The sequence below is a fragment of the Pimephales promelas genome, chromosome 13, assembly GCF_988280905.1.
Source record: "Pimephales promelas chromosome 13, fPimPro1.hap1.1, whole genome shotgun sequence".
NCBI classification, from domain to species: Eukaryota; Metazoa; Chordata; class Actinopteri; order Cypriniformes; family Leuciscidae; genus Pimephales; species Pimephales promelas.
In genome coordinates this window covers 15,657,305-15,785,258 of record NC_142781.1, presented here as the reverse complement: position 1 = coordinate 15,785,258, position 127,954 = coordinate 15,657,305, and the positions used below count along the sequence as shown (strand labels likewise).

General features: G+C 38.3%; 6 protein-coding genes across 10 annotated transcripts; 5 read left to right on the top strand and 1 right to left on the bottom strand.

The window, feature by feature from the left end:
- Positions 1-4,868: 4,868 nt before the first annotated feature.
- On the top strand, positions 4,869-7,158 carry LOC120494204 (uncharacterized). Its single transcript, XM_039693397.2, has 2 exons — positions 4,869-5,296; positions 6,282-7,158. The coding sequence occupies exons 1-2, from the start codon at positions 5,013-5,015 to the stop codon at positions 6,520-6,522; spliced, it is 525 nt and encodes a 174-aa protein (XP_039549331.1). The 5' UTR covers positions 4,869-5,012; the 3' UTR covers positions 6,523-7,158.
- A 4,287-nt stretch (positions 7,159-11,445) lies between these two features.
- On the top strand, positions 11,446-18,704 carry LOC120494218 (uncharacterized). Its single transcript, XM_039693421.2, has 3 exons — positions 11,446-11,800; positions 12,589-13,016; positions 16,805-18,704. The coding sequence occupies exons 2-3, from the start codon at positions 12,700-12,702 to the stop codon at positions 16,977-16,979; spliced, it is 492 nt and encodes a 163-aa protein (XP_039549355.1). The 5' UTR covers positions 11,446-11,800; positions 12,589-12,699; the 3' UTR covers positions 16,980-18,704.
- Positions 18,705-19,863: 1,159 nt separating this feature from the next.
- Positions 19,864-23,247, top strand: bsnd (barttin CLCNK type accessory subunit beta). Its single transcript, XM_039693178.2, has 3 exons — positions 19,864-20,147; positions 20,275-20,357; positions 22,816-23,247. Exons 1-3 carry the CDS (start codon positions 19,971-19,973, stop codon positions 23,081-23,083), a joined length of 528 nt encoding a protein of 175 aa, XP_039549112.2. The 5' UTR covers positions 19,864-19,970; the 3' UTR covers positions 23,084-23,247.
- Positions 23,248-26,970: 3,723 nt separating this feature from the next.
- pcsk9 (proprotein convertase subtilisin/kexin type 9) lies at positions 26,971-37,360 on the top strand. The gene is made up of 12 exons (XM_039692827.2): positions 26,971-27,363; positions 29,903-30,094; positions 30,225-30,348; positions 30,549-30,682; positions 30,786-30,927; positions 32,200-32,396; positions 32,475-32,658; positions 32,781-32,957; positions 33,668-33,816; positions 33,947-34,109; positions 34,450-34,622; positions 36,366-37,360. Exons 1-12 carry the CDS (start codon positions 27,187-27,189, stop codon positions 36,552-36,554), a joined length of 2,001 nt encoding a protein of 666 aa, XP_039548761.2. The 5' UTR covers positions 26,971-27,186; the 3' UTR covers positions 36,555-37,360.
- A 1,228-nt stretch (positions 37,361-38,588) lies between these two features.
- On the bottom strand, positions 38,589-109,191 carry usp24 (ubiquitin specific peptidase 24). 3 transcript variants are annotated; one of them, XM_089118523.1, is made up of 68 exons: positions 108,724-109,191; positions 96,634-96,802; positions 96,473-96,540; positions 96,206-96,349; positions 92,837-92,959; positions 92,352-92,387; positions 92,174-92,239; positions 89,924-89,989; positions 89,353-89,427; positions 88,413-88,571; positions 88,216-88,330; positions 84,209-84,312; positions 82,917-83,024; positions 82,747-82,842; positions 81,401-81,562; positions 79,930-80,025; positions 77,737-77,844; positions 77,478-77,627; positions 76,611-76,742; positions 75,797-75,908; positions 75,479-75,555; positions 75,231-75,371; positions 75,087-75,140; positions 74,870-74,985; positions 71,958-72,024; positions 70,705-70,815; positions 70,300-70,398; positions 69,104-69,154; positions 66,196-66,369; positions 65,957-66,042; positions 65,199-65,307; positions 63,948-64,106; positions 62,980-63,077; positions 62,772-62,867; positions 61,247-61,475; positions 60,999-61,161; positions 60,079-60,234; positions 59,931-60,001; positions 59,677-59,837; positions 59,442-59,503; positions 57,847-58,038; positions 57,636-57,750; positions 57,407-57,551; positions 56,419-56,538; positions 56,047-56,172; positions 55,568-55,666; positions 55,399-55,481; positions 55,155-55,296; positions 54,949-55,068; positions 54,196-54,416; positions 52,198-52,322; positions 51,184-51,325; positions 50,960-51,110; positions 50,707-50,802; positions 50,515-50,618; positions 50,120-50,233; positions 47,989-48,196; positions 47,536-47,625; positions 47,324-47,426; positions 46,241-46,362; positions 46,045-46,158; positions 45,845-45,910; positions 45,684-45,750; positions 45,518-45,596; positions 44,462-44,537; positions 44,296-44,382; positions 40,540-40,650; positions 38,589-40,418 (listed from the first exon to the last, which is right to left on the bottom strand). In XM_089118523.1, the coding sequence occupies exons 1-68, from the start codon at positions 109,003-109,005 to the stop codon at positions 40,356-40,358; spliced, it is 7,932 nt and encodes a 2,643-aa protein (XP_088974649.1). In that variant the 5' UTR covers positions 109,006-109,191; the 3' UTR covers positions 38,589-40,355. The 3 variants fall into 3 exon arrangements, with proteins under 3 accessions (XP_088974649.1, XP_039548765.2, XP_088974650.1); XM_039692831.2 differs by lacking the exon at positions 69,104-69,154; XM_089118524.1 differs by lacking the exon at positions 79,930-80,025.
- A 961-nt stretch (positions 109,192-110,152) lies between these two features.
- On the top strand, positions 110,153-112,458 carry bloc1s2 (biogenesis of lysosomal organelles complex 1 subunit 2). Of its 3 annotated transcripts, none has more exons than XM_039692829.2 (5): positions 110,153-110,352; positions 110,792-110,908; positions 111,007-111,126; positions 111,231-111,335; positions 111,958-112,458. In XM_039692829.2, exons 1-5 carry the CDS (start codon positions 110,184-110,186, stop codon positions 111,987-111,989), a joined length of 543 nt encoding a protein of 180 aa, XP_039548763.2. In that variant the 5' UTR covers positions 110,153-110,183; the 3' UTR covers positions 111,990-112,458. The 3 variants fall into 3 exon arrangements, with proteins under 3 accessions (XP_039548763.2, XP_088974652.1, XP_039548762.2); XM_089118526.1 differs by having other exon boundaries at positions 110,155-110,361; positions 111,231-111,359; XM_039692828.2 differs by having other exon boundaries at positions 110,156-110,361.
- Positions 112,459-127,954: the final 15,496 nt, after the last annotated feature.

The following is a 127,954-nucleotide window of genomic DNA, read 5'->3' as shown; positions in this document are numbered from 1 at the left end:
CGAAAACGCTAGTAGCACAAGCACGGCCAGGAACGCAATACTCGTTCCCTCATCTAGAGAGAACCGAGGTTACGCTAGGTAACTGATTCGTTTTCTCACGAGAGGTTCTCTCGTATTGCGTAAGCTAGCTTACGCTACGGGAACACCTGGTCAACGCCGTGCACGCTACGTGTCCACTAATGAGTCCCGGGGGGGGGATCCGGGGGACCCTTATGAGAGGAGGAGTGAGTGATAAGCCAGCAAAGCGGGCCCGTGATTGTGTACTACATAAGCACATAAGGGAAGCACAAGTAGCGAACCGGTTGTGAGAGTGACTCCCAATAGTGCAGCTCATCAGAGGAGCTGAAGTACTAGACAGCTAGTAATTTAGCCTGTAGGGCGGGAACTTCCAGATTTTAAAATCTGACAAAGGTGGACTGGGAAGCCCATCCCGTGGCCACGCAAATGTCGTGAATGGAAATTCCACAGGACCACCCCCACGATGAGGCCATGCCTCTAGTGGAATGAGCCCTGATGCCCAGCAGGCAAGGCAGGCTTTTAGATGCGTAAACAGAGGCAATAGCATCCACTATCCATCTAGACAGTGTCTGTTTAGAGGCGGCCAGACCCTTGGTACACACCCCGAAAGACACAAACAGCTGCTCAGAACATCTGAACGCAGCAGTGCGTGTAGTGTACAATCTCAGAGCCCGAACTGGACAGAGGAGATTGGCGTCACATTCGCTATCGAATGCGGGCAGAGCCGATAGAGAGATAACCTGAGCCCTGAACGGGGTACCAATCGCTTTAGGGACATAGCCATGCCTAGGTTTGAGATTGACAACAGAGTCATTAGGTCCAAACTCAAGACACGCAGCGCTAGACGAGAGCGCGTGAAGGTCCCCCACACGTTTTACTGAGGACAGAGCAGTCAAAAAAACGGTTTTGAACAAGAGATATTTAAGGTCCAAGGACTCGAGCGGTTCGAACGGGGGGCTTTCATAGCTTCGAGAACTATAGAAAGTTCCCAAATAGGAACCGAAGGGGGGCGCGGAGTGTTCAACCTTCTAGCTCCCCTTAGGAAGCGGATGATTAGCTCGTCTGGGTTCAGTGAACGCCCGACAGCTGCCACGTAAACCTTGAGAGTGGATGGGGACCTGCCCTTATCCAGCATCTCCTGAAGGTAAACGAGCAAAGACGATACCTCGCACGACCGTGGGTCCAAGTTTTTGTCGGTGCACCATTTGGAGAACACAGACCATTTAGACGCATATAGCTTCCTGGTAGAAGCCGCTCTGGCGTGCATAATCGTGTTTAAAGCTCCTTCTGGCAAATCGACAAGTAGTCGTTGGTCACCAGTGCATGTAGTGCCCAGCGCTGTTGATGTGGATGCCAGATCGTGCCACGAGCTTGAGAGAGAAGATCTGCTCTGACTTTAATGGGCCACGGGGCTGTCTGCAACAGCTGGATGAGCTCCGGGAACCAAGTCTGACTCTCCCAACGCGGGGCTATGAGGAGCACCGAGTGGCATGTGTCCCTGATCCTCTGTAATACCTGAAGTAACAGAGAGATTGGGGGGAAAGCATAGAGCGGGCGGCGGGTCCAGTCCTGGGCTAGCCCGTCCTCGCTCTTTCAGAAGAATATTGGGCAGTGAACGTTCTCTTCTGACGAGAAGAGATCCACCTCTGCTCTGCTTAATAACCGCCACAGTATTTGTACTGCTTGGGTGTGCAGGGACCATTCTCCGGGGGAGATGAGGTTCCTGGGCAGTATGTCTGGGCCGTCGTTCAGATGGCCCGGCACGTGCGTCGCTCTGAGCGAGAGCAGGTGGCTCTGGGACCAAACTAGGATGCGGTGTGTCAGAAGGACGCCCCACTGAAACCAATCTGCCACTGTCCATGGCTGCAGTGCCATGAGACATGTCTGCGTAACCTTGATCAGCTGGTGGCCTGTGATCCACGCACGGTGAGACAGACGACCCTTTAACCAGAACTGAAGTGGGCGCATGTGCAGAAGGCCCAGCTGAAGCTCAGCGTAGGCTGAGGCCATATAACCCAACATCTTCTGAAAGGATTTTAGAGGTGTGCGAGTGCCCATCTGAAATGAAGCAGCTAGTCGCTGAACACTGCACGTGCGTTGTGTAGACAAGCGAGCCGTCATAGTGACCGAGTTCAACTCTATCCCCAGGAAGGAAATAGTCTGACTGGGTTGAAGGGAGCTCTTTTTCCAGTTGACAGAGAGACCCAACGTTTTCAGATGGTCGAGGAGAACTGCGCGATGCGACAGAAGCTACGCCTGTGATTGTGCCAAAATCAGTCAGTCGTCCAGATAGTTTAATATACGCAGCCCCTGACGACGCAGAGTAGCGAGCGCCGTATCCATGCACTTCGTGAAGGTATGGGGTGCTAGAGAAAGGCCGAACGGGAGTACGGCGTATTGATAAACTTGACCCTCGAAGGCGAAACGTAAGAACGGCCTGTGACGAGGATTTATCTGGATCTGAAAATAGGCGTCTTTCAGGTCTAGAGAGATGAACCAGTCGCCCTAGCGCACGTGCGCGAGTTGTATTTTGACTGTAAGCATTTTGAACGGTCTCCTCATGAGCGCTTTGTTCAAAAAACTGAGATCTAAGATCAGCCTGAGGCCGCCGTCTTTCTTGGGAAAAAGAAAATAACGGCCGTAACCCAGACTCGGTCATAGATGGCGGAACTCTCTCTATGGTGCCTTTTTGCAACAGCTTCGCTATCTCTAAACGGAGCATGTTGATAGCCACCGGGCTGACAGTGGTTTCGAGCCGAATGTGGAAGCGTGGCGGGTGGCGACGAAACTGTAGCAGATAGCCGTTCTTTATAATGCTCAGCACCCACTGGGAAATGCCCGGAATGGCTTCCCACGCTTCGGAGCACGTGGCTAGCGGTTGGATGGCTATATCGCCCTGATTGCTGCACAAAGCGGGCTGGACACGGGGTGTGGGCACGCTTAAACTGTATGTGGCAACGGGACTTACACTCAGAGAGGAGTTTATGGGCCGTGAGACAGAGCGAGCATCGGTTGATCAGGCCTCAGCGCAATCTTGGGTCGAGGCCCCCGGGGAGGCGGCTGTCTGCGGCGGCTGTCAATGCGAGAGCAAGGGCGGCTGCCCTGTCTGCGCTGGGAGGACTGAGCCTGCAGAGAAAGGAGCTGGGGTGGGGCTCGTGCAGGGGGCTGGTCACGGGAGCGGCCTGCAGAAGAGCTAGCACAGCGGGGCAGAAACAAATTCATGGCCTGGGTGGCTTTCTGGACTTCGCAGAACCGGTCGACGATGCCCGTGACGGCAGATCCGAAAAGGCCGGTCGGAGAGAGAGTTCAGAGTCTCCCATGTCAGCGAGTGTGAGCCACAAATGTCTCTCAGACACACAAAGGGCGGCCATGCATCTCCCCAGAGCTTGTGCAGCAGCCTTATAGCGCGAAGGGCGAGGTCCGTAGCACTCCTTAGATCCGTAATAGCGGGGGAGGGGGGGGGGGATTTCTACCCCCTACCCCTATCTAGAATGTCGCTCTGGAGAATCTCCAATCCGAGGCAGAGGGCGCAGATGACATGCCGATCTCTGTCCTCGAGAGGAGCGTGGCAAGAACCACAGAAATTTTGAGGCATCTTTAAAAAGAAGCTCAAGCTCTTTTAGCAGGAAGAGGAAAGGATACATGTCGTCAGATGGCACCAGCTTGCTGGGCGGCTGAAGGTAGCGAAGACGGCCGCCTTCTTCAGTCTGCGGAGCTCGCTAGAAGGTGCTTTCTCGACGGCGACGGCTTTTCTCAAACAGTGGAAGCGTGTAGCTCGCTGAAGGATGAAATAATCAACTTAACAGCCTGAGAGAGCCGAATTTATACTGTCTAGCCACGCCCTTTCTGGCGGGCTCTGATGCAATGAGAGCGTGCCTGCTTCTCATTGGTCGCGAGTTCAGCCCGGCTCTCCGATAGGCTTCAGCAGCTCTCTCTGAGCGAAACAATGAGCTGCTAGCTAGCCCGCTCATGGTCTGCTGCAGCGGAACTGCGTTGACAATGGATACAAATTATGGAATAACTTTTTAGCTTCAACTTCTCAGAAAAGATTCATCTTTCCCCATAGCGTAAGCTAGCTTACGCAATACGAGAGAACCTCTCGTAAGAGAACCGTAATTTTTAAATTCTAATAATATTTCACTCTATTACTTTTTTTTACATTGGTATATAGGCTATGTGCGTGTATAGGCTACTGTATATATATATATATATATATATATATATATATATATTTGAACATGTTTAGCCTATACGAGACAAATCGTGAGCTTAGAATTATAAGGTTCTATCTCCCTTTAGGGTAGTTCTGAGATATTGAGCATCAAAGTTTTTACATCCCACCTGGCAAAACTGTTATGTTGTATAATCTTCTATTATAGCTTTATCTATTAAGATTTTTTTTTTTTTTTTTACAAAAATAACACCACACAGGCATTAATAAACACCTAATGGATCAGATTATGTCAAAAACTCAATTTCGACCAAAAGTGGAGATAGAACCTTATAATTCTAAGCTCACGAAATCTATTTTAAAAGGGTTTAAGTTCGCCACGTAGCCTAAATATCTCCTTAAGGATCTACATGCCTTGTTGGTAATCATAATTTTTCATAAATTCATGCCAATAAGCATCTGGCCTACAGACGGCTCTTGGGTGGGGCATGAACTCTAATGATGCTCTTATAATGACAGAGGAGTTTGACAGAAAAGCAGCTGCGCTCATTTGACAGCATGGACTGAACCTAATGCGCGTGAACGGCAACTCCATCGAGTGCAGGCAATGTTACATTTCTATAAAGCCTTTTATGTCCTTTTTTTTCTTTTCTTTTTTTTTTTTTTTTGCTAAGTGACTAAATCAAGATAGTGTGTAATATGAAACTATTTCCTTTAAAATTGAACCAATGCAGAACGGTTCACCCTGGAGTCATATCACCCTGAAGCTGGAAGAAGATGCGCGCGGACCATTCCAGATAGATCAATGATATGAACTTACATTATGCCTTCACTACATCATGGCGCTATTTTTATTGGAGTATTTTTAATAGTCACCGGTGGTTCCACCGCTTTTCTAACTTCTAATCAACATCGACTGCAGGCGTTCAGCATGTGCTGTGTGGTGCTCGGGGCGGTGATGCTCATTTTAGGACTTTTCTGGGCTATGAACGGCAAGAGAACCCCGGTTCCTTATAATGAAGAGTACAGCCACGACTACAGTCAAGTCATGTTCACCCCACCGGCCGGGAACCACATCCCCGAATCCCAGTCCGTCTTTCTGCACGGGTAAGTTTGGAGAATCGCATCATCAATGATCATAAAATGATGTTTGATCAAATTATATCAACGCAAAAAAGTGCGTTATAAATACAGCCATAGCCTACTTAGCCTATTATCAAACTTTGCAGTTTTAGGGACCCCCACATTCTCAGTCAAAAAAGCCAGATTTTCTCAGTAGCCTAACAATTTTTGTATTATTAAAGTAGCTTATCCATAGATGTGCACGCATAAACTCATTTCCATTTTAATGCAGCCTTTTTAAAATTACAAAGTAAAGTATGGTTACACTTTTTAAGGTGCCCTTGTTGTTACAGTGTAATTATACATTTAAGTAGGCTACTTATATTAATTAACTATGTAGGCTACTTACTAGGGTTAGGGTAGGATTAGGGTTTTGATTTATGGTTAGTTGCATGTAATTATGCCTTATTTATAGTTATTGCTATAGTAAATACATGTAACCTGTGTAACAAGGATACGTTAAAATAAAGTGTTACATATACAATTGCAAACAGAAATAAACTACTTTGTAACACATTTCATGAAAAATATCCTAATTCTTAAAGGTGTGTGTGTTGTATTATTGCACTTATTCCAACACCCAAATCTAATATTCCAAATCTCTCCGAACTCAAACTTCCTCTCACAAACCTTTTTCAAAACATGGATATAATGGTACTTTTCCACCCATAACTCTTATCCATCCAGATTTGAGCCATATCCCTTTCTTTTCCCCCTCTCCCTCACCCTCAGATGTCATTAAAAATCACTTAGATGAGAAGTCTAAGAACTGCTGCTGCTCCTCTGCGCTGTTATCTGATACTGAAAGGCCCTCTAGTGTTGATAAACTGTATAAAACCATCATTCAGTTAGGTCCCAGTTATCCAGGTGCAGAGTAATACATAAATATATTAATATTAAAAATATAAATTGATAAATATATTGTATTATGATCATATTAATAATAATAATGTGTGATTATATTTTGAAGGACTGTGCAAAGGCGATGTGTATATGGTGATGATTTGGACTATCCCCCCATGGAGCCAGCCTGCTTTAGCCCTACCAGTCGGGGTCGGCCTCCTCACTGGGACATGGAACCACCTCCGCCTTATGAGGTGGCCATCAAAACCACTAGGAGCTCCACACACCTGAGGCGTAGCTACTCAGACACACAGCTGCTCACTGAACCTCTGTTTGGACGCTCGCGGGAGATCAGTTTCGAAGTGTGATATCTGTTCATTCCTTGAGACCCGAACTGAGGAGCTGAATACCCAGCCTAAAATATTCACAAACAAGTGTTGATGAAGCTATGAAACAGGCATTAGCAATCCACTGCTCACAGAGGGGGTGTTTTGGGCTTCTTGAGATGGTTTTCATCTTAACCATGTTAACAGCCTTTTCTAAACCACAATGCATTATAAATATAAGATCTATTCGTAAGCTATTGTGGTTTATCTCTTATAAAACACAATGTAATGCATTTTACAAGAGACGTGGCTTTAATTTTAGGTAGGCTTACTGTCTCCCTCTCTTTCAGTAACTGAACTGAATGTTTGAAGCACACCTTAAACTTAAAAATTACCTTAAAATTAGCTTCTACATGGATGCTTATGCAGTATGCTAGAGCCAGTGAACCACAATACATTATCATATTAGTGTATTAGTGCTGTCAACTCGATTCATCACGATTAACAGCATCTAACATTATATATTAGGGCTGTCAAATGATTAATCGCATCCAAAATAAAAGTTTGAGTTTTAGCCTAATATATGAGGGTGTGCTGTGTATAATTATTATATATAAATACACACACATGATTGTATAAATATTTATATTTAAGAAATATTTTCATACTGTTACTAGATTTATAGATATAATTTATATTATATATAAATATCAAAAATTTATATATAAATAAGATTTTTTTTCTTAAATATATATGCATGTGTGTGTATATATATATATATATATATATATATATATATATATATATACACACAAAATAATTATACACAGTGCACCCACATATATTATGTAAACACAAACTTTTATTTTGGATGCGATTAATCGCGATTAATAGTTTGACAGTCCTAATATATATATATATATATATATGGATGTGGATGATTTTTTTTTTTTTTTTGAAAAAAGAAAATGTTTTGTTTGTATATTTATTCATTTTTTAGACTCTCAGGGCAAAATATTGTGGACAGCCTATATAAGCACACAATTTTCACAGACTCAAAAATGGCATGGTCAGATCACTTTAGAGAACTGGCCAGAGTGATGATTTATGCATAAGGCACACATTGTGGTGCCTGATAATGGGAACACATCTCTGCCGAGAAAACCCACACAGCATTACTGAGTTTAATGATGAACTAATGCACTGTTAATATTGTTTGAAACACTATAAAACATGGCATTCATGGCCACTACTTCCTCTGACTCACCCATTATAACGATTTTCATCTTTTAACAAAGGCACTTCTGGGTATTCTCTACCTTCTGCATATTTACTGTGCACTTCTTCCTTTGAATTGCAATGAATAATCTACCGAGAGCTGTTTACATCAGTTTTGTGTGCATGTGTGCTTTTTTTAGAAATGCTGTACTTTTTTGTTTGTTTAGTTTTTTTTTATAAAGGATAAACTAGACCCAGTTCCTTTTTCATATGTGGTATGATTGAAGTAAACAGTATATGATTACAATCTTTTGCATATTGTCATGGAGTGAGTAATATTTGACAGGTCATTGATGGTAAGAAGATCTTACCATCAATGACAAAGTGGCAAAACAAAACAAAACAAAACAAAACATTATGCTCTTTAAATGTCTCATACTTTTTTAATACCTCTGTGAAGAGACGAGTATTTATGTCAGTTTCTACATTTTTTTTTTTTTTAAATCTGTAAATCCTAGGTTGGCTGTGTCAAATTTAAACGGATAAATATAAAATTTTTGACACTAAAAAGTTACAGTATATAGCATTTTGCTGTGTTTATGCTTCAGCTCTGTGGATGAATAGAATATGGTTATCCTTCTGCTCATAAAACATTACCAGGCCAAGAGCTGTCAACAGTTTAGATGGAAAGGACCTCAAGCTGACTAGCTGAAGACAACAACCATAATGAAATGACCCTTCAACGATAGATAATGCTTGACACTGAACTCTGTTAGAGCTACATATGACAATTTATCTGTTCAGTAAAACACTTTACTCACCTGTCCTGTTGAGATATAAAAACACCATCTCCACGTTGCTTTTACAACATTTCAAATACCTCAGTTCTCACCATGTCTAAAAAGGCAAGCCATTGTTGATTCTTGTTTTAATTCGAGCTCAGTCATGTTCTTGATTCGCCAGCAGACGCTCCCGTTTTTTTTTTTTTTTTTTTTTTTAAATGGGTGATTCCCCAGAGGTTCGAGATTTATCGTGCTCCGTGTCGACCTTTCTCACTTGTTGTGACAACTAATTCATGCCAATCCCACACACACTATGCGTCAAAGTAGCTGGATCAATTTTTCTCTATTTAAAGTTAGAGGGGTGTAACCGATGTAATGTTACTTGAAAGCATTATAGCCTACTATTCCTGCCAAACTTCCATGGTTACAGTTAGTAGTATTAGTACAGTAAACCCATGGTGAATGTTGCTGATCTGTGGACACTGATAGTTCATTCATGGCACAATTTTTCTCGCGCGGTTTGATCCGTTAATAACACAGAAATGTGAATGTTTCTCACTAGATCTCGCAGCGATGTTATTACTTAAGTGGCGAATTAAAATGCTTTCTTTACTGGATTTGGCTGTGTAGTAACAGCGCTGATGATCAAGATTGGCTCGCGCTGCATTGGTCAAAACTGATAAACGGTTCGTCAACCACACAATAACGAGTAGCTCAGTTTCATTCCACTTACAATACATTTGTCATTTGATGTTGGGCAAAGTTGTGGTCGCGCCAGCATCTATGAGCACGCTTGCCACGCACAACGCGCCTACATTTGAAAAAACGAAATGTTGGTCAGCAGGAAAAATGGTCCAACGGACCATTCGGTTTAAAAATGCGTACCGAAAACCGAACCCGAAAGCCTCGTACTGTTCAATATGAATACGTGTATCGTTACACCCCTAGTGTACCCCTAGTACACAATTGTATACGCAATGATACGCAATTTAGTGCAAAAACCATCCTGACAGGTCTAAAATATAAACACTAAGAACAAAGGATTGATGTACTGATGAGGGAACCTGGTGAAGCTGCAAGGTCGATGGTCTCTGGTGGAGCTGAGGGTGGAAGGAGTCAAGGTGAAGCCAACAGGTCGAGGTGGAGCAAAGGGATCAGAGGCTGGAAGCGGAGCCACAGGATCCACTTGCTCAGGCACTTAATGGTGGTTGCACGACCTGAGTCTTCACATCGCAGCAAGGCGTTCCCAGGGAAGGCGAAGGGCGGCAGAGGAGGAGCTGGAGGACTGGCTGAGCTCTGAGGAGAGAGTGACAGAGAGAAGATGGACAGGATCAATAACGGTAATTCCAATTCCCAACAGGTAAATGAAACCGTGTCAGTGCTGTCATGAAACAGTGATGAAGAACAGATGAAGAAGGATAGACAAATGATTCAGAGTGGGAGGCATACCTCAGTGTCCAAGTTTATCAGCCAATCCTCAGTTTCGAATTCTACCAAAATTCCTTCTGCAGAATTCGCTGGATCACACCCCGGTCTCTCTCTGGGGCTCCGGAGCAATGGTCGGCAGGGCCCTTTCTTTAAAGGGGTCTGGCTCACACATCGCGGAAGGCTGAAGCTCTCCGCCTGCGGGGGGCTCAAACAAAATCTCCTTAGTCAAGGGTGGTGGTGGGCTGCAGGACATCTGTGATGTGTGGCTGGATGAGACTGATGTTATCCTGCACTTCGCCCACAGTGAGCACGGATCCATTCGTCCACAGTGCAAAGTTGGTCTAATCTTCTAGGGTCCAGCAGGGATCGCCACGGGGCATGACGAAACAGAGATCTTTGTCCAGACCACACCAAAATCCCTTAGACAGAAGTTGTCTAAGGGAAGTCTGTCAAAATCCATTAGACAGAAGTTGTCGCAGGTGGCAAGATAGCAGATATCGAGGAACTAATCCACGTATCGCTCTGCCACTCTGGAACATAAAAACTGTCCCTCCATCCAAAATTATATTGCCCTTGATTGATGCAAAGTCCATTCTTCTCATTTTTGAGGGTCTGGTCATCTGACTTGATGGTAACTTGACGGTAACCAAGGAGTGGCAGGAAAATAGAACAAAAGGAAACAGGAAACTCGTGGTTCTAAAAGTACATGATAATGAAAGAATGTGGCAAGGCCAACCTTTAAAGCTTTAGTGCATTTTATACAGATATGTAGCCTACTCATGCATATTCTTTTTCACATAGTTTAGCTACATAAATCAGTTAATGACGGAATACGGAATACGAAATAATGACGAGTTTTTCTGTGTGTTTTTAATAAAGCTGTAGGCTATGAGAAATATCTGAACGTGAGTCACACGAGAGACCCGGCTCTTCCACGCCCAGATTGGGTGATTTCCTTATCGACAAGTGTCATTTGAAGTCAGACTCACCGAGACTCGGTTCTTTCGAACAGTTCATTTAAAAACGGTTCTTATAAATTCAGCGATTATTGTATAGCGTTCACGTCATTGAGTGTTGCCAGACAAAACCGTTTCGAATGAACCTTACTAATGCAACTATTTCATCTGTGTAATAAACGGTGAGTAAAACAACATAATTCAATTTTAAAGCCATAATTCTGCCAATACAACCTAATCATCAGATTCTTTGAGTTCTTGGCTGAATCCGAAATCTCCCCCATACCCCCGAATACGGCATTATTTGAGGGGACAGACATTTGCAGTGGTGTCCGAAACCGGATGTCACATTGCACCGCGAGCGTCGACATCATCATGTCTACAGCTGCTCAATGGCTGTCCGAGTTTTCATTCGCTCCTTCAAGTGAACATTATTAGTAGATGGACGTGATTGAGTGTTTAGGGCGATTGGATTTCTCTCTTATCAGTTCATTAACCGGTTTAGTGATTCGGCTCACCCGAATCATTAAAAAGATTCAAACTGTAAGAACGATTCACCAATCGGACAACGCTCCTACTGGCATCAACCTCCGCCCATTAACTCTGCCGCTTCCTTTTCACGTTTAAATGCCCGCAGAGACTCAAACAGATGGCATATCTACCAACAGCGATGACTGTAGGAAGAATTAGATTTTCCATTAAGCATTCTTTAAGGAAATGACTGGTTGAGTCGCGATTTCCGTGGTAAAGTGAAGAGCTCGGTGGAAATGATATCCTCCTCGAGTAGGCTATAATGAAAAGCAGAGCTGGACGCCTATTCAATACTTGCAGACAGATGTTGAAGACAGTTCATTAGAGGAAACCTTCACACTCATCCACTGATGTTCAACTTCACGGTCAAAACAAACGCACGCCGGACTGCGTTAACCCGACAAGGTACTGTAGCCTATTTTAATAACGACGATAAAACGGGAAAAACTCAGTTCTGATTTTTTTTTTTTATACATTAGACTGAAAAAAAAGAAGAAAACAGTCAATCACAATATTAACTCATCAAATTGGACTATTAGCTTAATTCTATTTAAATTCTACTTTAAAGGGTTAGTTCTCCCAAAAATGAAAGTTATGCCTTAATTGACTCACCCTCATGTCGTTCCAAACCCGTGAGACCTCCGTTCATCTTCGGATCACTGTTTATAATATTTTAGATTTAGTCCGAGAGCTTTCTGTCCCTCTATTGAAAATGTACTGTATACTGTCCTTGTCCAGAAAGGAAATAAAGACATCATCATCAAAGTAGTCCATGTGACATCAGTGGGTTAGTTACAATATTTTGAAGCATCGAAAATACATTTTGGTCCAAAAATAACAAAAAACTACGACTTTATTCAGCATTGTATTGACTTCCAGTCCTGTTGTCAATCTGCGTCCAGTGACGCTGATGACGTAAGACTCTGCCGACCTGTTATCTGGTGTGCTGAGCTTAGTTTACACTCTGAAGGAGATGCATGCCATAAACAAAACAAATTCGTAAACAAAACAAATTCGCAAACATGTCTAAGGAGGAAGACCTTGTTTTTGCCCAGCCATATTTATTTGAACCCGAATACACAGACACACCAGATACACGTCATCAGCGTCACCGCGGACTCGTGAATGCGGCTTGACAACAGAACCGGAAGAGAGTGTGTAATGTTCTCTCTTTTTTTTTCTGCTCTGTGTAGGATGGTCTGTAACCTCTTTCTTGGATCTCCAAGGATATGAACTGACACCAGGGCTGGACTGACTTCTTGTGCAACACGACTTGTAGCTCATACTCAAAATCTCATACACACATGCACTGTGTTACAAGGGAGGAAGACAACGAGCCTACTAGTGATGGCGTAGTCCGAAGAAACAGCATGTCCTTCCAGTACAGATGGCAAGTTTCATTGGGGATCTTGGTAGTGATTGTCGGCATTGTGCTCTTCATTACCATGCAGTTTTACAGTATTCTCATTGGCGTGGCCATAGTGTGTCTCGGCCTCTTGATCCTCATCCGTGCCTTCTGCATGGTCATCAAATCCAGTCATGTAGCTGTGCCAGGTCACTTCCTTCTACACCCACGAACGGGCACCCGTTACACCCACCATCAAGCCATTGCGGTGCAGAGGTAAGACGCAAATGTTATGCCAATGTCACAGTCACACACAAATAGGCTATTATGAGGCTAATTGATGAGTGCAATTAAAGAGAACCAAGGGTTTAGCCTAAGCTGTGGCATACAAACTAGATGAGTATCATGGAGTATGTAATTGTCAAATCAAGTTTCCGGAACTCTATGAATAGATACAATATAAACAGAGAGGCTCAAGGCTGGAATACACTACATGACCTTTAAAATCGGAACAGATTTTAATATCTGCCTACTGCCTCCGACTTATGACAACAAGCATTGCCTTGTGCAGACTGTAAATTGGCACAAAAACATGAGCAAATCTTGTAGTGTATTCCATCCTTATGCTTTATAAATGGAAAATACCAAAATCAGAACATAAATAATCAGGGGTTGTGAGAGGTCAGGAATCTGGAACCCACAAGGATCAATTTCATAGCACTCATTTTTTTTTTTGTATCTTTCAATTTATTCAAAAAAAAATAAAAAAATACAAAATGCAGTTCATACGTATGTACAGCGACTTGACTGCTGTGATGAGCATGTTTTTTAATACCGGAAAAGTTTTTATTTTTCGTCTTCTCACTTCTCAAGTCCATATATATCTTTTCTCCAACAAGCGGATGCACCGAGGCTTGTTTTCCTGTTTGTTCATGTGACGTTTGGCATAAAGCCTATATTGGGACAGTAGGTGGTTAGTTTGCTGACTTTTGCTTCAGTATGAATATGAACAATAGAAATAATGATATTTTGTGTTGCACACACTATGACTGCTGAAAGATGTTAAATATGAGTTGTGGAACATAAGAATGTTGAAAAAATTTTTGTATACAATCAGAATTTCTCTGGCTTTCAGTTGATAGAAAAATATGCAAACTAAGAAGGTGCTCTGTCTCTTCTCGGCCCACCCTTAGTTTGAAAGCCAAAGTTAAGCAGAAGTAACAAATGTTCTGATTATATAAGTAGGTCAGCAGTGAAACAGTTTGGCACGGTTAGATGGTTGAAACTTTGGGTCTGCATCCTGTCCATAAACTAACTCATGTCTTACATTTATTTTCATTGCACGATGTACTAGTTGGAAGGCAAGGTTTACATTTTCCTCTTATTGCAAGAGCGAGAAACCATATACTTGAGGGGAAAAAAAAAACGCCCCCCATTGTTTGTTGAGCGTTTTTGCAATTTGTTTGTTAACTCTAGTAAGGAAAGCTCATACTTGAGCTTTCATTTAGATTTGTTTGGGTGTCATTCTGCGGTGCCCATTTAAATCACAGCACAACAATGTTTTCTGTAATATCTTTGTGAATTACAGTAATTAGTTTAAGTGTTTAAACTGACTCCCTTTTGTCAAGAAACACTTTTCAATGTTTTAGCTCTTGACAAAATGCAATTGCAATGTAATTAATGTAGAAACTGAGAGAAAATGTGAGAACAACTGAGAGAAAATGAGAAAATGCAAGGTAATGTTTACAGACCAAGTGAAGACTGAACAGCTGCTAGCCGCCAAATTCTTTCAGTGTTCCATGTCTGAGAAAGAGAGAGAGAGAGAGAGAACAAGAGAAAGAAAGGACCCATTTCTTATACAAACTAGTAAGTTGCTGGTACTTAATAATGATCTCAGTTTATATTTAAATCTATTTATGGGTTTTTTGTTTGGATTCATGCTGTGAAAGATAGGAGAATCAAAGGGAGCACAGCGGTTCATTTTGACCGCATGATCAGGACTACAGATGTTAACAGAAAGCAGTCAACATTTTACACTAGCCAAGAAACAAAGACGAGGGAGTGCGCGAGAGGAAGAGATTTTTGTTTCTTGCAACATGCTGAAGCCATCAAATAATGCCTTGGGGTCTCACCCTTCTCCCCACCCCTTGTCTTTTTGGCATCTGAAGTACAGAATAATAGTAAACACTCAGTCTTTGGTTTGAACTTAAAGTTGGATTCACTTGAAAACAAAGAAAAAAAAAGAATTGCAAGCACAAACTTGGTGATTTCAGAAATGAATGTTGTTTCCGTAATGCTTTAACATTAACATAAAAATGAAAATTTTGTCAGTAATCACTCGCCCTCATGTTGTTCCAACCTCATAAGACTTTTGTTCTTCTCCAGACCACAAATTGAGATATTTTTGATGAAATCTGAGAGCTGGATCACTCCTTCATAGGCTGCTACGTAACTACATCTGCCTCCCCAAGTGACTACAGTGGCTCAACCATGTGAACTAACATCAGAGGTCCACACAGAAGAAAGTTGATAGTTGAATAAAGTCTTTTTTTTTTTTTTTTTTTGCACACAAAGTATTCTCCTCGCTTGATAAAGTTAAGGTTGAGCCTCTGTAGTCACAATAATTTAAAATGATTGACTACAGGGGACTTTTTAACTACAGTTTTCTTAACACTTTCCTCTCAAAACCATAATAAATGCAACAAAAAAATTACGATGTTAAGAACATGTAAAAAAAAAAGTGATGGCGCACCATAACACATTGTTACTCACTGATATGACTAAACACACATAGGCCTAGGTCCAAATACATAAAAAAAAAATGCTTGCTTACATTATAGCTGCATTTTCTGGGCTTTCCTCTGTGCAAAGTTGTCAAATAAATCCTTAAGATCCAGATGGCACGCATGGCTTGGCCGGGCATTCTCAATTGACAATATGGCAAGTCCAGAGAGACGACTCTGTCCCATTGAGCTCCTGAGATAGCTTTTTAACAGTTTCAGTTTTGAAAAAGAACGCTCTGTAGTAGCCACTGTCACTGGGATGGTGAGAAAAAACATGAAAACAGTGCAAACCTCCCTGAAACTCGCAGTGATGCTGCTGTTCTCGGCGATCAGCATCTTCGTCAGCTGTTGCGCTCTTTTCATTTGTGAGATACGGTCTTTCAAGCATGAACGAAATGATAATTAATTTGTCAAATTCCTCTTTCCGTTTGCATTTTTGTGTTTGTAATTTGACAAATCTCGAGTTCAAACTTTTTTAACTTTCTTTTTTTTGCACGCAATGCTCATGTTCAATTGGGGATTCCCCTGTCCCAATTGAAACAAATTACACCAAAATCCATCTTTCTTTCTTTCAAACAAATTTAATGATCATGTTGTCATCATTATTTATTCAAAGAAATTTGCGAAAAATTAAAATGCGATCAGACTAAGAGTAGAAAATGTGATGGGGAGGCCTGGCTGTCAATCAATATCTTCCAGTCACGTGGGCCCCTGATTGGTCCAGGCCCATAAACAACCCTGTTTACCGATAGTTACGCCACTGGTGCAATGTGTAACATTTTTGAGTATCTATTAACAGAAATGCAAAATGACACCCAGAACTATGTTTTCAGTGGTGTCTAAAGAACTTACTTAATAAACCGTAATGTTTTTATTACCTTAATATCTACATAACCGCGGGCACCCCCTTCTATGAAGGTCGACATATTGTGACGTCATGTTTCTACCGTAGCCGAACGCGAACAAACGGCGTTACAGAGCGCGTTACAGAGCATAGTGGGCGGAGTCTGCGCTGGAGTGAGTTGTCTCCGACAATGATATGTTTGTCCCGTTTTAGCCACCGTAGCTTCTTTGAAAGGGAGGGGTGAGCAGTGGGCTGAGCCCTTAGTGCAACTCGCAATCAAACCGCTAGATGTCGCTAAAAATCGCACACTGCACCTTTAAACAAAGATTGAAAAAAGACCTTCGCTGTGAGTTTATCGGGGCCTTCGCAGTATATTAATTACACCATATATTCCAACTATATTGTGATACAGGTATTCTGCTCTTCCCCTACCCCAGGAGGCTGGATCGGATCCGGAGGGCTACGGCAGAGAATCACATTACAGTCCAAGTGCCTCCCACCACAGACACCAGTCCACAGAGCCAACCAGCAACACCCCCTCCATGGCAAATGGAGCCGCCACCATCCTATGAGACTGTTATGAAGACCACTACAGCTTTGAACCAACTATAACTACAGAAATAAAAAAAACACCACTAAAAGCTAAATACTTTTAAATTCTACAACCGAATTAAGGCATCAAAACATTGTGCAGTATGGAAGGAGAAGTTTTCATTTTTAGATCTGCTAAAGAATGTAAAAAAGTAATGCAACTTGTTTTTTATGCATGAACACACAGCTCTGCATCCACAATATGCTATATCGTGCAGCTCTATTTCTATCTCTTATCTGTTCTGAAAACGAAGTGCCTTGAGTAACAAGAAAGTTCAGTTTCTCAATTTTATACTAGTGCTATGGATTGATCCATAGTGCTTATTATTGCTATTTGTTACATGTAGCTTGACTGAACATGCTAGTTTCCTATTTCTTAGGGATGCACTGATATGGCGATTTTAGCCTATGTGATAACAACTGAATTTTTTATGTTTTGAAACCGATAACCAAAGTCCTCACTGACACCAAATGTCATAAACAGTGGAAAACTGCTTTTAAAACGGGGAGCAAACAATCTTTATCTTACAGTCACAAAAAAATCTGTAAGCTAATTTTATAAACCATCTCTGTTATTTCTTTTGTTTCTTTTACTTTTTCATATGGACGTTAAAATAGAAATAGAAAATGTGCTTAAATTAACTGATGGTAAATTACAGTATAAAAGTTATAAAGACAGTTTATTTCATCATTATGTTCTGTTTGGGGCCATTACAGTAGTTCTTTCTACTACTTACTAACCTACTACTAAGTAGTCCCTACTAACTTCTTGCCATTGAAGGTTGATGATTTTCTGATTTGTTTAATTTATTATATTGTATTTCTGGGGTCAAAAACAGAAACTGTGTTACTATAGATACCAGTCAAAGTAATGAAATTACTTCATTCCTACTTTATGGTAAAAAAGGGAGAAAATTGTCATGTCAGGATCCGTCTATGTCAGGGTCCCGCCGTGACAGTCTTGTCTGTTTTGTCACTGTTTAATGTTTGTCTTGTGCTTGAGCACATGGCTTTTGTATTTGTTTGTGTTGGCCATGTGATCCTCTTGTCCCGCCGCCTTGGTTAGTCCATTAGTCCTCCTTTCACTAATTGTGCTTTGGTCCCTTTATATTGTCTCTCTTTCCCTCATGTCTTTGCTGCTTTGTTTTGTGTGTGTTATTCCTTTTTGCCTTTCTGTGTGTAAGGTTAAACCTCGTTCTTCTTGTGATATTGATCTTTCTAGCTCTAGTCCTTTTGCTTTTTTTACTTCTATTTAGATCTTTTGTTTGTTTCTCTTTTGATTGTATTTCTACTTTAGATTGTTGTACCTAGTTCCCTGTCAGCTTGTTCTTTTGTTTTATTTTTTGATGGCAAGTTTCAGTCATTGTATTCCTAGTTTTCTTTTTTTTGTTTTGCTTCACTAGTCATTGTTTTGTTTCAGTCTTTAATTTTATATTTCTCTCGTCTTGCTCTGTTTTCTTGTTGTGTCTTGTTCATTGAGTGTTGTTTGTCCCTTCCTGACCACTGACATTCACTGGCAGCTAGACTGGTGCTAAAGATAAGAGATCCTCAAGCCTCTGGTTCCTTGTGTTCCTGCCTGGTCTTCATCTATCTTTCCACCTGGCACCTCTTCTGTGGTTCTCAAGCCCATTGTCACCCAGGACTCATCGTGTCGTAAGCCCTAATGTACGAACTGTTTCGCACCTCACTCTCCTTGTTTTGGTCTACAGTCTTGTTAATAAAAGAAAACGCTTCACAGCTATTTTGCACCTGGGTCCTCTTTCAGATTCTTGACACTACCTGACACTAATGCATTTTGAATAGGAAATGAACTTGAAATAATTTGAATGGGACATATGAGATCAATTTAAAAATATGCTACCATTCCAGCTTTGGGTTTGTGAGATTTTCAAAAGTGTCTGATGCTCAACAATGCTTTATTTATTGTAAAATAACCATTTTCTATTTGAATATATTTTAAGATGTAATCTATTCCTATGATGGCAAAGCTGAATTTTCAGCATCATTACTCCAGTCTTCAGTGTCACATGATCCTTCAGAAATCATTCTAATACGATGATTTGCTGTTCAATGCTGAAAACAGCTAAAACGTGCTATGAATGTATAACTACTAAATACTAATCAACGAAACTGTGATACTTTTTTTTCAAGATTCTTTGGTGAATAAAGTAAATGTCTTTACTATTTTGATCAGTTCAATGCGTCCTTGTTGAATAAAAGAGTTACTTTCTTTAAAAAAAATAAATAAATAAAAAAGTACGTACAAACTTCTGAATGGTGGTGTATTATTAGGGACTTTGGGTCCCCAGATATAAAATCAGTCTAGGTAGTAAAAGATGCTAAGTTATAATTGTATTGTTTTTGAGTTCCTCTTTATCAATAAGCTAAACCAACTTTTGAATTGTGCCTAATGTAATTTCATTTAAAATGTCATTTAAACTAATTTCTTAATGTATATGATCTTATTTTTGGTAGGCTTACATATGTTGTATAACAGGATTGAGGAATTGTACTCTCTCTCTTGCTCCTTAATGTCACATTCACTGTCTCTTTAACAGGCCTATCAGAAAATATTCTCTCGGTTTTGTGTGTTTGCTGCATAAGTCTATTTTCTGTAATGTTTTGTCAGTGTATTTCCTGGCTATCACATGTGCATATAAATATCGTCCAATACATCAAAATATGACACAAAAACTCTATTGTTGGTTTGTATTTGGTAACCAATAATATTATCAAACTAAATGTTTTTGTATGTACTTGTATCTTCTTATCGTTAATATGACTTCTACCATATTTCGTGAATATTCTGGAAAGGAATGTAGTAAGATTGCCTGGGGGAAGGTCACCTGACTAAGACCCATTACAGGTTCAATGATCTGTATCTTGGTTCTCCTCTGGCCCTGTGCCCCGTCAGTCCTCTCAGTCTGTCCTTCACCTCTAAAGCTTCACTCTCTCACTGGTACTTTCTTCTGTTAACTTAGTTAGCCACTGCTGGAACTTTACGCTTCTTCTATGGCAGAGAACAAGCCATATCGCTATGGGCTCATTATTCTTGGGATGGCGTTTGTGGCATTGGGTATGTTCATGATCTCCGTAGAGGAACCACAGGTGTTCGCCACTTTCTGTGCTATGGGAGTGATCATGGTGGGCATGGGGACGGTCTGGTCGGTGTGTCAGTGTTACCCCAGGGTAAGGAAAGTTGGCTGTTTCCACTGTTTGGTAATAGATGTTGTATGTTCTTAGCATTTACTTCGATTATAATGTGCATATAATTTGACGGAGTGCGTTACATTACCGGGTTTCCGATGTCCAACAGGTGACTGTTATACTGGCAGAGAAGGAAGAGCTCTGTGGGGCAGAAAAACTGGACTTGAGTGGTGAAAGCTCAGATGAAAAAAGGTCAGAGCAAGATATCTTTACAGACAACACAAACAAATATTTTAGATAAATTACATAGGATATTAAAAGGATAGTTTACCCAAAAAATGTAAATCTCACCTTCCTGTTGTTCAAACCCGTAAGACCTTCGTTCAGATGGGGTGGTGGTGGCGCAGTGGATAAGTCACATGCCTTGGGTGTGAGAGACGCGAGTTCGAATCCACTGTGAGACACCAATGTGTCCCTGACTGTGAGACACCAATGTGTCCCTGAGCAAGTTGATCCAGAGGCGTGCGACCTCTGACATATATAGCAGTTGTAAGTCACTTTAGATAAAAGCGTCAGCTAAATGAATAATGTAAAAAAAGATATTTTGAATGAAATATGAGTAGTTTTCTGTCCCTCCATTGACAGTTTACGCAACTACCACTTTGATACTTCAAAAAGTTCATAAAGAGATTGTAAAAATAATCCAAATGAATTGAGCAGTTTAGTCCAAATATTCTGAAGAGACTCAATTGCTTTAAATACGATAAACAGATTGAATTTAAACATTTTATTCACATAAACGGACACATCAGTTGTGTTAAACGGAAGCTCAAGCATGTTCATTCCACGTGTGAGAAACAATGAGGTTATTCTCGTGTTAAGATCAATGTTAATATGTGAATAAAAACCTTAAAGCTACACTGAGTGGTCTCACCCCCATCTAGTGGTGAAAAGGTATATGACCATCCAATGAATATTAGTTTCTGATCCTCTCAATTTCGATTTCGTTTTAACTCCTACGGTGGCCAATATAGTCCAAGATTAACATGGCTTCCAGTTCGACCTCGTCCATGAGTGTTAACTTAAACGTAAACTCGAAAGGCGAAGCTTGAATTAACGGGTGCGTCCCTCTTTGGCTAATGTACTTTCAAGAGGGAGGGGCAACATGGCAACCGACATCAGAACCCCTTACCCGTATTTATTATCAATGGCATGTTATACACTCACGAGAATACTTTATTACTTGAACGAAGTAAATATACATTAATGGGCACGTATATTTTTGAAAGAACTAAGTGTTTTAGCTAAGAATAAACTAAAAGAGTTACACAGTGTAGCTTTAATTTAATCTGTTGTTCATCATTGTCGCTTCAAAAAAATCGGACTAATTCGCTCAATTCATTTGGATTAATTTTTATGATCTCTTTATAAACGATTTGAAGCGTCAAATTGGTGGTTGCAAAGCTGTCAATGGAGGCGCCACAATCTCTAGAGTTTTTATTATGAACATCTTAATTTGTGTTTCAAAAATGAATGAAAGTCTTAAAGGGATAGTTCACTTTGAAATGAATTTTTGATACGTTTTAGCTTACCTCAAGGGCATCCAAGATGTAGGTGTCTTTGTTTTTGCTGTATTTTCAATTTTGATATTTTTCGGTTGTTGTCTATCAGTCATACACTGGAGGTTAAGGGGGTCCACCTCAAAGAGCATGCACAGAGAAGTCAAAATTGAACATGATTTAATGACTCGTGAATGTAAGGACACATTGATGGCCTAAGACACGAAACGAGCAGTTTGTGTGAGAAAACGAACAGTATTTATATCGTTTTTACCTTGTGTGATCACAGTCACTGACTGTGATTACACAAGGTAATAAATAATATATAAATAATAAATCATGTTAAATAATTATGTACATGGAAAAATAATTTATAGTTGAAATGATTTATTCATATATACGGTTACTGTATTGTCAATATTCTCTACACAACGCTCATTCATCAAGTCAACTCAACAAACACTCCCTTCTCTTTCTGCTTTCTGTCATCACACTGGAGTCCGTGTTTGTGTTTTCTGAGGGCCCATCAAGACTCATTAAGTCGAAATTCACTCACACTGTAACTGGGTTAAGCGGCTGGATAATTGAATCTTAGAGAATCTTACATTTTCCAGGGAATGCAATTATGCTGTGTGATAAGATTATTTTTGTAAAAAATCTTAAAGAGACAAGCGTACAACTTTACAGCTTAAAAGCCAAGTATACCACAATGGTGTGACCGTATGCTGCTATAAACTTGGTTCAACATGCTTGTCAGTTATGTAAATGACTTGTATATAATTTTTAGAGAGCAGTCTACACAATAATTTATTCCCTTAACTTTTCGACAAAACAATAAGCAACTTAAGCATATCACTACTCAGGATTTTCTCTTTCAAATCTTTCAACCTTGTGAATGACGTACCGTATGGCACGTCATTTCAACATGGCGAAAAACACTGAGGGTGTGACCCGCACCATGTCCTATTAAAATGCTTTTTTTTTTTTATAGAAAACTATTATGAGTACAGAATTCAATGAGTTCTTCATCTTATTTGAATTTGTATGTCAAAAACATTTTTTGATGTGTAAAACTTTTTTTAAATAGCACCAACTATAATATGCAAATTTAAACTGCATAAAACTCAAAAATATGTATTTCCCTGTTCCAGTCCACAGAAACCTATAAGAGCTCCCTTGGCTGGCTTCTGTGATGATGAAAAAGTAGAAATATCGGCAGATCCAAAACTCCACACTGAGAACAAACACAGTGAGCGTGTCACCGTCCTCCACACATGCCGAAGTTCTCCCAGTGTGCTGGCATGTTCTAGCACTCCACTGACGGACAGAAGAACTGCAGAAACAGACCGCAACCGAGAGATGTACTATGGGAAAATGGAAGACTCATGTTACTTTACATCTGAGCTGGAGAGTGAATAGTGCCTTTTGATTAATGGCAAAATCATCATCTGACATACTGTAAATATTTGCCAGACAACTGTGTTGTCATACTTTAAAAGAATCCTAAATAACGTATATTAATTATGTTTAAAGGGGACCTAGTATGCCCCTTTTTACAAGATGTATTAAAAGTCTCAGGGGTTTTCGTGCATATATCTTTAAATGCAAATGAACTGCTGTGTAATATAGACCATTTCACAAGATGTAAACAACACTGGTCCAGAAGCACTTCCTGTTTCAGTTTTTTAACACTACATAAAAGCTGAGATAAAATACAACTAACAGAACACTTAAAACTGAATCAAAAAGTTAAACAAACATCTTTAATATGTTTTCTTTACATGTGAAATAAAGAAAACAGTTACAAACTGAAACAGGAAGTGCTTCAGGACCAGTCTTGTTTACATCTTGTGAAATGGTCTATAAAGTAAGCCTATTCACTGAAATGTAGTTAAAGCTGCAGTCCGTAGATTTTTGGGGGTTAAAAATTATCCAAGATACATATTTGAAAAAATACACAACCAGCCAGTGTTCAAAACTCTCTGCTTGCCTTAGCTTGAGTCAAAGCGATAAGCTTGTAATAATGTTTTTAATTCCAGTGGTACTGGTGGATTTCCGCGGGAGATTCGAGCATGTCTTTGCGTCATTACGTCACGTCTTTACACATAAAGGAGGAGTCTCGGCTAGTAGGCTATGAGTGTGAGGATGTTGGAGGGGGAGATTTATAGCCTTTTCTCACAGCACTTGATATAATTAAACTTATCAATTTGATGACGGATCCAGAAAGGTTCAAACGACAGTCACCAGTGACAACTAGAGATTCACCCGCTGTAAAATGCAAAAGACTTCGTTCGGACTTCGGAGTGACTACAGAAAAAGAGACTATAAGCGGACCCATGCGAAAACAAGGATAATATCGGAAAGACATTACATGTAGTCGTGCAATGCTGACGTTGTTACGTGATATGATAACTTAAGCGATTGTTACATTTAATCGGCACGATATACTGCAATGTCAGAACCAGAACTGAAGTGGATGTTACTTACTTGTTCAGATGACATTTTCCGGAAAATTATTATGTTGGTCATAGTTACAAAATGAATAATCTGTGATTCTGAATGACAGTATCCACACCGGCGCGGTGACTGACAGCCTCACAGTCTCCTCACACATTGTGTTCATCCGCGCTGTGACGTGTCGTCGAGGATGTTGAAGTACAAAAGTTGATAATTCCACCAATCACTGCAATTGCAGATCTCGAACAGAGATGGCGACAAAGAGGGAAAACGGCGGACTGCAGCTTTAATATAAGGAAACAAAAGAGAAAGAAAAAACAAACAAAAAAAAAATCACTCACTGCTCTTGATTGAATAACTTTAGTAGCTTTAATAAGAATACATTTCTTACTTGAATGCTGCTGTTAAATCTCTGGCGAAGAGATATGATTGTGTACAGCTCATTCAGGGGAGGAGCTAAGCTGTCAGATTCTGTCACCAGTCGTGGACGGGGCTTGTTACATTGTGACATTACATTGGAGTACAGTCCTTAACTGCTCTTTTTTGAGACACTGTTTCAGATTTATGGAGAAAATAACAAACGGAGTGGATGGATTTTTACTAAAATAAGGTGGTTGTGGAAACCCACTGCAGAAACTAAATATGTTCAAAAACAATATAAGATAGAAATTTGCATTAGAGGTCCCATTTAAGTGTGTAATGTATGCCATCACATTTTACATTAGGCAAGTTAATGTCACAAGGTCTGGCAGTGACTTTGTCACAAGCGTATGATTGTTTCACTCTCAGGAAATAAGGTTGGAAAAAGTTTAAACATTAGGTGATGAAATAGCCATAGCATGATGACCTTGACTCATGCCACCAAGACCAGAGGACACTAAAAGAGGAACTGCCTGGATTAATGTGGAGTTTTTATGGTTAAATGGTAAATGTTTTTATGTCTGTCTGTGGTGCTCCTTCATTAGAGATCCTTTACACACGGGACCGCAGGATAAATAACCATTTTAGATTTATTTTAGATTATTTAAATGTAGAACTGTATTATTGGATAAATTAAAGGGATTAATTTAAACCAAGTTAAAATACATGTAGCAGTAGCCTACTGAAATATGAAATATGGGCCACAAAGTAAGCCATGTGCAAAACATCTTTGTTTTTCTTTTTTCTATAGTTGGGACTTTCCGTTTATGAGGTTCAATTTGTGCCAAAAATAAGTCTACGTTTGCCGTTGTTTTAGGATAAAGCGTTACATTTCGTGAGCTTAGAATTATAAGGTTCTATCTCCGTTTAGGGTAGTTCTGAGATATTGAGCATCAAAGTTTTTACATCCCAGCTGGCAAAACTGTCTTCTATTATAGCTTTATCTATTAATCTTTTTTTTTTTTTTTACAAAAATAACACCACACAGGCATTAATAAACAACTAATGGATCAGATTATGTCAAAAAATCAATTTCGACCAAAAGTGGAGATAGAACCGTATAATTCTAAGCTCACGATTTGTCAATGTCTACAATAATTTACTTCAAATAACTTAGTAGGCCTATTTATTGGTGTATGTTTTTTATATTGCCTATTTCTGTCGTTTATGGGAAGATTTCCAGAAATTATGGCATTCTGTTTGCGCAAAAACAAAACAAAAAACAAACAAAACTGTTGTCAATTCAGCTCAGTTTTATGCTTCACAAATAACTGGTCACTGTGAAAGTTCTGCAGTGTATTTGACATATCCAAACAAACAGAACATTTGAAGAGTTCGGATGTAAAGCCTCTAAATGCCATTTGAAATTTTCTTCTAAAACGCCCATTTTTATCAAGCTTGTATTTAAGTTCAGTAATTTCACTTAAATGACAATTAATAGGTAATCTTCATTGCCATTTAAATGAAATTACTGAACTTAAATATACAAGCTTGATAAAAATGATCATTTTAGAAGAAAATTTCAAATGGCATTTAGAGGGTTTTGCATCTGAACTCTTCATATAGATATTTTCAATATAGATTTCTAACCATCTATCTAAAAGCGTGAAAATTAAACCTTAATTTTAACGAAAATAGACCGTTAATTAAAGCTTTACAGACAGAAAGATAAATGCATATAAAGTTTCAGAAAACTGAGCTCGTTATTGAACATTTTGTTTTGTTTATTTACTAAACCTGGATATCTGTAGAAAGCATTGCGGAAAGTTTATACTTCTGTGGAAATTTGCTTCCCAAAAATAGCCAGCCTGTGCGATCAAGTTTTTAATGTTGTTTATATGTCTATGCGGTGTTTTTAATATGCTTTAAGACAAACCAGGTAGGCTAAATGCATAAGTCAACAAGAGATGGGTTTTTTAAACCTCAGTCAATAGGATATGAGTCAACTTGTCAGATAGGCCTAAAAAATACCCCACTTTAACAATATGGATCGTATTGTGTTTTGCACGTTTCATTTGATTATGACTCTTTTAGCCCCTCAACAATACCACTATCTGGCCAACAGAGGACGACGTGAATCTGTATTTGGTCAAAGTGAAGCAACATCGACACGTGCAAAACTGCAACCTTTTTGATTTTGACTCTCCAGAACGCTCGCAGGTTAGACATGTGTCCTTTTCCTAGTTTTTTTTTTTTAAATCAATAAAACAGAATTTATTGTTTATGGCTGTTCACTTTATTTGTTAGGCTCTTTGTATCCACTTAATTGACACTTTCATTTTACAGGTTTTATTTCAGCAAACGTTGCAAGCCTATGCAGGAATAGTGCGTGTAATAATATGTGTGTGGGTGGACTGTAATCTGACTCCTCTTCTGCTGTATTTATTACCGCACATCGTTCGATACAAGCACAGAGAAACGTCAGCACGCTCCACCTCACAGCGTTCAGTTTATCCGAGAGATTCAAATGACATGTTAAATGACAAGAGGATACACTTCAGCTCTAATTCTCTCTCTTTCATACCTCTGCCTTTCCATATGACGAACAACAATCCTAAAAAGGGAATTTTGAGCAATATCACTTGAACTAGGATACTTATTTTATATTCTATCTTGACCTAAAAGCACAAAAAGTGCCCACAAGGATGAGAGGCGTCTTTACGGTGTGCTGTTTGAGTTTTCTTCTGGGGCTTCTGGCTATGGTTAGGAGTGATGAAGACTACACTGAGGATGAAGAGATGATCCTGTCTCTAATTCTGCATGATGACTCCCAGCCTGAAGCAGAGAGCAGGCCATCTGCCCAGTTTTACAGGTGCACTAAGGTACATGGCTAAATTAATGAATCACTGTATGGGCTTATTACCTGATATTAGAAACGATATTTCTTCTAAATGAAGAAGAAGAAAAAAAAAACAAACAAAAAAAACATGCTGCATTTTAAAGTACAAAATTCAATAATTCAGTAGGCCGACTCGACATTTGGTTCTTTTTTATTAAAGTAAAAAAAAATATTTTGATAAAGGAATTTTTTTTTTTTTAATTTTTAAATCAGGCAATTTGATTTTACTGTCTACTCTACAGGATGCAGATTTTTTAATTCATTGTATGAAATAAAACAAAATAAATAATGCATGTAAAATTACTAATTTCCTAAGTAAAACTAATGAACAAGATTAATACATAGCCTATATATTTAAAGTCTAAAGTAGGAGGCACCATGTTAGCCCCAATATTTTTGTAAATATTTAATGCGCGTATTAAGGACACTTTATTTGACCAAATATCCAGTACTGGACATCAAATTGATGGTATGAATATAGCCATAACACTGTGACTTTTTTAAATAGAACATTTAGATATTTTCATTATATATTTCTCACCATCTAAATAAAAGCAGGAAAATTCAACCTTAAGAACTAGACCATTCATTAAAGCTTTACGGACAGAAAGATAAATACATAGCCTATAAAGTTTCAGAAAACTGAGCTCGTTATTGAACATTTTGTTCTGTTTATTTACTGTACCTGGATATCTGTAGAAAACATTTGTGGAAAGTTTACATTTCTGTGGAAATTTGCTTCCCAAAAATAGCCAGCCTATGTAATCAAGTTTTTAATGTTGTTTGTATGTCTATGTGATGTTTTTAATATGATTTAAGACGAACCAGGTACAAAAGCATAAGTCAACATCGTTGCTGAGTATTTTCTCTTTAAAACTGCAGTGAACCAAAGACAGTCTCAAAAACACAAAATCGAGGGTCTTCCTGACGTCCCAAACTATCTTGTAACCAATCAGGACAACATTGTCAATGAGTGAATCTCTGAGCTGGTGTGAAGGAGTGGAGGTGGGGCTAATTTCTTATAATTGAACCACTACATACTAAATGAGTCAGCAAACACAGAACGATCCCGCATGGTTCCCATTTGGTTATTTTTTGGGGAACCAAACAAGAACGTTCCCAAAATGTAAAATTGTTAGCTGGACATAACGCTCAACAAATCTAGCCAGTTCAGATATTTCATGTGTTTTAGCCCAAGCACACCTGGTGCAACTAATGATGCCCTTGATTCATTACATCAGGTGTGCTTGAGGCTATGTTTACACGGAAACGATTCTGACGAGAAAACGCAAAAGTGGCGTTGCGTCATCACTTTTTATTCTGCGTTTAGACAAGCGTTTTGTGTGGGAAATCCGTGTGCAAATGGTGACGCAAAAGTGTGTGAAATTCAATGTAGTATGCATTCCAGGCGGCTATGAGTGCATACTACAACAACACCAAGTCCACGCGCCTGTGTACAACCTTCACTGTCAAGCAGACTTTTGCGTTTTTACCCTTTACACGGGAACGCGACGGTGGAGCGTTTTTAAGATTTCCACTCTGGAGGGTGGTTTCACTTTTTTCGCGTTTTTAAGCCTCAAAAACGCCATCGCCGTGTAAACGAAAGGCACATCCGATAAAATATTTTCACATTTTCACCCGCGAGCGTTCTCGTGTAAACAGGGCCTAAATGTCATAAGGGGAAAGAAAGGTGATTTAAGCAATTTTGAGCGTGGCATGGTTGTTGGTGCCAGACGGGCCAGTCTGAGTATTTCACAATCTGCTCAGTTACTGGGATTTTCACGCACAACCATTTCTAGGGTTTACAAAGAATGGTGTGAAAAGGGAAAAACATCCAGTATGCGACAGTCCTGTGGGCGAAAATGCCTTGTTGATGCTAGAGGTCAGAGGAGAAGGGACAGACTGATTCAAGATGATAGAAGAGCAACTTTGACTGAAAAAACTGCTCATTTCAACCGAGGTATGCAGCAAAGCATTTGTGAAGCCACAACACACACAACCTTGAGGCGGATGGGCTACAACAGCAGAAGACCTCACCGAGTACCACTCATCACCACTACAAATAGGAAACAGAGGCTACAATTTGCTAGAGCTCACCAAAATTGGACAGTTGAAGACTGGAAAAATGTTGCCTGGTCAGAATTTGGTGTAAACAGAATGAGAACATGGATCCATCATGCCTTGTTACCACTGTGCAGGCTGGTGGTGGTGGTGTAATGGTGTGGGGGATGTTTTCTTGGCACACTTTAGGCCCCTTAGTGCCAATTGGGCATCGTTTAAATGCCACGGCCTATCTGAGCATTGTTTCTGACCATGTCCATCCCTTTATGGCCATCATGTACCTATCTTCTGATGGCTACTTCCAGCAATGTTTTATTAGTTGTGTAGAAACACTCGCAAATTGTCCCGACAACATCAGTTGCCATACGCCAGGAACGTCTAAAATAAATGTACTGTAGTACGTGTGGAATGTTTGGAATAAGAAGGCTAATCAAAATCTTTTTTTTTTTTTTTACGCACAGGATGCATGGCGCATGCCGGGTCAGTATATAGTGGTAATGCGGAACGGAACGCATGTGAACCAGGTGGAGCGCACCACGCGCAGGCTCCGTGCACAAGCCGCGAAACGTGGATACCTGATCGAAATACTGCAGACTTATTCTGGAGCCTTCCACGGGTTTCTGGTGAAAATGAGCAGCGATGTTCTTCACATGGTAATTAGACACTACACAATAATGCTCTCAGTTTTGTATTTTACATCTCAGTTCATATTTTATATTTAAGAATGTTAGAACAGTTTTGTGGTCTGAAAAGTTAAATGAAAACTTTTTTTTTTTTTGTCAGGCAGTAAAGCTTCCCCATGTGGAATACATTGAAGAGGATTCCTCCATCTTTGCCCAGAGCATCCCATGGAACCTGCAGCGCATCCTTCAAAACAAACATGAGCCTGGAAAATACTCACCACTCAGTGAGCTAAAGTCTCCTCTCTCACTCTACTTTTTCAAATCACTGTCTAAAATGATCTTCTGAGATCCTGAAGTCACAGATTTGCTTTCTGTGCTGTGTAAATGCTTTTATGTTAATAAAATGCTTAATCTCTCGAATCTTTAATCCTTCTTCTCCCAAGTATTTTGCCATGTATGGTCCTTGATCTGTCTGTGTTTGCAGATGACGGCTCAAAGGTGGGAGTGTATCTCTTAGACACAAGCGTTCAGGTGACTCATCGTGAGATTGAGGACAGGGTAATGGTGACGGACTTCAACAGTGTGCCAGAGGAGGACGGGGTCAGAGTTCACAGACAGGTTGGTGAATGTCATTAAAAGTTTTATGATAACTGTGAAGTTTTTCATGCAAGTGCTGATGAGAAGCATATGTCCATCACTTCCTACGGTCGTTTGCCCACAGGCTAGTCAGTGTGATGGTCACGGCACACACATAGCAGGAGTGGTCAGTGGACGGGACTCGGGTGTCGCTCGAGGTGCCAGTGTAAATAGTGTCCGAGTGTTGAATTGCCAAGGCAAGGGTACTGTGTCAGGAGCTTTGGCAGGTAAACCAAAACATAAGTAGTATTATATATACATCTATATTTATAACATTATATGTTATATATGGAGCTTTAGCAGGTAAACCGAAACTTACTGTAAGTGATACAAAAAATAATATATAAAAACAAAACTCATTTTGTGGAATCTTATTACAATTTAAAATAATTATTTTATATTTGAATATATTTTAAAATGTAATTTATTCCTGTGTTGACAAAGCTAAATTTTCAGTATCATTACTCCAGTCTTCAGTGTCACATTAATAGAAAGTTCTAAAGAATAGCATTTATTTGAAATATAATATTTTGTAACTTTATAAATCTCTTTATGTCACTTTTGATCAATTTAATGCATTCTTGCTGAATAAAAGTATTAATTTATTTCCAAAAATAAATTCTTACTGACCCCTATTTCAAATAAATGCTTTTCTTTTTAACTTTTCAACAATGATAATAATCAGAAATGTTTCTTGAGCAGCAAATGCTGAAATTTCAGCTTTGACATCACAGGAATAAATTACGTTCATAATAAAAAGAAAACAATTATTTTAAACCGTGATAATATTTCACAATATTACTGTTTTTGTTGTTGTATTTTTAATCAAATAAATGCAGCCTTGGTGAGCAGATACTTCTAACATTAAAAAATCGTACCGATTCCAAACTTTTAAAGTTTACAGTTTTTAGTCTATAGAGATAGAGATAGAAAACAAAGAGATAGTATGCAAGCAATATACAGTACTTCCTAGTCCAAAAGCATGACAGCCCAGTCCGCATCGGTCGGGCACCCCACCTCCTCTTTCAGCTCACGCCAGCGAGAAAACGCTGGCCCAATGTTAATCCTCGTTCTGCCTTTAACACGATTACTTTCTCTTTTTGCTTTGCTACGATAAAACCTTTGCTTTCTTTTTTTTTCTGTGCTGCTTCGGCCATGACTATAACATTTGGCTCGCACGTCCGATTTTAAGTTGGGGTGGTTGTGGAAGTGACGTATATGCCGTAAAGCAGTCGAATTTTGTAGCTCTTTGTTCGCCGGTTACTACCCGAAACCCGAAGTTTAAAAGTACGATTAAAAACGCTACAGACCCAGTCAGGCTATGGCAGACGTGTCATTCAACCTTGGAAATATATTATGAAGGTTGAAAAGTAACCTGGTGTTACTTTAATAAATAAAAGGACAAACAATAAACAAGAAAATAATTACGAGCTTCGACAGGAAAACAAACAAACAATAAATGTCATATTCCATTACTATAAAACACAACACTGTTGCAGGTCTGGAGTATATCCAGTCATCTCTGATGTCTCAGCCTCTCTCACCTGTGATCCTCCTGCTGCCATTTGTTGGGGGATTCAGTCGCACCCTCAACGCTGTCTGCAGGAAAATGGTGGAATCTGGCGCAGTGCTCATTTCTGCAGCCGGGAACTACAACGATGATGCTTGTCTGTACTCACCAGCCTCAGAGCCTGAGGTACTGACCTGAGATTACAACGGGTTGAGTCCTTCAGGAAAGCATTTGCTTTTGACATCATTTGTTCCGCTGCTGCAGGTGATAACAGTAGGGGCCGTTAATTTTGCTGACCAGCCGTTGATCACTGGGAAGACCGGCACCAACGTGGGCCGCTGCGTGGATGTGTTCGCACCCGGTGATGACATCATCAGCGCATCCAGTGACTGCTCTACCTGCTTCACTACGAAGAGCGGAACGTCACAGGCAGCGGCACATGTTGCTGGTTAGCACACGCACACACACACACACTAATGCATAATATTATTAGTGCATGTTATTAGACGGATGAGAGTACATTTGGTCAGTCTGTCCATATAACCTGCTCTGGTCGGTGTGTGTTTTCAGGTGTAGCGGCGGTACTTCTGAATCTGAGTCCAAACTCCAGCTCTGCTGAGCTTCTGCAACAGCTCCTCTATCATTCAGTCAAACAGGTCATGAACCCAGAGTCTCTGCCACAGGACCACCGTCTCACTACACCCAACATGGTAGTCGCCCTGCCTGACCCGACCTCCACACTCACAGGTCAGAGTTCACGAGTAAATTTCAACAGTGTGGTTTTTCAAACAACGGGCATTAATAATATGGACTGATATTGCAATCTGATTTATGATGATTTCAATACTATAATTTGCAGATTGCAATAAATGTGTAATATAATGTAATATAAGAATAAGTTTTATTTATATAGCGCCTTTCCGTTAGCCTGGTTCAACCAGACTCTAGTACATTTCGTTTGCACATAGAGTCTGGAGGTGCAAAACCATTTAATGCCATAAATGTTAAAAAGCAATACCTTGAAGCGAATACGTGATGCCACGGGTAGCCAGTGAAGGTCATGAAGCAGAGGAGTAATGTGAGCAGAACGCCTGGTAGAGGTGGGAACTCTTGCTGTTGAATTTTGAACACACTGTAATCTTGCAAAACATTTTTTTGGGCAGACCAAGAAACCGAGCATTGCAATAATCCAGACGTGATGTGATTAATGCATGAGTTAAGGTTTCTTAACAAGAGAAGAAATATGAGAGCCAAAAGAGTTGAGTTCGATTAAGACACCAAATAATGCCAAATATATTATAATACATCATGTCAGTTTAGGACTAGTTTTGCCATGATGGGTGACTAATTTAAACGCTATAGAAGTGCCCAAAACATACCTGTAACCATTAAGGTGGCCTTAATGCACTTTGTTGTGTGTTTTTGATGAGGTTGCCACTACATGTGTTTTCTCACAGGAGAGGATCTGCTCTGTAGATCGGTTTGGTCCGAGAGGTCGGGCGCTTCAGGTTTCGCCACAACTGTGGCCCGCTGTCGCCACGGTGAAGAGATGCTGAGCTGCTCCAGTTTCTCACATAACGGAGGAAGAGCTGGAGAAAGAATGGAGGTCATTATCAGAAAAAGTTTGTTCAGTATCCTAAAAAAATACTATTTGAGCTGTCAGCATGATGCTAGTAACTAGTTGCACAAGAGAGTGAGTAAAGTAGAGTATTGTTTAGTAATTTCCTTTCTGACAGGTGAGAGATGGGCAGAAAGAGTGTGTTGCTGTCAATGGGAATGGAGGGCAAGGTGTGTTCGCTGTAGCGCGCTGTTGTACGGGCCATAAAGCTCAGTGCCAGACGATAGAGAGTCCCGGGAGAGGCGCGGATGCAGAATGTCCCCCAGAACACCAGCTGACAGGTGACAGATTGTTTCGCACTGCAGCGTTTTTCATTAGGATTAATTTATAAATTGTTCTGGGTTCAGTGGAAGTTGAAGTGTATTGGGTTTTGGTTATCGGACAATAATTTCACTTCGAAAGTCTTATATAAAAGGTTCTTTCATTTGAAAAAAATCATAATTCTCTAATCTCATGCATTTGTTTTGAAATGATTCTCTTAATGAGTAAAGTTTCTGCCGTCAATGCGGCTTAAAATTAATTTGAATAGATATCTCTATGCTTATCCTTGAGCCAACTTGAGCCAACTATACATTTCTATTCATGTTTCTAGAATGTGACAACTGTCATCTTTCCCTGCAGGCTGCAGTTCGTCCTCTTCATCTGGAGAGGTATCAGACTCTGATCGACCTCTACATGGCAGCCGCAGGGCATGTCCTGCTAAAAGGGGTGTAACGTCATATGCCTCCTGCTGCCACACGTCCTCTCTGGAATGTCATCTGAAAGAACACGAACCCACGGCTGTAAGAGAGCAGGTGACTTATTCTCTCAAGACGTTTCCTTTGACTCGGTGGACACAAAAAACAAATGCACAGCTTCTAACATTTATACAAGTGGCAGTTTAACTCCTGAATCTCTTGGATTAATTGAAACATGACTTAAAGGGTTAGTTCACCCAAAAATGAAAATTCAGTCAATAATTACTCACCCTCATGTCGTTTCAAACCCGTTTGTTCATCTTCGTACACAAGTAATGATGTTTTTAATTAAATCTGAGAGATTTATCCTTCATTGAAAGTCTATTCACCCAAATCTCATTCATAAAGAGATCGTAAAATAAATGCTCATGCTTCCATTTACCAAATTTGAGTGCTCTATTTACGTTTACCGATCAATGTTCATCAACACTCACCTAAAGGATTATTAGGAACACCTGTTCAATTTCTCATCTCATCTAATCAACCAATCACATGGCAGTTGCTTCAATGCATTTAGGGGTGTGGTCCTGGTTAAGACAATATCCTGAACTCCAAACTGAATGTCAGAGTGGGAAAGAAAGGTGATTTTAGCAATTTTGAGTATGGCATGGTTGTTGGTGCCAGACGGGCCAGTCTGAGTATCACAATCTGCTCAGTTTCTGGGATTTTCACGCACAACCATTTCTAGGGTTTACAAAGAATGGTGTGAAAAGGGAAAAACATCCAGTATGCGGCAGTCCTGTGGGCGAAAATGCCTTGTTGATACTAGAGGTCAGAAGAGAATGGGCCGACTGATTCAAGCTGATAGAAGAGCAACTTCGACTGAAATAACCACTCGTTACAACCGAGGTATGCAGCAAAGTATTTGCGAAGCCAAAAAAGATAAGACTAAGACTGGAAAAATGTTGCCTGGTCTGATGAGTCTCGATTTCGTTGATACATTCAGATGGTAGAGTCAGAATTTGGCGTAAACAGAATGAGAACATGGATCCATCATGCCTTGTTACCACTGTGCAGGGTGGTGGTGGTGGTGTAATGGTGTGGGGGATGTTTTCTTGGCACACTTTAGGCCCCTTAGTGTCAATTGGGCATCGTTTAAATGCCACGGCCTACCTGAGCATTGTTTCTAACCATGTCCATCCCTTTATGGCCACCATGTACCCATCCTCTGATGGCTCAACCCAATAAAGCATTGTTGAGATGTGGTGGAACGGGAGCTTCGTGTCCTGGATGTGCATTCCACAAATCTCCATCAACTGTAAGATGCTATCCTATCAATGTGGGCCAACATTTCTAAAGAATGCTTTCAGCACCTTGTTGAATCAATGCCACGTAGAATTAAGGCAGTTCTGAAGGTGAAAGGGGGTCAAACACAGTATTAGTATGGTGTTCCGAATAATCCTTTAGGTGAGTGTAAGTAAAAGCCCAAATCAAAACAGTTCAACATATAAAGAGTGGCTCATCAGAAGACTTGGATTACACCACTCGATTCATATAGATTTCTTTTGGGTGAATTAAAGTGTGGTCAAATTTACTGTTGTTCATCTCATTTTCTGTCATTTTAATTGTAATGTACGTGCTGGCTCTGCTCAAGGGTGGAACATTTTAACGTATAAATTTTGCATCAGGTTCAGTTGGTCATGCGAAATCGCCCTGTTGACCAACAGAAAGCTGTAAAGACTTGAAAGTGCCTTCTGTGCTTCATACAGTCGCTAAACTATTTGAGATTTTGCCAAAATTTTGCTAATATGACCGGACCTTTAGTGTCTGAGCAGCACTAACCTGCATTCTTTATTTTAGGTGGAAGTTTCATGCGAGGAGTCCTGGACACTAACAGGCTGTCAGGCTCTTTCTCGTGGTTCCGTCGCTCATGGGGCATTTGCTTTGGAAAACACCTGTGTAGTTCGTTCATCTGGAGGAGATAAAGGAGCTGCCGCCATCGCCACCTGCTGCAGGCACCGCCCGTCACACCAGCCGCACGACCAATGAAGAGGGGGATGGGTGTTCCTTTTCCCTCCCTTCTCTAAACAACGTAACCAAGGACATAACTGCTATAACACAGAATAGTTGGAGGTGTGACACAAGCCAGTTCAATTCCGCCACTACAGAATATCACACAATGGAGAAGAGCATTGAAACTGGTTCTGGTGTTACCATAACCAATGTAGACACCCTAAACAAATAGGCTTTTAAACGGCAAAACACATTTTAAATAGGGATGCATTGATAAATTCTTACCAATACTTATGTTATGGCCTAAAGATTACATTTAACATTGTTATTACAATATTCGATTTTAAAGATCGACTTTAAGTGAGCCTTGGATGGCAAAGATAATCTAAATGTAAAAACAGAGACCATCATGTACAATGACATAAAATATTGGCTGATTAAAAAAAAAAATGGACCAATACTAATTAACAAACCTCCAATATTGGTAACTGATAATAATATTGATAACACTGTATTTAGTCAGCACTTTTCATTTTGATATTTACACATTCTGAATTGAACAAGATCTATTTGTACTATATTTTGGAGAGCATTGTCTACTATTATGCATGTGCACTGTTTATAAGAGTAGAACTCTTTTTTTTTTTATAAATCTATATTTTTACATTACAAGTTTTCTACAAACTTTATATGAGTAATGTCCTAAAATCAACTTCAGACTTGACACGTACAAATGTCACACAATCTGTGAAAAGTTATGCATTCCAGTTTTTCCTTTTTTATATCAAACGTTTTCATTGTCAAACTCTGATGTACAAATTAAAATGTGGTTTTAACATGCATTAACAGATTCCTTTACACATCTTACACACTCGTAGCAGAAATGAATCAAAGAATCCCCGGTTATTAAAAACTCTTCAAGCGTCTTCAACCCTGTCCTGACACCCAACTTCAAATTGGAAGCCTTGTCACAGATCTGCCGATTGTTTGGTACAGCATCTACAGGTGTAGGATGGGTTAAAAAAAGCCTGATTGGAGGAAGGAGGATCAGATTTTGATGAAAGCTTTATCACACCCTGTCTATAAGTACATATAAACTGCAACTCCACCGTTTCTTATGGGCTCCGTTAGTGAAAACCGATTTAGGCAGCTGAGCTGAAGTTAGAGTGATATCTTTGCCAATGTGCATATTCCAGCAAAATAAGAAAGACACCTTATGTTCAGGCACTGATCTGATGAACTGTCCCCTCAATCATCACTGAACTCTGTGCCTTCAGCCCGAAACATATAGAAAAAGTCCTCCGGTCATCCTAAAGCCTATATAACTTATCATCTCAACACTAACCACATATGCGGCGGTGAATTAGCAATGAACCATATACTGATTCAAAGTATAAAGGCAGTTGTGAGTACTGCAGTGTTTCGCTGACTATTAGAGGCCGACACCAAGAGTCAAAAAGTCAAATACTCTTTTAAACCAGCCTTAACAGGTTTGCTTGTTTTACCTGGTTGCCCAGCCAGACCCATCTTGGGTTAAACTGCCCAAAACCACTCTAAAACCAGCAAACCAGGCTGGTCCTGTTGAAAAAACAAAAAACAAACAAAAATTAAACCAGTTTAAGATGGTGTGCTGGTTTAACTTGATCACCCAGCCTGACCAATCAAGAGTTTAAGTGCCCCAACCCCCTAAACCCAGCTAAGTAGACTTAACCTGCTGAGAAAAAAAACATCTTAAACCAGCCTTAAGTGGTTTTCCTGGTCTCCCAGCTTGACTAATCTAGAGTTAAAGTGCCCAACCAGTAAACCAGACTGCCCCTGTTGAAAAAATGTTGAATCAGTTTAAGATGGTATGCTGGTTTTACCTGATCACCCAGCCAGACCAAGAGTTTAAGTGACCCAAACCCCATAAAACCAGCAAAGCAGGCTTGCCCTGTTGGGAAAATATTTAGCTGTTGGTCTCCCAGCCAGATCAAGCTAGTCAACTGGCCTGTATTAAATGGTTTTTGGCCACTAAACAAGCTGAATACCAACTAAAACAGACGAGTCGACCAGCGTATCCTCTTAGGCTGATTTTCAACAGATGGAAGGGACCAGCGTGTTTCAGCTTTGGCCAGTTTACTCAATTATTTTCCACCAAGAGAGTCTCTCACATGTACAAACATGCGAAGAAGCACATCAAAAAAGCGCCAACGTGAAAGTTTCCAAAAAACACGCAAAGAGCAGGTGACTGTGAGGTAAAAAGCAGCACTACGGTTCACTCTGTCAGCAAACGTTTGTGTAAGGTGGTGGTGAGGTCTTTCCGCTGTAAACATTGAAGCGATGTTGCGAAGTGTTCTAGTCTAAATATAAATTGAGCAGCAAACGTCAAGTGAATCACCCTGCGGACTCTCTGAAGGAGAGACATCACAGGCCCGGCTCAAACAAGCGCCCTGTGTCCTCATATGGCGCTCCGAGATGAGCACGGCCGAGCATATGCGTGTGCGATGTTATCGTCATGTCGAGCGGGTTCAGGCATTTGTGTAGCACGACGTGTCCACTGGTTTGTCTCAAGACGAGGATGCGAGCAGCAAAGGGGATGAGTCGAGTAAAGGCACTTTACTGCTCTGTGACAACTTCCCATCTCTCCAACAACCTCTGTCTTACTCTTTCCCCTCCCCTTTCTGGCCGATCCTCGCCCCGTCATTCTATGCATAAGGCAGACTGAACGGAAAAGATGCAGGCAAAATAACAAAAAATAACAAAGGGGGGACAAATATGGCAACATTTACCCTGAAAAGTGTCACGTCCTAGACCTTCATACCAGAGCGGCACAAGACAACATCAAAACAGATGAACAGAAAGAGTGAGATGACACACTGCTGATTGTAGCACTCATTGTCTTTTGGGAGGAAGAAACGTTCATCGGTTTTCAGAGTCTTGCATATGTCTTAGGACGCATCTGCTGATGCGATGTGTCTTCCGCTGTAAAGTCTGTCCCCCGTGTCCACTGTCATACTTCTCTATCTAGCACTTGCGTAAACAGCTTGTGTCTTCTGCCGCACGCGGTTTCCTATTCAGAAAGTCAAGGATTGGACAAGAGAGCAGCGAGGGACATGGCTTTCCAATTGTCTCCACGTGATGAATTTGTCACAAAACTGAATTCAAATATAAAGTGCATTTTAAAAATACCAGCAAAAACGAGAAGGGAAAAAAAAAACGGTGTGATTATTTGACTCTCAGAGACTTGGCAAGTTCCTCTTTTTTTTTTTTTTTTTTTTTTTTCGAATAAGATTTGAGGCACCTCTCAACAGACTCAGAAAAAAAAATAAAGAAAATCAGTAAAGGATTCTTAAAAATATTATTTTACATTTGAAATTACACTTATGGAACACATCTTTACATTTCTCATGAATAGTATCTACTTAATTACATTGGCAAATATACGCTGATTTCTTTTAAAACACCCCGTCTGGCACCATAGTAGTAGTTCTGCGTAAAAACGTCAAGGAAATGAAAGCCTTCGTTTTTAAGTCCCATTCGTCTGACAGAACTCATCGAGTCAGACGAAACATCTAAATGACTTGCACGACATGAACTCTGATTTCATCCAGCCAGGCTTTAACCACCAGAAAAAAAAAAAAAAGAAAAAAAAACGAGATATTCGCGTCTGTTCACGTCTCCGGCGAGGCGGCTTGAAGAGCGAGCGCTCCGACGGGCCCTTTGGCTGCTTCTGGTCGCTCCATTTCCAGTCCCTAGAAGATCAAATGCAGTTTTCTTATTGTGTGTTTAGAGCCACAACATCTTTCCGTCGGAGGGATTTCTTTTGTGTGTTTTGTTGCGCACAAACAATGAGGATTGTTAGGGGTCCACATCTTCTAGATCACTCCGAGAATCGCCCAGCATCATTGGGGATTCAGATCCCTGAGAGAAAGAGAGGACGAAATGGTTAATATAATGATTTATTAAACACTATGATGTTTTAGCATAATGTTGCTGATTGTTTTATGATGTAACTGATGGTGGACTGCTGAAATAATGAGACCTGTCTGAGGCTTCGTTCTGAGTTCTCATTGGCCGGGCTGCCGTCTGATCCATTGCTGCTGCCAGACTGCTCCTTCTCATTCAGTAAAGCTGTGGCATAAGCCAGAGTGTCCTAAACACAAAACCCACCATTCATTGAGCTCCATTTAGCAGGTAAAATGTCATGATTCTCCCATAAAGGACAAAGAGGGTGGCTAACTACTCTGCTAGCTACTCCAAACTCTTAGCTGCAAATAAACAAAAAAAAAACAAAAAAACAAAAAAAACATTGAAAGGAATAGTTCAACGAAAATGAAAATTCTGTCATTAATTAGTAATTAATTCCTCATGCTGTCCCAAACCTGTAAGACTTTCGTTCATCTTTGGAACTCAAATGAAGATCTTGATGAAATCTGAGAGCTTTCCGTCCCTCCATTGACACTCTACGCAACTATTACTTTGATGCTTAAAAAGTTCATCAAGAGATCATAAAACTAATCCATATGAATTGAGTGGTTTAGTCCAAATTTTCTGAAGAGACACGATCGCTTTATATGATGAACAGATTCAATTAAAGGGATACTCATTTTTTTTGGAAATACGCTCATTTTACAACTCCCCCAGAGTTAAACTGTTGAGTTTTACCTTTTTTGAATCCATTCAGCCGATCTCCGGTTCTGGCGGTACCACTTTTAGCATAGCTTAGCATACATCATTGAAGTGCACAAGACCATAGTGTTTCGATATTTTTCCTATTTAAAACTTGACTCTTCTATAGTTACATCATGCACTAAGACAGACAGAAAATGTAAAGTTGCGATTTGTAGGCTGATATGACTAGGAACTATACTCTAATTCCTGCGTAATAATCAGGAAACTTCACTGTCGTACCATGATTGCAGCAGGCGCGATGTTATGACGCAGCGCCTGAAAATAGTGCCCAGCTTCCAAGGTGACCGGGACTAAGTTTGTGTAGTCATTGCGCTTGCTGCACTCATGGTGCGACAGTGAAGTTTCCACAACGTGCTGAGGCGCCTCTGTCCCCAAATAAAGGGTCGCCATGTCTTGGTCCGCTCGGACAACATGTCGGTGGTAGCCAACATCAATTGCCAGCGGCGTCAAATCCTGAAACCTTTAAAGGTTGACAGAACGCCTCCTGGTCTGGGCCCAGCAAAATCTGCGCTCTCTGAGAGCAGCACATGTGCCTGGTCTCCTGAATTTGGGGCCAGACAGACTGTCCAGAAACAATATTCCAGCGGGAGAATGGTCACTGCACCCGCAGACGGTCCTTCAGTCGTGGGAGACATTCGGCAGAGCGCAGGTAGACCTGTTTGTATCCCAAGAGAACGCTCACTGCCCGAAGTTTTTCTCCAAGAACAGGGATTCCCATGTCTGGCCCCACTGCCCACTCTACGCCTTTCTCCCAGTTTCGCTCCTTCGCTCCTGCCTCAGGTGTTGGAATGAATCAGGGAAACTGGATGCTCAGTGCTACTTGTGGCTCCGCTCTGGAAAAACCAAGACTGGTTCCCAGTCCTGATGCAGATGACGAGCACAGCCCCATGGCAAATACCAATGAGCACAGACCTCCTCTCTCAGGCCGAGGGCTCAATTTGGCATCCTCACCCGGAGCGGCACGCATTGGCCATCAACGGATACCGGTAAACCTCCCGAGGGATTGTTAAACATGATCGCGCAGGCTAGAGTGCCAGCGATGGCTCAAAGTGGTCGGTGTTTGCTGGCTTCCGAAGGAGAGTTCCCTCCCTCCTTCAAGAGCTGCTGGATAAGAGCGATGGAGATCCACACTCAAAGTCTAGGGAAAAACGATCTGGTCCGCTTCCTAAAAGGAGCTAAGAGGCTGAATCCTCCCATCAATCCCCATGTGGGACCTTTTCCACGGTTCTGGTAGTCATGAAACGTGCCCCATTTGAGCCAATCCAGATGTCGGATATGAAACACCTGTCGTTCAAAACAGTGTTTCTTATGGCTCTCGCTTCAGGAAAGAGCATAGGGGATCTACAAGCGCTCTCAGTGAGCGTGCCGTGTTTGGAATTTGGGCCAAATGACTCGAAAGTCATACTCAAATAAAGACACAGATATCTGCCTAAATCCCTCAACACACCGTTTAGGGGCACAGGTTATTTCCCTGTCCGCACCTGCCGGATTATAATGAGGAGAAGGAAGCGAGCCTCCTTTGTCCAGTCAGGGCATTAAGAGCCTACGTGTGTGTCTCGCTCGTCCACTTTCAGACAGACTGAGCAGCTTTTCGTTTTGTTGAACGGTCGTGCTAAGGGCCTAGCTGCATCGAAACAGACCCTATCCAGATGGATAATTGATGCCATAGCGCTGGCATACATGTCAAAGGGCCTTAAGTGCTCTTTAGGTGTTAGAGCGCACTCCACTAGAGGGATGGCCTCGTGGTAGGCTTGGTCTAGAGGAATTACCTTACAGGATTATCTGTATGGTGGCAGGCTGGGCCCGTCTAAATTTTTAAGGTTTTATAACCAAGAGGTTCCCGCCTTACAGGCTAAACTATTGTCGGTGTAAAATCAAGTATTGTCTGCCCTGCTGCTTCGGAGCAGAATACTACAATCACTTGAGCACCGGTCGCTGACCGATAAAATTTGTCCCGTGGGCAAAAATAACACTTACACAGTTTAGGCCAAACATTTTCACCCTGACTGTTACAGTGATTAGCTCCTTTGGGATGCTAACTTATTGGGAATGACGCTGCTAGCCTCTCTTCTCAGACTCTCTGTGAGTACCTGGTGATTGTGCACTATGAGCCCCGGGCACCTGCCCTTGGGATTTTGGTGTTGGATCCCTGAACGCACAGCGTTTTCCATTGTGTTCCCCTAGCGTAAGATATTGCGCAGTACGAGAGAACCTCGGTACGTACTTGGTTTCAAACGTAACCTCGGTTCTCTCTCTAGAGTACTGCGTATCTTGCCTTGCTTGCAACACACTCTGGTTCGCTTTGGCGATGAAAAAACTGTTATATCAGTCCATCGCGCTATATTTATAGGGCTGGGCCACACCCTCTTCGGCGGGAGTGTGACGCAATGGGCGCGAAGCATCCCCATTGGAGCGTCACCAAAGGGCCTCGCTTGATAGTCTGCTGCAGTTGCCGTAGGACAGCCAATAGGCACGCGAGCCATCTTGTCTATGTCTGCATGCTGCCGCAATCCGTTTTAGATTAATTCAAAATTAAGGATAATTTTTGGCTTCAATATCTCGTGGAAAAAAAGTTAAGATAATACTCGTTCCATCTGCAGTACTCGTTCCCTCTTCTAGAGAGAACTGAGGTTACGTTCGTAACAGAGTACATTTTTATTTGAGTTTTATGCATATTACACATTGGAACGCTGTTGCTGTTCACGGTCAGGGACTATCTTTTTTCTAGCGAAAGAAGGCTTTTAGTAATTTTACTTAATGAAAGTTGCACTAATACATTTTTTTTTTACTTTAATATTTTTATTGTGTGGTCACCGTTTTATAACAGCATTAAGGTACTCCAGGCAAGTGCTGTATCATGAATAAGTAACGGCTCCGCTTCTCGTCATGCCCAACAACACCCTTCAACAGTTACTTATTCACGATTCAGCACAGCCTCTCGTACCTTATTGCTTACATAAATACTATAATGTATTAGTTGTATAAAGTTGAAATTACAATTTTGACAAATACGTACATTTATATTGCTTATGTATGATGTAAAACAAGTTCAGTAATGACATTAACGCAGCACAATGATACGGCAGACAGACTGTTAGTGAAGTACCTGTGCTGAGATGGTGCGCTGGAAGGTTTTAGCTGTGGACGTCTCGTTCGATACGTTACTCTGAGGCGTCCAGTAGTGCTCGGACATCTGAAAGAGGAGAGGGGGAGTTTAAAGAAGGCACAATAAAGAAAAACTAGTGTGTGAGGGCGTATCTGTGGTCTCATGCCTTCTTCTGAAGCCACTGCACTGCCCAACTCCAATGTCCCGAGAGCTCTTTAAAATAATCCTTAGCTGGAGAACATCTGAAACACAGAGGCTTTTAACATCACTGCTGCCAGAAACACTTCATTATTTAACACGATATCTAAAAATGCATCATTTATCGGTGACCATAACGGTCTCAGCCATAATTTTTAGGCAGATACTGGAAGCAGACAAAACTTTTACTAAAGAGTTATCTGTCTTTTCTCTTGAACATTAAAACATTTTTGAAACATTTTATTTAATATTGGAAGGAATTATTGTTTAAACATAGTAGACATTTAAAATATAACCCATAATATTGGTTGTTGCCTCATCATATCAGAAAAACAACAGGGATGCACAAATATATTTAAAAAATCTAGTCGTTACTTATAAGCTAATAACCATTTTCATGTTATGATTAATAACTGATAAAAGGCAAATATTAAAATTCAATACCATTTTGTCTAAATAAAGGAAATTTATAACATTTAAAATTAAAACTAATCGGGCAACACTTTACTTGAAGCTTTTATTTTTACTGCACTATAAAAGTATATTTAATTAACACAACAAATAATGCATTGTATGATCTCATGAATAAATTATTTATAATACTTGAGTTTTAATGTGTGTTATAGTTTCTAAAGGCGTAACAAGAAAAGCAACCAATTTCAGGAATCTGCAAAAATAACGCATTTTTAATGTACATTCATTTTATATGTTTAAATTTATATAATGTGGATTATATTATAGTGCAGAATATAAAAATTAATAGCTATTATTATTTAGCGATTACATGTACTAGTGTAATTACATGTTTGAGTATTTAGACTAATTTGAGTGATATTGTAGATGAAAGCAAAATCATCTAAATGTAAACATATAATAAATTATAATGAACAATTAAAATATACAATATCAATATCCTACAGTTATGGATAAATTAAATAATATTGCATGATAACTGAAATGACGCCATTATACAGTATCATATATCTCTACAACCCAGGTATGTAAACATATTGTGCACACTCACTTCTGTGCCAGTGTGACCAGGAACTTCACACACTGATAGCAGCGACTGCTGTCCACATTGTTGCTCTGATGCATTAAAGCTGTGAATGAACAAGAATCAAGTCAGTTCAAACCAGTCTAATCTTACAAATACTAATGCTGATAGATCCAATTGATGTGGTTCTTACCCAAAAGGCCCTTTTCAGACTCAAATGCATATTTGAGCCTCTGGGACTGCAGAGGGTCCTCTACCATCTGAGAGGTGACAGGAAGAGCGTCGTAACATCATTACACCCTACTCCAAAGTAAAATTCATAACAATATCACACATTTATATAGTGTCACTCACCAGGATCTCTAGCAGCATCTGAAAAACGTTCTTCAGTTCATGAGGAGGAGCCGTTTCCAGATGATTCTAGAACATCAACACATTGTCAGGTTACTTCAGATTTGTGTATGATATTTTATATATTATTAATTATAAATATATAATAACTATACATGATTAAATCATTAAAAAAAAAATCTTATGGGTAAGGATATACCAACCTTGAGTAATTGCAGGACTCCCAGTGAGAAGGGTTCATTACAGAATGAGCAATATGTGATCATCTCTATGAGGAACGACAATGGGCCGGACAACTCACGCATGGCAAACATCACCTGAAACACATTAGCCTCAGTCAGAAGAGTGCAAAATAGACAGAGAGAGACAGGAGAGAATGAAAAAGAGCTGTAGTCTTACCTCCATGAGATACACATGTCCTTCCGCTTTAAAGAGGAGCGTGTTGATGTCTGGATTTAGAGGCAGGAGGGGTGAAGATGGAGCCACCAGTCCTGAGGAAGCGTGCTTGAACGCTCCTTGAGCTGAACACACACGTGAACAGAATTAACACATTAGACTTACCTCATCAGTCACACAGAACACCAGAAACATCTACACACAAGCAGCAGACTGCATTACTGAATGGACGTATTGGACTTTTTGTTTTTATAATATAAACTACCATTAAAAAGTCTCTAATGCTCACTATCATATTTATTTAATTAAAAATACAGTAAAAAAGCGATATTGTGATTATATTACAACTTGAAAGAACTGTTTTCTAATTTAATATACTCTTAAATGTCATTTATTCCTGTAATGGTAAAGCTGAATTTTCAGCATCACGTGATCCTTCAGAAATCCCTCGAATATGCTGAATTGACAATCAAGAAACATTTATTATAATTAATTGCGAAAACAGATGCTTAATATTTTTATGGATAAATAGAATGTTTTTACTGTCACTTTTGATCAATTTAATGCGTCCTTGCTGAATAAAAGCATTAATTTCATCAAGTCCCCCTGTGGTGAAAATCAAGCTTTTAATGTTGTTTATACATGTTTATATGTATATTTTAAATATTGTTTCTATGTGGTGTTTTTAATATGTTTTAAGATGAACCAGGTACAAATTCATAAGTCAACACCATCGCTGGTGTTCCTGACGTCACAAACTACCTTGTAACCGATCAGGTCAACGAGTGGATCTCTGAGCTGGTGTGAGTGAGTGGAGGCGGGGCTCATTTACATATTCATACTAAATGAGTCAAGGGTGTAGAGTTACATGCAAGCTTTTTAAAGCATGAAGAAAGTTTTTTTCAAGGAAAAACATTTAAATATGTAATTTTGGTGATCAAATATGAGTTTTAGGGGCAGGGGACTTTAAAATCTTATGCATTTTCATATATATATATATATATATATATAAGTGTCCCTATCATTACAGTTTTTATTAATGCCAATAACTTTGGTGCATGTCCAGAAATCAGTGTGCGTTCGTACCCTCAGTCCTCTGAGACGTGAGGTCTGTGTGCAGCACTATCAAGGCCAGAGTGTTGTGAAGATGCAGGAACTCTCGAGCCTGTGCCGAACTCCAGCGCCGGTGCTAAAACACACAACCAGCAGAATGTCGTCAACACGGACATTAAACCACACAGGTTAACATGAGCGCTTAAGCAATCCTCAATAATCACATGATCAGGCGTCTGCAATACCTGATTGTTTTGCCGGTTGGCTCCCAGAAGGAAGACAAGCATCCGACGATAAGCTGAATGTTTCAGCAGCAGTTGACACGGTCCATAGCCCTGAAACAGATCACCAGTGAATATCTTCAATCTGTTCAATCTCTGTGGCTTCAGAAGACTTAAGGTGGGTCACATTTACAGGTTTCCCGTTCTATTGAATTCCAGTCATTCTAATAGGAATCTGCATGATCAGGAGTTTCAAGTGAGGGTGAAAAGGTGCAGATTTGCTGACCAATAGAAAGCTGCTTTGTTTGAAAGAGTTTATTTGTGAGCAGTACATTTCTACTCTATTGGTAACGGATGTTGTTTTTTGTTGACGCAAAATTTTATAGAACACTTTTAATGGTGCTTTCTTGAACTTTCTGTTCTTTATAGTATGTACATTTTTCAGATATACTGTAACAGTGACATCATCGTTCTCACCCTCTGAGCAAAGTTACTGAAGAGGCTGAAGTACTGAGAACAGTTCTTGCAGTTGTCCGGGACGTCCTTATCCAACAGAGAAAGCAGCATGTCCAAAAGACAGTCCAGCCCAGCGTCCTGGAAGTACAAAGCACTCTCCAGGGTCTTCTCCAGGATGGTGGCCACCACGACACGGACCTCACGAACACTGCCTTCCAACAGACAGATCCTACAGAGATAGGAAGACATGTCCTTTATGAGATTCACCCATTAACTTGTGAATGTTTTGTGAATCCAACCCGTTCTCTACGTTTTGCATGATTATGTGATCGGAGATAATGGATGTTGGCATATCTGAGCTGGCTGGGAGGTTCAGTGGAAACTCTTCCTGCAGAGCCAGCTCTATCGTTCTTTCCAGGGGGGAAAGAGTTTGCAAAATTATGGCCATTGATAAGGGAAACGGTTGCTTGTTTCGTTGGAAGTGTGTCAAAACTCGATCATAAAACACTACGGAACATTCCCTGGCCTCGGCTGCGGTGTTGACTCGTGGAGTGATGTTTGTGACAGCCCTATCGTCCGATACCAACCCACCAATCGTGCAACAGTGATGCGAATCTCCTGATCTCTTCACATTAAAATCCCGAGACTGGCCCACCTTTTTTCAGGATGACCGAAAGCAGCTGTGGCCGTAGCAATGCAATTATGGCCATACACTTACACAAACAGGTGTTTTTGGTTTTGGGGGAATTGGAAACACAAGTGAGGGAACATCTTAAAAACCCTCATGGTCTTTTTGCACCATTTACAGCTCTCTATGCATTTCTTTTTAACAGAAGTTAAATGTACAGTGGGCTCAAATCGCATTTGGATGATTCAGGGCTCTCAAGCGTAACGCATTGAGCGTGACAGTCACTCATTTCGATCTTTTGTCACGCACTCCCGCCACACATTGCATTTCTCATGCAGAAAAACGATATATAATATATTTAATACCGCATTTGTACCGCAAAAAAGTGATAATGATTTTATACGACAAGAAATAAGAAGCAAATATAGTGTTATTTTAGACACAAAATTGTGTTTTGCTCAGTTTTGCCAATGAAAATATAGAGACAAAGATGAACTGTTTGTCTCAAAGGCAACACACACTGGCGTTTCATTTCTGAATCTGCGTTCTGAACGAATCGGTTGAACCAATGATTCAGAGGACCATTGAAAAAGAGAGGAATTGACTTCAATTGAATCAGCCGTTTAAAACGAATCGAATGAATGAATGAATGAATCAATCAATCAATCAATCACAATCAGATACTGGCAATTTTAGTTTCATATTTCCATATGATTGTTTTTTTTTTTTTTTTTTTTTATATAAAGGTATAGTTCACCCAAAATATTTTTTTCTTCTGCTTCTGCTTTGTGGTTGAATATAGTTACAACACATAAAACATTTACTACTAGGCTTAAGAGAGACAAACATGAAAAAATTAAGTATAAAAACACCATCCCCTTACTCCATCCCTCAGTTCTCGCCATCTCCAAAAAGCCAAGCCAATGTTGATTCTTGTTTCATTACGAGTTCTGTCACTTTCTCATTTTGCCAGCAAACTCTCTTCAGTACAGGGTTTTTTAAAAAGGTTGATTCCCCAGAGTTTGGAGATTTATCATGCTCCATGTCAACCTTTCTCGCTCGTTGTGACAACCAACCTATGCCAGTCCCACACCATACATGTGTCAAAGTAACCAGAGCGACTTTTCAATATTTACAGATATGATGCAGCACAGGGGAGTGACGCATGTACGCAATTCCCCGAAATGTATAAAAGAGGCTTAGCATGGTCAATCAGGGTGAGTCAAAAATACATTTTGAAAGAAGAATTAATGATGTATTGATTTTAAACAAAGAAAAAGTTACATAGTGTAACTTTAAGTGTGACAAAGTCAAATACTTTTTGGTGTCAATGTATCTTGCTTATGCTATATACTTCGCGAGTAAATCCTGTGATAAAATTTTGCACAAGGCAACTAATTATTAGCCACTGGCGAATAAATTGTTAGATTTCATTCACCAATGATTAAGTGTCTAAAATGTTTAAAAGCCAATGGTGATTCTATAGCCCATGCGTATGCATAAAATGATGGACATAATGCTCACTTGATGATTTCCCGTCCTTCAGGTGACACCAGGTACTGGACCATCCACTTACAACCTTCGCTACTCTTGGACAACAAAACCTCCACAGTAGCAATCCATTCCTCTGTGTCCACCCTGAGAGAGAAGATGGCAGAGTTGCACATTGATAACATACAATGATCAGTCCAAATTCACACTTGGGAGATTCATTGAATGGTTTAAAAGTTTAAGAATAATTTGAAAAGAATATCTTTCTTGCTCTATGTACTGTATATATAGTATATAATTATTAATTTTAAAATAAATATGTTTTGAATGTTTTCACCACTAGTTCTTTAGGTCTGTAATAGTTTAACAATAATAACAACTGGAACAAGCCTTGAGTGTAAGCATTGTGAACAAAAGCAGTGTCTCACCTGAGCTTCTTTTTGGTGCGCAGGTACGTGTGGAAGAGGAACTGGACGGCCAGCTGCAAACTGGTTTTTGCCATGGCCTGATAAGACGGATGCTTTAACTTTGTCTGTAAAAAGGTAAAGCTCAAAAATGAGTGCCGTCAATACACAGAGCTTACAGAAGAGGCAATAATCAAATGAATTTTCAGTGTTTACCGCATTGACAGAGGCCAGAGACAGTGTGAAGCTGAAGTAATCGCTGTTGTAAACATCTCTGTTCTTCATAAACTTCAGATTCTCATCTCTCACCATCTACAGATCCAAAAATCGGGAGTGCATCAAACTTGTCAAAACATTGTAATTCCTAAAAACAATATTGTCAGGAGGACACATGATGGTTCTCTCAACCATTTATACATTTTATTCCTGAAGATGTTGATATTTTAGTCACAGGCCTTAAAATCTCTACCTGATAGATCCTGGCGGGCATCTTCTCCACAAACAGACCCTTCTTCTCTCCTTTCTTGACCAAGCGTGTGAGCAGGCTGAGACGGTCGTTATTGGCTCTGGGAGGCCGCGGGGAGGATTGGGGTGAGATCTCCGGAGAGGACGGGGCTGACCTGAGATGAAGCAATATGAGCATTAATAAGCTTGTCCATGTTCAAATATTGATGCAGGAGGAAGCTGACTCACAGGGAGAGATCCTCTGCCTCCTGCCTCATGATGCTGACTCGACTCTTTTTGGGCAGGACGGGGGAGTTCTGGTCACTGATGCGCTGGTAGAACAGCATGTAGGCGTTCCAGTAGCGCCGCCGCACATCCGGGTAGGGGTTCGCTATAGCATGTGAACACATAATCATGAGTAATAATGAGGATGATGACATGAATTTAATCTATCTAGGATAAGGGTAAGATGTACAGTGTGTGGTGTATTTTATAAATTAGGTGAACCCAAAAAAAAAAAAAAAAACTATTTTAAAATAACTAAAATGAAATTGGTTCTTGATTCCACAGAAAAAAGAATATTCTATCTAATAATAAAGACAAAATAAACTAAATAGAGGGGGTCCTATTAGGCTTTTTTACATTTTCAACTTTTAGTGTGTAAAGTTCCTGTTTGAGCATTACAAATGTCTGTAAGGTTACAAATCTCTATATCAGTAAGCACCGTGAAACGATTGAGTTTTCCTCATTTTAATAATTCCCAATCAAGGCATACGCGATATATTAAATATAAATCAGAGAGCATTGTGCTTTTCAGAAGGAGGGGCTTCAAAGAGACAGGGACTAAACAAAATGTTACTGACAGACTGGGAAGAGAGGTGCTGCAACAATGTCAAATATGCAAAACATAATGTGTTTTTTTTCATTAAAACATGAAAACCTATTCTAGTAGACCCCAAAAACAAGACTTTGCAAAGGGTTATAATATATCCTCTAAATAAAAGGGTTTGAAGTTATATTTGTAAGAATATTTGTAAGCTGCAGAATTTGATTTACTTAATATACAGTATATATTCTTATATTATGTATTTATGTTTTATTTTATAGCAACTCGGTTATTTTTAGGCCTAAATTTGTGTTCATGTTCAGAGGAGGTACTACCATATTTTTTTGTGTGTGTTAATTTTACTGACTTGGTACTGGAGTAGTGTTACTATAGACATAATTAATATTTATGAATTCAAAGAAATATTAATGACTTACACTGGTCGTAAACTTTGGGTCTGTATTCTCCCCCAAAACACTCATACTCCAGAGTCTCATCGTTCATGTCAAACTCTTCCACAACATTGTCATTAAACTTATACCAGCGTCCTCGTGCACCACCCCTAAAAGGAAAGAGAGCGTTGGAAAAACATGTTATGGATCTTGGTCAGTTCACAGTGGTCAATCAAACATTCCTTCATTCCCTGAAAAAAAATAAAGCAATGGTTAAAAACGCCATCATGCTGCCAAGCATCTGGGACAGTTTAAGACTCTAATAAAAGCACTCTTGCCAAAAACAGAAGCATGGCCCCCCAGAGACCCATAAAAACACATACATGCACACAGAGAGGGGCAAAAGACCTCCCAGGAAAATTAAGCCCATGATTCAGATATTGCAGTTACTGATGTACAGTATAATGGAAATGGACTCTACAGAACTTCATAAACGTATCGTTCAAACACAAGCTACCAGGGATCCTTTACCAAAAGCTTTATGTAACTTTACAATGCATTCTGTAATCTGTTTTTTCCTATCTTGTTTCCTGGTATTGAACTCAAGATTTAAAACCCAACGCAACTCGTCTCTCATCATTTGTGTAGAATAAGTAATCCTAAACTTTTCTGTCAGCCGAACCCTAAAACATTTATATATCATTTAACAACACATTCACGTTCATGGTTAATGGTTAAATGATGTGGAGGAAAACATAAAATTGTAAATCTTTTATTTTGATGGTTTTCTTTTAGAGTAATTCATTTTAATAGTCATCTTTTCATCAACTCACAAATAACCAGGTGAACTGGAAACATCCTGTGAATAGTGATCATACTCATGATTTTTGTCTGATGAATGATAAAATGATCTTTCTTTTTATTTATTTATTTATTATATTTATTTAACAGGGACAGTGTATGGCATGCAGCCATACCAGAATTAGCTACAAGCTAAATTTCATCTGTAGTCCCTGGGCAGGAAAGGAAAACATACAAGCAACAATCCAGCAACACATATTAAACCATAAAACATCATCATACAAGCTTCATGGAACAATTGACAATCAACAAACACATATATACCATAAAAACATCACACAAATCGCCTCTCAGACAACAAGTTTCACATGATCAATGGGTACATGATTGTATAGATTTTAACCATAATTTCACTTTATATTTAATACAATTGAATGTACTAATGTCTCTAAACTCCTTTGGGACTAAATTCCAGTGTTTAGAGGCACTGATAGAGAAGGCTGATCTGCCAAACTCGGTACGTCTGTGTTGAATGGCACAGTGGCCACTACTGGATGCCCTAGTTGTTCTCCGGCTATCTGAGAGCAATATTATTAACTCCTCTAATGGGGGCGCAGCCAAATTATTTAATACTCTGTACACTAAACAAACATTACCAAAAAATATAAAATCTTCAAAAGTAAAAAAATTATGTTTTTGAATGATATTACAATAGTGATAACTTGATGGTTTTTTATCCAATACTTTAAGTGTTTGTTTATATAGCGTTTGTAATGGAGCAAGTATTGTTTTTCCAGTTTGTGACCAACTTGTAATGCAATATGTAAAATGTGGGACAATCATTGAATACATATACAATTTAGCAGCATCTAGAGGTAACTGATTACGAATGTGTCTAAAATTTCTTAAATTAAATTTCACAGTAGTACAAACCTGCTTTATATGTTTCTTAAAAGACAACTGTGAATCAAGAGTAACTCCCAGATATTTAAAATGTGACACAACCCGGATGTTTTCCCCATTTACAACCACATCTGGCTGATTTTCATTTTTCCTTATAGAAAAGTACAAACAGCCAGTTTTACTGACCTTTAGCGTCATGCAAGACCCAGAAAGCCATGTGGCAATTTTAGCCATTGCTACTGTTAATTTGGTCAAGTAAACACCAGAACACCCCACAAACTGCACAGTAACATGCTAAAACACGTTAACAGACAAGGTCTCTCTCTTGCGGTCACTCACCGGCGGTCTTTGATGAAGGAGTAATAGTGTCCAGCATGGGCCTGTCCGCTGTGAACCACCACTCCCACCAGTTCATAGTTCTCAGAGATGGTGACCTTTTTCCGAGGCGACCCCCCAGATCCGGCCTCACCCCCTCTCCCGTTATCGCCGTGATCCGCGCTTGAATCCTGACGGGCCATCCCTGACACAGTGTACGGCTCCATGTTGAGCACCCAGGGGAACTAAGAGCACACAAAAAAAAATGTAAACAAATTATTATAATGGATGCAAACCGATTATACACTAGCATTCAAAAGATTGGGGTCAAGGACACATTAAATGAATCAAAAGTAAAAGTAAAGTCTTATAATGATACAAAAGATTTTCATTTCAAACAAATTACTTTCTATTCATCAAAGAGTCCTGAAATAATGTGCCATGTGTTCCTCTAAAATATTAAGAAGCACAACTGTTTTCAACATAAATAACAATAATACATTTTTCAGCACCAAATCAGAATATTAGAAAGATTTATGCAACACTGACAACTGGAGCGATGATGTTTAAAATTATATATATATATTAAAATTGAAAATAGAAAAATAGAACATTTTAAAACATGAAAAAGGGAATATTAAATTGTAATAGTTCACTGATCAAAAAACAGTAGTTTCTTTTTTACAGTAGTGTATAAATAAATAATCAACAGATTAATTGAATTTTAAATGATTTATTAGTTGCAGCCGAAAACCACATGACATCAGCAGAGCTTACTCTGATCTGCTCGTCGTATTTGATGGACCGGCCGCTTTCCCAGTCGAAGCCGAATCGCATGAGGTGGATGACCAGCACGCTGGGTAGAGACTTTATACAGGTGCGCTTCACAGTGGTCCGCTGCAACACAAAATGTGTGAGCACAAATGTACATAGACATTCCACTGCAGTTCTTTATCAAGGAGAACAACCGGATCCAACTGTACCTTCTCTTTACATTTCTCACAGTAATAAGCATTGCTGCCATCCAGGACCTCACCCCTGACGAACTGATCGAGAGAGATCTCCAGGCTCTGACAGGACGTCACCCCCAAATTCAGAGCCATGAACGTCTCCTCACGCTCATACCTACAAACCGTAACCAAACAGCAACTCAAGCTACTGTTTTTAAGAAGACTAGTAAAAAAGGTGTGTTAGGAATGACATTTGGGTGAGCAAACAATGACTCGCCTGTGTGGACAGTCTTTGCATATCTTCTGATCGGAGAAAATGCCCTGAAATGTGTTCTTGAAGATCTGCTCTCGACCAATTTTCTGTAAGGAAGACATTAGGAGAATTACAAACACTTCAGACTGTGCACGTACACTCGAGTATGCAGGGGACATCAGGTGCGCTGTACCTTTAGATGTTCATCAAGCTGATCCACCAGACTGGTGAAGAACTCGTAGGCATCCTGCTGTTCTCGCACATATAATTCTTTATTCCACATCTTAAAGATCTGCATGTGATGAGAATGATCAAATACTTGCTCTTAATTCTGACGACTGGAGCATGGTTATTATCATTAACTAAAACTTTACAACAACAAAACATTAACTAAAAAGTACAAAAATAAAAATAAAAACTATATAGACATTTAAAAATGACAAAAACACAACAGAATTACTCAAACTAAAATATTAACAAACTATAGCGTACAGTATTTATTATGCTGAAACACTGGACTGAATGAAGCATTTCCCATTTTTCATCATGTATTACTTTAAAATGATCACTGCTAAAAATTAACAAGTATTTTTAGAATTTATAACTTTGTACATTTAAAAGGAATCTATACTGTGTATTTTAAGTCTGGATGATCATAAAGGTGGTTCTCACCTTCCAGAAGTTCTCAGGTATGTAGTATTGCAGTTTGCTCTCCATCAGGTGACCGAACAGAGACTGAACCTGACAGAACACACTCTCCTCTGGGTTTTCAGCGTCATCTTCTATTGACAAGACAGACTACAACACACACACACACACACACACACGTACGTTTATACTCTTACCAAAAACTATGATGAAGACGAAAAAAAAATTGTATTTTAATATTTCTAATAAAATAATATTAAGTCAAGTCAAATATATTTATATAGTGCTTTTCACAATACAGATTGTATCAAAGCTGCTTCACAAAAAAAATCAATCCAACTACTATTAGGTCAGGGCGTCACCTAATGGAGAGAGACTGGTAATAATGGAGTTTACCTCAGGCAAACCAGGCTGCATGTATAGCTGCTGGAACACTGCGTTCATATAGCACGTCGCACCTCCATTCTTCAGCCCCACAAACCCGGACACAGAGCGACTGTCTACGGGAGGAAGATACTGACAACACGCACATGACACAAATGAATGCAAGGACATCTGCTGTAAAGCTTCTTACAGTAGAGCATGGCAATTATAATGTATTTCTATTTTCTCCAAAAGTCAAGTCACCTTTTTTATTTAGTGCTTTACAATAATAGAGGAAAATAACATGACACAAACGTCATAAAATATGTGACAAAAAGCTGTGGAAAAAAAAGCAGCTCTAAAGAATATAGTGTCATTAATCAGCTCAAGTCAATTCAGTTCAATAATAGTGTGAAGTTCATTATAAAAATTTTTACTTTACAAGCTCTATAGAAGACAATAGTGTAGTTAGTCAGCTCGAGTCAAATCAATGTTATGGAAGTTTGTTTCTGCCATGGAATAAAAAAAAAGGGTAATAACTAGTTCTCACAATTCTGCTTTTTTTCTTCTCTCAAAGTAAATTTATATAGAACTAGATTTTGAGAAATAAAGCCAAAATTGTGTGACAAACTCAGAATTGTGATAAACTCCAAATGTCAGGTTGTGAGAAAGAAACTCGCAATTCTGAGTTTATAACAAAATTGTAATTTCTTAACACAGAATTTCAAGAAATAAATTCAGAATTTGGAGTTATAAAGTCTGTGTTCAGTTTATTTATCAAAATTCTGACTTTATTTCTTGCAAATCTGACTTTTTAGATATAAACTCAGAATTATGAGATTTAAACTTGCAATTTTGATAAAGAAAGTCAATTGTGAGATAAAAAGTCGCAATTACCTTTTTATTGTTTTTATTCCATGGAAAAAAGTTTCCATCCAATGTCACTTACATTCAGTTCAGTTCAATAATAGTCTATCTTGCACAATTCCTCAAAAGACAGAAGGACAATGAGGGCACTCACGTCGAACTCTTTGGTCAGTGACGGGTCAGACTGATGGTGCATGGACAGCAGTTCTTTAGTGATGAGTTGCAGGTTAGTTAGAGAGCTGTCAGCCAACATGACCAGCACCTCGTACGCCGCCAGACGACTGCTGACCGTACTGCACCTGAGAAACACACATGCACAAATGCTACAGGCAATTGCAGCAACTTACATGTCAATGTGTGTGAATGTATGCATTTCATCTTACTTTGGGTGAAAGTCGTGGATAGACGCTATAGTGCTAGATGAGCTGTCACTGTTCAGGATGATTCGAGACGCTCTGAACAGGAAGTCGTCCAACAGATGCTGGATCAGAGAAGGACCTGCAGCACATTAACAAGAAAAAACATTCTAATCCACATCCGAATCTCCATATGGGTCATATCGTGCAGTCATATTTATCGGAAAAAGTGTCTGACCAAACTGCTCTTTCTCACTGCCGCAGAGGGACAGCAGGGTTTTAATGAGGCGCAGGTGTCCGGCCAGCAGGATGTTGTCGGCCTCGCTGGTCTCCAGCTCGTTGGTCCAGGTGGGCTCGAAATTATCAAGCCAGCTGATTTCATCCTCCAGCATGGCCGCCGGGCCGATCTGAAGCTGCTCCATTTCTGATGCTGAGAACATGAAACACACGGGGCTGAGACTTTCCCAAGGAATCAACAATTATTCTTAATTTCCTTAAGCAGAAATTAAGTAAAGGACACCCCCTAAAAGTTACATTTGGAACTTTCCATATACAGTAAAAAGGAACAAAATAGGTTTGAGGGCTTCATACTCAGAAAATATTGATCATCTCAATATATTTAATTAGCATTTTTATGTTCAATTCAGTTTATTTGAAATTCGCAGAATTTTCTACATTGTTGACAAATTATAAACAGTGTGCGAGAGATGCATTAAATTGATCAAAATTGGCATTGAAGACTATTCTTTCTATTCCGAATAAATGCTGTTCATTGAATTTCTATTCATCAAAGAATCCTGTCATTCTTTCTTCAGTAGAAAAGAAATGAAGGTTTTTGATGAAAACATTCCAGGATTTTTCTCCATATGATGCACTTTACTGGTATCCAACGGTTCAAGGTCCAAAAGGCAGTTTCAGTGCAAACTGCAAACTGTTCAAAGGGCTTTAAACGCTTCCAGACGATGAATAAGGGTCTTATAAAGCGAAACGATCGCTCATTTAAAAAATAAATAACAAAGTTTAAGTTTTATAAGCTCAAATGCTCGCCTTGCTCTGTTCTGGTGACTCTCCTGTTCGAACTCGTTCATCAAAATGAACAAATCTTTTTGAGTCATTTGGTTCATTCAACAAATGATGAAATGATCGAATTGACTCGAAAAAAGATTCGTTAATTTTGATGAACAAGAGAGTCAACAGAACAGAGCAAGACGACCATTTGAGATTCTAAAACTTAAACTTTGTTATTTATTTATTTTTTAATAAGCGATCGTTTCGCTTGATAAGACCCTTATTCATCGTCTGGAATTGTTTAAAGCCCTTTGAACAGTTGGCACTGAAACTGTCTTTTGGACCTTGAACCGTTTGGTTTTCATTGAAGTCCATTATATGGAGAAAAATCCTGGAATGTTTTCATCAAAAACCATCATTTCTTTTCGACTGAAGAAATAAAGACATGGAGGATAACATGGGAGTGAGTGAATTATCCGGAAAAGTTTTTTTTTTTTTTTTTAAGTGAATTACTCCTTTAATTGCATAAGGCACATTGGGTAACAGGGTTGAAATTTCAGCTTAAATAAAGAGATCGTTCCGTAGTGACTAGCTAGTTTGGGGACAAATGTCAAATAAGCTGTGGATAAAATTACATTTCCCATAGATTAAACAAAAAATAAATATTTGTCTGCAACTTCTAACAATAACTTGGGTAACAGGGTTGAAGAGTGAGACTGATAAATGCATACAACGCTACACTAGATAATGGAATCAGTTTCTTTGACCATTTGTCCATTGCCATTTATATTATATATTTCTATTCAAAATAAGGAAGAAACTCACTGGTCAGGTCATCCAGTAGTTGGCACCTCAGGTCAAAATACTCTGTGCATTGTGAAAGCAACCTAAAAACATGAAAATCATATTAGCTCAGTAGATACTCATCATTTTACAGCTTTTACGAAGTTAAAACAATATCTTCTTTATTTGTGTGCCTGTTACAGTAACAATTTTCTCTAGGACTTGTTTGTCAGTAATGGTTATACTGAAGAAATCATGCATGTTTGGTGTGTCTGACCTTTGGTTAACACCCCTCATGATGCTGGTAGGGGACCAGAGAGGAAGTTGGGCTGTCAGAACCACCTTCAGCAGGAAGAGGTTGGGCTTCTGGAGATCAGGGTACGCAGAGGTGTCTGACTGACTGAGAGTGTACAGCTGATCGCACGCCACACGTCGGATCTGTGAAAGAGAAAGACCTCAGACATCTGGACTCCGGAGTCATTCTTAATGAGACGAGTTTAATTTAGTCAGGACTACAATGCAGGCACTGACCTCTCCACTGGACGAGCCCAGCAGAATATCAATGATGAAATCATTCACAGAAAGCAGAGAGTAAAATGAAGCTAGAACAAAAAATAAAGCGATTACATAAGCGTTTGCTGAGTTTTCTTTAGCATATGAGCGTGTGTTTTTTTCTTACATAGCTGTTGGGAGCGTAGCTGAAGGCATGTGACAAGTAAAGAGAGCGCTTCTCGTGCGATAATAGTGTCTTTGATGGACACACACAGCTGTTTGACGCATATCCCAGCTTGCAATGTGGTGATCTCTCCCTCACTGCCAGAGCTGCAGTTACTTCCTGTAACAAAGAGACACACAAGCAAAAACATGAGACTGAAAAACAGACGTTTGCACAGCTGGTCAAAAGTTTGGAATAATTATCGTTTTTGAAAGACATCTCTTCGGCTCAGCAAGGCTGCATTTATTTGATCAAATATTAATACAAATAACAAAAAATGTTTTAGATTTGATTATATTTTAAAATTGAATTGATTCCTGTGATGCAAAGCTGAACTGTCAGCATCATTACTCCTGTCTTCAGTGTCACATGATCCTTCAGAAATCATTCTAATATGATGATTTGCTAATTTTTGTTTAAAAAATAAAAAATAAATAATAATAATCTGCTGCTTAATATTTCGTGGAAACCGTGATAGACTGGTATTCAAAAGTTTGGGGTAATTCAAATTTTCTTTTTAAATAAATTAATACTTGTATTCAGTAAGGACATTGATTAAAAGAGAGTATATTGCAAATGAATGCTGTTCTTTTGAACTTTCTATGCATCAGAAAATCCTGAAAAAAGGAACAAGCAAAAACTATTTTTTAACATTGATAATAACAAGAATAATTGAGCACAAATAAAAAAATATATATATTTTAAAACAAATTAAAATAAAAAAACAGTTTTAAATTGTAAAAATATTATTGTTTTACTGTATATTTGATCAAATAAATGTAGCCTTGGTGAGCACAAGAGAAGAAACTTCTTTCAAAAACATACAAAAAAACCCTGATTATTATAACTTCCAACAGATAATATAGTACCGATCAGAGTCTCACCTGTACTGCTAACCCTCCGGCGGACGCCCAGCGGTAGAAGCGAATTGGTCGTCTCTCTGATTGGCTGGCTGTTGCCAACTAGGTCCAAACGGCCTGCGGCTGCCGCCCAAGTGAGTCTCATGAAACACGCCACAGTGGATGTGAAGTCCCCCACCTCCATTGTCTGAAACAACAAACCAGACAAGTCACATAGGGTGAAGGAAAAAAACATTTCGAAAACTAAGAGAGCACTGGGTGCTGTCACGCACCTGTATCGCGACACGGGCGGCTGGGATGATTTCTTCTACTCTGATGGAGGATCGGTCAGACATGGAAACCTGCCTGTAGGAGGATTTTTCTGGAGTCCCACAGACTGAGAGCTGCCGCCCGCTCTGCCGCCCGGCGTTACGGAACGGCCGAGATGACAGTGTGTCCAGGCCGTCCTTGCTCAACTCCTCATCGAGGATACTAGGCATAGCCTGCCCTACCAGTAGAAACCTACAGGGGGAAACAAAAAGTAAGTTATTTCTTAAACGCTAAAGCCAAATGTTTAGCCTTTTAAAGTTCTCTCTATTTGATAGCGTGCATGAACAAAGGTAAATGACACACATGCACACTAGAAAGTTTCATATTTGTCCAGGGTTTGTGCTATTTCTATCCATAACCACTAAAAATGTCTGCACTCATTGAAATGAGTTTCAGGTATCTCTTAACACCCTCACAACAAGTGCTTGTCAATGAGTTGTTTGTTGTTGTTCTGTTGTTTAGTCGATTATTAGGGGGCAGCTCAAGATACAACAGGAAACTGAGAATACTTATAATTTTAGGCATTTGAAATCACAACTGTTTTTATATTCTGAAAACTTTTTATTATTTTCCTATCAACCCCAGAAATATTGCAAAAAATACTATGGTAACAGTTTACAATAAGGTTCATTAGTAGGGTTGGGTATCGGTTGGGTTTTATCCGATACCAGTACCTACTCTGTATTTTTTAAATGGTTCTTAAAAAGGTACTTAAGAAAATGAAACCGCACACACTTTGTCAAAAAATAATACCCCTTTATTTACAGGGCCAAACTGAACACAATATTAACTTAAATCTTTAAACAATATAAATACAAGTAAAATATGGTAATAATAAATAAACCAATATAAAATAAAAATTCAGGCACCAAAATTTTCGTTCTTATTCGGTCTGGTTACTACCGTTTACGTCAGAACCGGTTCCCTATTGGCACTGTGTTTCGATATCCAACCCTATTCATTAGTTAATTTAAGTTATCTAACTTAGTTAACTTGAGACTAGTTAACTAAGAATGACCAATACTTCTTCAGCATTTACTAATCTTAGGTAATATTAATTTCAACATTAACTAATATGTTATTAAAATCAAAGGTTGTATTTGTTAACATTATTTAATGCGCTGTGAACTAACATGAACAAACAATGAACAGCTGTATTTTCATTAACTAACATTAACAAATATTAATACTGTAACAAATGTATTGTGCATTGTTAGTTCATACAATACGTAATGTTAACTAATCAACCTTATTGTAAAGTGTTACCAAATAAATAAATAAATTAATTTAAGTCTATAGATCTCAAACATCTGTCAAATATGACCTGAAAAAAAAAAAAATAAATAAAAAAAATACACGCATTTTTAAAGCAATATTATTATGCGGCCTATCATCTGGAGTGGTGTTTCCAAAGAGAGAGAGAACAAGAACAAACAAAATAGAGAAATACAAAAGAGAAGACAGCCAGACTGATAAATGAGACTGTACCTGGCCAGCTGCAGGCAGATGGAGTAGACTCCCTGTCTGGTCTCGTAGTCCACCTCAGACGGGATGGAGTCTCTCTGCATGACGTTCACCACCAGACTGAGACAGAGACAATGCACCGCTGAGATAATTAATGACTAAAATATAGACACATTAAGACTACATAATTATCAACGAGCAGAGGAAATGTGGATAAAAAGTAGACGACTACCTGAGACCCCCCGCTTTGAGGAAGTTCTCGCAGAAAGATTTGACACTGGTCTTTGCCATTTCATCATCAGATGTGGGCATCAGCTTGGAGCTCAACACCTAAGAGAACAGATGGAGGTGAGAGAGGAAGTGATTAGTATATTTAGTATATATTAGTATACTTATATTATATAAGAATATAGTATAAGTAGTATATATATATATACAAAACCATTCAAAAGTTTGCGGTCTGTAAGTGTATTATGCTCAATAAGGCTGTATTTTATTTTTAAAAATACAGTAAAACAGTAAGATTGTGAAATACTATCAAATTATAAAATATTTGTGTTTAATCTGAATGTATTGTATAATGTAATTTCATTCCTGTGATGACAAATCAGATTTTTGTCTTCAGTGTCGTATGATCCTTCAGAAATCAATCTAATATGAAATACCATTTCTTATTATCAATGTTGTGCTACTTAATATTCCTGTGATAAATAGAGCAGCATTTATTTGAAATAGAAATGTCTTATATGATTATGAATGTTTTTTAATAAACGTAATGCTTACATGGGGAACTCATTTTTTTGAACTGCAGTTTATACAAAATAGTATATACGTACAAAATAGGTACAAAAAATGTGGTTTAGAAACGTAATTTTTTTTTGTTTGATAATTTCTTCGAATAATAACTTTCATAACAGGGTTGAATGAATGCACTTGACACATGCAATCAACACAATGATGCGTATAAAAACTGAGAGGAATGACTGAATGGCTCAGTCAAACAGGTAATCATGCCCTTAAACACGTGACATTGATCCAGAAGTTGACATGTTGGACTATTCAAACAAACAGAAAAACAAAGCAATGTTTTGAGTGCCATATATAGACATTACACTGTTTTAGCCTATGACCGGCTTCCATATTGTCTCTGCACATGAAAATGAAATATTAAAACTTCAAGATGAGAAATGCGTGACAAACCTCCAGGTTATAGAGCACTCTGAATGTAGACATGCCCGGGGCAGAAGAACGAAACAGAGACTCCAGGATAGATGCTGCACTCTGCTGGTGCTGCTGCTTACTGGACAGAGACGGAGACTTCGAGGCCTGAGAACCAGACCCCAGTGTAAACAGAGTTTTCTGATGAGACAGAGAGAGAGAAAAGGGTATTTACTGTCTGCCAAAAAGCACTGTCTTCTGCGAGCATCCTTCTAAAAACAAAACGGTGTCACGTGACTGTTACGGCTCTTAGAAATGCTGAGTCATCCAGCCAGGGATCACATCTGACTCTATTTCCCCTAAACTACCAGTTACACCAACTCATTCTTTACTATTACACATTTCTACATATACATAATAATAGTAAAAAATTAAATAATTTTAATCATGTTATGTTTTGATCACACACAACCAAAGTTTGAGGTCAATATGATTTGATGATTTTTTAAAGAAAATTATTATCAGTAAGGGCACATTAAACTGACCAAAAATGACAGTAAAAACATTTTTAATGTTACAAAAGTTTTCTATTTTACTGTTCTTTTGAAAGTTCCATTTATCAAAGTATTGTGGAAAAAAATGTAGCATAAAAATATGTTTCAGTAACACTATTTTACAGTGTCCTTGTTTCATATGTTACATGAACATACCGTAGTAATAACAGTAAATTATGTATAATTACATGCAATTAACCCTCAACCAAACCCTAATTATATCCTAACCCAATAGTAAGTACATGTAGTTTATTAATATTACTCAGTACTAAAATATAGAATTACATTGTAACAATGACACCTTAAAATAAAATGTAACCTGTTTCTTGACACTGAAGACTGGAGTAGTGATGCTGAAAGTTCAGCTTTACCATCACTGGAATAAATTGCATTTAAAATATATTAAAAAAGAAAACAGTTATTTCACAATGTTACTGTTTTTACTGTATTTCTGGTGAAATAAATGCAGCCTTGGTGAGCATTTTTTTTCTTCAAAAACATTTTTTTTTAAAAATCATACTGGCCCCAAACTTTTGAATGGCAGTATATAGTCGTCTACAATATATATATTTTTTTGCTTAATAAAAAATGTAAGGATAAGTCATTAGATCAATAGATTTTAAGAACATGTGAAACATAAAAATTCAGAAACAAATTCAGTACTATTTTGACTATATGGAAAAACAAATCTGCAAATATTATTCAATTTTATTCAAAGTCAAGGAGAGGCATTCGGTACCTGGTGACTCCATACGCTGGACTCTTTTGGCACAAAGTTATCAAGGGCATCCTGCACCTCTGGGTCTGTCGGGATAAGCAGCAACAACTTCCTCACACGCAAAGTTATTCTGGATGGGAACAAGATGGTCGTTCAAGTCATTCAAGTCACAGTCATTACAAGTCAAGTAAAAATCACAAAATACAATATGTGGGCTCCCCTGAGAAGCAAAATCAATCATTAAAAGAATAAAGAAAAAACAGCATACCGGTTTGGAACAACATGAGGCTGAGCAAATAATGATTGATTTTAACTATCCCTTCAAATAAATAACATATGGTTCCCACGCCTTGGTTAACTTTAAATTCAAGGTTCCTTTCAAGGACGTTCCAGTTCCAATATCCTCAAATTCAAGGACTTAATGTGGGGACACACTTGTGTCCAACAACAAACGTTGAGGTTTGTAGTACTACAAACATTGTAGTAGTTTCGTGTGCGCGTGAACGTCATGGCAACGTACCACATAAAGTACCTTACGTGGGACACTTGAAGTGTTGGCAAAATAACACATGAGCAGACCAGAGGGAATAATATGGATTTTTTTTTTCCCAGCAAACTTCTTGCACAAAATAAATTCAAGCACCTTCGATGACCTGTATCTACACATGATTATTTTCAAAACATTTTCCAAGGTCTTGAATTTTTTTTTCTTTCAGATTCACAATCTTTAAAGGATTTCAAGGACCCATAGGAACACTCAATTGTCGTAGGTTGTTTACCTGGGTTCCTCCAAGTTAGCAAGCTGATAAAGCATCTCAAAGACATTACACACTAATGCCATGACCACACCAGGAAGAGATTTCTCCTGCAATCACAACACATGAAAGAAAGACATTAATACTTTTATTTAGCAAGGACACCTAAAATTGTCGATAGAGTCTGTGTACCAGTACTTGCACCATTAAAGTGTACTTGATCCAATAAGTATTTGATAAGTCAGATCAGTGTGTGTGTGTACCTGCTCCAAAGCGTATGCCGAGTTGAAGACCCCACTGCTGCTGGAGCTAGCCGAGGCAGAGCTGTCCGCTGAACTGCCTGATGGAGTGCCCGTGCCTGAGCTCTTCACAGTCAGACTCTGCTCATCAGAGAAACCCAGCTGATTCAACAGCTTCTGGTCACGATTCATCGTCAGCTGGAATGCACATTTAACCAGACGACTTAGTACGAGTGCTTACTACAAAGTGCTTGTTTGCTATAAACTTTCATTAAATGTGAAAGAGCTGTATACATTTTTGTTTTTAATTATTCTCATTTTGTGCTCCACAACCATTTTTTTTTTTTGCTCAAAATGAACTCAATAAAAATACCAAACATTTTTAAATATTACAATAAAGGTATCAATATTTAACAGTTATGAATTAACTAAAAATGTGTAATAGATTTGTTACAGTAATTATTTATATTTGTTAATGCTAATTAATAAAATTCAGGGCTCCAGACTAACATTTGAGAGCAGAAGCTCTCAACACACACCAAACGGGGGTGGATTTCAGCAGTGACGTGCAGCACATATTATATATATTTTATATATAATATATACATTTTTCAATTGTAGTCTTTTTTGCAATGTAGTGTTACCTTGCAAAAATAGTCCCATATTGCACACCTTTCAGAAGTTTTATTTTAGGTTTTGATGTCCTAAGAATATATACATTTGCCTCATTATGAAAGCCTCATTATTAATAATGTCTTTGTCTCTCTCAGGTGAGAATCACCTAATTTTTCATGATGGGGCTGGCCTGTTCACGCCCATTTGCATATTGCCTTGGTATTGGCAAACAAAAAAATGTTTTTCACAATATAACCCAATTTACAGATTTATGTGAATGATTAGGCAGGATGATTTTCAGATCATTTTGAAGAAAAAAAAAATGAATAACAATAACATCCATTAATCAAAAGTAATGTGGACGCATATTTCGGATGTGTTTTGTGGCCTTATTTCCGAAACTTTCATTTTTAGTTTTTTTTTTTTTTTTCAAGAACCACACATAATATTCTCTCAAAAATACAAACATGTACATAGATGTTGCTCACATATTATGGTAGCCCTGTTTGTGCTAAATATAGTGTAATTTCACCTGTGCCATTAATTTGTTTATAAGCAACTGAAAAAAGCACAAATATCAGGGGCATGTCAGAACATCTCAAGGACCCCAAAAACACGTTAGGGGACCCCAGGGGGTTAAAGCAAAAACATTAACAAACCACTGTTAATTTAACATAAAAGCAAGCATAGGCTTGCATGCATGGTTTGGCATGACAAAAATAGTGCAAAGTGCGTTCCCTTAATAATTCCTAAAACTCTGCAATCTCACAAAGCTCCGTTATTATCAATGAAGCTGACCGCACAATAAATATTCCATAATGTCAACACTTCGTTTGTTATAATCAGCCAGCATGCAGAATTCAGCACTGAACAAAAACTCAGTTGAGCGGTTAGTGGATTCTATCTTAAATGCATCTCATTGGCCATTGCGTTCAAGAAATCAACAAATATATGTCTGTGATTGGCTACATTGCACAAAGCTGCAAACATGTTATAATATACTGATATATCTAAAAAGCTTCCAATACTCATTTTCTGCAGAATAGATACATGATACCAGCTGCGCTTTCTCGCTCTCTCATCTCTCCGTCTGCGAGTTGACACACAAACCCGCCTCCCCTCACTCCTTTCATTTGCTCCGGATGAATATTGATACCGTTAAAGGGCTTGAATTTGAGTTGAATTGCGCATAATTTTACTCATTCCCGCAGATTTTGTGCTGACACCCAAAGTGCTTACACTGAACTAATTTGAGTTTTCTTCCCACTGCTTATTGCATTTAAAAAGTCAAATACTTGGTGGGTATTCATGTAAACGCACTCAGTTATGTTTTAATGCATGTGTAACAGTATAATGGCTCTGTGTATGAGGTCTTAAAGTGACAGCAGCCTAATATACCTGCATGTCACTTCATGAGATATCTACTGTATATGGCAGTTTTCCCCATGGTATCGATGTCAAAATTGTGGCCAGTGAAAAGTTAGTAACTTTGTAAAACCACTAGCCACAGTGGCTGGTGAGCAAAAAAGTTAATGTAACATACATTTTTATATGGGAAAAACTAAATATTGTTTTATTTTTTGTCATCACATTATACATTTAAATGTGATAATATTTAGAGCTTTGAAGTGGTTCAGTTTGCCACTAGATTTTTCTCCAATGCAACAGAAATGGCAACTCTTATCAGTTGGGCAACGTCTACCTCTAACAAAATTGTTTTGAACTGACAAGACAAAAAGGTCACATTCTGGAGCCCTGAAAAATTCAACTGTTCATTGTTAGTTCATGGTAGCTCAGGGCCATTAAGTACCTTTTGATTTTAATTAATGTTACCCAATGTAGCTAATTAATGATAACAAATCGAACCTTAGTAGGAAAAAAAAAAAAAGAACTCTGAAGTTTAGGGCTTGTTTACACCTGGTCACTTCACAAGTTTTTTCAGATCAGATAGCTATCCGATCGTGAAAACCAGGTGTAAAATGCCCTTTGAAGCACTTTTGAGACGAATTTCGATCTGATCGCTCAAACCACTTCAGGAGTTGATCTGTGACGCATTCCAGATGAAACTTGATAAGTGTAAATACATCTGGTTGTTGAAACCACATGTAAAAATAAAATAAACGTGTGACTGTGTTATAGGCTATGTAACATTATAGCCAGATATGACAGCACTACCGCAACACTCATCGCCGCAGACGAGTAGCTGAGTATCTCTTCAGCAAGCCGATATCAAACTGCTGAAAATGAAACTGAAAGTGTCACAGACACTCAACAAACAATCATCTTCATTAAAAGTAGTGAGACTAAATGATCTTACCAGTGCCGATGGCGCTCTCTCTCCTATTGCAGTCTTTGATCTTGAAATTAGCTGATGATAAATAAAATGCAGCTCATATCTTTTGCTTTCGTTGACGTGAACTCCGCTTAAAATTTAAAATCGAATTTATATTCGTTTTGCGGAGACACATTTACGTGGCCAAGTGTCAAATGGAACCGTTTTAACAAATCAGATAGATATCTGATCCGTAAAAAACAGATGAAGTGACCAGGTGTACACAGGCCCTTCGTCTTCTGCAGGCAGTTATTGGATGTTGATAGTGTCATTGTCGATTAAAACTTAGGTAACACTTTACTTGAAGGGGTGTATAAGACTGGCATGACACCTTCATAACCATGACATGACACATGTCATGAATATGAAGTAGGGTTTATGCATGTTTATGACAACTGTCATCAAGTGTCTTACGGTCAATAATGACATTTTGAATGCAAATATGACATCTTGACATAAACCAATACATCATAACCTGTCAGTGACTTTGTCATAACAACTTGACATTAAATTACATTAAACTGTCATGTGGTTGGCTTTGACATTGGCTGTAATGAGGCCATTATAACTGTGTCATGAATATTTTCCGTGACCTCAACTACAATGGTACACACTGAATTCGTCATTAAAATGTTATAATGTCAAAACCAACCACATGACAGTTTAATATAATGTTAACCAATGAAGCTCAGTGGTTTCTTAAATTTGATAATTAATCTGCTATGTCATGTTTATGACAGGTTGTGTTGTCTTAGTAATCTCAATTGTCATGACAAAGACACTGACAGGTTATGATGTATTGGTTTATGTCAAGGTGTCATAACAAAGACTCAAACAATGTCATATTTGCATTAAAAAATGTCATGACACTAAATGACAGTTGTCATAAACATGCATTAAACTTCCTTCATATTCATGTCATGTCATGATTATGAAGGTGCCGTCATGTTAGTCTTATGCACACCCCTTCAAGTAAAGTGTTACCAAAACTTAAAACTAAAATCATTAACAAATATATTTCTACAACTGAAAATACAAAAATAAAAGCTCATTCAAAATGTAAAGTGCCCCTATTATGCTTTTTTTGGATATTACCTTTCATGTAGCTTTCTATATATCTGTTTGCGATGTAAAAGGTCGGCAAAGATTCAAAGATTGATCACAGTTAGTGTTTGACTCACCATGCTATCATTGGCGAATATCTGCACATTGTCCACCGGACAGCTGAGCTGCTCCGCTATCTTCCACCTGATGCTGCCGATAGTCTCGTTGCTGTGGGCCTGCACACAAACACATCAGGGCCATTTTGATTCATCCTTTCAAATAAGGCAAAGCAAATGACAGTCAGTTGAGTCTACAAAGCAAATGGTGACCTTTGTGTTTGTGAACATCACATTCAGTATCTCATGCCGAATGTCCACCTGCTATATATCAGTGTTCCTCTATTCTCCAAATAGGGATAATGTTTGAATAACATTTTTCAACCCTGCTTACAATCTGTCATAAGTGTGTGTGTGTGTCTGTGTTGCGGGTGCCAGAAGGAAAAGGGGGTTTTGTCCCCAGGAAGAGTGTGTCTGTGCCGTTACCTCCAAGGTGAATGTGTCTTTGGTAGATTCATAAGTGATGTGAAGTGTAACAGGATGGCCGTGGAAAGACGCTCCATGAGGTAGAATCGTTCGAGGAACAGAATACAGGTCCTGAAACAGATTCAGCGGTTCGTTTTGAGTCGCTTTGACCCGGAAACACATTTTCCAATTCAAACCAGTGTGGATGTGTTTGGCTGCCAAAATTTGGCTGCCAAAAGTGACAAAGAAATGTATAGTATTCTTCTCTTTTAAATAGAGATAATATTATAATGATTTCTGAAGAATCATGTGACACTGAAGACTGGGGTAATGATGCTGAAAATTCAGCTTTGACATCACAGGAATAAATTACATCTTCTGAAATATATTCAAATAATATAAAACATATAATGATAATTCTCTTGTTTTTGTTTTTTTACAAATAAAATGTATCACAAACATTTGAACGATAGTATATATTAAATAATTAGTACATACATAAAATATAATGCATATATTAATATAATAATATATAAACTATAATATCCTTAATAATATCAATTATTAAGAATATTTTTAGATATGCTCATGCATATCTTACAGCAATAAACCTGCCACTTCAAATTAGTTTTTATTGAATAAGCATTTCAATGAATGCGGTAATGAACGCCCAAATACGCCACTGAGCCTCATATTACATTATTTACTCAAATTCGCATATTAGATAAAAGTGCTACAGCCCAAAAGCACTTCCTACGCCAAATGTCAGTCAATAACCGACCAATTAGTATCTGTTAGACTGAACAGTGTCAAAATGTCTGCCTCTCTCTGAACACACACAGGAATCAACACCATGTCGGATCACTTTCGCTGTGTCCTGGCATGATTGTTTTCCTGAATGTGCTAAATGATGTGACAGACTCTATGCCAGATTTCAGTACGCAATCGAACAGCTGGAGAAACGGGGAGATGGTGAATATTGCAGTCAACCATCGTTCTACAGCTGCAAGTCTGACAACTACAACACATTAAGACAATTAATAAGCAAAGCCGCCATTCAATGACGCCGTTACGCCTGATTTTTACAGCTTACTGGTTTCTTTGAAGAGACTGACTGGGGCTTTCAAACTGAGATAAACTGTAAGTCATTTAAGATGAATATTAAAGCAACACTCATAGGAGGTTCAATACAGGATGAACTTGAGCGAATAATATTTAGAAGTGTGTAACATGAATGAATATGTGCCAGAGAGTGTGTGTGTATAAGCACTCACCTCTATTGTGATAACGTAGCGCTCTGCCAATAACAGAAGTCTTTCAATGATCACCAGTTTACTGGATCTGAGGACATATGATTATAAATTTCAATGGGTTAAATTTTAACATCAATCTTGATATCAAATTATGTCAGAACAACCTTCAGATCAGTTCCGACTTAAAGGTGCCCTATAATGTGAAATTGAATTTATGTTGGCATAGTTAAATAACAAGAGTTCAGTACATGGACATGACATACAGTGAGTCTCAAACATCGTTTTCTCCTTCTTACTTAAAGCTAGGGTATACGATTTCAAAGATTGTTCATTATTAATATCCTCGTTTAGATGCTGGTTATGGTTATATAGTACAATCCTAACAATATGAATAGAAAAAAGAACGAAAAAAATCCATTCACTCTATTGGCTGTACAGCCACATAAAAGTTGACCAATGAAAGCTTTGCGGCCGCAAACATCGACCGATTTTCAACATCGTATACTACAGCTTTAAATCTCGTTTTTGAAAAAACCCCTGAAAAACAGGCGAATTTCCACATAATACCGACTCTGACGCAATAGTCGGGACCATTAATATGTATGACCCAAAATATTTGCAAATGCCCGCCCATGTTCAGTGACAGACGAGCTGCGCAGTCGAAGCATGGCAGTTGATCAGTGTTCGGATCTACACACGAATACAAAAGTATATTTTAGTTTAGGGATGGGACGGTATGAAAATTTCATATCACGATTATAGTGTCCAAAATAATCGTGATTATCAATATTATCACGGTTTTGTTAAAAATTTATGAAAGTGCTCAAAAAGAACTGATGCTCACACTGAAAACATTTCAACAAGTTTTATAATTGAAATTCAACAAACAACAAATAAAACAAGCCTCTCTATGCCGTTTTTTAAGCAAGATTCTATTCTATGGCATTTGCTTCTTTATAATGCCCGTCGTCAATAGCAACGCATTATTACACGGCGCACTTTCATATCACAACGGACGCGCGCTCTTGTTTCATTCAAACACAACTTGCCGTCTTGCGTCTCCGGTTTTTGATTGTATTGCAAAAATGAAATCAGAGTTAATTTATTGTTTACAGAGTTTGATAATATTGGTGTGATGTATCTTGTCTGGACGATTGTTTTACAAAATGAATTCATAAACAGGTAAGATTTAAAACATTAGCTAATCTCATTATCAATTCAATATGTCCCTGTAATTATGTGGTAAAAATAAAATCGGTTTAATACGTGATGTATCTATACTTTACTATCCCTTAAAATATCACTCTTAATAATGGTCTTGTTTGAAGTTGTTCGTTCGTCTTTGGCTCAAATCCACTTGCTACGAACTTTTCTTCGCGGAAGCTTGACGTCTACTTCAAGTGAGTGACATAAAATGTTTCAACTCAAAACAACATTTCGTGCCCAATTGTTTCCCAGACGTAGTTTTGGTATTAAGGTCAAAGTTAACTTGCCTTGCATTCAGGTGATGATCACACAAGACGACTCGGCAGATTTGAAGTGTTTCTATTGCAGTGACTTTTTGTTCGGCAGACAAGGTGACCATCCTCGATCAAGTTTCCCTCAGGACTTTTGTAAAACCCAAAATATGACCACACCTCAGATTTGGTCCTCTTAAAAGGCTGAAAAATCTCCTGAGCACGGTCACTGCGTTCTGCCATTCCTTCTCGAATAGTAATGAAAAAAAATATTACGTGCTGCGCGCCTGCGTCAGACTGGCCGACAGGATTCAGTGAGTCATTAAAATCGCGATAATCAAACACGGTTTTAATGATAATTAAATTTTGAACGATAATACTAACCGTCAGTGCATTTTATCACGGTTTATCGTGAAACCGGTTATCGTCCCATCCCTATTTTAGTTAATTTGTCCGAGCCTCTGAAGAAACAATGGATTCATTTTATTTTCTCTGGAAATTTTCAACCATTTCACTGACGACTTGTTTCCTCAACTTGCCAAGAGCTGGCCTCGGATCGAGCTGATGTGTTGTTCAGACAGGTAATCTTTCACTTTAAAATCGTTCAATACTGTTTTTGTATCAGCAAGTCAGGCCAGTGATTAAAAATCAACTTCACATCGTTTCTTTTAGTAGGATGAAAAAAAAAAATCGTATAAAATTATAAACAGAAAGAAAGCGATCAAAGAACAATCACAGCGCGAGTTTATCTGGACACTTGCCAAACTCGTTATGAATTCAATGACGCACGTTACACTGCACAACGAAGCTCTAACGTTAACTGTATTTGCATCATCGTGTCTGCTGCATTAGAGAGTAACGTTAGAGAGACTTCATTGCAATGATAAGATCTTCATTCTCGCGATCGACAGACTCACTGTCCTTTGCTTGCTCAATCACAGCAACACTTTATGTGATGGGAATAGACCTAAATATCAACGGTATGAACGGTTTGACCTAAAAATATCAAAATTGAAAATACTGTGGAAACAAAGACACCGACATCTTGGATGCCCTTGAGGTAAGCTAAAACATATCAAAAATAAATTTCAAAGTGAACTATCCCTTTAATGACAAGGTAAATGTGGGATATAAACTGTTCAAAACAAAACAAACCAGACTGCAAGGGTTTGTGCTATTCTACAGGAATTACTGCTATTAGTGATAAAAAAATTAATAAAAAACTGAACAGATTCAAACATTCCCCCTTTTTATATAAATATATATGTTTATTGCTATTGTAATTACTACAATACTGCTATTAATTAATTAATTATTGTACAATTAAATCCCTCTGTTCCAGCATTTGTACTATTCTGCTTGTGTTTTTTCCCTAATTTATTCCTAATTGCAAAAGTTCATTGGTTATTTTAAGCCAATATCATCAGCTGATCTAAAAGCAGCTCAACCAGCCTAAAAACTAGTCCTCGATCATACCTAGATGGAGATTGCACTGAAGTGGCGACCGTTGGCATAGCAGTGGCTGTCAGCATCTTGGTTGCCCGTGTAACAGCATGTGTGAGGGTCGGGCCGCCCAGCGCAGAGCTAGCAGCCTGTGTGTGATATAAAGATGAGTTTCATCACAATTATTATCACATTGGGGGGTGGTGGGGGGTGGGGGGGTGGCGGTGTCATTTCACACTGTCACACTCACTTCCAATCTCTTATAGCAGTCAGCAATGAATTTCTTATGTAGAGATACTGAGTCCTGTAAAAAATACACAAAGAAAAGGTTTATTAATAATGGAGAAACTATGTCTACTGGAATGGCATGATTAATCAGGGTTTGACTGCTGACCTTCTTCATTTTGGGGTTAAGGTTTATGTAGCTGTAGGTAATGATGAGCTGTATGGCTTCATTTGCGATGTCCTCGTCTGGAGATTCCATAGCGATTCTCCAGATGAAGTCCATCCCAGCCAGATCCAATCGCTCCACACACTGAGAGAATTAATCATATTTATATTTTGTTCGTTTTTGCCAGTCTAGACAAAATAATGCTGGATTGTCCCATCAATTTTACTCAGAACAAGCCAGGAATCTCATACCAGTTGTGTTCCCTGGCGTTTGAGACGGTGGTCGCTGAGGTTCACATTCTCAAAGAAGGTCTTGAAGAGGTTAAACCCTGTAAGACATTGATGAAAGCCTCAGAAAACTCATATACTCCCAGTACCACTTCATGCCACTCCACCCCATGGTGATAATGAGGTCATTTTTTTTCTGCGAGGGCAGATTTAGCACAGTAACCACAGTGGTTTCCTGCAGATGTACAGGATGCAATACCTCAGAATGCTATACTTGCTTAATGTTGAATTGCTGTGGTTTTCAGTGGAAGTGGGGAGTGAATTCTGTGGTTGAACTCTTACCATTCATAGTGATCTCGTAAGGTTCCAGCTTGAGGATCTTCTCTTTAAAGAGCTGCTGTTGAACGTCACTCTCTAGATCATGCTGTCCCTTAGTGAACCATTCGAAACACATCTACAATAGGGAGACGGACATCATCAAAACTACCACATAGCTAGTTAACAGGCAATAACAATTTCTACACTACAGAACTGGAAAGCCATTAAATACTTTAATGTTAGCATATACAAGACCCTGTTTACACCTGGTATTAAGATGTGATTTGGGATTTCAACTTTAAAGATCTAAGTTTGGTTTGAAGATGAAAAACCTACAAGCACAATGTTTCTCTCACCATTCCTGTTTTCTAACACGCACATACAGTACATAGTTTTGTGGCTATCAGAGCAGAAACGAAAGCTGCTGCTCTCTGTGTTTTTCCATCGTCTCTGGTTACGTTGAAATGTAAGTTGCGCAAGCTAATTTTGGCATTAGATTAGAAAAATGTACCCTCTCATAGCAGTCCCCTTGAAAAAATCAGGACAGAAGTGGTTGAAAGTGGACTAAAGAGAATAAAACACAAGGTGTAAACGAGAATGTGTCTCTCTTGTCTACTTGTGATCCAATCGACCAAAACGCATATTAATACCAGGTGTAAACTGGGCCTAAGTTGCTAAAAACAATGGCATTTAGCCTTCAACCCAAAGCATGTGGCACTTGCTTTTCTTTTCAAGCACCCACATACAGAGTTGTATAAATGGCATGATTACATTTTTTTAAGGCAAAAACCAAGCCAAAAAAAAAAAAAATAGCAAACAAACAAACAAAGCAAAACACCTCTCGATCCAGCTCGCACACATCCATGCCGGACACCAAGCATTCCCAGATCTCTTTGGCTCTATTCCAGACCAGGTACAGACTGGCCTCTTGCAGGAAGAACGCGAGGAACTTCAAGTGAGCCTCCAAATACTGGAATAATGTGAAAAATAAATAAGATCAGGAGGTCAAAACCCCATGTGAGGCAAAACATGAGTCACCTCTGTAGTCAACAAATATATTTTTGTCCTGTGCTAATTCTTCAGTCACATAACAATATGACTCATCTGTGAACCAGAGAAATTACTCTGACTCAATGACTCTATACACTGTATTCCTTATATAGAACTTTTATTTTATTATATATATATATATATATATATATATATTATTTTATCTATTACATACATCATTCTAATATGCTGATTTGGTGCTCAAGAAACATTTATATATATATATATATATAATTTTTTTTTTGTTGACAATGTTGTGCTGCTTAAAATTTTTGTTGGAAACCATGATACATTTTTTTAGGAATTATTTGTAAATAGTCTCTTTATCAATAGTCTCTTTGTCATTTGTCATGTGATAAAGAGTCTCTGATAAAAATCACTGTCACTTTTGATCAAATAAATGCATCCTTGCTGAATAAATGTATTTATTTCTTTTAAAAAAAAAAAAAAACACTTTTGAATGGTATTGTACCAAAAATGTAATGGTTCATTGTACTTTTACTTTAAAATAAAATAAAATTGCACTTTATTAAATTAATTGGAAATCAGATTTTTCCCACCTTAGTAATCATTATTGACAAATTCTATACTTGATGTAATATAAACATCAAGTTCTCTAAATGAATAAAAAGAAAATGGACATGTGACAGCGTACCTCCTGATAGGTGTACCGCCCATCAACCAATGTGGACCCAGAGAGACCATTGGATCCAGCAACGGACACGGCCAAGCGATGACATGACATCAGAGAGCCTGTGATCAGCTTCACTATCTCAAAGTTCTTCTTCAGGTCTTGGATTATACTCTGAAAGAGAGAGAGAACAAGTTTATGCCTTATGTAGCAGTATGTGTAAAAAAAAAAGAAAAAAAAAAGAACAAGCCAGATGGTCCTTCTAGATGCTGTCTGCACCTACCTTGTCTTGTTTCTGGTAGGTCTGTTTGATAAAAGACCGGGTAATCTCGTGAAGTTGCCGCAAAGCTGGAACTACCCACACTGTCTGAGGGTTAGTCTGCTGAGATGACTGCAATACAAGCACAAACACACATATATTAAACACAATGACATCGACCATAACACACACGGTGCATTCATTGAATACAGCAATGTCCATCTGGGTCAATGACGTATAAGTGTGTACTTTCATATGGTTTGATAAAGCTTTTATATCATTTTCAATATAATGACTCTTATATGTCATGTGGTATAAACAAAGTAAAATAAAATATTAAAATAAAGTTTTTTTTAATCCTCTCCTAGGGTCATTTTGACCCAGAGGGTTTATCTGAGAGCACAAAAATGCACAAAAAAGTTGTGACAAGATTCTAAGAGTTTTTGTGGTTGTACACTCAAAAAAATGATATGTCGGCTTTAATTAACTTTTAACAGGTTCCACATAAATGGGTTACGTTAAACAAACATAATTTGTTCATGTAACTTCAACATCATAGAATAAGTCTGAGGAGAGTGTTAAATGAACACTGAAGGAGTGTTAAAGTTGATTAAGAGCCCAACTAAAACACATATTGATCACAATAATGGCAAATTCCGGTGTTCTCCTTCAGTGATTCTGCTTGTTACCATCAGGTGTCTTCAATAATGATCAATCATCCCTCAATTATTCACTTAATTATCTCATAAACTTGAACACTGCTTCAGTGTTCATCGCTTAAAATTACTTAATTCCATTATGTTGAAGTTGCATGAACAAATTATGTTTGTTTAACGTAAACCAGTTATGTGGAACCTGTTGACATAAAAAAGTTAATTAAAGTCAACGTATCATTTTTTTGAGTTTAACAAAGGACTTAATCCTCTCCTCGGGTCAATTTGACCCGTCATAAGAAATGAATTGAAAATACAATAAAAATGGATTTCTAAAGTAAACAAAAATAATCAAAATCTGGTACAATATAGAACATCCCCAAAAGTATTTTTCAAAAAGATTTTTTTTAAATTTTTTTTTACAAAGTTCATGAACTGTTAAATCATGGAGAGAGTCATCCCACATGACAATTTAAAATCTGAACTAACTTCATCTTGTCATAAAATGGTGAAATTAGGGATGCACGATATATCGGCCAGCATATCGGTATCGGCCGATATATGTTCATTTTTTAATGTTATCGTTATCGGCCTGGTAAGAAAATGTGGCCGATATATTAAAGCCGATAAATAATGTATTATTCCCTTCAGCTGAGACACTTGTTGAGAACAGTTTATGGTTTTGAATTTCTTGAAATATGATTGAAATTTCTTCAAAAAATGAAAATCTGGTTCGGGACAACATGTGCAACGCAAATCTGTCATATCGGCTATACAACACTATAATGAGAACATCATTATAACTGTGCACTTGGGGCATGGATTTAATTGTGAAACTTTTGTTCTTGTAATCAGGCTCTAAAAATTAGATAAAAAATTGGATTTAAGTTTATCGGCCGATATATCGGTTATCGGCTTTCAAATATAAAAAATCATCGGTTATCGGTATCAGCCAAAATTTTCATATCGGTGCATCCCTAGGTGAAATGATCTGATTTTTAAGAGACTTCTTGACATGGAGTCATGAGGTTTTGCAGGGGTCCTCTCACAACAATTTCTGTTTTATGTTTGTTTTCTCCTGCATGTTTGGCATCTTTTAATGAGGCTTTATTCTTCATTGTGATATTAGGACAATTGTAACTCCAGATTTTTTTTTTTTACTTTCTGCCCCCAAAATATTAAACAAATTTCGATTAAGAAAGAGGCATATTCAAGTTATTACACGTCAATCTCTCTTTTTTATTATTAAATGAATAAATAGAACAAAGATATTAGAACCACGTCATTGACCCCTCTATTACCTCAGGCTTTGGTTAGAGTCACTGATTTCCAAACGTTTCAAATGGTCCAAAAACAGATTAAAGTCAACAAGTCATTAGTTAATATTTGGATTTGAAGATCAAACCCCTACAGGTGCCCTTTGTAAATCACACACACACCTTTACAGTACTTTCACGTGAATCAAGTGGCAATCATCAATTTGCAAATCAAATTCTGTTCATGTGAGATTCAGGCTGAGTTATGATTGGTCAGTGTTAAACTAAAGGGGTGGGTCTTATCTTACTTTAGCCAATGAGCTCGGTTTCTTCTTGCCCCAGGAGCCAGTAAGAAAAGAGACCTGTGACTCGCTGGGAGACTTTGAATCCTCCTGTATTTGCATCTAAAGAGATAAACTTCAGTTGTATTCAGTGAGTGCCACTAAAGAGTTTATGCGGCAGTCGCGGCACCCAAATCACACCAGAGGCTGAAGCGCAGAGATTGAGCAAAGTGAATGCCTGTGTGTGTGTGTGTTAAGGGTGAGATGAGGCAAGCTGAAACTAGAGTGCCAAAAATATACATCTAGCACTAGAGACAGAATAACACCTTTACACTCCAAGGATCAGCACTTAAAATAACCCACTGCACAGATTCTAGCCTGAAAGAGAAGCCAGGAAGCTCAAAAATGTGTGTCATTGCGTTACTGTGTGATTTTTTTTGTGAGCGTTTACGGTCCGTAACCTTCCGAATAATGGATTTTTAGAAAGGAGCACAAAGCAGATGGACGAGTACAGAAGATTTGTGTGAGAGTGAGAGACTCGCACTCCAATTCAGACCACCAGAAGCAAGCCAGACAGTGACTTTCCATAATGACAGAAAAATCAAATAATAATCTCGCAGTCACATCATTAAAAAAAATCATTTAAAAAAATCATCAGATTCCAATTAGTTGATTAACTGAAACACTAAAGTTGAGGTGTGCAAAAGACTTCAAGGAGTAGTTCACTTTAAAAAAATCTTTTGCTGATAATTTACTCACCCCCATATCATCCAAGATATCCATGTCATTCTTTCTTCAGTTGAAAAGAAATTAAGGTTTTTGATGAAAACATTCCAGGATTTTTCTCCATATAATGCACTTTACTGGTAACCAAACAGTCCAATAGACAGTTTCAGTGCAAACTGCAAACTGTTCAAAGGGCTTTAAACTATTCCAGACCATGAATAAGGGTCTTATCAAGCGAAACGATCGCTCATTTAATAAATAAATAACAAAGTTTAAGTTTTATAAGCTCAAATGGTCGCCTTGCTCTGTTCTGTGATGCACGTTCATGACTCTCCTGTTCTTGTGAACTTGTGAACAAATATTTTTTCGTGTCATTTGGTTCATTCAACAAACGAAATGAACGAATTGACTCGAAAAAAGATTCGTTCATTTTGATAAATGAGTTTGAATAGGAGAGTCACGAACGTTGTTATTTATTTTTTAAATGAGCGATCGTTTCGCTTGATAAGACCCTTATTCATCGTCTGGACTGAAACTGTCTTTTGGACCTTGAACCGTTTGGTTACCAATAAAGTCCATTATATGGAGAAAAATCCTGGAATATTTTCATCAAAAACCTTCATTTCTTTTCGACTGAAGAAAGAATGACATGGACATCTTGGATGACATGAAGGTGAGTAAATTATCAGCAAAAGTTTTTTTTTAAAAGTGAACTACTCCTTTAAGAGTCTAGGCCATTATTAGAATTTTGAGAATTATGTTATCAGCTCACCTTCTTGATATCCTCGATGCATTTGATGATGTAGTTCCTCTTGATGGCTTCTTTGACGGCGTATGCGTCGCTGAGGATGGTCAGGTGTTCTTCCAGGGCCTGCTGCACTAGACTGGTAGGTAAGGTGGGGAGATGCGCCAACTCCCACAACACCTCCAACACCTGTCACAAGCCACAAAAAAACACCGATCCTATTCATTTTTTTGTCACGCTCCGAAGTCACTTATGTCCACCAAGACTGCCATTATTTGATAAATTCTGTGATATTGTGAAATAATATTACAACTTAAAAATAACTTGTTTTCTATTTAAATGCAAAATGTCATTATTAGTGTGATGGCAAAGCTGAATTTTCAGCATCATTACTTCAGTCACATGATCCTTCAGAAATCAGTCTAATATGCTGATTTGATGCTCAAGGAACATTTCTTATTATAACCCATGCTTAATTTTTGCGTGGAAACGTGATACATTTTTTCAGGATCGTTTGATAAATAGTAAAAAAACGCATTTATTTGAAACAGAATCTTTGTAACAGTATTTATAAAAGTATTGATTTCTTTTAAAAAAAAAATCAGACTGACTTACAACTTTTGAACGGTAGTGTAGGTGGTTAAAATCTATTGTCAAAAAACAAAACAAAAAAAACTTTAGCCAGGTTTAACCAGACCACATTCAAGTGGCATGTAGAAGTGAAAAAAAAAGTGCAAGGTGCGCAAAAATGTTTTTAGGTTTAACGCATCATCAGTGCCAAGTGTTTCCAAGCATACACCTGCGCTCATTTACAAGCTTATTACCATAATCATTATAATACACTGGACACTGATTTTACCACCATAATACAGCAATAAATTTACATTATAGTTATACCCATAATCTATTAAAATCTTTAAAAATTCAAAAAAAAACATACCATAAATATTCACATTATATATATATATATATATATACACATATACAATTATATGTTGATACAAAAACTACAATTCATAAAAAAATCATACAATTATTATCAGTAATATCATTTATCTAATATATACAGGAACTTTGTATTTAACAAAACAGTGAATAGAATATTTTAATATTATATGTAGTATTTTAATATTTTTTATTATTGTATTGGGGTATTTCTTCCTTGTGCATTATTTTGTTTCTGTACATTTTATGATTTAAAAAGTAAATAAATGATGATAATGTTCATTTTAATGTTAAACTGTAAATCCCTGCAGTGCAATAATAAGAAACTTTCACTAGCTTCAACAATTCTACTTCAAATCACAACCGTTCGCATTTCAGCAGTGCCGGATGGGCCGGTTCAAATGCAGTTCAATTCTGACGACACACACCTTTCCTGTGGTTGCCTCGGAGCGAGCCTCCCTGCCGATCCGTCCAATCAGACTCAGAAGCTTCTGTCTCACGCGGTCACTCTCCACCTCCCAGCTCTAAAAAAAAAACACAGGGTAAAGTCAGAAACAGTTTAAAAATATGAAAGAGTCCAAAGGTAGATGGACAAGACCTTCTGTATGAGGACGAAGAGGTGGCTGAGCTGGTCAAAGTTGAACTTGACTGCAGCAGCGGCGATGATGGTGTGGATGTTCTCTATCACAGTGGAGGACTGTCCAGCCTGGACACAAAACAGGATTCATCAACTTTTTGCGCATATATAACTTCACAGCCATTAAAAAAAAAAAAAAAAAAAAAAAAAAAAACTATATAAAAATGATTAATATAATATTATACTATAAATACACCATATCATATAATATAGCTTTATATATTTAGACAGACTAACCAAGTGAGGGTGACTTTCACCTTGTATTCTTGTCAAGATAACTGGATTTGATCACTTTTAAAATGTTAAAATCCAGAAGAAATAATAAATGATCATGAGACCAGTGCTATTTTAGGGACCATTTTCAACTTTTCAAGGACTTTCAAGTGCGCCACACTTTTTCTAGCACTTCAAACCTCTTAAAAATTATCCAGTTTAAAAGTTATTTTTAATGTGATGACCAAAAACATTATTTGTTCATCCTTTAAAGATTGTCCCCATTTATAAAACTAAACGTTTCAAGACTAAGAGTGTCAACACTTGCGTGGCAAACAAACACTTTTATTAAAAATAAAAAGATATGAAATTACCACTATAACCAATAGATGGTGGCAGAGGCTTATTAGCTTTTTATTGGCTAATATAAATATATTTTTTCCACACGTCTGACTTGAATTTATATTTAGACATTATGAAATCACTATTATAAAATAATCAAGAAAACATTTTTTGTTGAAGTTTGGGACTATTTTGCACTAAAGTAGGTCACATAGAAAAACAAAAAAACTTTGACAAAGCATTCATTTTATAATCACTGAAGCTGTCATTCAGGTTAGTAAGACAAAATTGAAGAACAAATGTACATTTAAGAGTAGAATATTGCCATATTTCCCTATACAAAATGTGAGTGGTACTGTTGTTAATAAAGGTTAATTGTATCTGCCTGTCAAATCAAGTACAGTGCTTTACTATCAAATGTGCATTTCCAAGAAATAAACACATTATATTATTAGTAACTGCACTTAGTACATTAAGTTAAACTAAATGATGCAGTCCTTGTGTTATGAATTAATCTCAAGGTTGTTCAAAGCCTCATTTCCATCCTGAAAATCAATAGGAAAGCGGATAAAAGCCAATTGAAATGCTCTCCATTCATTTAGTTCTTATTCAAAAAGAAATTTGTGCAGAAGATTTCTGAGAATCAATGTCAGAAGTTCATGCAGCTTTGAGGGAGCACAGAGTTGATGAATAATTACCTGTATTTTCCATATTTTGGAGAGTTCATCTAATGAGAGCTTACTGCCCAACAGCTCAATGATTCCCTTTATTCGGTCACAGTACTGGGCTTGGTCAATGTTTCCTACAGCACAGAAAGAAAGAAAGAGAGAGATTGAAATCATTTACTTATTTTATTCATTCTTAAACTTTAAAAAATTAACTTTAACTTCAAAAACACTCAAAAAATTTAGAAACTAGTTCCATTATAATCCCACAGATGTAAAAAAAAACAACCTTAAATGTCACCACCCTTTTTTGAATTTACATGAAAATGCACATTGCAAACTTAAATGGTTTTAATTCAAGGATGCTTTGGAATATAGACGTAAGATTGGTCTCGTTTTAAAGAAGACATTTGGCAGATTTTTTGAGTGATATGAACCATTATTTCTACAATTTTCATACAATTTATGAAGTAGACATCCTATTCAGAAGTAATTTGAGAGGTTTGGCAGATGTTGATATGAATTCAATCTCTAAGAAACACATAAAATGAACAAGTATGTGTGTTATAGCTTCCTGCCACATCTCAAATGATGAATCTATATATTTTTTTTCTTTATATTTTTAAAAAAAAAAATCAGACCTTTTTTCTAAAATAATTGAATGGAGGCTATCTCTTGAACTCTTGGCATGAAAATAAACTGAGGTATCTACCCTTCTTTCATGATTTTTCATGTTCATCACTATTTTCAAAATACCTCTGAAATTTATTTTGAAAATCAAATGATATATAGTTTGTCAAGATTAGTTCTGGTTTAGTATAGAATATTACTGTTTTTAAAATGTAATGGATTTGGGCCGACCGGTGGGCCGGTGACACTTAAGGGGTAGTTATTTATCTGTATATAATAAAAAAATACATTTTTGTTTCACCCTCAACTTTACAATCAGTACATCAAGTTTAGCTTATTTTTTTTACAGAGCAACCCAAGGACCACACATAAACATTGAAAAAGAAAATTAAAAAAATAAAATACACTAAAAACATCACATTCCTTATAGAGTTGAAAAAAAAAACCTGATGGTTTTTCGATCATTCCACAAAAAAAAGAACATATACTGAGGACATTTCGAACAATAAGCAAAGAAGACAGAGATTCAGGGTGATAGCACAAGTGAAAGAAAAAGTTGGCAAATAGGCATAGTAAAATGAAAGTAAAACAAAAGAAAATGAAAGGAAGAATGCAAAGAGAAAGTTGAACCAAATAAAGGCATTAAAGTGAAAGTAGAGCAAAAGAGAAAGTGTCATAAGAAATCCAAACAGAACAAAACGAGCAAAGACAATGAGGCCGTGTTAAATACAGATCATTGAATAAAGAGATGATGACACAAATGAGTGGGTGAGGTGAAAAGACTTCAGGCACAAAGCAAACGTTTGAGATTCTGGCTTCTGAACACTTTAACACATAGATGATTTGCTTAGTGTGAAAGTGTGAGCATCCATACACACAAGGCACGTCATAGAGCCGTATTTAAGGGACTGTATTCCATGCTTTTCTAGTATTATATACTGTAACAATCACTTATGAAGTTAGTCTTGAATTCTTTCACCAAATACTGTGATAATTACAAACTTAGATGTGCATTTTCCACCTTCTATTTGATATGTTTAAAACAAGCTGTACCCTTAAGATATTAATATGTTAATATTAATAGCATTGTGTGATTGGCTAACCTCGTTGAACATCAGATAAGTGACTAAATACATCCTTACAAAATAACTGAATATCAAATAAGCATAAATATATAAATGTGGGAAGTTTGGAAGGCAAAATTATGTCAACATTGTAGACTAAATTCAGGGTTATTTTAGCATCATTAAAATACCATTTTCGTTTTGTTAATATTTTGAATTAGCTTTTATATTTTCTGTTTTCACTTTTGTGTTTCATATTTTTTATTAGTTTAAAAGTCTATATTGCATTTGTTATTTTTTTTGTTATTAGTTTCAGCTATTCTAGTACTTCAACAAACTAAGAGAAAATGAGGAATGTTGCCTCAGTCACCAACTAGCTAAAAATAGAATTAAAAGATTTTTTTATATATATTTTATTTCAGTAAACGTTTATTATATTTAAATATGGTTTAGTTTTAGATAATGATAATAACCCGGACAATATTTTTTTCTCGTGAAGTTTTATTGTTTCCCCTGTGTGGTAAAACATCATGAAACCAAAGATTAACAGGCCCAATATGGGTTTGATATGAGCTTAAAGGAACACTCCGACTTTTTGGGACTTTAGCCTATTCACCTTACCCCCCAGAGTTAGATAAGTCCATACATACCTTTTTCATCTCCGTGCGTGCTATAAGTCTGTTTGACACACCCACCGCTAGCCTAGCTTAGCACAAAGACTGGATGTGAATGGTTGCAGCTTTCATACTAATCCAAATGAGTGACAAAATAACGCAAACGTTTTTCTATTTACATGTTGTGGTTTGTATAGTCACAGAGTGTGCAAATATCAAGGCCATATGAGACACAGACATCTTTTGACCGTATAAATACTATATTTTCTGAAGGGGAAGCACTGCTACTTGGGCAGAGTGATAACCATCACCTGAGACGCACCGTGACGAGGAGCAGAGAGTTCGCTTCGCTCAGCGTTGGATTAAAGAGTCAGCAATTACTAACGTTAGATAGAAAAGCAAAGTTTATCATGGGTGTTTGCTTTATTGTATGAGCTGTGACAATAAACAGGGGAGACCAGGTAATACAGTACCATGTTTCATTGATTTCCAACCAAAAACGCACCCAGATTTATAAATATCACATGAATAAATAATTATTATTACAGGAATCAATATATTTTAAATGCAATTTATTAGCTGAACCAAATGTATTCAACAGTAAATACATTTGCCTATATAATATACAGTATTGCATTACTATAGGATAGAATAAGGGGAAAGTAATAGCACAAATTGTTTTTGCAAAATGAACTCACAGCCTATCGTACCCTTTTGATCGCTCAAGTTCGTTATTTCCATGGTTATTTCAAATTTAGGCTACTAGGCGCGCCGCGTGCAGGGTGCAAGTTCAACGCGGTGAACGCGCTCGTTTTTTTTTCACAAGCGCGTCCGCACCGCATCAAGATAAAAACATATTCATACCTAATCATATAATAGTGTCACTAACGTTACATTAGATCTGGCTAAAGGCACTGTTACAGTAGGTCATCTAAAAACATAACGGAACACTTACCTCAGCCGCAGGTGATCCACTTGTCCTGTCTGTGCTATAGATGGGATGGCCGTATCCTTCAGCACATTATGGTCCGTGTGGCAAATTCCATTTTTTCAAAATAGTCGTCCTCATTGAAATGTACCGAGCAAACATAATGTCCCTTGATAATCTTAGGTGTGTTTGGATAAATATCCAGAGTAAGTTAGCCATTTCTTCATCCAGTCAGCGTTTTTAGTTGGAATTCTGTGAAACATGGTTACCTCCCCTGTTTACAGTCGCAGCTATTTACAATAGAGCGAAAACCCATGACTCTAAACTACGCTTTTACTATTTATAAATTGCTGACTCTATTACCCAAACACCGAGCGAACTCTCCGCTCCTCACCACGGCGTGTCTCCGGTGATGCGGTTATTACGCCGTCAAAGTAGCAGTGCTTCGCCTTCAGAGAATAGTTCCCAGGTTTTATACGGTTAAAAGATGTCTGTGTCTCATTTGACTTTGTTATTTGTACATTATGTGACTATACAAATCACAATATGTAAATAGGAAAACGTTTGCGTTATTTTGACACTCATTTGGATCAGTATGAAAGCTGCAACCAGTCACATCGAGTCTTTGTGCTAAGCTAGGCTAGCGGTGGGTGCGTCAAACAGACTTATAGCACGCACGGAGATGAAAAAGGTATGTATGGACTTATCTAACTCTGGGGGGTAAGGTGAATAGGCTAAAGTCCCAAAAAGTCGGAGTGTTCCTTTAACTGTTAATCTGTTAAACTGGATCAGGGAACTTCTTACCTTCCAAAGCTATTGAGAGGACAGAGTTTTCCACAAGCCAATCCAGGAGTCGGTCTGTATCAATGGCGTTCTTCACAGTCTTGGATACTGTGCTTTCCTCAATGAGTTTGGTGACCTATCAGAGCACAGAGCCGTCAACACGAGGGAAGAACTCCGGCGTGAACTTTAAGCACTAATATGTGGAAAGCAATTTGAACCTCTTTGAGGGAGTTCATTTTGGCACTGAAGTGGGGCGTCTTGAGCATTCGGAGTAGGATGTCCAACCGAAGGTCATCCACGACGTTTACCAGCTCCCGCTGGAAACGCATGCAGAGTAGCTTAATAGCTGACAAGAGCTCTGGAATACTCACCAAACGCTTTAGAGAGAAAGAGACGTAGACATAAAAAGAGAGAATCAACAAGGAGTCAAAGTTGACCATTACAGAAATTTGAAATGGGATGATCATTTTAATAGATTTAATACAACCTGAAGAATACAGCAAAACCAGTGCGAATAAGCAACATAATATTTTTCAAATAATTATTCACAACACTATTGCTTTCAACTATTGTTGCCCATCTGTCATTGGTCAGTCAAGCAGATAGTCCCGCCCAACCTCACGAAACTGGACGCTATTTGGATTGGAGCTACATTTCTGTGTGGGGTAAACCCATAAAATATAATTAAACTAAATAAAATACAAAAATTCAGCTTTAAAGGGGTCATCGGATGCCAATTTTTCCACAAGTTGGTATGATTCTTTAGGGTTTTCATGTAAACTTTGTAACATACTTTGGTTAAAATTCCTCAATGGTTGTGTAAAACAACACACTTTTTACCTCCTCAAAAACAGCTCTGTTCACAGCGACCTGTTTTGGTACATGTCTCTTTAAATGATAATGAGCAACTGCTGACCCCACCCCTCTCTTCCATGGGGCATGTCGACACAAGACACGTAAAGTGCTGCTTTGGCGGACAATATACAAATGGCCGAGGGCGAAAATATGCTAATACGGGACAGTCCGCCAATGGTGGTGGTAGCAAAGAATGGTAGTGGTTTGCTTTTAATGGTAGCAAACACCATATAAAAGCGAATTTAAAGCACTAAAAATCTCACACTACTGCACAACAAAGTGAACAAAGCATCAGTTCCTCACCTTGTCTTTCAGGTCTTTCTCCTCCAGGTTCTGCACGTAGGTTATCATCTTATGGATGACTGGGTCCAGCATGGGCTACAAAATGCAAAAAAACAAAAAACAAACAAAAACAAAAAACACTTTAAGGTAAAGGTCACATGACAGTGTCCTTGATATTTCTCTGATAATTGTCCATGGTTCTAAAACATGTTCATTCAAATTTATACTCTGATTCAATATCACTATCAAAACTACATTATTGACACTAAGGTTCAACTATAGTTGATAGGAAAGTATGGAATAATGTACAGTCAGCCATCAGTCTGTTTGTCTGTCTATTAATAAGAGCAATTCGATGCATTTATGACAGGACCTTTTTTTTTGGTGCCTTAAAAACAGCTAAAGATGTTTTACAAAAACAATTTACACTAAAAAAAAATATTTAATTGGCAAAACTAGCTCATCTAAATTAAAAACTTGAACTAGTCTAACTAGATAAAAAAATAAACCATTAACTGACTTGACTGCAGAACTTTTGACCAATCAGAATCAAGTACTCCAGGGATCCGTGTAACAAAGTGGAAAAACTCACCTGAACCAGGCTGGAGTTGAGGTATTCTGCACACACACCGAGCGGCTGAACCAGGGCTGATACACACTGAGGAAACACACATACACACACACGTATATTTTACTCTGAATATTACCACAAAAACAAATCAGTATTAATGAAATTGCTTTTTCACCTGCTAAAAGCAAAATGTGTCTCTAAGCTGGAGATATGACAACAAGGGCTGAGAAAACTCTTAAGGGTAGTTTTACAAAAAAATAAAAAATAAACAAATAGCCTTAATTAATTCGCCTTCACGTTGTTCCAAATCTTTATGACACTTTCGCCAGTGGCATAAAAACTAAATCTCTGCAGATCAACTTTCATTGCATTGAAAAGAGCCATGAGAATATTCTTTAACATTTAGCATTAATAGAATGAGCAAATGATGAAAAAAATGTACATTATTAGGTGAAGTATCCCTTTTAAGCAGAGATCTTCAATACTGCTCCCGATGGCATTTTTATTTGTGTTCTGAAGATGAATGAAGGTCTTACGGGTTTGGAACGACACGATGATAAGTAATTAATGACAGAATGTTCATTTTTGGGTTAACTCAGAGTTTATAAATACAAAATCAGGGATTTTTATCCAACATTTCTCTGCAGTCCTACATCTTTCAGAGCTATTTGCCAACAGAGAGTCAGCACAGATGAATCACTCCTCTGTTCAGCATCTAATGACTTCTCATCCATTGGAAAGAGTGAATGAATCAGTCTAGTCAGTGAAGGAGAGAAGACAGCATCCTTCTCTTGTTTTCTTGCTTTAGTTAACTCTTACCCTCACTATGAATTAAACTGTTACTGTAGCAGGGCATCCCTGTATGTCTGAGATTAAAACCAAGCTGGCGATGAACCAGCGGAGTTTCCTTTACGTGCCACAGCAGGACGTATGTGGCCCCTGAAAGGAATTTCCCTCTCTACGGTCGCCTCAAACTTCCTGTTCCTGTGTTAAGGCCATTAATATGCAAATCCTAAATCAAAGCATCGTTTCCCTGTCGCCAGCTCTATCTCTCAGCCCTGGCACCCAGATCATGCTAATGCCCACCTTCAAAAGACAAGCGGGCGGAACCAAAAACAAGGCGGCTTCAAAGCTCCGAGACAAGGGGGAGCATTTACACGCTTGCACTAGAGGGGGGAGCGGACACCTCTTCTGCTAAAAATAATGAAGCTGTCAAACATTATGTGCATCTATCTATTAAAAAAAAAAAAAAAAACAGAATAAACCAAACCAAACCCAAATCACAGCTAGTTGACCATCCTGTGTACCATCAGTTTTATATATTCTTCACTTTTTATTTATTTTTTTTTCAGACAACTGCAACCTCCGAGAGCTTGATGAGCAATTCTGTTATGCTCTTTTTTTCTGCCTGTAGGAACGTGGCATCACATTCTCCCTCTCATCCCCCTGCCCTTGTCTCTTTCTCGCTGTCTGCTGTGTGTAGGATGCTCTCCGTGATGGTGAGAAACATCCTGAGCTCTTTAGCACACACGTTATAATAGAATATGACCTCGTTCAACTCTCTCTCTCTCTCTCTCTCTCTCAGCATCTCTTCATTCAGACACTTCTTCACTCTATTTATCTGATGACACATGAATTAGCCATTTATTCTTTGCCATTCCCGAAGGTGACCAGTCCTGCTCAAATCTGGGATATCTAACCTCTTGGCCTCTCTCTTTTACATTTAAGGTGTGGTACAAGGCTATTACTTTGCATTTTCAAGTTTGTTTTAATTTTAAAGTGCCCCTATTATGCTTTTTTTGTGGATATTACCTTTTCATGTAGTGTGTAATATAGCGGTTTGTATTGTAAAAGGTCTGCAAGGTCAATCATTTATCATGATACATTTGCCAAAAGAAAGAAAGAACCGATTCTGAACTGCCTGAAACGAGTCGTCGGTAATTCCTACATGAAAACTGACATAATGGCAGCCTGCGAACAAAGTCTAATTTGACCCTCAAACACAGCAGTTGTAACTGAGGCCTGGAAGAGTTTAGTTTGTGTTGTCGACAAGTTGAGAAGAGACCATTTTCACATCCAAAAGATGAGAATTCAGGGCTCGATTGGATACGGTAAAATTGCTACTGTTCATATTACTGTGTATCAAGCGTTGAAAGATAGTTTACCAGGGATAATTACTATAATAAGAATAACAATTGGCATTGTGGTAAATAAATATAATGACTATTCTATATCAGGAACATTTAGAAATGTCTAGAGAGCACGTCTTACCCCAATCTCTAATTCTTCCTGGTTGAGCTTGCACTGAATTGCTGTGAAGCCTCCCATCTCTCCAAACTGCAGACATAAGAACGAAATGCTCAGAGATATCCAATAGCAAATAGATTGGTCTAATGTGAAGTAATATAATATGATTTCTTCCATCAGTGTGCGTGACTGAAGCTCTTACCCGATTCACTAAGTCCACCAGCCAGCCGTGAGGCTCCTGATCCAATCAGAACACACAATAGGTGTTAAATTTCATGCAAAAAATGTTGTATTTTCTTCAAAAATTGTTGTTTCTTTGCATATTATATAAATTTATTTTAGAGAATGAATTTAGAATAGCATGTTTCATTTTCTAAATTACTCTTTATTTCTTTGCAGTTAACAGGATCCTTACTTACAGAAATACAACAACAGTCATTGACATCAAAAAAGTACAATTTCTAAATCATAAACTTGCAGATTTTTCATTCATTATCCTCCCATCAAACACACACACATACACGTGCAAAGGGTAAGGGTAAAAATAAAACACCGTGCCACTATTTTCCTGACAACACACATGATGGAAACTACAAAACCAGTTTTTCTGTCCATTACCTAGGACCGTCAAGTCAACCGTCAAGCCAAAAGCACACGTGCACACCCACACGTGAACATGTACAGTACCTTCTGGTAGCTGGAGCTGGGAGAAACAGCAAACATGCTGTCCTCTCCAAACACTTCCGCCCAGTTCCTCTGACAAGCCTTCATCCGATTCTTAAAGTGATACTCATTATCGGGGTTAAAAGCCTGTCAATAACACAACACAGAGAAAACATGTTTACCAAAGGATAGTCTGGTGCAGGGCAATATTCACAATATATTTGGTGTGAATTTACTCTACTTTACTTCTGGTGATATGAAATTATGAAACACTGACCATTTTTCGTAAGACTATGTCATTAAACTAGTTTTATTATCTTTCAAACAAGAGAAATCATCGAGTTCCATATATATATATATATATATATATATAGTCAGGCATAGTGCAAACAGGGATGTGTTATTGTCACCCATTTATTTAATTCAGTAGTGAAACAGTGACTGAGTCGAACCTCATGTAGCCGAACCTTCAACCAGATTTCATTGGCCAAGGATCACCCTAAAGGACGACTGACTGACATGTAAAGCAACCAATCACAGTTCGCTTTGTTCGGCCTTATGTTTAGGGGCATGAAAATGTAAGTCGATGTCCCTACGACAACAGACCGGAATGGAACCAATATTCATTCAAGAACGTTGTGCAAGTTTACTGCAACAATGGTGCCGCAAACTTTATATACTTTTGAAAATCCAGTGTTTAGTTGATCTGATAACTCATTGTCATAGTTGTAAACACAACGGCTTTCTTCTTCCATGAGGGAATTTGGCTTCACGACGGCTTTGTTTCCCGGCGGACCATTAAAGAATGCAACACACGTTCCTGGAAATCATGGAGAATTCAAATTAAGACTTTTCCAAAAAGAAAATTCCAAAGTGTCTCCTATTTTGTGCGCTTTATGCCTCAGACGATCAGCCAAAGGTCTGCGGGTGTGACGTCTGAGGCTTAGACCTAAGACTACAGAGTTGGTACTTTCCATTGAATTCTTTGAATTACTTAAACTGATGGAATCAAATTCAAAACTCTAATTCAATGATTTGTTTGGGCCATCAATGTTCATATGTGATGCGATCTGGGAAAATCCACCACATGGTGAAATTTGACATATTACATATTCTTTTATCGTTTTTCTGTAACAAAAGTTGTGGTTATGCGAAGTCAGCTGAAACGGAATTTTGATAAAAAACGGTTTAATTAACTGTCACGTCACAGGACGACTGGCACTCTTTATTTATTGCCTTTTTTCATTTCACATATTTTAGTAATCATCATAGATTAGGTATCATTCGAAAGTTTACAAACTCAAAATTCATCCTGTGAAAACCGTTTTTTGAAATTGGACGATTGAGAGGCGAAAAAGATCTTTTAAGCGAGCAGCTTCAAACTCTGTTGTTCTCTTGTGCTCTGCATCACACCACGCGATAACACTGGATAAAAATAAAAACTTGTGTCCTGTTGTAGTTCACCCAGGACTGGACTTTATTCATATAAATGCGTGTTCTTAAGTTTTTTCAGCTGGCCATTATAAATCGCTATTTTTCTGCACTACACTAGTGAATTTTCCCAAGATATATTCAGAGATGATAAACAAGATGTTATAGAATAATAATTTAATAAAAACCCAAATTTTGACAAAAAACTGACTGACAAAAAATCTATATTTAGAGTTTACTGAATACGTACCAGTGCGACATCTGACGGGTTTTCCAGATCGCATCACACACACACACACACACATATATATGAAGAGCTTTTTTGCAAAACGCTATAAATCCATTTCAATAGTTTTCAGGAAAACTACATTTTTTACCTAGACCCACACATTTTGTGAATATTCAAATTATCCTGTTTAAATGTTTTATTGGTTCAGTCTGAACATTTTGAACAATAATTATTAAATCAAACAACAATATTGTTAATGATAATTTAAAAGTTAATTTTATTTTTTTCCAAAACGCTATAAATCCATCCATTTTTTGTATCATTTTTAGTAAAGTCATTTTTAGTAAAGAGTCAAACCTCAAACAAATAGTACCAATTTCAACATATGCATGAAAAAAACGAATTATTAAAAATGATCAATATATGATAACGATATTCAAAAAAGGGATGGGCACCCCTCCAGCACATGCACACACACACACAGGCTACATAACATGTGAGCAAAGCGGAGCAGCATGACGCTTAAATATAAGTAAAAACAAAAACAAAAACAAAAAACAAACATAAAATATACGTTTCACATTTGTTTTTAATAATATTACATTACTTATTTTTATTATTTCATCTATGTTGAGTAGGCTATGAAAAGGGAACCGCATGAGATGAGTAAGATTGGATCAAAATTCAAAAGCTGCCCAATATCGGAAAATATTTGGAGTGCGTCAGACATGATTTTGACCACTTATTAAGTTTTGTTTTGTAGAAAGCTTGTAAATTTCGTTTCATATAAATTGTATCTTCATTTTAATAAATGTTATTAAATGTTACGTTGAAATGCGGAATAGGCAATTAAAAACGCTCATATGGTTTCTCTCCCATTTAATTAAATCAATATATGTGATTACTGATAATACAAATGGCTTAAATGATCTAGTCGACTAGAAAACTAGGACTCATTTTGAGGAATAAATGAACATAATAAACCTCTGTTCAGAGTGCCGCAGTGCTGGATTGTGTAGAGCGCTCATTGAATTTGAGGATTTATAGCGTTTAGGCTAAAAACAGGGCTGGCGCTTATCGCGGCTTGGAAAGAAACTGTATCTTGCAGTACATTTTAAACGGGGAAATATAGCAATTTGGCATGAAACGTTGATGGAGCAGTGAAAGGGTTCTGTCCACCGCAGAATGACACGACAAACTCATTTTTTTTTAAAATGGCGTTTATCGTGTTTTGGAAAAGAGCTCTTCATATATATATATATATATATATATAGACCATTTCACAATATGTAAACAACACTGGTCCAGAAGCACTTCCTGTTTCAGTTTGTAACTGTTTTCTTTATTTCACATGTAAAGAAAACATCTTAAAGATGTGTGTTTAACTTTTTGATTCAGTTTTAAATGTTCTGTTGGTTGTATTTTATCCCAGCTTTTATGTAGTGTTAAAAACTGAAACAGGAAGTGCTTCTGGACCAGTGTTGTTTACATCTTGTGAAATGGTCTATATATATATATATATATATATATATATAACTAAACTTTGTCTACACTTACTATATTTTATTGAGTCTATATACCTAAAATAACTGTTCGGTAAAAATGTTAATAATGTTAATATTGAAGAGCAAATACATAGGATATCACCAAAAATGTACAATTATTTTAGTCATATTATCCAGTTATAGTCCTAGTACGAGCTATAGAATGTAAAATCAAAAGGGTGTGTGTACCATAGTAAGAACTCCCATGAGGCCGATGGGTATGGGGTCCTGTTTGACTCTCTCGGCGACCAGATCCACCAGCAGCATCAGCATGTTATAGATGCCCTCATGAATCTCTGTCCCCCACTTGTGCACTGCACTGGACGTCAGCAACTACAACACCATTTAACATCTGAATTATTCATCACATCACATCTCGTCGTTTATAACCATTTCTAGCAAACACCTGGTAGAGCTTATGCATTCACATGCCTGCTTATCCAAACACACACAAACCTTTTTGAAGGCCTCGGGCATGCAGCGGTCAATGAACCTCTTACAGTTCTCGTCTGCATCAGCCAGGCCTAGAGAGAGGAAAAAAGATTGCACATGTCTCGTTTCTTTCTAGAGTACACAAACCTCCAGACACGTACGTTAAAAAACCCAGAGAAACTTACCAAGTCTGGCCAGGCAGGTGGAGGCGATGAGGCACTTTCCCAGTGATTCCTCTCTCTTGTACGGGATGGACCAGTGATCAGTGAACACTCTGCTCTCCAGCTCATACAGATTAGTGGTGGGGAACTCCATACTGTTCCCAGAACAGTTCCCGTTCTCATCATTACTCCTCTATAAGAGAGAGAAAGAGAGAGAGAAATATGTGCCTCAATAAGAACTCTGTCTTTTTTATATATTCTATATTTCATTTATTTACAGAACACGTTGAGAAACTATTGGGGAGAGATCCAATCCAATGAGTTTGTGCACTACCTACTAAACCACAACACAGACCTTATGACACACAACAGTCTCATAATAGTGTCAGGGACATTTACGTTCAGCCAAGCTGCGATCATTTAATTTAAAAATACAGTTAAAACATTTATTACAATATAATGAAAAATGATTGCTGTGATGGCAAAGCTGATTTTTCAGCAGCTATAACAAATGTCAAAAGAACAGTAATTACCATTTATGATATTATAAATGTCTAAACAGTTTAATTAATGTAGTCTTGCTGAATTCATTTATTAAATACATCATATTTATTCTTTTCACATATGTATGCAGTATGTTCTCTCATTATTCACATTTAAGTGTCACATTGTGAAATTATAATGTTTGAGAATGCTAAAATGTGATGTATATTATGCGCTAATCAATAGATGCTTTTCAATAACTGATATCTAAAGAGCAAGTTGGCCAACTCCACAGGACTAATACAATTTAATTACAGCAGCAACACAAAAAATAAAAAAATACCTCAAATTTTTAGACAATCCTTACTCAAAATCAATTAAATATAACAAAATGGCTAACAAACATATTAGCCAGGCTAATTTGATATTATATTTATTCATTTGAAGAAAGTGTGAGGCTGACAGATGTCCTTCAATGCCGTGCGACTTCCGCATTTCTCATTTCAAATGCATTTAATTTATTACCTACGTCATCTTTGTTTCACATTTATATTTAACGCTACAATCTGGAAGGCGGTTGTCCAAGAAACTAGCACAGAGGCTAGCAGCACAGATTTGTTTTCGTTGAGTGAAGTGAGAAATGACAAGCTTGGGGGATATGACGATTTCAGAGGATATATGTTCAATTTCCACTGCAATTACATCACAACTTTAAAAGCCAAATATTTCAACGGTTGTTTGGTGATTATCAGCACACTCGTTGTAGTAGATTACTGCTTTATGGGCTGGGACTGAAACAGGAAACAGTTCTGCCAGGGGAATATTAGTATACAAGACATATGTTTGCCCTTGAGTGAGTGGAATAAGTGAATGTGCAATGAGGTCTGGAAAGACTGAGCGCAGCAATACATAGTAAAACTGAAAGTCACCTTCTCTCTTTTTGTTCCTCCGGGGAACGTCAGATGTCTGTGGCATTCCCGAGGCCCGGAAATCACCGATTTTCTGATTTAGAACTGGGATTAGGAGTGAATGCCTCCCTGTGGGCTGGGTCTGAGTTCAAGGGTTAAATGAAGCTTATTCTGATTTGACTGAACTTCAGCTGTTACTATTTACTTATTAAAGAGCCATTTTAAAGCAGGTTTAACACTGAGCTCAAACTGAGAGCAGCGACTGTGAAAGATGCTTCACAGGGAATCTGCAGGGCTTTTAAAATCAAATTAAAGGCTTTTTAAGAAATAATATTAATTCCGTATTGGGAGGGATGTAGGTCAATGTTTATGGCAGTGGCGAGTGAGGCCTGGGTTGCACTTGGAACAGTGAATATTGCATATTGACAGCTGGGAACTTGTTTTTTTTTTGGGGGGGGGGGGAAAGGAAAAAAAATCATGTATACTGTACATATGCAACATACCAAATCTTTACCCATTATAATGAACTTTAATTTGTTTTTATTTTACATTTTGTATTTTAAATTTAATTTTGATTAAATTTTGAAAAATTACAAATGTCATTCATATCATCAATCAAGATTTTATACAGCAATTAAACACGTTCCAAATTTTTATAACAGGGCTAAAAAAAAAGTATTATTAAGGACGGGAAAAGTAGAATATTGAATACTGACCACCTGAGGTTGACTATTGACATTTTCTGAAAGTTAATTATGTCCATTCACTGATTAAATATTTATATATATATATATATATATATATATATATTTACAGATTCACATTCTATTCAATATCATCAATATTAAGGTTGTTGAGGTTCGGGTTTACAGCAGCTAATATGAGATCTCATTACAATCTCTATGACGGAAACATTAAACGGCTGTAGAGGAGCTATTGATTTGTTAACGATCTGCATCCTTGTTGACGAACTCTGACAGCTTCTGTGTTCAGGAGCAGTAAGAGAAGCGCTGAGCAATGTGAGAGGAAGAGGCAGCGCTGGGAAAGCAGAAGAGAGGCAACAGGAACAAATGACTTATTCTGTTCTCTGGTGGAGGCAACCACCACCTGCACTGCGAGGATCTCAGAAAGAGACCGAAATAGAGACCACGGAAGTTGAGCTGCGACCTATTTTAACATTCTGATCAAATAAATGTGTTTACTAAAAATATAAAACCGCTGCATATGATCAGAAGACTGGATAAATCTCTATTCTGATCTGAATATGTGAAGTCTGTTCCTAGGAGGAGAAATATGCCAATTGCTGCTTTTAAATGAAAGTCACCTTAGCCAGGAAATGTGTGTAAAAACACTGTGACTTTAATTGGGAAAGCACAATTGCTAAGAATAGCAGGGACGGGGTGGTGTTTGTTGTATGTTAACCTTCCTACATCGTTCCATATTATGATTATGTCAAAGAGATGTGTTCCTTTTTACTTGATATTACTGGCTAATATTGGAAGCACATATACAGGGGTTGGACAATGAAACTGAAACACTGGCCAATGTTGGAGGTTTCACATCTATATGCCTGGCGGCCAATCTTCAGAGTGAAGCACGGGTGGATCAGTGATGGTTTGAGCTCCAATATCATGACAATCCTGATTGTATTTGATGGACACGACACTGCCGAGGACTACCAAACCCTTCTGGAGGATCATGAGCACCTGATGCTCAAACCGTGTATCAGCATGATCATGCACCAACACACACAGCAAGACTTGTGACAGAAGGGTTTGATGAAGATGAAAGTGACGTTGAACATCTCCCATGGTCTGACAGTCACCAGATCTGAATATTATTGAGGTGTTTTGGAGGAGCGAGTCCACCAGCATCATATAGTGACCTGGACACTGTTCTGGAAGAGGAACGGCTCATAATCCCTCTGGTCACTGTGAAGGACTTCTATCTGTCAATTGGTGCTGTATTTGGATGCAAAATGAGGCCCTCACCATTCTGACAAATTATTGTGTAGTAAAACCAGGTGTTTCAGTTTTTTTGTCCAACCCCTGTATATATATATATATATATATACACATACACATTGCAGTTTAAAAAACAAGTGATTTTAAACTGTTGAAGTCCATAGGTAGCGAAAGAAAACACCGCGTGCACACACTACGTCATCTGCCAACTTTTCTGTAAGGTTAAATATTAATACAAATTAGTTAATTGATTTTATACAACAGGCCTGTTGAATGCTTGAGTCTGATTGGGTGACAAACATTCTGATGTCTGTGATTATTTTCAGGGAAATGCATGGCTAAAGTACACTGTAAAAAAATCATGAATATGCTACTTCTAATAAATAAAATTGTGGCAACAGATTACAAGCAATAATATTAATTAAATTTAACAAATTAGAATTGAGTAATAATGAATCACATTATTCCTTAAAAGTTAACCATTTAAAATGAGTAAACTCATTTTCACTTATTTTATACTGCCAACATTGAAGACACCTGATGTTAACAAGCAGAATCACTGAAGGAGAAAACCGTAATTTTAAAACAAACCTTAAAGGTGCCATCTTGCAAATAAAATCAAATCATATTCCATATTCCATAACCTATGGGGGCAGTATACCTCCAGAAAGTGAGTTGTGCCGCGGCCGCCCGCACTCTCACGTCTTCAAACAACACAAACGAGAGCTGTTTTGCTCTCTCTTTCTCGCACATATTATTCAAATCATTTGACACGATAGTAAAAGGTTGGAAGACCGCAGTTTCACGTGGAGCATTTGGAGATTTTTAGAGATCAGAGACTCAATGAACAACATCTCAACACTGAATGATGAAGACCGTCTCATAGACACCTGTCTCAAAAACAAGCTGGTGCATTTCGACGATATGGGAAAATAAAAGCCTGGGCTATTATTTTAAGTTTACAGTATTCGTTTTGTTCATATTACACTTTTATTGTTAGTTTGAATTAATTTGACAGACAGCATTCGCTGATGTTGATCAAGCTAGCGCCATTCAGAGCTGCCAACTCTCACGAATTCACCGTGAGACACAGGCAATTGACCTTATGCACAGCTGCACTACTTCCTGAACTTAAGCCAGCTCCTTGTTTCCTGTCTGCCATTATTGGTCGAACTTGATTAATTCAGGTGTGTCTGATTATTGTTGCCGTGACTACTGAGGTCAGGCACACCTGGATTAATCAATTTGTCCAATAATGGTAGACAGGAAACAAGGAGCTGGCTTAAGTTCAGGAAGTAGTGCAGCTGGGCATAAAGCCAATTGACACTTAGCAAGCAGGTTAGTTAAGCTCTCAGATTATGTCAATTTTATTACGCAATTCAAACAATAAATACCGTTTTGGCGCTTGTACATGTTACACCACAGATCCCTAACGCACGTGAACCGATCATCTCTACTAGCTAATGGAAAAAGAACATGAACACTGTTGAAAGGTACAGTATGCTACAACTTACCAAAATGTATTCCTCATGCATAATGTCGACCAATCATTTTTTGAACTCTTCTCTGAACTGAAATGTAGTAGTGGGCTGTACTTTCCACACGACTGACATCAGGTTCAAGTACACACACAAGCCGGCGCGACTTACTTTTGTACTGCCGTTTGGCTGGTGGTAATGTTGCCCGCCCGTATTCCGCCTCCCATGGCCGAAACTGGTTTTACGACACCTGCCAGGCCAGGGCTAGTAATTTAGCATGCTAATTTAGGTTTATATCTCGGCAGCACTATAACTTGTCAGTTTTTTAATGACATCATTGCACTTATTTCTTCTCATTCTTTTGATGCGTGTAGCTCATTTTATGGATATTTTTACCTCAATTATTCCATATGGCACCTTTAAACAAACACCGATAACCATAATGGTGACTTAAATTTACTTAAAAAAAAAACAAAAACGTTTTACTCATTTTAAATGGTTAACTTTTAAGGAATTAATTTGATTAATTATTACTCAATTCTAATTAGTTAAATTGAATTAATAATATTGCTTGTAATCTGTTGCCACAATTTTTTGGATTAAATAAAGCACATTCATTTTTACAGTATTGACAGCGTTACAGTTTCATATCACTTCGCCAGATGATTTCAGTTATTTCAAAGGTCCTTACAGCCCACAAAGACACTGACCAAGCAAATAAACACTAGTAAATAGGGTAATTTCTTTGCCACACTATTACATTTTATTATGTATTTTGCTTGTATTATTTGTTATGGAAAAGTACATATCTCTTCCTCGCGCTCTCTGTCCCACTTAAACGTAATTACGTTAAAACGTAAAAATTAGTCTCACACAAGAGCGTTTTAAGGACAAAAACCTGACAAACAACTGGAAATAAATCATCTGAACAATGTTTTGAGGTGTGGTAACCACAGTATAAGCTGTAGAGTATCCTCGTTAACACAGTCCTTTATGTTCTACGTGAACGTTAACAGCTGAGAAAGAAAGTGTATGTGAATCAGTAGGCCTATTTAAAGCCGCATTAAATAGCTATAGAATATATGCTTAAGCATATAAATTACAAAAATTAAACAATAGCTAAAAAGAATCAATCATTTTAAAATCTACAAATTTAAGCATCCCAAGATTATAATGAACTGTATGAAAAAGCATTAATTTTAAGATTGGCTAAATCTAACATTTAATAGGGTGGTTAAATTAATATAATATAACTATACTGGTAAATAAAAAAGAGACCACTGAAAATCTGAACCACTAAAAACATAAACAATATTGAAATATTTAATGCTCTACAAGCATTCGTGTCTGCATAAATGTGTACTGTTCATTAAGGTCAAGAATCCCATCCAGTCTGACAGTCTAACAGGGTGCCACTGATTATGGATATAAAAATCAGGCATGGAACTGGACATATCCATGCATCCATATCCATGTTCCAGTCTGCATTTTAAATCAATGCAGGATTACATATACTAATAGATAGTAATTTTGCTGCGCAAACATTGTATGCCAGTTTTGAAGCCTTCAAGGTAATTTTTGCTATGTATAATTCTAATATTTCGAACAAACAATGTGAATCTAGGGCTGGCGTGCTGTTCATGTGCAATGATCTAAAGAGACGAGAGAAAGTTTGTGTTGTTAGGAGGCCTCTGGGCCGATGTAAGGTCACATGGCACATTCCAAACTTCTTGTTGCCATGGTACGAATAGGGTGAGGTGTGTGCGCATTTGCCTGTTGCCTGCTAAACATCCAACCTCAAAGGGTTCGAACCTCCCTAGGCACAAACTATGGCTCATATGCCTGTATGGCATCAGTGTCTAAGCAGAACGAAGTGGTTGTTGCCCAATACTTATAAGACATACCCCTAATACATCTCAGCAACTGAACATGTAAACCTGCCAGTTGTGATTTGAGCAAGTTGTTTGTTGGTCCCCACTGCATTGGGCAATGCTGGGCGGAGTGGCGCTGGGTAACTGGAGACCCAGTGTGTTTGTACCAGTACCCTCCAGACCAGGCCTGCTGGCTTTATTTATAGTCTCGATCCTTGCTGCTTGCAACCTGCTATGTGCAAGACCAGGGGAAAACAAAACTGATAGGCATGTCTGAATCTTTCCAGTACTTCATTGGTTCAATTACATTTTAATAATCAAAAAAGATGTCTAATCAATTGGATTCAAATACAAATTTAACAATTTATTAACATTTTAACAATAACAGAGCCCTATGAAATGAGTGTTTTTTTTTTCCCCTGGAATTCTGAGTTGACCATTTGATTTTTTCTGGATTCTGTTTTATGGTAATTCATTTAAGCACAAAACTCTAACAAATCTAAATCATCTTTTTAAATGTAATCAAATTAAATTTTAATAACTCCTTTAGTTTTTGTGGCAAACAAAGTGCTTCACAACAGAAGTTCTCAGTTTAAATTAAAGCAACACTAAGTAAGATTTTTTTACCTTACAAAAATGTTTTCAAAATCGTTTCAGTGGTTCATCAAGTCGTGGCATGGTGAAATGCACTTATGCCACCACTTTGCGGTCCTTTATCTGATATATCCACACTATGTAAGATTGCCAGATCGGGTCACGTTTCTGTAGTCCGAATGAAACATAAGAAAACTACAAATTTGACTTGCTTTTAATAAGGCAAGCGTTATAATTGCCGATAGGTGGAGCGTACTCAACAGTAGACTACAACTACATGTAAGATACCTAGCAGCCGGGAAGCTTTTGAATTGTCATCATGATTCCAAAGTCGGTGCTGGATAAACAGAGAGCATGTGTGTGTGAGCGTGTGACAGTAGGATGCGGTAGGCTAAATTATTTACGACAGCAGTAATGGACAATTCCGCTTCCAATCTGTAGGGCGATCGCAGAGGAAAAGTTACTTGGTGTTGCTATAAAACATGGATGGAAAATTGTGTTTCACTTTTATGGTTAGCTATACTGCATCAAATTGTATAGATATTTATTTATTTGTTTACATCCAAGATTAGTGTCAGTAGTCCAAGATTACCTGACCACTAGATGGCTGTATTATCTCAGAATGTAAACTGAGACACGGAGAAGCGCAAGGGTGTTTCGCTTGATTTAACTCATCATTAGTCAAATCAAATCACCTTTATTTATAGCGCTTTTTTACAATAAAGATTGTATCAATGCAGCTAGGTTAGTATTAGCAAACCTAGCTCACCAGTTGCCGCCGCAGTTTACAGAGCTGAATTGTGGACTCCTTTTGGCTTCCGCTATAAAAATAAACACTAAAAACACTAAGGAGGTCGACAAGAGTTACGTTGTTTGCAAAATAAGCCATGCTAAAATCCAATACTCAGGTAATGCATTGAATCTAAGAGCTACATCCTGACGCTAGATCATGATAACCAGTTAAAACCATGCATATAGGACTAGGACAACTAGGACCCCATTGTCATGGTAAAATGTAACTATCTGGTTTCTACGGTATTTGTATGAAAAACAGTAGCCTAAATACATTTAGTATAAAAGTATGTTATAGCTTAATCACAAAAAAATACTATTATATTCAGAGACTAAAGCAATTAAAGCCCTGTTTTAAGATCGTTTCTGATTAAATAGAATGGTTAGGATTGTTTTTAGACAGATGCTGCTGTCACGAGAATTTTCGCTTTCTGTGTTAGCCTTTCTGGAAAGCCAATCGTCTGCTTTTAACAGTCAAGCCGGGAAACATTTAAGCCCGGAGCCTTTCCCCCTATAACCTGTGGGGGAAAAGGCGTTTTAAACCTTATTTTGGGGCAAAGTCACCAAACTTTTTCAGCGATTTTTACCATATTTTATTACTAGTTTCTATACAAGCAGTTTTTATGTCCCAGTGACCAGTGAAAGTGCAGTTCTGAGTCTCTACCCATTCATTTAGATAGGAGCCTGGTCTTGTTAGTCCGAAATAGCTGCCCAGAGGCGTTGCCAAGATGGCGGCCGAGTGGCATGACTTGCCTAAAAGGACTTTGTTATATTCCATTACACCTTTAATACATGTCCACATTAATAATATAATAACATTCAATATGAATATCCCACATATCTGCCACAATACCATGGTGTAGTTAGTGTTAACTTGCTACAGTAAATTAGAGATGTATTGGTTCAAATTACTTAAAAAAAATAAAATAAATAATTATCACGGTTTTAGTGTCACAGTATCGGTATGTGCTATGTTCGGGGGAAAAGGGCTACTGTCAAATAAAAATAAAGAAGATAAGAACAAATAATCTATCTAGAAGCAACAACACAAATAATTACAATAGAGCAAAGATACAAATAAAAAGTGCTTTTCCAGTAGGTTTAGCAGTAGTTTTCAGGTACAGAAATTGAATTGATTAACATTAAACACTGATAGCAGTAGGAATATTAGCCTGCTGTCACTTTAAGACATAATGCAGGGATCCAAAATCCTGATTCTGATAAACATACGTTGTCTTTCTCGACCGAATCGAACAGTTAACAAATTCTTGTTATTTTATTGAGGAACATGATTACATTGCGATACTTATATCATTATCACGTTATTGCCCAGCTCTACTCTCAACCATCTCTTTTTCAAATCTCCCTCTTGCTCGCGCTCACACAGTCTTAAAAAATCCTGTTGGAAACACTGAACAGTATATGGTTTCCTAATAGTATCACTACCCTTCCCAAATGCCAAGAACATTACACAACTACCATTCAACTTTGTCAATCCTACCAGTCATCCAACAACACTTTTCAGGCAAGAGGCAAACCGAAGACATAGGGGGAGGAAGACAGGAGAGGACCAAGTTTAAATGTCAACTGAATTTCTTTTGCTACAGTGGCATTTCTATATGAAGCAATTACAAACAGGGCTCGAACAGAACGGCTAGACCTAAATAACATTTCCGTTCAATCATCATGTATCCGCCCATCATGTCTGAAAGACGACTACAGGTTATGCTTTGGTTTATTCAAAGACAAACCATATAGTTGACGCTGACGGTGTTTCAGCGTCTGCCATGAATGAACACGTGAACTTCATCTCAAGAGCTGTTCTGCGAATCACTTCAACTAAAACTGTTGAAGTGTAGTTTCAACTAAACTACACTTCAACTAAAACTGAAATATAGTTTCAACTATAGTTTCAACTAGTTTCAACTAAAACTGAAATATCTTCACGACAAAATAAAAGTTTGGTTTAACTTCAAGAAATTATGACAGAAATACCACTACTGTAGCCTTTAATAGTATTATTATTTCTAAGAAATATCATACAACCAAGATATTTTTTTTCATACACGTTTTTAAATTTGTACAGGTCTATTGTGCAGCATCTTATTTGACAAAAAATAAAAATGCAATGTTTAGTTGTAAATTAATTGTTATATTTTCATTTGATTACATTTTAAATGCTTGATTACACTCATATAAATTTGTATTAAATCATAAAACCCAGAATCCCCCCAAAAAGGAAAACAGAATTTAGGGGGGAAATAAAATAGATTTAATGTCAAATACTCTGTGGAGTTTAATATTGAACAAACAAGTGTACATGTTTATATTCATTCTCAAAGTCGAACAAATGTGGAAAGTATTTCCGTCCCCATAAAATGTCGGTATGAATATTGTGATAAATATTGATATTGTATGATACGGATTTATTTTATTTTTTATTTTTTTTGCCATTTCGCCAAGCCCTAGAATAAATATTAAAAATATTAATGCTTAAACGTTCCCCTGCTGTTGCAGATCATTTTGAACAAATTGATATTTTGAAATCTCAATGAAAACGAATTTTACAATTCTTACTGTTTTTTTTTTTATAAATGCAGTGTTTGTTTATCATAAATGATTTACACATCTCTCCCTCCAGCAATATCTCATTCACATTAGATTTCAGCAATTAGATTAATATTTTACAAAAGCTTAATCTCCAACGCATATCAACACAAAAATGTCTGCTCTCATGCCAATGTGGTTAATATTTTATAATATTTATATTTTATAAAATAAACGGATACGTTATGTATTTTTTGCGCAAATAAATCACTAGTGTTGCTTCATAAAATTGAGGTTAAACCACTGAGTCACATGGTTTACTTTTATGATCTTTTTACTACCTTTCGAGGCCTTGAAAGTGGCAGTTGCGTAGCTGTCAATTGAGGGACAGAAATCTCTCAGATTTCATTAAAATATCATTCGTAATATCATCATTTGTAACCCAAGATGAATGAGTCAGACGGGTTTGGAACTACAAGGTAAGAAAGAGATGACAGAATTCCCATTGTTGGGAGAACTATCCCTATTACTTTAGTAGCTAGCTAGCTTGTAGCTAGCTTAAACTAACTACTATTAACATATCTCACTGTAGTTGAACTACTATTACAAGCTACAATTTTTACAAGCTTTCTTGACACTAATAATAATAACAAAAGTTGAAGTAATATTTGTGCACACAAGTCAGGCCTGACATTTTAAATCAGTGCATTTTAGTGTTGGTTGACCAACAGGTCAAAGAAGCCATGAGGTAAACAGCGAAAGAAACATTGTAACAGTTGGGCAATAAACAAAGCTGACAGAACTACACAAAACTTGAGCTGTTTATCCAAATCCAAATCCAGAAAAAAAATAACCATTCGAGACCTGTGGGAAAGACTTCAAGCACACAAGTCTTTTCATATTCACATTCTAATACACAGGAGCTTTGGCTACTAAAATGTAACCCAGTAACACTGGTCAATAGTATCGCCTGCATCTGTTAATATAACAGATGACAAGCTGGAGTCTAGTGACATTTTATGGTTCAGCGATCTGACATGTAAATCATCAGCCACACATTTCCTGTTATTGCTCAACTGTTAGTAAATAATGACACTGGTTTAATTATTAATCAGGAGGGGAAAACACTCCATAGGCCTAATGTTTTACGTTCAACACAAAAAGAAACACTCTAACAGGTCGTGCATTTAAAGGCAATCTACGACACCCATCCCCCAAGATCCTACAACTTCATTCACATGGCAGCACAATTCATTCGTAATCTGCTACTGTTATGCACAAGGATCCTAAGGTTAAGAGACAATTTCTCGACATCCTCGTCAGGTGTTGCATGCATAAGCACAACAGGTAACGCATAAGTTACACATGGGCGTTGAAGGCGTGCGTGCGCCTTTCCCTCCGGTTTTTGACAGCCCCAGTGGTTCCGCCTCAAGCAGCCGTGCAAATTATCACAAATGCATGCGTTGCATAATCTTACCTCACTTTCCACTACATCGTGATACGCCGGCGGAGGATCAAACCCTCCGGTGCCCGTGCGCCCGCTGTTCTCGCCGTCTCCACTGAGGCCGGAGCCCGGGGAAGTGCCGCTCTCCATCGGCTCGTAGCCGTATCCGAGTCCCGGGCTTTCGTTGGTGAGCAGCGCGACAGCCTCGTTGATGTCGTTTTTGGCCAGGCGCAGGGCTTTCCGGATGGCTACCGGGTCTGGGAAACCCATGCATAACAGCGTGGTCATATGCTGCTCCTCCTCTGTCTCCATCATGGAAGTGTGTCGATGATCGGGGCTTCAGTAAGGGGGCTTCGCATAGCACAGGCATCCGGCTGTGCACGCCGCCATGTTTACAGTCGCTGGTGCTGCTGGTATCCTGTCACGATGGATTCCCGTCACAGGCAGAGGGCAGCGGGGCTGAGAGCGGGCCGGAGCCAGGCATGTGAAGCTGGAGACTCCAGTGACTAGCTGGGTGGGTGTGGGCTGGGACACTTTTCAAAATAAAGGTCTTATAGAAACACGCATTCAGAATAAGTGTTTTAATTAATTGTTGACTGATTTATGACAAGTTGCAGATACTGTAGTTGTACCACCTGACAGTGTAGCAAACATTTCAAAATGTTTATTTGTCTGTTGTTTATAATGTTTATAATGTCTGTTTATTTGTCCGTTTATTTTATTTTGGGGGTTAAAAATAACAAAATATAAAACAATATGTATTATTTAAATGTACTAAAAAATAAATTCAAACCAAACAGGTGAAATGTCACGAATTTATCAAATTATTTTAAAATAAAATAATGTCATTGACCTACAAATGTAGGCTTAATGCTATAGCAAACATGAGTAGGTACTTAACCAAGTAACACTGAATTCTATAAATACAAATATATTGAAACGAAATGGAAAAATGAAATTAATTAAAATATATCCCTGATCCTAATACGTGTGTAAAAACGAGCTCAAAATGGCCATGTAATATGAATACTCGAATATATTAGACATCTTGAATAAATCATTATTTTGAAAATCATATGACCGAAAATTTATCTAGTAGCAGCCCATTGTTCCTTGCTTCACTCTTTTTAAATTGGCGACCCCACCCATATCTGTATATAAAACATGTGTTTTCTGTCCTATTCTTTATTAATTATTACCCTCAATCACCCGCATTTAGATTTCACATTTGAATTTAGAAATTGTATCTGACATGCACGCCAAAAAGAATATTAAATACTAAGAGAAATATGAGCAATTAATCTGAGCTCTTAAAAAAAATAATAATAATCACAAATGCTTGTCACACTTCATACATAGATCGGCTTCTGTCCGTTTCGTTTTGCCATATTTTTTTTTTCTTTTTAAGTAATAGTTTCATTTCACGGCATAAGAAAAGAAGACGGAAACGAGAAGTCACGTGAAACTGGTTATGGTCATGTGATAATGTGAAAATGGCAGCTACGGGGGAGGAGGCCGCAGCGATGGACAGCATCTCTAAAGCACCAGCTCCCCCGACCGACCTCAACCTCTCAGCCGAACCCGTTTCTGAACCCGAACCCGAACCCAAGATAGATGCCTCCACGAGAGATGCGACAGAGACCCCGAAAGCCAAAAGACCCAGTAATAATAGTGAGCTGCATTTGTAAATAAATCAAGCTTTGTGCAAGTCACTGTACACTGCAAGCTTACATGTAACGTTAGAGATTCTTAGCTTTCCAGTGTTTCTATTGAGCATGTTGTGTTCGTGTCACTTATTTTTAAGCTAAGGCAACTTGTTTCTCTTCCTGTTTTGGATATGACTACTTATCTTCCTATTGAGAAGATTGATATATATATATATATATATATATATATATATATATATATATATATATATATATATATACAGTAACTAACTAGACTGTATCAGTGTCTCTGAATCTATTAATTTGCTTAAAACCCAGCCTGCAATTTGAACCATCACAGGCATTTAAAAACTGCTTTTAATGCCCAGAAGTTTTGCCTGGGTAGGCAGCTCTCTGTGTTTTGGGACACTGAAAGAGTTTGCTGTCTCTCACAGATGAGGGAGGTGTAGAGACCGCAGAGGAGGCCACTGAACCCGCCGAGCCGGATATCAATGAGCTCTGCAGAGACATGTTTGACAAAATGGCAGTTTTCCTACAGGGAGAGCTCACTGGTAATGGGAAGAGAATAATAATAATAATAATGATGATGATGAATCTGTTAGACTTCTAGATCTGTGTGTGTAAAAAATGTTTTGTCCTGTTTACTTAGCCACCTGTGAGGACTACAAACTCCTTGAAAACATGAACAAACTCACTAGTCTAAAGTACATGGAGATGAAGGACATATCCATCAACATCAGCCGCAATCTGCAAGATCTCAATCAGAAGTGTAAGAAATGTGGCTCTGATATATATATATTTGTGGTTTGCTGACAGAATATGCAAGCCATATATATTAAACATCTTAAAGTATGTTGTCATTTTTGGCTTTAGATGGCGGTTTGCAGTCTTATCTGGATCAGATTAACCAGATCGAGGAGCAGGTTACGGCTCTGGAGCAGGCTGCATATAAACTAGACACATATTCAAAGAAATTGGGCGAGTACAAACATCAAGAACTCTGTGGGGAAAACACTGCGTTATGTTTTATTATTTGATTTTTATACAAAGACACGATGCCATTGGCTTTTGCTGAAAATTAGCTCTGTGGCCAACAAAAGTATATGATTCTTAAACATTTAGTTTATTATGATACTCTTCACAAATGAACACAACCTTTATGAATTTGGAAGCAAATTCTGAATATAGAAAGGCATGTCCGTAATTTATGATAGTTTATTTAACAACTGCTTGTTCCAGCCTATGATGTTCATAGTTTTTAGTCTGCTAATTTTATGAACTAATTAGTTTCTTTTTATATGTCGATCTATAGACTGTTAAAGCAATACTCATTATGTGTAAGATGTAAATTTACATTTATTCATGAAGAGACTAGATATAAATGAAAATGAAATACCACTGGATTAATTGCTGAACAGTTGATGGTTAACTGATTAAATGGACATTAGATGGCGCTATTAGACCAAGATAGATGTTCTGGCTCCTCTTATTTTATAGTAGCAAGCGCATTGTGTGAGATTAATATAACACTCAGATGTGCAGCTTTCAGTATTTTGTATTTCACTTGTTTAATAACTTCTGTTTGTGTGTTTATTCACAGAGGCCAAGTTTAAGAAACTGGAGAAACGGTGAAAATGGCAGAGTCATCCTCAATGTTTCTCAGAGATTGTTTATTTTATGCCCTAAACCATCTTCAGAATGATATCACACATACACACCCCCACCCAAATGTATGATACACACTATGACTGTGCAGCAAATAACATTAATTACCATATTGAACTCAAGACAAGGCAAGACTGGGAAGCGCAAACTTTGACATGCGTTCATACGGACTCTGGATCACAAAATACATATTTAAGATTTCAAAAGGCATGAAGGCAGATAAAACATGTACAGTGTATTTAATATTGCTGGTTATATGTTGTTAACAATTTAACCATTATATCTATTAAAGAGTGTTTTAATGACTTTTTTGTATGTTTGCAGTTAGATAAGCAAATGTTTTGTCAAACATTTGTATTACTGTAATTATTTTCAGAATCTTAACTAAAATGTTGATTTGTTAACTTTTTGAAATAAAAAAAAATATACCAAGTGAGTACATTTTTCCTCTCAAAACAAATAACACCGCATCATTTTAGAAAAATTACATAAATCGTTTAGAAATGTTACACTATAAATTATCTAAAAAGAGACAAAGCAAATCTTAATTTTAGATGGACAGACATTTACTTAATCATGTCTGGTAACATGACAAATTAGCAAAAATGTAAAATTGCTTATTTTAGTGTTACTGTATGGCAAATTTGTACAAAATCTGGAACACCTGAATATGTCAATTTGAAATGGTAGGCCATGTTTTCCAGTGTATCCTAGTGAAAATAGAGGACGTCCACCAAAAGATAATGTGTACAGGCATGCCGATTTTCAGCTTCATCAACCATGCAATTATGGCGTTATTAAGGATTTTCTTTTGTAGCGCCCCTATGGGAAATTCTGACGTGTGTAAACAGAAAGTCATTTCGTCCATGTGTACTAAGTTTTCTTTTGCATTCAGTATTAACCTATTAGTGAAGATGGGCCGCACCCTCAGATTTCATTGGCAATTCTTTTGATAAATGTTTTGCCACAAGGGTCTCTAGTCTAGATGATGCATGTCGAGCAAGTTTCGAGCAAATCGGATAAACGGCCTACAAGGAGAATTTTGTTATAGCATGTTTTCAGAGTTATTAATCAAAGCACACGGCACCTAGTGTCCGACTGATGTGTGTCGATGAGCCTGAGTGGCGCTCAGACAGTTTTAGGGCAGAAAATGATAAAGAAAATCCTTATAAACATTGAATCCATGGTTATTCTGCCTAAACACCTCCACAAGCCTCATCCATTGAAGACTTGGTCATCCATCTCAGTGTTCTTGAACTTCAATTCTGAAAATGTTTAGACATTTACTAAACCTGCCACTATAAGGCCGTCTCAAAACAACAAAACATAGGCTACGCTATTAGCAATCATCCAGTACAATACTCAAGTGAAATACCATAGTAACACTATGGATCTGTTTCTCTCTAGAACATGCTTATTTCATGGTCAATAACGGGGACCCCCAGTTCATTAGAAAGCATGTAGGCCTACCTTCTGTATCTTCACTCGTACCATCCCTTATCCCTTTCCACATTCCTCTCTCCTTTTCTTAAACTCACTCCACCTTCTCAATCTCTTCTTCATCACATGAGTTTGGAGAAATGTCATGATAATTGGCTGCTTCTGTTGGATGTTACTGATGGTATGCTCATGCAAATGTTGTGTGAGGCTTCTATATTATGTTTAAGTTTATATTTACCACATAAATGAAATGCTATATTTCAAGCCGCTCTCTACTCATCCACCAGAGAGCAGACTAAGCCCACACATAGTCTGACTCAACCTTTAACCTGAATTTGAGATAACTGCAGTGATAGATTCAGGGCCATGTATGGTGAGGTGCTCATCCACAGAGATAGTGGCCGACATATCACATGTTCAAGCTCTTGTGCCAGGATACTAAAATAATCAGTGTATGGAGCCATCATATGCATAGACAGTTTAACAGTCCATAACCAGCCTACCTTGGAAAACTAATGTCATATTCAATATGCAGCATTAACGCAATATGATATCAGTTCTTTGACATGTTTTGACATTTTCACAATGTGAAATGGTTTAAACATGACAAACCAAATGTAACTCTTTCTCGCTTTGATTTTGGCCATACACATACACATCGACTGTTTATAACGTCACACAATGTTCTCTTCACTGGAAAGATATTCTCACTCCCTTGATGTATTTACTCTTTTAACTTTTAACTAAACATATGACAAAGAAACACAAAGACATCATGCAAGCTAAAATAAAGAAGTCACGTCTTTTCTTCACTAACAGGTAGGCCTAGTAGCCTAATGCTTTGCTATTTTAACATCCGAAACTGGTTTAAATGGGTCAAAGAAGATTATGACTTAAAAGCTTCTACTATATCTTGATATTTTTTTTATTCTAAAAATAAAACTGCATTTTTACAGAACATTTTTTTATTTTATTTGTGCTTCGGCTCTTCTGCGCGGATGAATATGGTTCGAGACACGATCAAGGACATCTTACTGGAGCCTCGCGGAAGACAAAAAAATGTTTTAATAATTATGTTTTTTTAATTTGAATTTCTCCCTTTTTGTGACAACAAAACTTTCATCTTCTAGTGAGCTTTTAGTTCAACTGTCAAATACGATCAGTTTTTACATCAGTCTGAAGTTACTCATCTAGTCCTCAGTGATCAATTCCCATGAAATGTCTGGGTGGCCGAGGGATCTGTTGAAATACCTGTGTGTAATCCACACTTACAGATGTCTAATGCTATGTTGTGCGTATGTTGTCAGTAATTAGATCCCAGAATGCTGCTTCTAACATTCACTTACAGTAAAAGTAAAGAGAAAGTAACTGAGAAAAACGTCTCATTAATCAACACTTCCTCCGGTCCACTTACAAGGCTTGTACAGCAGGATGTATGCTGTTAATGGGCTTCAGTGATGAGAGATCCTCATTGGTTAGTTCCCCCACCCTAAGTCTCTGTTTTTCCAGTGCTTATGTAAAACATCATGCTTAGCTTCAAATGCAGAGTATGTTTTTTTTTTCACAAACATCTGGCATATATCTATGACTACAGTTCATCATGAGTTTTTCTGTTTGCTGGCTGAACTGGGTGCTACACCCTACTAAATAGTTTTAACATTGCGGGGTAAATCCCGGGCAGAGCATCAGAGGTCATGGATACAGGAATTTGTATGCATGTGGATATGGTGCTTAATCACATTTTTTTGACAAGGCTGATTATGAGCCCCTGTTCGAGTAGGTAATTAGTGTTGAGTGGTGCTAATGTTCAAGTTTCCTCCGGGGCTTTTAAGTCCGCAAACCTGCTTCACTTTATACGCTCCTTAAATTACCGCCAATACTGGGTTTCTGGCATTATTCGGGACCAGCACACTGACTAACATACATTAAAAAAAGCTGTATCTGTTGGGTAAACATTATATATCATGGGACCTGTGATGCAGCTAAAAAATAATACACATTTATTCATTAAAGTGTTCTAATTATTGGAGCCAGGCCGATATTATCGGCCGATATTAGGCATTTTCCAAAATATCGGTATCACCAGTTATAATGGCCGATAAATGAATATTTCAAAAATAAATAATAAAAACGGACGAAACACGCTTGAACCATGTCATGAGTGTTGGAGTTGTATAGTTTGTCCACCAGAGGGCACTCTACACTGTCCCTGTTGGCAACACGCGTTGCGTTGGTCACGAGACATACATTGCTTGAATAACAATTAAAATTACATCCCCATCAGTTCTCTTAACTCAAATAAGCATGACAAAATTTGACGTTTGCTGCTGTTAAATAAGCCGGGAGTGAAGCGGAATCAGCTTGTAATGATTACGTTACGTTGTTGCAGTGTAGTTGACTGAGTGTCCTTTTAACTTTTGACAATGTGACTGAAGTTTCTTTAATAGCGTGTGGCAGTTATAGCAATGAGACGTATCATCTCTTCCTGGCCTGTTATATTGAAAATGTATTACAATTTGCAGTATGACGTTATCCATTGCTAAATTATGGCTCATCATAGACTAGCTAACCACAAAGCTAGCTAATGCCACTATCATCAGTCTGTTCTGTTGTGACAATAAAAGAAACAAGTTTCTTTTTAAAATGCATTATCATATTATTTTAGTTAAAACTCATAAATAACTACAAATAACTAATGTTAGGGAAACCTGTTAATGTTTTGTTGCGTGTTTCTGAAAAAAAAGAAGAAAATATATAAAAAATATCGACCGATATATCGGAATGTCGGATTTTAAAATCAACAAATATTTGTATCGGTATCGGCTTTTAAAATACTTTATCGGTCGGGCTCTACTAATTATGCTCTTCTAATTTAATTTTCTCCGCAAAGTAGAAGATCGAGCTATAAAAATGATGAGGTCAAATAAATTGTTGACATGCATGGATGAATCGTTGCGGTAAGATTACCAATATGCATTTAAAAAAATACATTTTCATTTCATGAAGCTGAATTTAAAAATACCGACCACCATTACACATTGGCTGGTTTGTCTGAAACAAGCACAGGCAGCGATACAAACAGTGTTTTTGGACTGTTGCACTCCCTAAAGTCATTCGACCAATTAAGGACCGTTGTATAAATAAAGTTCAAAGCCAAATCTTAACATGCTGTATACTCTCCATGAAACATACATTAATACTGACACATTCAATGTCATAACACTCAAAACATGAACCCTTTTGTGCTGAGGTGAACAGAAATTATGTCTAAACTATCTAAATTGTGTTTCAAAGTAAGAAAAGGGTGGTATGTCTAAGAGAAGAGGATCTCTGTGTTGCAAATGGCCGATTGCCCGATTCCGCCACAGAAAACACATTAGTGCACCACAAATGTAACATGCACGAACTCCTTCAACCTCAATAGATTTTTCACCGATGGGCTCAGAAAAAACACAGAGCTCATAAAGTCGTGCTGTGTTCACGAATCATTCAGAATCATTATTCCTATTGTGGGACACTTGGAGAAGATGTGGAAAAAATTAGTAACATTATTCTTCACATTAGGCATTTTATCACTTTTTCTTCGCATAAACTTCAAGTACAAATAATGCCTTTTGCCTCATATTTGTTCTTAAAACTGATAGTGAAAATGGGTGAAGTTTATTATGTGAAAGACAACCAAACCATGACCACTCAATGGTTTCTGCCGACCTGAGACAAGCACCAGATATTTTGGTTGTTGTGAACTTACACAAGTCTTTCAGACACAACTATCTGATGGTGATTGATTCATATGACCAAATAGAACCAAATGTGGTTCCCAGTATATGAATCACCATCCAACAGTTCTGTTTAATTTGGGACATGTGTGATGCCATCAATATGCTTTCCGGTTCTTTAATCATGGCCTTGAACTCCTTTGTGAGAAATGTGAGAAAGGATTGCTTAAATACATTGAATACTTGTAGACTGCTTCAAATCTTGAAAGTATATTTTTCAAATAATGTAGGACTACTTGCAGATAATATATTATTATTTAAATAAAAATGGCAGTTGAGTTTACTTTAGAGATTTCGCTTCCAGGACTGTTTCTTGTTGACCACTTTATAATAATGTTAAATAAGAATGTTTATTTTTAAAGTACATTTAAATCTTTATGTTTAAAAGGGGCTTTTCTCCATTGTTTGAAATAGTTTTTGTTACAAAAAAAAATAATTGTAGTTTGAAATAGTAATTGGTTTTGATACCTGAATGTTCAAAAAACACATCATATTTCACATATTTGACATTGTTGCAGCACCTCTCTTCCCAGTCTGTCAGTAACGCTCTGTTTAGTTCCTGTCTCTATAAAGCCCCTCCTTCTAAAAAGCTCAATGTGCTCTGATTGTTTACTAGACCAGTGTGCTGTCATTGGTAAGCTTACCATAACTCTGAGTTGCAATACGCCGCTTCACGTTGTGGAGTATTTTTGGATTTTCCAACAACGGCCTTCAGCCGTGACTTATTCATGATAAAGCACAGGCTCTCGTACATTATTGCTTATTTAAAAGTTATAATATTCAAATAATTTTCACCCTAAATTAATTTAATAATCCAACACTGCAAACAGTTTCTAACCTCCCAACTCAAAATCTTTTAGTAGTGTCTGGGCACATCTACATTTTTCAGTTGACCCAAGTGAAATTCTGCAAAGTGATAAAATTAAATTAGCAGAATTTCACTCAGGCCAATTTTTTTTTGATATGACCAGTCACTAGAACATTTTTACATTGAAGTAATCCAAGTTGAAATTATATATAATGTATTGCAATTTCCCCCTTTAAGAACAGAATGCAAACATAAAAAAAACCTGTCAAAACTCGAAAATCAGTTTTAAGAAAAATACAAGAAAAGTAACTTAGAATAAATGAGAAACTAGAGCACATATCTCTTAACAAAGTAGTTAAATTAAGATCCAAGAAATAGACTTTCTTTGATGAGAATACGCAATAAAGAGCCCCTTGGAATTGTGCGGTCGGGTGTTTGAATTTGTGGTGAAAGAAATTCCTGGTTTTCCTCTGGGAATGCTGAACCCTACAAGACCACAGGAGACTGCCTGTGTTGAAGTAAATAAACATACATAAATCTAAGTTCTTCCCCTGGGAAGCAGTGAGGAATTGTGTTTGTGAGTGAATGAGTGAGAGTGAGAGAGAGAGTGAGAGTGTGAGAGAGAGAGAGAGAGAGAGAGAGAGAGAGAGAGAGAGAGAGAGAGAGAGAGAGAGAGAGAGAGAGAGAGAGAGAATGAAAAGTGTTCGTGTGTAAGAGTTGAGTGATTAAACAGATCTTTTTCATATCTTTCTCTAAATCACAGTGAGCGAGTAGGCCTATTAGATAGATTTACTGGAATGTTTCCACTCGTAAACATCCTCAGCTGCTGATATCTACTTCAGAGTCATTGATGTGATACTTTATTTAGATGAACTCTTTCCAAGTGGGGATCATATTAACAATGATTGGTTAAATTGACAGGATAATGCATATCAATCCATCAGTCTTTATGAAGTTTTTCTGTTTTTACATCTAGATATACATAAATCCTGCACAAACTTGCATAATCACAAAAAGTGTTTTATTAGCAATGTTTTAGTCAATAGTCCTTCCTCGGGCATATAACACATGCACAAGATGTGTTTGTGCACTATCTGGATCTGCAGACATTGGTTCTGCAGAACCGTCAAGTCACGTCAAGTCAAGTCACGTCACGTCAAGTCACGTCACGTCACGTCATGTCAAGTCACGTCAAGTCACATCACGTCAAGTCACGTCAAGTCACGTCACGTCACGTCACGTCAAGTCACGTCACGTCACGTCACGTCAAGTCACGTCACGTCACGTCAAGTCACGTCACGTCAAGTCACGTCACGTCACGTCAAGTCACGTGATACTGCTGATATATAGTTCTGCAGAACCAATGTCTGGCCTGATACTGCTGGTCTGATACTGCTGGCCTGATACTGCCGTTATATAGTTCTGCAGAACCAATGTCTGGTCTGAAACTAATGTTTTATAGTTCTGCAGAACCTCTGGTCTGAAACTGCTGGTCTGAAACTGCAGAACTAATGTCTGGTCTGGAACTGCTGACACAAAACTGCCTTTATACAGTTCTTCAGAACCAATGTCTGGCCTTAAACAATTGTTTAATAGTTGTGCAGAACCAATGTCTGGTCTCAAACTGCCGTTATATACTTCTGCAGAACCAATGTATGGTCTCGGCTATATTGTGTGTAAGGATGTTGGAGGTGGAGATTCATAGCCTTTTCTCACAGCACTTGATATAATTAAATTTATCAATTTGATGGTGGATAAAACATAAAGGTTCAAACGACAATCACCAGTGACAACAGATTCACTCGCTGTAAAATGTGAAAAAAGACTTCGTTCGGACTTTGGAGTGGCAACAGAAAAAAAGAGACTGCAACCGGACCCATGCGAAAACAAGAATACATATAGGAAGGACATTACATGTAGTCATGCAATGCTGACATTGTTAACATTAACAATTTGAGAACAAAGTATAATTTGCATGGTTTTGCATGATATGATAACTTATAAGTGATTGTTAGATTTAATCAGCACGACTTACTGCAATGCCAGAACCAGAACAAAAGTGGATGTTTCTTACTAGTTCAGGTGACATTTTCCGGTGAAAATTCTTAAAGGGGTGAACTCAGAAATCAAACTTTCCTCAAGCTTTTGACATCTAAGAGGTCATCATATTATAAGAATATTCTCTAAGTTTCAGAACTGAAAATGTCCTTGTTAGTCCAATAAAAGCGTTTAACACCAGGCCGGTTTAGGCCCGCCCACTGATTCGCACATTACACGCATAGTAAATAACATAGGCCTACCTTGTGATGACAAACCGAGACAAACCAATGTGTGGTTCTGCAGAACCAATGTGTGGTTCTGCAGAACCAATGTCTGGATCTGCAGAACCAATGCGTGGTTCTGCAGAACCAATGTCTGGTTCTGCAGAACCAATGTCTGGTTCTGCAGAACCGTCAAGTCACGTCAAGTCAAGTCACGTCACGTCAAGTCAAGTCACGTCAAGTCACGTCACGTCAAGTCACGTCACGTCACGTCACGTCAAGTCACGTCACGTCACGTCACGTCAAGTCACGTCAAGTCAAGTCACGTCACGTCACGTCATGTCAAGTCACGTCAAGTCACGTCACGTCACGTCACGTCAAGTCACGTCAAGTCACGTCACGTCAAGTCACGTCACGTCACGTCACGTCAAGTCACGTCAAGTCAAGTCACGTCACGTCACGTCAAGTCACGTCAAGTCAAGTCACGTCACGTCACGTCATGTCAAGTCACGTCAAGTCACGTCACGTCAAGTCACGTCACGTCAAGTCACGTCAAGTCACGTCAAGTCACGTCACGTCACGTCAAGTCACGTCACGTCACGTCACGTCAAGTCACGTCACGTCAAGTCACGTCACGTCACGTCAAGTCACGTCACGTCAAGTCACGTCACGTCACGTCACGTCACGTCAAGTCACGTCACGTCAAGTCACGTCACGTCAAGTCACGTCAAGTCACGTCAAGTCACGTGATACTGCTGATATATAGTTCTGCAGAACCAATGTCTGGCCTGATACTGCTGGTCTGATACTGCTGGCCTGATACTGCCGTTATATAGTTCTGCAGAACCAATGTCTGGTCTGAAACTAATGTTTTATAGTTCTGCAGAACCTCTGGTCTGAAACTGCTGGTCTGAAACTGCAGAACTAATGTCTGGTCTGGAACTGCTGACACAAAACTGCCTTTATACAGTTCTTCAGAACCAATGTCTGGCCTTAAACAATTGTTTAATAGTTGTGCAGAACCAATGTCTGGTCTCAAACTGCCGTTATATACTTCTGCAGAACCAATGTATGGTCTCGGCTATATTGTGTGTAAGGATGTTGGAGGTGGAGATTCATAGCCTTTTCTCACAGCACTTGATATAATTAAATTTATCAATTTGATGGTGGATAAAACATAAAGGTTCAAACGACAATCACCAGTGACAACAGATTCACTCGCTGTAAAATGTGAAAAAAGACTTCGTTCGGACTTTGGAGTGGCAACAGAAAAAAAGAGACTGCAACCGGACCCATGCGAAAACAAGAATACATATAGGAAGGACATTACATGTAGTCATGCAATGCTGACATTGTTAACATTAACAATTTGAGAACAAAGTATAATTTGCATGGTTTTGCATGATATGATAACTTATAAGTGATTGTTAGATTTAATCAGCACGACTTACTGCAATGCCAGAACCAGAACAAAAGTGGATGTTTCTTACTAGTTCAGGTGACATTTTCCGGTGAAAATTCTTAAAGGGGTGAACTCAGAAATCAAACTTTCCTCAAGCTTTTGACATCTAAGAGGTCATCATATTATAAGAATATTCTCTAAGTTTCAGAACTGAAAATGTCCTTGTTAGTCCAATAAAAGCGTTTAACACCAGGCCGGTTTAGGCCCGCCCACTGATTCGCACAATACACGCATAGTAAATAACATAGGCCTACCTTGTGATGACAAACCGAGACAAACCAATGTGTGGTTCTGCAGAACCAATGTGTGGTTCTGCAGAACCAATGTGTGGTTCTGCAGAACCAGACCAATGTGTGGTTCTGCAGAACCAATGTGTGGTTCTGCAGAACCAATGTGTGGTTCTGCAGAACCAATGTCTGGTTCTGCAGAACCAATGTCTGGTTCTGCAGAACCAATGTCTGGTTCTGCAGAACCGTCAAGTCACGTCAAGTCAAGTCAAATCACGTCAAGTCACGTCACGTCATGTCAAGTCACGTCAAGTCACGTCACGTCAAGTCACGTCAAGTCACGTCACGTCACGTCAAGTCACGTCACGTCACGTCAAGTCACGTCACGTCAAGTCACGTCACGTCACGTCAAGTCACGTCACGTCACGTCACGTCACGTCAAGTCACGTCAAGTCACGTCACGTCACGTCAAGTCACGTCACGTCACGTCAAGTCACGTCACGTCAAGTCACGTCACGTCACGTCAAGTCACGTCACGTCACGTCACGTCACGTCAAGTCACGTCAAGTCACGTCACGTCACGTCAAGTCAAGTCACGTCACGTCACGTCACGTCAAGTCACGTCAAGTCACGTCACGTCACGTCACGTCACGTCAAGTCACGTCATGTCAAGTCACGTCACGTCACGTCAAGTCAAGTCACGTCACGTCAAGTCACGTCAAGTCACGTCAAGTCACGTCACGTCACGTCAAGTCACGTCACGTCAAGTCACGTCACGTCAAGTCACGTCAAGTCAAGTCACGTCAAGTCACGTGATACTGCTGATATATAGTTCTGCAGAACCAATGTCTGGCCTGATACTGCTGGTCTGATACTGCTGGCCTGATACTGCCGTTATATAGTTCTGCAGAACCAATGTCTGGTCTGAAACTAATGTTTTATAGTTCTGCAGAACCTCTGGTCTGAAACTGCTGGTCTGAAACTGCAGAACTAATGTCTGGTCTGGAACTGCTGACACAAAACTGCCTTTATACAGTTCTTCAGAACCAATGTCTGGCCTTAAACAATTGTTTAATAGTTGTGCAGAACCAATGTCTGGTCTCAAACTGCCGTTATATACTTCTGCAGAACCAATGTATGGTCTCGGCTATATTGTGTGTAAGGATGTTGGAGGTGGAGATTCATAGCCTTTTCTCACAGCACTTGATATAATTAAATTTATCAATTTGATGGTGGATAAAACATAAAGGTTCAAACGACAATCACCAGTGACAACAGATTCACTCGCTGTAAAATGTGAAAAAAGACTTCGTTCGGACTTTGGAGTGGCAACAGAAAAAAAGAGACTGCAACCGGACCCATGCGAAAAAAAAGAATACATATAGGAAGGACGTTACATGTAGTCATGCAATGCTGACATTGTTAACATTAACAATTTGAGAACAAAGTATAATTTGCATGGTTTTGCATGATATGATAACTTATAAGTGATTGTTAGATTTAATCAGCACGACTTACTGCAATGCCAGAACCAGAACAAAAGTGGATGTTTCTTACTAGTTCAGGTGACATTTTCCGGTGAAAATTCTTAAAGGGGTGAACTCAGAAATCAAACTTTCCTCAAGCTTTTGACATCTAAGAGGTCATCATATTATAAGAATATTCTCTAAGTTTCAGAACTGAAAATGTCCTTGTTAGTCCAATAAAAGCGTTTAACACCAGGCCGGTTTAGGCCCGCCCACTGATTCGCACAATACACGCATAGTAAATAACATAGGCCTACCTTGTGATGACAAACCGAGACAAACCAATGTGTGGTTCTGCAGAACCAGACCAATGTGTGGTTCTGCAGAACCAGACCAATGTGTGGTTCTGCAGAACCAATGTGTGGTTCTGCAGAACCAATGTGTGGTTCTGCAGAACCAGACCAATGTGTGGTTCTGCAGAACCAGACCAATGTGTGGTTCTGCAGAACCAATGTGTGGTTCTGCAGAACCAATGTCTGGTTCTGCAGAACCAATGTGTGGTTCTGCAGAACCAATGTGTTGTTCTGCAGAACCAATGTCTGGTTCTGCAGAACCAATGTCTGGTTCTGCAGAACCAATGTGTGGTTCTGCAGAACCAGACCAATGTGTGGTTCTGCAGAACCAGACCAATGTGTGGTTCTGCAGAACCAATGTGTGGTTCTGCATAACCAATGTGTGGTTCTGCAGAACCAATGTCTGGTTCTGCAGAACCAATGTGTGGTTCTGCAGAACCAATGTCTGGTTCTGCAGAACCAATGTGTGGTTCTGCAGAACCAGACCAATGTGTGGTTCTGCAGAACCAGACCAATGTGTGGTTCTGCAGAACCAATGTGTGGTTCTGCATAACCAATGTGTGGTTCTGCAGAACCAATGTCTGGTTCTGCAGAACCAATGTGTGGTTCTGCAGAACCAATGTGTTGTTCTGCAGAACCAATGTCTGGTTCTGCAGAACCAATGTCTGGTTCTGCAGAACCAATGTCTGGTTCTGCAGAACCGTCAAGTCACGTCAAGTCAAGTCAAATCACGTCAAGTCACGTCACGTCATGTCAAGTCACGTCAAGTCACGTCACGTCACGTCACGTCACGTCATGTCAAGTCACGTCACGTCAAGTCACGTCAAGTCACGTCACGTCACGTCACGTCACGTCACGTCACGTCAAGTCACGTCACGTCAAGTCACGTCACGTCACGTCACGTCAAGTCACGTCACGTCAAGTCACGTCACGTCACGTCACGTCACGTCATGTCAAGTCACGTCACGTCAAGTCACGTCAAGTCACGTCACGTCAAGTCACGTCAAGTCATGTCAAGTCACGTCACGTCACGTCAAGTCACGTCACGTCAAGTCACGTCACGTCAAGTCACGTCAAGTCAAGTCACGTCAAGTCATGTGATACTGCTGATATATAGTTCTGCAGAACCAATGTCTGGCCTGATACTGCTGGTCTGATACTGCTGGCCTGATACTGCCGTTATATAGTTCTGCAGAACCAATGTCTGGTCTGAAACTAATGTTTTATAGTTCTGCAGAACCTCTGGTCTGAAACTGCTGGTCTGAAACTGCAGAACTAATGTCTGGTCTGGATCTGCTGACACAAAACTGCCTTTATACAGTTCTTCAGAACCAATGTCTGGCCTGAAACAATTGTTTAATAGTTGTGCAGAACCAATGTCTGGTCTCAAACTGCCGTTATATACTTCTGCAGAACCAATGTATGGTCTCGGCTATATTGTGTGTAAGGATGTTGGAGGTGGAGATTCATAGCCTTTTCTCACAGCACTTGATATAATTAAATTTATCAATTTGATGGTGGATCAAACATAAAGGTTCAAACGACAATCACCAGTGACAACAGATTCAGTCGCTGTAAAATGTGAAAAAAGACTTCGTTCGGACTTTGGAGTGGCAACAGAAAAAAAAGAGACTGCAACCGGACCCATGCGAAAAAAAAGAATACATATAGGAAGGACGTTACATGTAGTCATGCAATGCTGACATTGTTAACATTAACAATTTGAGAACAAAGTATAATTTGCATGGTTTTGCATGATATGATAACTTATAAGTGATTGTTAGATTTAATCAGCACGATTTACTGCAATGCCAGAACCAGAACAAAAGTGGATGTTTCTTACTAGTTCAGGTGACATTTTCCGGTGAAAATTCTTAAAGGGGTGAACTCAGAAATCAAACTTTCCTCAAGCTTTTGACATCTAAGAGGTCATCATATTATAAGAATATTCTCTAAGTTTCAGAACTGAAAATGTCCTTGTTAGTCCAATAAAAGCGTTTAACACCAGGCCGGTTTAGGCCCGCCCACTGATTCGCACATTACACACATAGTAAATAACATAGGCCTACCTTGTGATGACAAACCGAGACAAACCAATGTGTGGTTCTGCAGAACCAGACCAATGTGTGGTTCTGCAGAACCAATGTCTGGATCTGCAGAACCAATGTCTGGTTCTGCAGAACCGTCAAGTCACGTCAAGTCAAGTCAAATCACGTCAAGTCACGTCACGTCACGTCAAGTCACGTCACGTCAAGTCACGTCAAGTCACGTCACGTCACGTCACGTCACGTCAAGTCACGTCACGTCACGTCACGTCAAGTCACGTCACGTCACGTCAAGTCACGTCACGTCACGTCAAGTCACGTCAAGTCACGTCACGTCAAGTCACGTCACGTCAAGTCACGTCACGTCAAGTCACGTCAAGTCAAGTCACGTCAAGTCACGTGATACTGCTGATATATAGTTCTGCAGAACCAATGTCTGGCCTGATACTGCTGGTCTGATACTGCTGGCCTGATACTGCCGTTATATAGTTCTGCAGAACCAATGTCTGGTCTGAAACTAATGTTTTATAGTTCTGCAGAACCTCTGGTCTGAAACTGCTGGTCTGAAACTGCAGAACTAATGTCTGGTCTGGAACTGCTGACACAAAACTGCCTTTATACAGTTCTTCAGAACCAATGTCTGGCCTTAAACAATTGTTTAATAGTTGTGCAGAACCAATGTCTGGTCTCAAACTGCCGTTATATACTTCTGCAGAACCAATGTATGGTCTCGGCTATATTGTGTGTAAGGATGTTGGAGGTGGAGATTCATAGCCTTTTCTCACAGCACTTGATATAATTAAATTTATCAATTTGATGGTGGATAAAACATAAAGGTTCAAACGACAATCACCAGTGACAACAGATTCACTCGCTGTAAAATGTGAAAAAAGACTTCGTTCGGACTTTGGAGTGGCAACAGAAAAAAAGAGACTGCAACCGGACCCATGCGAAAACAAGAATACATATAGGAAGGACATTACATGTAGTCATGCAATGCTGACATTGTTAACATTAACAATTTGAGAACAAAGTATAATTTGCATGGTTTTGCATGATATGATAACTTATAAGTGATTGTTAGATTTAATCAGCACGATTTACTGCAATGCCAGAACCAGAACAAAAGTGGATGTTTCTTACTAGTTCAGGTGACATTTTCCGGTGAAAATTCTTAAAGGGGTGAACTCAGAAATCAAACTTTCCTCAAGCTTTTGACATCTAAGAGGTCATCATATTATAAGAATATTCTCTAAGTTTCAGAACTGAAAATGTCCTTGTTAGTCCAATAAAAGCGTTTAACACCAGGCCGGTTTAGGCCCGCCCACTGATTCGCACATTACACACATAGTAAATAACATAGGCCTACCTTGTGATGACAAACCGAGACAAACCAATGTGTGGTTCTGCAGAACCAGACCAATGTGTGGTTCTGCAGAACCAATGTCTGGATCTGCAGAACCAATGTCTGGTTCTGCAGAACCGTCAAGTCACGTCAAGTCAAGTCAAATCACGTCAAGTCACGTCACGTCACGTCAAGTCACGTCACTTCACGTCAAGTCACGTCAAGTCACGTCACGTCACGTCAAGTCACGTCAAGTCACGTCACGTCACGTCAAGTCACGTCAAGTCACTTCAAGTCACGTCACGTCACGTCACGTCACGTCAAGTCACGTCAAGTCACGTCACGTCACGTCACGTCACGTCACGTCACGTCACGTCACGTCAAGTCACGTCAAGTCACGTCAAGTCACGTCACGTCACGTCACGTCAAGTCACGTCAAGTCACGTCACGTCACGTCACGTCACGTCAAGTCAAGTCAAGTCACGTCACGTCAAGTCACGTCACGTCACGTCACGTCAAGTTACGTCAAGTCACGTCACGTCAAGTCACGTCACGTCACGTTAAGTCACGTCACGTCAAGTCACGTCACGTCAAGTCACGTCACGTCAAGTCACGTGATACTGCTGATATATAGTTCTGCAGAACCAATGTCTGGCCTGATACTGCTGGTCTGATACTGCTGGCCTGATACTGCCGTTATATAGTTCTGCAGAACCAATGTCTGGTCTGAAACTAATGTTTTATAG

Excerpts from the sequence above, each read along its gene's own strand:
- LOC120494204 (XM_039693397.2), top strand. The coding sequence starts at position 5,013 with ATGCCTTCACTACATCATGGCGCTATTTTTATTGGAGTATTTTTAATA. Across the intron at positions 5,297-6,281 it reads CAGTCCGTCTTTCTGCACGG|GACTGTGCAAAGGCGATGTG; the intron begins GTAAGTTTGGAG and ends TATATTTTGAAG.
- LOC120494218 (XM_039693421.2), top strand. The coding sequence starts at position 12,700 with ATGCACTGTGTTACAAGGGAGGAAGACAACGAGCCTACTAGTGATGGC. Across the intron at positions 13,017-16,804 it reads CAAGCCATTGCGGTGCAGAG|GAGGCTGGATCGGATCCGGA; the intron begins GTAAGACGCAAA and ends CCCCTACCCCAG.
- bsnd (XM_039693178.2), top strand. The coding sequence starts at position 19,971 with ATGGCAGAGAACAAGCCATATCGCTATGGGCTCATTATTCTTGGGATG. Across the intron at positions 20,148-20,274 it reads TGTGTCAGTGTTACCCCAGG|GTGACTGTTATACTGGCAGA; the intron begins GTAAGGAAAGTT and ends GATGTCCAACAG. Across the intron at positions 20,358-22,815 it reads GAAAGCTCAGATGAAAAAAG|TCCACAGAAACCTATAAGAG; the intron begins GTCAGAGCAAGA and ends TCCCTGTTCCAG.
- pcsk9 (XM_039692827.2), top strand. The coding sequence starts at position 27,187 with ATGAGAGGCGTCTTTACGGTGTGCTGTTTGAGTTTTCTTCTGGGGCTT. Across the intron at positions 32,397-32,474 it reads CACCAGCCTCAGAGCCTGAG|GTGATAACAGTAGGGGCCGT; the intron begins GTACTGACCTGA and ends CCGCTGCTGCAG. Across the intron at positions 32,958-33,667 it reads CCCGACCTCCACACTCACAG|GAGAGGATCTGCTCTGTAGA; the intron begins GTCAGAGTTCAC and ends GTTTTCTCACAG.
- usp24 (XM_089118523.1), bottom strand. The coding sequence starts at position 109,005 with ATGATGGAGACAGAGGAGGAGCAGCATATGACCACGCTGTTATGCATG. Across the intron at positions 56,539-57,406 it reads CACTGACCAAAGAGTTCGAC|TATCTTCCTCCCGTAGACAG; the intron begins GTGAGTGCCCTC and ends GCGTGTTGTCAG. Across the intron at positions 52,323-54,195 it reads TCCTTCATCAAAGACCGCCG|GGGTGGTGCACGAGGACGCT; the intron begins GTGAGTGACCGC and ends CTTTCCTTTTAG.
- bloc1s2 (XM_039692828.2), top strand. The coding sequence starts at position 110,184 with ATGGCAGCTACGGGGGAGGAGGCCGCAGCGATGGACAGCATCTCTAAA. Across the intron at positions 110,909-111,006 it reads CCTACAGGGAGAGCTCACTG|CCACCTGTGAGGACTACAAA; the intron begins GTAATGGGAAGA and ends CTGTTTACTTAG. Across the intron at positions 111,336-111,957 it reads CACATATTCAAAGAAATTGG|AGGCCAAGTTTAAGAAACTG; the intron begins GCGAGTACAAAC and ends GTTTATTCACAG.